At 30.4% G+C, this 144,179-nt stretch overlaps 8 protein-coding genes across 12 annotated transcripts; 3 read left to right on the forward strand and 5 right to left on the reverse strand.

The window, feature by feature from the left end:
• Window positions 1–2,825: 2,825 nt before the first annotated feature.
• Window positions 2,826–3,859, reverse strand: LOC114916669 (uncharacterized). The gene is made up of 2 exons (XM_083064841.1): window positions 3,243–3,859; window positions 2,826–2,997 (listed from the first exon to the last, which is right to left on the reverse strand). The coding sequence occupies exons 1-2, from the start codon at window positions 3,857–3,859 to the stop codon at window positions 2,826–2,828; spliced, it is 789 nt and encodes a 262-aa protein (XP_082920967.1).
• Window positions 3,860–6,523: 2,664 nt separating this feature from the next.
• Window positions 6,524–9,380, forward strand: LOC109815557 (D-amino-acid transaminase, chloroplastic). Of its 2 annotated transcripts, none has more exons than XM_020380310.3 (5): window positions 6,524–6,790; window positions 6,972–7,024; window positions 7,373–7,548; window positions 7,680–8,370; window positions 8,941–9,380. In XM_020380310.3, the coding sequence occupies exons 1-5, from the start codon at window positions 6,763–6,765 to the stop codon at window positions 8,956–8,958; spliced, it is 966 nt and encodes a 321-aa protein (XP_020235899.1). In that variant the 5' UTR covers window positions 6,524–6,762; the 3' UTR covers window positions 8,959–9,380. The 2 variants fall into 2 exon arrangements, with proteins under 2 accessions (XP_020235899.1, XP_020235898.1); XM_020380309.3 differs by having other exon boundaries at window positions 6,529–6,790; window positions 7,680–8,353.
• Window positions 9,381–18,829: 9,449 nt separating this feature from the next.
• LOC109815580 (uncharacterized) lies at window positions 18,830–31,747 on the reverse strand. 2 transcript variants are annotated; one of them, XM_083065878.1, is made up of 21 exons: window positions 31,232–31,747; window positions 30,601–30,731; window positions 28,181–28,237; window positions 25,497–25,524; window positions 25,296–25,418; window positions 24,422–24,533; window positions 24,231–24,268; window positions 24,063–24,116; window positions 23,465–23,533; window positions 23,241–23,357; window positions 23,043–23,111; window positions 22,482–22,561; window positions 22,094–22,225; window positions 21,744–22,020; window positions 21,223–21,312; window positions 20,961–21,128; window positions 20,491–20,609; window positions 20,263–20,392; window positions 19,433–19,557; window positions 19,196–19,360; window positions 18,830–19,070 (listed from the first exon to the last, which is right to left on the reverse strand). In XM_083065878.1, exons 2-21 carry the CDS (start codon window positions 30,693–30,695, stop codon window positions 19,043–19,045), a joined length of 2,076 nt encoding a protein of 691 aa, XP_082922004.1. In that variant the 5' UTR covers window positions 30,696–30,731; window positions 31,232–31,747; the 3' UTR covers window positions 18,830–19,042. The 2 variants fall into 2 exon arrangements, with proteins under 2 accessions (XP_082922004.1, XP_082922005.1); XM_083065879.1 differs by lacking the exon at window positions 31,232–31,747 and having other exon boundaries at window positions 30,601–31,183.
• A 38,452-nt stretch (window positions 31,748–70,199) lies between these two features.
• Window positions 70,200–72,794, forward strand: LOC109815577 (Serine/threonine-protein kinase WNK (With No Lysine)-like protein). 2 transcript variants are annotated; one of them, XM_020380328.3, is made up of 7 exons: window positions 70,200–70,692; window positions 70,768–70,818; window positions 70,907–71,026; window positions 71,211–71,316; window positions 71,501–71,542; window positions 71,649–71,705; window positions 71,879–72,794. In XM_020380328.3, exons 1-7 carry the CDS (start codon window positions 70,559–70,561, stop codon window positions 72,599–72,601), a joined length of 1,233 nt encoding a protein of 410 aa, XP_020235917.1. In that variant the 5' UTR covers window positions 70,200–70,558; the 3' UTR covers window positions 72,602–72,794. The 2 variants fall into 2 exon arrangements, with proteins under 2 accessions (XP_020235917.1, XP_029130644.1); XM_029274811.2 differs by lacking the exons at window positions 70,200–70,692; window positions 70,768–70,818 and having other exon boundaries at window positions 70,907–71,037.
• Window positions 72,795–81,503: 8,709 nt separating this feature from the next.
• On the forward strand, window positions 81,504–85,049 carry LOC109815573 (putative protein phosphatase 2C 39). Of its 2 annotated transcripts, none has more exons than XM_020380324.3 (5): window positions 81,504–81,659; window positions 82,918–83,166; window positions 83,302–83,578; window positions 83,784–83,938; window positions 84,404–85,049. In XM_020380324.3, the coding sequence occupies exons 1-5, from the start codon at window positions 81,627–81,629 to the stop codon at window positions 84,539–84,541; spliced, it is 852 nt and encodes a 283-aa protein (XP_020235913.1). In that variant the 5' UTR covers window positions 81,504–81,626; the 3' UTR covers window positions 84,542–85,049. The 2 variants fall into 2 exon arrangements, with proteins under 2 accessions (XP_020235913.1, XP_020235914.1); XM_020380325.3 differs by having other exon boundaries at window positions 83,784–83,980; window positions 84,404–84,647.
• A 170-nt stretch (window positions 85,050–85,219) lies between these two features.
• LOC109815574 (uncharacterized) lies at window positions 85,220–86,957 on the reverse strand. The gene is made up of 2 exons (XM_020380326.3): window positions 86,143–86,957; window positions 85,220–85,730 (listed from the first exon to the last, which is right to left on the reverse strand). The coding sequence occupies exons 1-2, from the start codon at window positions 86,547–86,549 to the stop codon at window positions 85,502–85,504; spliced, it is 636 nt and encodes a 211-aa protein (XP_020235915.1). The 5' UTR covers window positions 86,550–86,957; the 3' UTR covers window positions 85,220–85,501.
• An 18,468-nt stretch (window positions 86,958–105,425) lies between these two features.
• Window positions 105,426–106,155, reverse strand: LOC109815570 (uncharacterized). Its single transcript, XM_020380321.3, has 2 exons — window positions 105,970–106,155; window positions 105,426–105,868 (listed from the first exon to the last, which is right to left on the reverse strand). Exons 1-2 carry the CDS (start codon window positions 106,114–106,116, stop codon window positions 105,617–105,619), a joined length of 399 nt encoding a protein of 132 aa, XP_020235910.3. The 5' UTR covers window positions 106,117–106,155; the 3' UTR covers window positions 105,426–105,616.
• A 10,153-nt stretch (window positions 106,156–116,308) lies between these two features.
• On the reverse strand, window positions 116,309–120,854 carry PSKR2 (phytosylfokine-alpha receptor 2). Its single transcript, XM_020380311.3, has 2 exons — window positions 120,836–120,854; window positions 116,309–120,646 (listed from the first exon to the last, which is right to left on the reverse strand). The coding sequence occupies exon 2, from the start codon at window positions 119,723–119,725 to the stop codon at window positions 116,555–116,557; it is 3,171 nt and encodes a 1,056-aa protein (XP_020235900.2). The 5' UTR covers window positions 119,726–120,646; window positions 120,836–120,854; the 3' UTR covers window positions 116,309–116,554.
• Between the last annotated feature and the right edge of the window lie 23,325 nt (window positions 120,855–144,179).

Here is a 144,179-nt window from a genome sequence, read left to right on the forward strand (position 1 = left end):
GGTGAGTCAGTAGTGGTTGGTCCAGAGTTAGTTCTTTAGACTACTGAGATGGTAAGATAGATTCAGTAAAGGTTGAGGGCTACCCAGAGTCGACAAAAGTCCTAGCTAGGAGGAAGAGACCTCTAGAGTTTAAAGAGGGAGAACATGTGTTTCACGTTTTACAGTTGAGGAAGTACATTAGAGATTCGAGTCAAGTGGTAGAGATGGATGAGGTGCAAGTTAGAGAGAACTTGACATATGAGAAGAGACTAGTAGCTGTGATTGATCACAAGTTGAAGAAGCTTCGTGGCAAGTCCATCAGCTTGGTGAGAATTGTTTGGGATGTAGTTACTGGTGAGGTTACCTGGGAGGTGGAGAGTCAGTTCAAGGAACAATATCCATTCCTCTTTTCAGGTAAGCCTATTTTCGGGGACGAAAATTCCTATTTGTTGGGAGGTATTGTAACGTAGAAAAAAAATGTGGCTGATTTAGAAGCCCAGAACGGGCCGTTCCCAATCTGGAACGGGCCGTTCCAAGCTATTAAATTGAACTAAAATTTGTAGTGGAGAACGGGCCGTTCTGGTTAGAGAACGAGCCGTTCTGGATGGAGAACGGGCCGTTCTGGAGGGGAGTACGAGTCGTTCTGGATGAGTTCCAGAACGGGCCGTTTTGATTTCAGAACAGGCCGTTCTGCAGGTGATTTTTGTGCGTGTTGAGGGAATTCAGAACGGGCCGTTCCGATATCGGTACAGGCCGTTCTGGCCAATCCAAAAAGTCTATAAATAGGGGTTGGGGGCCTTCAGGAGAATGGAGTTTTTAGAGAGAAGTTTTAGAGAGAAGGTCTCTGGGTCTGTGAGCTCTTTTCTCTCCCGAATTTCTCTGTATGATTCCTTTTCTCCTCTAAATCACTATTGCTTTCTAGCTTTTCTTAAAATTCAGACTAGGAAGCTTGCTTTGGGAGGATTGAAGTTCTGGGTTGAGCTTCGGAAGGGAATTCTATTTCGTCACAGTTGTTGGCTATTCTGAGCCAACCTTCAGGTGAGGGAAGCTAGAATGTTTGTTGTTTAGGTTGCATGTGAGTTTAGAGACTCAATAGGTGCATGAATGTTGAGAATCCATAGATAGATTGAAGAAAATCTTATTTTTGGGGTTTTGAGAAAAAGGAGGATTTTGATGATTTTGATGCATAGGTTGGATGCATGTGAGATTTAAGTTTATTTTAAGTCGTATGGAGCCTATGCATTGTGTTTTGTGTTTGCATGTGGCTGAATTTGTTAGTTTGGATGAGAGTTTTGAACTCTCTAACTGGGATTTAGGCCGGGCGCAGGTTGACTGCGCCAGGCGTGGGAGAGCTTAGGGCTCTCGGATTGGATGTTGGGTCAGACGTGATTTGGTTGCGTCAGACGTGGATACTCTTAGGAGTCTATGTTTCAAGGACACCGAGCGTGAGTTGAACGCGCTGGGCATGGATGAGTCTTAGGACTCTCAGGTTGGGATTAGGCTGGGCGAGCTTAGGTTACGCTGGGCGTGAATATGTTTATGAATGAATTGATGCTTATGCATGTTTAAAGTTGAAGTTTTAGATGATGTATGTATGATATATGATGTATGGTGAGGTGTGATTCATATGTATGTTTATTGATCATAATGGTAGGTAGACCATTTATGATGTATGATGCATTATTGCATGTGATGTCTTATGACATGTGTATGATTGTTGATCATGATGGTAGGCAGACCATTATGATGTATGATGCATGATTGCGTGTGATGCCTTATGGCATGAGTCTAGCCTAGGACTTGAGGAGAGGAAAAATATTTTTGAACTGGAAGAGCTCACATAGAGTCTCTTGAGAGTGGTGCTTGGATAGGCCACTGATATATGAGAGTGGTGCTCTGGGAGGCCACTGGATTTGGGAGAGTGGTGCTCAGATAGGCCACTGGGTTGAGTGAGTCTCTTCTAAGTCCTTAGCTAGTGTTGGAGTGAGGTATGAGGTCGAGGGTTATTCCCTTAACCAAGTACTCGGGAAGGTGCGTGGATCCTTGCGGATAGTCGGTGGGCAAACTCCACAATTGACTTGGTTAATGCATGCCAAGGTCGTGGTAAGCCAGTATCCAGCTATGCTATACCTGACGGTGGATCTGGACTTCCAAGTGTGTAAGTGACATCATCCGAGTAAACCAGAGTGAGGATTATATCATGTTTAGCTGTGATCGAGCGGGCGCATTGGGCGTGAAAACGGTTGGGGTAGTTTCGGTAGGATGGAATGTCACTTATACAGCTCTATTATTATGGAGATCTCCTAGGTGTATGCGTGACGACGCATTAGATGATTGATATGCATGGATATCTGTCATGAGTTGCATGTATTGCATGATTGTCCTGATGATGAAGTGTACGATGTTTGACTTCATGTTTGATGAATGGATGATTGATTGAGATGGAAGGTTCCTTAGGGACTTGATTGGGATGCATGTGTAATATAGATTATATTCTGTACTTGTATGTTTGATTTTTGAACTCTAGCTTATCCTTCTGTTTCAATGTGGTGGAACTGCGATGATCATACTTGGTATGGGAGCAGGTCAGGGATAGCTTGGAGTAGAGGTGGCCGCTGCGAGACGAGTAGTTGAGCCTCGTGTTTTGAGTTACCATTTTGGGTAACAATTTTTGTTTGAGCTTGACCGGCACTAAGGAATATTTTGGGATGACTGTACATATATGGTGCTTTATTTTGTATACAGAAACTTAATTATTTTGATCTTTATATTTATGTCTGTATGTATGTGTTATCCAGTTTAATATTCTCTGCGATTCCACTAAGTGTAGAGACCATGGCGGGTCGTTACACAGGAAGCATAATCTTCCTACTAGCCACTACAGTATCAAGACCAAACAACCCTCTAGCATAATGAAATTCAGCAAGTTGCATACCGATCTTGCTCCTCTCATTCAAGTCACTCACCAACCTTGTCATACAATTGTATAACCCTTGTTTAACCTCAACATCATCATCTCTAAAATTAGGGTCATAATGGAAATGGGGATTGAGGTAATATACAGCTGCATGTAAGGGTCTATGGGGTTGTTTATCTCACGTTTCATCAATAATATTCCATACAGGTTCATAACTATAAATATGAAATAAATACAAGTTAGGAATATTGCCATTATCATATACTAGAAACACGAGTACATAACTATACTAAATAAGATCATTAAATTTCAATAGAGATATAGTTTAGAACTAAGAAAAGTTTACATTTTCTTAACATTGCCGAAGTTGATTTTTATCTTTTCCTTGGCACAATCCATCCCATCATATATAAAACCCATGAAAGGTTTTTCATCAGAATCCACCAAGCGAAGGACAGTCATAAGAGGAACAACGGATTTGAGACGTATGATTATGTTCTTCCATAGACGACTATTTAAAGCCATGCCTTCCACCTTTCTTCCCTCCGATGTAGAGGAAAACTTACTTGATTTCCACTTATTTGAGCTAAACATACACATCAATGATGCTTTATTATCATTGAGACAAGATAGAGTTAAATAAGCAGTAGCAAATCTAGTTATACCGGGCCTAACCAAGTCCCTCCCCTTAGTGAACTTCTTCAACATGCTAATGAGCATTGTTCTAAAGTATATGTAGGTGGTAATCTTTCTTCCTTTCTTGATAGTCACTTCATGAACCTTTAGCTTCTTCTCAAAATCCTCAAAAATCAAATCAATACAATGGGCATCACATGGAGTCCAATACAAATTCTTCCGTGTCTGCATTAACATTTCACCTGCTGCCTTGTAATTTGCAGCATTGTCTGTGACAACTTGGACTACATTCTCTTCTCCTACATAATTGACAACATCATCCAACATTTTAAAAACTTTATCAGCTGTTTTAGAGATGTCAGATGTGTCTAATGAATATAGGAAGACTGTCCCCTTAGGACTATTGATCAAAAAGTTACAAATTGATCACCTCTTCTTATCTGTCCATCCATCAGACATGATTGAACAACTAGTCCTCTTCCATTCCTTCTTAAACTCTTCAAGCATTGAATCAGTTTCAATCACAACTTGTTTCAAAAGCTTCTCCCTCACATCATGATAAGAAGGGGGTTTATAACCAATTCCATGTCTCCTAATCATTTCACACATCTTTATAAACTCTACATTTTTAATGGAATTGAAGGGAATGGCACTTGTGTAAAAATATCTTGCAACTTGTTGATCAACTTGGTCCTTGTAGTCTTTTTTCATCATTTGGTTTAATGTTATTTGAACTCCAGCACTACCAACTCCTTTTCCTTTTGTCAAAGCCCTCATGTCCATCTCTTTCTCTATGTCATCTTCCTCATCAATATCAACCAATCTCTTTTTCCTCATTGATGTCTCTTTAGCCTCCGCAACAATTTTCATCATTAGAATTTTAACTTCTTCCGGTACCATTGCACATGGTTCAGAATCTTCTCTAGTACCAGCAAGGTGACGCTTAAATCTAAAAATCCCCCCACTGACAGTTTTTGTGCAATAGTTGCACTTCACCTTTTTTCCATTGCCTAGAACATCTGTCCCATGCTTCCAACCCATGTCAGTCCTATTTCCAAGGGCATTTTTCCTTGCTCTGGAAGAAGAAACTGCATTGCTCGAAGACTTTGAGCCACCACCGGTTTCAGACATCTTGCTAATTATAGGAGTATGAGACTAAGTATGTGAATTGTGAATAACACTAACAGACCAAAAAATCAAAAAATGCTAGAGTGAGAAGTAACACTCACGAAGACAGACAATGACTGGTGGGTGTTCATCGGAAACTGTAGGGACGACGCCGGAAGCTACAACGACGGTGCTGGAAGCTGCAACGACAGCGCCGGAAGCTGCAATGACGGAAACCGCGTTCGTATGCGGCGGAGGGAGAGAAAACAGACTTCCTTCCCAGCAAGAGGACTTGCGTTCGTATGCAGCGGCGTTTGATTGTGGCGGCGTTCGTAGCGGCGGAGATGCGCGTTCGTAGCGGTGGAGATGCGCGTTCGTAGCAATGGAGATGAGTGTTCAAACGCTGCGGAGGGAGAGAAACCAAGTCAGAAACGTGAGAATGGTGGAGGCATCGTCGCACGAAGGGAAAAATTGCTATTCTCACTTACTAACCCTAGGTAAAACAACGTCGTTTTGGGCCATTTAAGGGTAAAAAAAAAAACCTAACCAGACTCGTGGACTCAGCCTCAGACTCGCGATTCTGACCGAGTCTACCCGAGTCAGCCCGAGTTTACCAAAAAACGAGTCTATGCGCGAGTTAACCCGTTTTGCTACCTTAGACTCGTAGACTCGTACGAGTTTACGAGTTGACTCGCGAGTTTGACAACCATGCGTACCACTATGCCGAGCTCGAGCTCGGCATCACTGTGCGAAGTGACCTCAGACACGCGCGCCTCGACATCGGCCAAGACAAGGCCCATCATCTAAACTGATTATAACCGATCTCAGGCCCAAGGCCCAGAAAAACCCTAATTTACACCAAGGTACGTGCATTACTTATACGAGACCCATACATCCACAAACACTAACTTTAGCATCGAAGTCTCTTTTGCAGGTACCACCCCCACTTGGAACAACAACCGTACCCAGCGAAAGAGATATATATATGTCAAATTTAAATTAGAAAGAAAAAATTATTAATTTATATATGTAGAATTTTAACTGAAATTCATATTATAATACATTAATGTTTTGGTGAAAAAACAATTTATCTTTAAAATTAATAATAATTATCAAAGATTTATTGTTTTATATATACATATTCAATAAAAAGAGACATATTTATAATATTCAAATACATACTTTTTTCAATTTTAAAATTTAAAGCACAGAATTTATACGTTTAAATTATTAAATTTTTTAAATTTAATAAATAAATTATATATATATATATGATTTAGTTATTCAATTTAAAAAATTTAATATTTTAAATGTAAAAACTGTGTGCTTTAAACATTAAAATTGAAAAAAGTATGTATTTAAATGTACCTATTTTTAATGTTTAAAGCACACAATTTTTACATTTAAAATATTAAATTTTTAAATTAAATAACTAAATCATATATATATATATATATATATATATATATATATATATATTAACTAAATCACACACATATATACACACATATTTAACAAAAATAGGCACATTTAATATATTCAACTAATTTTTTTTTCAATTTTCAAAATATAAATTATATAATTATTGTATTTCACATTTTTTATTTTAAAAATTATTTTCAAATTAACAGGTAATTATCTACACATATTTTAAACACATATTAATTTTTTTTCTTAATATTACAATATACACTAAAATTTAAAGAATAAAAATTATAAAAAATGAGAAAGAAACAAAAAGTGAGAACCAAAAAAATTCAATATAGAAGATGGTGAGAACTGAGCAGGAAAAATGAGATAAGTTTCCAATTGGAGAGAGAGACTGTTTCGTGCGAAAGATATATATATTTTTCACCACAAAACATCACCAATGTCCATTATTTGATGTTTTCACAAGCACCGGAACAAGCAATTAGGCCAACACAACAAAATTAGAGTAACAAAAGAACAAGGAAACAAACAAAGTAAGAAACAATAATTCACATTGCTCTCTGATATTCTTGTTGTCTATTAACAATTATTATATATTATCAACTCCACCATTCCTTCCACTGCTCCAATTCCAACTATTTAGTCACTAGTTTCCTTCACGCACCTTACTATATTGACTTGCTCCTTTCACCATGACTGAATCTTCTCACAAGTCTTCAGGTGAGTTTGAGTTCTGGGTTACCTTCAGTTTATTGGGTGCGATTGAAATATCAAAACTTGATTGGTATTTTAGCAGTTTAATTTTCAATCGAATTAACGGGTACGTGTCATATAATGCTGCTGTTTCTTTTTTTGTATCTGATCTTTCACTTGTCTTTTCCTTTTCTTTGGGATGTCCCAGAGGTTGAAAATGATGATGATTTTAGAGTTCACGTGTTCTCTTCATCATCCGAGGTGATATTCTTAACTTCTAAGCCTCTCTTTTTGTACCATCTTAATTTCTTCAAGTAACTCCATTAATCAATACTATTATGGTGTTAAATTGTTTGTAATCTGTGTGTGTCAAAGAAACCAAAACTTAATTGTTTCACAATTGGAGTGGGCAAGCCAGATTAGGGAGAAAGAGTGAAGCAAAGATTTTTCTGCATATGCTTTTCAAATTCGTATAATAATTGAATAACTTATTTGCGGTAGTTTCAATTGGAATGAAATCACTTTTTTGTTTTGTTGCCATCATTAGTTCCATAAAGTTTTGTATTGTCCATTAAGCTTTGCAAATTTCATTGGGGTTGCATTGTTCAGTTGCTTGAAAAGCTTCATGAAAAATGGAGTTCAGTGGAGAAACAACCATACCCAGCTATGTATTCTAGTATTTATGGAGGTATCATACTTGATCCAGCAATGATGGTAATCCCCATTGACGATCACATGGTACACAGAGGGCATGGTGTGTTTGATACAGCTATTGTCTTTGATGGGTAGGTAATGTTAATTTTGGTTTGATATGCATGTAACAAAGCATTGGGGTTTTGCTTTGAATTTTCTGATTCTTGCATTTGAAACACATTCTTTCTCTGATTGTGGTGTTTAAATTGTTTACCCTTTCCAGATATCTCTATGAGTTGGATGTGCACCTTGACAGATTCCTAAGGTCAGCCTCCAAAGCAAAGATATCCTCACCATTTTCTCGGTCAACCCTTCGCAGCATTCTAATTCAACTAACTGCAGTATCAAAATGCAAGAAGGGAACTCTAAGATTCTGGTTGAGTGCAGGTCCTGGGGATTTCTTGCTGTCATCAGCAGGATGTCCAACATCTGCATTCTATGCAGTAGTCATTCACCATGATTTTTCCCAATGCAAAGAGGGAGTTAAAGTGATTACTTCCAAAATACCAATGAAGCCACCTCTATTTGCCACAACAAAAACTGTGAATTATCTTCCAAATGTCCTTTCAATAATGGAAGCTGAAGAGGAAGGAGCATTTTCTTCTGTGTGGATTGATGAGGCAGGTTACATAGCTGAAGGTCCAAATGTGAATGTTGCTTTCATAAATCAGGACAAGGAACTTGTCATGCCTCCTTTTGATAACATCCTATTTGGTTGCACTGCAAAAAGGCTTCTTGAACTTGCACCCAAGTTGGTTGATCAAGGGCTTTTGAAAGGTGTAGCAACTAAAAAACTGACTGTGGAGGAAGGTAAAGCTGCTGCTGAAATGATGTATGTAGGAAGCACCCTTCCTTTGTCGCCTATCATCATGTGGGATGATCAACCCATTGGCAATGGTAACTTAGTAACACAGGTTAACAGTAATTATCTGATTTCAATCTGCTTTTGTATGGTATGAAGGCTGAAGCCTTAACCTTGCTTACTTTCTTCTCAATATTCATGCACGAGCATTTGTATAGGTGGTTTTGAAATAATGCATGTATTATGAGAATGAGTGGAGCAAATTGGTAGATGAATGATCAAATATTAAAGGCTACTTACTTAGAGCCTAAAACTAACAAGATTTTTGTATTTTAATTTTGACTATTCATAGTGATCAAGATTTACTCCTCTTAGTTTCAAACAAATATAACATATTGATCCCTCATCATACATACATACACAAAGAAGTGTATGAAGTGAGAGATGAAAGCATAAGAGAGGTGAATTTTAACCATATAATTAAAATGGTTAAAATTAATTAAAATAATCTTGACTATCTATATACAGTTGTATGGCAGAAATTTACTTTCTTTACTCTAATGTTTTCACCAGATGTGTCCCCTATATATGTTGGCTATATATATACTCACATGCATTCTGGTTGAGTCTCTGTTTCCCACTTTTTTCTCCTTTTATTTATTCAATTATATATGTTTGACAGGGAGAGTTGGAGAATTAACAATGTTACTTTCGGATTTGTTGCTGGATGATATGGTAGCTGGCCCTGGCACACAGAGAATACCTGTTCCTTACGTCTAGTGAACCTACCAAGTCATCAAATTGCAGGCTGGGAACAGCTTTCTTATTTTATGCGTCATGTTCCTAGGAGTTCGGGTTGCAAAAGATTTACTCATGTTTGTCTTTGCATTTGCTTTATGTATTTGAAGTGTGAAAACTGAGCAAGTCCTGAAGTGAAGCAGCAGGTGTTTCCTGCTACACAAAATTTACGTAGCAGATAAATAATCCTTCAACTGTTTCACGTTGTTGTAATGAAATAATAAAGACTCTGCACTGCAGAGTGCCAGAACCATTGGCTTTGATATTCACGCATGTTTCCACGTGCTCCAGTTGTGTGCAATGCATGCATTTATTTTCCATATAGTTATCATATCTCTACAACAGTAATATTGGCCCAATTTTCTATGTAGAGGAGTCCATTGTTTAATCTCATCAACATGGAGAGGAGTTTTTGTTCAAGCCTTGGACATAAGTCCAAGAACCAACAAACCAAAAACGTAGTAGTACACTCTCCAAAACCTACAGCAGTAGCACACAAATTCATTTTAGATGAAAACAGATACACAACATACAAGTGAGGATGTGGGTTTTGGGTTCCTTGCTCTATCTCTTTATCCTTTTGTTCACTTGTCTATTTTTGACATTGGTGGTCGGTAAGATTGTTGCTTTTGGATTTGATTTGGGAAGATCACAATACCAAATTATTGAAATTAAGGTGGTCCTTTACGTCCCATTATTCATCTATCCGTTTCTTCATTGTTCTTCTTGGTGCATCAAGTTGGCTTAGGTTAAGGGCTTGTTTGTGTCAATGTTTACGTATGTTGAATGTCTCGAAGAGATGCAGCATAATGTATCTATTAACTTTATTATAGTCATCGAAAAATTTAAGTGTTTTGTTCAAGTGACTTACTACAGACCTGCCAGAATCACTTGAGCTTCATATATAAAAAAGCTTAATTTGTTTCTTGTGTTGAGTTTTGACAAATTGAGAGTCTTCTCACTTCTTTTAAACTCAGAATCAAGAGTCAGATTTTTCCCTCTCCACATCCGAGACAGGTTACACGCATATCTATTTAATATACATGCAGAATCACACATCAAACTAGTTAAATATATATTTATAATACATGGATAATAGAAGTAAAACCGATCTTTCCTAAAATGAATATTGTTTGGATGGTGAACACGAAGGTGTCTCCAATGTCAACTCTGGCGCGGCAGTGTCCAAGTGATGAGAGGGCAACGGAAGAAACCACTTACAAGCAAGTCACTAAAAATAACGGCAGAGTAACAATGAAAGTATCATAGAAATGTAACCAAACATGTCATATGAGATCCTACTTATGGTAGATATGGTAAGAGGTAAGAGACAAAAAGTAGTTATCTTACATGAATAAGAGTATGGTTGATTTGGTGTTTAAACCGTATAAACGTCCTTTCAATTCAAAGTAACAACTTTGTTGTTTCTCAATTCTTGTATCGGAAAGTGGGAAATTATTGTAACATTTAAAAAAATGCATACTCAAATATGTTGTAAGTTGTTAAGAAGTGTGTTACATAATGCATTGTGTCTCTTGTAGATTGTCAAGTTACTACATGAGGCATTATAAGATTGGATTAACATGATTAGGTCAGTTTAATCATAACTAAGTCGTTCTATGTGTGATTAGGTTAACCTTGGTTTGACTATGTAGGTTTCGCGTGGTTAGATTGGAGTGCTTCACCCGAAAGTCGGTTGGCATGGCGGGTGAGGTTGATCTCAAAGTACTTCTCCAAAATAATAGCCTCCAAGTCAATGTAAAGCTTTAAGCTGATTTTGCCCGAGTTTTGGCTCATAGTAGATTCTCCATAACAAATATATAACATTAAACAAAAAAGTTTGGAATGAATCATGCAAAGTTTTTCTATTATTGTCGAATAACAAATATTCAGGTGGAATACATAAATTAAAATCAAAACTAGCAGAGCAACTCTCATGAATTCTGCTGAAATATTATTTGTAGCTTTGTCATTGTCGTTTGCCTCAAATCAAAAGCTGTCAAAGTTAAGAGGCACATTACAAGAGTAATCCATGCTGAAAACCTTTCTTTGAGTGTAATGAACTCAACGCTAAAGTATCATTATCCAAGTTCTTGTTACTGTCCCAATTAGATTCATATTTAATTAAAGGTTATGAAGTTAAAATACATTACTGTGTAAAGACACATGTGTATGGCTCTAACTGGATAGTTGAGTGAAGCTCTTTTTGTATGCTTGTCCTTTTCTAGATGCTGCAGCTAATAATCACATAAGATTGATCAAACTTTCTGCAAGTTAAATGGCAAATTGCCTTTTTAAGTGGCTCTCTGCCTCTGCTACAAGTCCTCTCTCTACTTGTTTAATAAACGATTTTTACGTAGGAAAGTTTGAAATGTAATAAATAATAATGGGTACAGAAAAACAGACTCAAAAATAATATGGTATAAATTGATCGCTCTTTCACTTATTTGAGAAAAAATAAGTTATCAATGTATTGTACATTGTTAGGCAGCCCAAAAGTACAGTTTTTTTTTTGAAGGGTGTAATGTTCTAGTAATTTATTTGAGAAAAAATAAATCATCAATGTATTGTACATTGTTAGGCAGCCCAAAAGTACAGTTTTTTTTTTCAAGGGTGTGATGTTTTAGTAATTAGAATATTCCTCTTGGAGCCATGTGCCATTGAAAGGCATCTATGGGTTTGTATGTTTGCTGCTATAAATCTTTCAACCTTTAATGAAAAATAAGAAGTGGGGAAGAGTTGAGAACCACAATCAAGGTTGTAGGACCTTCCGATCATAGGTTACGATCATGACAAAACGTTGCATAGGATCCAATAGTTGTCGGTATTTTGTGTGCTGTAGATGCCGTATCAAGCCACTATTTAACCAAACTTTTGCCGGCAGAGGAAGCACTGGATGTCCCATGCATTTAATCTCAAGTCTCAACCTATAAGAAAAGTAACTTGAAGAGTTAGTACAGAGCAACATGGAAACTAGTAGAGTTTGCCTGTTTGGAAATTATTAGAACCAACGACAAGAAGCAATAATTTTCATCAAACAAGAATTTGGATCTTCTCTTGTTCTTAAATGACAAGATATGATTGTTGGAGAAAATAATACTTTTTTGTTATTAGACGAGGATCCCTCGTGTTTAGTTGTAGGAACTAGTAGTTATATTGAAAAATGACAAGCATAAAACTTCAATCAAATTGCAAATGCAAGGGGTTTGGAGTTACTTCCCAATTTTTGATGGTTTGTATATTCTTCTCTCACACCATTTTTAAACCCCTTACTTTTGATTCCTATGGCCAAATATGTGATTGTTTTGTTTTTCTGATATTCAATGCTTGGATGTGTTAGGAATATTTTCTCAATATTTATTTAAGAGAATATTTATATCAGTTATAAATTTGTTGTTATTTGATTTTTTAAACTATTTCACACACATTTCTATAATTATGAGATATTATCAATTTTACGATTAATTTTTTATTTTTATTTTTAATTATTACTTAAAAGACTTCTCAACTTTTAAAATATATGTGTATGTACTTTATAAATTATTATTATTTTTCTCTTATTTTATTAAAGTAGAACTTTATTTGTATGGATAAATATGAAATATAAGCATATTTTAAATTTTGAAATAAGTTAAAATTTAAATACTTATGGAACTTTACTTTTTAAAATTAATCAAAATTTAACCCATTCTAAAATTTAGTTTCTGGAAAGGGCTTTTCTTGTTAAAAAAAGGCTTAAATATGTTTTTAGTCCCTCAAATTTAAGATAAATTTGTTTTTGGTCACTCAAATTTAAAACTGTTGTTTTTAGTCCCTGTAATTCTCAAAAATCTTGTTTTAGTCCCTTAGGTCACCAATAACATATTTGAAAGTGACTAATTAAGACAGTTATGCAATATCAACCGGATTTAATGTGATATTTTCACTAATAGAAACACCAATAGGTAGATTTTATGCAATAATGTTTGATAAATTTCTTAACATAACTTGAATATAAGGACTAAATTAAGATTTTTTAAAATTACAGGGACTAAAAACAACAATTTTAAATTTGAGGGACTAAAAATAGATTTATCCTAAATTTGAGGGACTAAAAACATATTTAAGCCTAAAAAAAATTACTAAAAATGAAAGGGAGGTGGATTTAGCAATTTAGGGGATGTACTTTGCAAATTCCCTTCAAAGCTTGGGCTTGGGATTTTTGGCCCGTGGCAATAGCAGTTGTTGGCTGTAGGCATTGATTAAAGAACAAAATAACAATTTTGTGCTGTTAAAAACGTGTTTCATCATATTTATTAATTTGGAACATAACCTATAGTTAACGAATAAGAAAGAAAGAAAAAACTTTCAATCCTGTCTAATCGTTGAAATGAAGATAGTTTTTATTTATATTTATTATTATTATTATTATTATAATAATAATAAAAGTATATTATTTCCTTTTGACGAAGTTGACCCTACAAAAGTAAAATAATACCTTTAATTATAATTTTGTGTTCAAACTAAAGATCAAGACAGATATACCTTTTAAATAAACTAAAGATTAAAATAATACCTTTTAAATATATGTTCTTTAGTTAAAGAACATATATGTTAAATTATTTGTGTTAATGATTTTTTGATTAAATAAAAATAATTTAAAATTACTTTAATACTACAAGACCTTTGAGATAAGAGAATTCTCATTATCTATCTCCAAATGTTAGAGAGAGTTGTTATCAAGATTTTGCAATCACAAATCACTACTAGAAAAGTGTTATTTTTTTGTAAATTTTCTTGCAAAAAAATATTCGTAGAAAGTTTTTGCAAATTTTCCTGCAAAAAAATATTTGCAGAAATTTTTTGTGAATTTTCCTGCAAAAAAATATTCGCAGAAATTTTTTTGCAAATTTTCCTGCAAAATATAATTTACAGATATTTCTTACAAAATTTGCTACAATTTTAATAATCATGGAAAAAAAAATTTCCATGGTAAAAATTTGCAGAAAATATTGTAAGAATTTTATTTTGTTTCTTGTAGATTTTCTTGCAAAAATAAATTCGTAAGTAATGTTTACTAAATGGTAGAAAAATTTTGCAGGTAACTTTTCCTGCAGAATTTGCAGGAAAAATAAAAAAATATATTTGAATTCATAAGTTTAATATTTTAAAAAATCTTCAAGTCCCACATCGATTGAAAATAACACAATTAAAGAGTATATAAGTTGGAGTAACACTTACCTTCCAAGTTGAATTGTATGGTTAAGTGTGAGGCTTATAATCTACAATCTTAGAATTTAAAAGATTATGTAAGAGGCATGAAAATAAAAGATTATGAATTCTTAAAATATAGAATTTATAGTAATTTTTTAAAAATTTTTCCGTAAAAAATATTCCTGCAGAATTTCTTGCGAAAAAATTCGCATGAAAGTTTCTTGTGAATTTTCCTGCGAATTTTTTTTTGCAGGAAAATTTCCTGCAAATTTTTTTTGCAGGAAACTTTCCTACGAATTTTTTTCGCAAGAAATTTCGCAGGAAAATTTCCTGCAAATTTTAAAATTCGCAAAAATATATTATCCACGAAGGTATTACCTGCAAATAAAATTTTGCAGAAAAATTTGCAGGAACAACATTTCCTGCAAATTTTTATGAAAAATTCGCAGGAAAAGTTGCATGTAATAAGAGAAATTCTAATAGTGAATATCTTAGAAAAACATGTTTAAAACACAAGTTTTTTTTGTTAGTAAAAAAAAATTATATTTACAATAAAGAGTACCAAACGTAAATAAATACTTATGCATCAATCTCAACCTCCACCACTAGATAATTCCAAGTGGTACATAAGCTTTTATATAAAGCCTATAACAAGGCACACATTTAAAAAATTTATCTCAAAATCTTGAAAAAAAAAAATCCTTGCACAAGATGTTTTAAGAGATTTTTAAATGTAAACAATAGCATGTTTAGGTTCATTTTCAAAAGACATTGTATGATAGAGTTGGAAGGCCCAAACGTATAATGCGAAGCCCATTAAAGTTCAAAGACTATATAACTTAAAGATTGGGCTTTTAAAATAGGCTTGGTGTTATTTTGTTAAATAATAGAGGTTTGCTAGAAGAAACGATTCTACACTAGGTTATTGCTAAGAAAGATATTCATTCCATGCTTGAAGAATTTCCATACAGTCACTATAAAAGAAAGACCTAAAGATATTGGGTGCCTACACGTGTAGAGCACAAATTTAGGGAATAACAACAATGCAACAGAATTCAAAATGCAACAAAATAACACCAAGCCTATTTTAAAAGCCCAATCTTTAAGTTATATAGTCTTTGAACTTTAATGGGCTTCGCATTATACGTTTGGGCCTTCGGTGGCCTATTTGGGTCATATTATTTCAGGCCAAGGGGTTCAACCTGACCTAGAGAAGATTCAAGCTATCGTAGCTTGGCCTCCTCAACGTTCACTCACGGCTCTACGCGGGTTCTTAGGCTTAACTGGTTTTTATAGAAAATTTGTCCGCAACTATGCAGCGATTGCCACTCCCCTCACCGATTTGTTGCGTTCACCTATTTTTCAATGGAGTTTACAAGCACAACAAGCTTTCACCGAGCTCAAAAGTAAAATTACATCTGTTCCGGTTCTGGCTCTTCCAGACTTCAGTTCGCCTTTTGTCATCGAGACCGATGCTTCTGGCATTGCAATTGGTGCTGTTTTGTCTCAGCATGGTCATCCTATTGCTTTCTTTAGCAAACGCCTATGTCCTAAGCTCCAAGCTGCCTCTGTCTATGTCCGTGAAATGCTGGCTGTAACAGAAGCCATAAAAAAATGGCGTCAATATTTGATTGGCCACTATTTTCAGATTATTACTGATCAAAAGAGTTTAAAGAGTTTGCTTACCCAAGCAGTCCACACTCCTGAGCAGTAGAAATGGGCCATTAAGTTCTTGGGCTACCACTTTGACATTCTCTACAGGCCTGGCAGTCAGAATCTGGTGGCTGACACTTTATCTCGCCCAGAACCGCAACCTTCGATCTTGTTACATATTTCTTCACCTGTTCCCCTGTTCCTTCAACCTTGGCAGCAATATTTTAAGACAACAGGTCAGGAATTAGTTCATAAATTGCTTCAAAAAGATAATGGGCAGGATTTGTTTACCTTTCGCAATGGGCTATTGTATTTCAAGGAACGACTGTTTGTCCCAGATTTTGCTGATTTTCGCCTTCAATTGCTCAGGGAGTTTCACTGTACCCCCGTTGCTGGTCACTCGGGTTTGAAGCCTACAGTTTGTCGTCTCGCTGCTGTTTTTTATTGGCCAAATCTTTATTCTGATACGCGCAAGTTCATTCGAGAGTGCCCTACATGTCAACATAACAAATATATGCCAACAAAAAAATTTGGGTTATTACAACCCCTCAAAACTGCCAACAGAGTATGGGAAGACATATCCATGGATTTCATTACGCACCTTCCAAAATCGTTGTGTCATTCCACCATATGGGTTGTTTGTGATCGTCTCACAAAGTTTGCCCATTTCATTGCCCTTCCTGCCCACTTCACAGCACCGCAGCTCGCTCGTCGTTTCATGGTTGAAATCTTCAAAATCCATGGCTTTCCGAAATCCATTGTTTCGGACAAGGATCCGTTGTTCGTGAGTTCTTTTTGGCGTGAACTTTTTCGCGCCCAAGGCACCACCTTGGCTTTTAGCTCCGCCTATCACCCTCAGTCGGACGGGCAATCAGAAGTCTTGAACAGATGCTTGGAAGCTTACCTTCGTTGTTTCGTTAGTGATCACCCTCATGCTTGGTACCAATATCTTCACTTGGCGGAATATTGGCATAATACCTCCTTCCACACCAGCATCAGCACATCTCCCTTTCATGCCTTGTATGGACGCGCGCCTCCAAACCCGACGGATGCCTTACGCGATTCGTCTTCCACTTCTGTGCACCTTCTCCTGCAAGAGCATAGAAATATTTTAACAGAAGTCAAAGTGCATCTTTCGAAGGCTCATCAACGTATGAAACATTTTGCTAATCTTCATCGTCGCGAAGTTACCTTTCAACCTAGTGATTGGGTTCTCTTGAAGCTTCAGCCATACCGCCAGACTTCCGTGTTACGATGCTCGTCCCAAAAGCTCGCCAAGAGGTATTACGGACCCTTCCAAATTCGCCTACGCATTGGCTCCGTCGCTTATGAACTTATCTTGCCGGACACCGCCCGTATTCATCCCGTGTTCCATGTCTCGTTGCTGCGTCCTTACAAAGGTGACGACCCTCTCCGCCACTTTCGGGATCTTCCACCGCACAGGACAGACGCCATCGCCACCCTTTCGCCTCTTCCGTCACCACCAACTGAGCCAGCTGAAGAGCTCCCTTCTAATGTCTTCAATCGAGTGCAAACTGGATTTGGAGAAGTAGTTGTCCCCTCGTGTGACCCAACACGTGGTCTTGACATTACTTCCACAGTTAATGCACATGCTCCACTTGTCACCGTTTCATCACCACCGTTCAGCAAAAGCACATTCCCATCTCGTGCGTCCACCTCAGCAGGGATCCGTGGCTGCTCCAGTATGACCAATGACATTGAGGACAATGTCCAATGTGACCAGGCCGGTATTGATAGAGTTGGAAGGCCCAAACGTATAATGCGAAGCCCATTAAAGTTCAAAGACTATATAACTTAAAGATTGGGCTTTTAAAATAGGCTTGGTGTTATTTTGTTGCATTTTGAATTCTGTTGCATTGTTGTTATTCCCTAAATCTGTGCTCTACAGGTGTAGGCACCCAATATCTTTAGGTCTTTCTTTTATAGTGACTGTATGGAAATTCTTCAAGCATGGAATGAATATCTTTCTTAGCAATAACCTAGTGTAGAATCGTTTCTTCTAGCAAACCTCTATTATTGTATGATAGTGTTTCTACATCGAAATCAAATATGCATTAAAACAAAAAACCTCTTTGTTGCGATTAATTATGTTAACTTTAATTACATTATGTTTTAAAAAAATGAAATAGAAACACATAGGTTAACCAAACTTTTCTTCCAATTTACTTAATAATGCGTTTTTTTTCAAAATTATGTTTTTTTTTATGTCATGTGGCTGAGGTGCAAAATAATGGATTAATGGTTAGCATTTGTTTGAAAATTAAAATATGTTTTTAAAATTCAAACAAAATTGTGATAATCTAAATAAGCTTCTATAAGATGAATGAATTGAAAGTTAATAATTACTTAGTATAATGATATTTTCTTCTTAAAAAGATAGTTCTCATTTGCTTGACTATATTAAGATAATTTGTAAGTCTTTTCTATAGGCGAAATTTCTCCGTAATGATGCGATGAAATAAATGCATTTAAAAATAATAATGTCAAAATGTTTACCCCATTTTGGGATGAAGGGAAGAGATAGGTAAAGAGGGGAGTAGAAAATAGTATTTATTATGATGTGATGTAATAAAAAAAAAGTATAGAGATGGGAAGAAAAACGAGATGAAAATAAGTTGCAAGGGAAAAAGGTGCATGTTTATAAATACCCTTTTAAAAAATAACATTCAAAATTCAACTTACACCATAAAGTATTGTTTCCTACTAAGTGTCCAAACTCCAAGAGGAATTAGAATAACCAATGAAATATTTGTTATTGTAAACTCCTTAACATATCATATATATATGGTAGCTTAATTATGTCTAAAACAATCCATATAAAATGATAAATAGTGTTGGAAAAGTGATAATACGTGTATTAACTTGTTGTCCCACTTTGTAAAGGGACTACAATTAGAAAATACAAATCAATGTAATATGTTAAAATTTACATATAACTTATAAAATCCTCTAAATTATACAACACTATTGTCTTCTATCGCTATGAAAAAAAATTAATAATAATAATAGAACATGGAAAAATAATTTCTAATAATAGTATATGTACAATTAATCAAAATATAAATGCATAAATAAAGACAAGACACAAAGTGTAACTTTTATCTCTACTCAAGATGAGTTTATATTTGTGAGGTTTGGCCTTGCCATCTGTAAAACAAAGAACCAAATATCATTCACAAGCATATTCACTGCCAAATAATATATTAAATAAATAACTAGTATTACTTTCTAGAATAAAGTTATGGATTGAGAAAATGATAACTTCCAAAAACCTTGAGAGAAGAAAACTTGCGAGTGGACTCAAATTGCTATTTGCATGATGTTCCTTGTTTTGTTGTTTCTTCCTATTAGCATTTTCGGTTTCTTCAGTTGAATTGGTCTTGCTGAATAGTTGGCTTGCTAGTCCCTGCAGGTCCTTTAATGAATCTTCCTTTGAACTGCACCCACAAGAGAATGAGATACATATATAATTGTTTTAAGTTTGTCTAAAACTTAAGTAGAAAATACACCTGGCCAACCGTTGAAGCAACTTTTTAACAACAACATCACAAGATTTAGGTTTTGTGCCTTCCATGTTTATAAAAGAATTGATAACCGATCGCACAATCGAGCCTTCTGAATCATCAGCAATAGCCTACAAAACAAAAACAAAATATGACCAAAACCATAATAGAAAAAAAAATCTATTCATGTGATAAGTTGTCGAAGCATGCAAAACTTCCATCTTATCATGCACATATTTCTCTAGTGTAATATCATTTCATCATGTTTTTATAATGTAAAAAGTCTTGGTATGAAAAATCATCATGTAGGTGGTTAATAGTAAAAATCAATTATCGATAAATAGTTAGTAAAACTAATGCATCATACTCAACTAAAAATAATAAATATCTTAAACAATTTTAATAATGGAATTTTGAGAAGCAATCAATATAGTCTAGAGAAGCTTTATAGGGAACTACAAACTTACACTACAAAAAATGTTTCATATAGTGACATACAAAAAGTGTCACTATAGGTATAATATATATAAGTATATACTTATTTGACATATAGTTACATATAATTTTAGTGTTGATTTTAAATGAGATTTAACAACATATTTTTGTGTGCCACTATAGTCTATACCTACACTTTTTAACAATATACCAACATATAGTATATTTATTGTGTGAGTAAAAGTAGTTTTTAGTGACACGTATTGTGTCATTATAGAGTGTGTGTCACTATATAATAATTTTCTTGTAGTGTTATTTAGAATAAAAGAAATTCATAATACAATGTTTACTCTAACACATTGCTTAGAAATAGTAAAGATAACATATATGAACAAATTTACCTCTTTTAATGAAGGAATAAGTAAAACAGATAATGGCGCAGATGATGACATTATCTTAGAATTTTCTGCGTCACCAATAGCATGATGTGATCTTAACAAGCCCTTGTTTGCACCATATTCACCATGTGGTCTGGAAAAAAAAAAAAAAAAAAAAAGCCCCCAAGAGTGTATATACACGTCTTTATTTCAGTAACAACAAAAAAATCAATTCAATTGTTATGGACGTACCTTGAAGAATCAGAGCTGCTAGACTTTTGATCTCTTTTGCTCCCATGTCTATCGTTGTTGATTTTTCCTCGTGGAAATTTCTCTTGAGCATTTTTTTTCCTCAAGATAGCAGCCTTTGCCTATGAAAAAGAATAGGTAGGAAAATGATGTATATTAGCAATATCAATTTGAACAAGTAATCACAAGCATATCAAGTCTCATTATAAATTTAAATGAACATAAAAAAAGGGGGAGTTTTTGACACAAATGCTTGGCAAATGGTTTTAGAATTAATATACCCTACATAACAAATCGAGTGGGTAACTCAGGCAAAACTATAGCAAGGGAAAATAATAAAATATTATTCCACAAATAAATCAACAACATCATGGAAGTAAGCATATACACAAGAAATAGAGGAGGCTTATTTTGTGCTAAATTAATCGACACAGCAAGTGAAGTTTACAACTTATATAACAAAGAAATAGAACCTCAGCAAGATTTGCTGCACTATCTTCTGTTAAGGCATTTGATTTTTTGTCATGAATTCCCAATCGAGACCTTGGTGTCTGTGGAGAATCAGAGTCATTCTGCTGGCTACGTAAAACAACAGTTCCACTTGTAGAAGCATCTTCAAAAGAAGCATGGCTGCTGCTAGACTACATTTAATTAAAATCTTGAGTTGATGACTATCCAAAACAACTATAAGAACTCTTGAATTTCTTGTTAAAGTAACACAAGATTGAACAATACCTGAGAGTTCTGGTCACGAAACACAGATGACCTTGATCCTTTTGGAGATCGAACAACAACAGTTCCTATTTCATTCCCAAATAAGTCACCCTACAAAATAAAGATTTTAGAAGGTCAAAGAAGTTTAGGTTGTTCAAAATGAAACTTCAATAAGTTCATAGGAATTCCATCTTTACTTTGTGAATGACACAATTCTTTCAAATAATATTGATATGTTAATTCTATAAAAAAAATGTACCAATACAAAAAATTATTTTTTATTTGTGTTTGCTAATCTGGTAGCTAGCAATATTAGTTGTACAATTTTTTTTATCACTTTAAGCTCAAAGTGTCTAAAAGCTTGGCAGGTAATCATTTAGAGTTAACTAGTTAAGTAGTGATCATATATCCAACGTTTTATAAATACCAAAAACACCCAAAGGTTCCTTCCTCCAAGGAGATGTGGTTACTAAATATATCATTCAATTGATTAAGTTAACTTGCTTTGAAAAAGAGAGGCACGCATAATAAAAATCGATTACATCTTCAAGGTGATTATCCAAATACTCATCATGGTGGGGGGCTTTAAGATCTCCTCTAGAAGAACTTTCAAGTGACTCATTTGATGCAATTCTATTGGTGGATCCCCCTTGATAAACATTTTCTGGAGCTTTTCTTTGGGTAAGCTGGTTATGTGAAACTTCAGTTTTCTTATCTCTAAATTGAGGTGGTCGAGAAACATTACGAGAGGTTCCAGTACCCTGTGATCCACCAATGTTGAAGTCCCATCCAACACTTTTTAGGGTTTGATTCTGATCCCTGCAAATTAGAAACTATTCATAAAACATTCAGTAAGTAAAATAAAAACTAGTATCCAATAGTCATAACCTACCTGGGTCGATTATTTTCTTCACCTCTTAAATCTCTAGCCACCTTTACTGTATCTGTTGCCTCACCCCTCCCTCTTGAGCTATTTCTAGGTGTCTCTTCTTGCTCTTCCTTTATTTGGTACTTTGGACGTTCCCTATAATATGAAACCACAAGTAGGGGAATAATACTTGAAATTTTCAATTTTCTAATGAATAGCATGCTAAAGTTACACAAAAAAAAGGGTTTCATAAGTTAATTAAGCATCTCATCGTTTATTTATTTTTTTCCTAAGGTATATTAACTTCACAAAAGTAAAATGGAAGAATAATAGAAAAAATAATAACGTAAAGCAAAATTGAGGTAGAATTACATGTATAAAACATAGCAAAACTTGTATCAATAATTCACACCTTATTCTTTCTGAAAGCTTTGGATTCTTCTTAGCATTTCGAATAAAACGATCTTTGAGAAGTTCCTTAGCACTTGGCCTCTGGAATTGAATCCATTAAAAGGGGGAATTAAGAGCTTGACAGGCAGAATCAACTTCACCAATTCCACTCCAAACTAGCCTACTACTCAGGGAAAACTAAAAATACATCATATCATGTTGGCATCTACAAATTTCATTAGGAAAAATATATACAAATACTTTTATTATCCTTATTATTACTAAATTACAATGCAAGTTAAGATATCCTACATCAAATATTTTAATTAATATTTCTTATTATTAACCCCCCCCCCCCCCCCAAATGTTCTAAAAAAGCATATTTAGTATTAAAAAAAGGAATATCTTGTGGATGTTCTCGTACAATCCGTAAAATGAACATTTCATTTGATTTGAACCATAAAGCATAATCTTTTCATTTGTATAAAAAAACTATAAACATGCCCAAGAGAATTGACGAATATGAAATAACAATAATAATAATAATAATAATAATAAGTGTATGAAAAGCATAGGCACTTGCCTCAGCAGGAACCTTCTTTAAGCATAGTGAAACAAAGTCTTTCAATGAACGAGAAAAATGATCATCAAGCTGAATACAATGAGATTAAATGTCAAATGTGTTATAATGGAAAAATAACATCCTTATTTGAAAAACTTAATTTGCTTCTAATTGTTCAAAACTTTAAAGATTAAATTGTTTGACATTAAAGAGCATAACCTGTGGAGGATTCTCACGAGGTATGATGAAAAGCACTCTCATCGGGTGAAGATCAGCAAGTGGAGGCTCCCCTTTTGCCATCTCAATTGCAGTGATCCCTAGAGACCAAATATCTGCCTAAATAAGCAGAATAATCCAAAAAAAATTAACACAATTTGAATAAAAATAAGAAAAAACATAACAAAAGAGAAACATAACAAAAGACATGTAAAATATATTACAACCTTTTCATTATATCCATCTGTATTTTGAATAACTTCAGGTGCCATCCAGAATGGTGTTCCTACAAATGTCTGTTATGATGATGATAAAAATAAATGTTAGCATATTTAGTCAAAAATGAAGAATACTAATTTAGATTACCATGTGACTTTTCAATTGTACTAAGAATTATATGTAATAAGGGTTCTGATAGAAAAATACAACCTATATAAGGAAAACAACAACTTAAAAATTAGTTTGCTTGACTCAAATTACATCAAGAAACATGATATTCTGCACTTTACACGCCTTTTTTTAATCACTTTGGGAGATTATAAATTCAATTTGATTATGTAATTGAAAAAAAAAAAAAGAGAGAGAACAATTTTATACTCTTCAAAGAATGTTATTTTTACTCACTTTGGGAGATTATAAATTCAATTTGATTATCTAATTGGAAAAAAAGAGAGAACAATTTTATACTCTTGAAAGAATGTTAAAAAGTTAAGACTGAGATGATAAATCATAAAATAATAGATGAGTTTTAATCTAAATATAATGAAAACATATATTATATCAATAACCATCCATGTGTAATTAATTTTAATGATATATGCTTACCTTTCTCCTTGATATAGTCCTCGTTAATTGAGCAGAAACACCAAAATCTGCAACCTAGTAACATTTCATGTATATGTAAATTTACATCTTAAATTATCATGTGTATCATCTTTCAATGATGTCATATAAAATAAACAAAGATATAACATTTTTCATAATATAACGTACCTTTACATCACCGATCTCAGTTAATAAAATGTTTGCAGCTGTATAATTAAAATGCAAATATTGTCAATTATAAAGCTAATGTAAATTAATGCAAAAAAGAAAAATCTCATAACTATAAAAATATAGATGGACAAGGGAAAATAAGTTTTGAAGTACAACAAATTTAATGGCTATAGATTTGTAGCTAATACCTTTAAGGTCTCTATGAATTTTTCCTTCACTATGCAGATAATCAATAGCATGCAACAAGTCACGTAGAATGCAGGCAATTGACATTTCATCAAGGGGAGGACCTGATTGAAGCTATAACAGCAAAACTAAAATTAACTCCATAAATGAGTTTTTTTTTAATGATAGAAAATTTAATAACAGGGTAAGTACAAAGAAAGATAAGAAATCTTCCTAGAGCAACCAATGAAAATAAATAACAAAAGAGATCGAAGGTTAAAAACCAAAAAAAAAAAAAAAAGTTATAAGCATCCAAAGTCATACAAACTAAATCAACCAACATCAATCTACAAATTATGTTGTCATAGATGATAACAAAATTATATTACAAACATACAAGAATTATAACTACAACGTCAAGCTTCACTAACATATGTAATATATAATTCAATTTTATATCATTTCTTTGGTTCATTGGAATTTAAATAGCCAATCCCCTATTGTAAACTCCTAAGAGATCAATATGAACCTTGGACGAAAGATGGATACTAAGTAGTGAGTGCTAAACCATTAGCATTTCCCCCTAGGATACTTTTTTATATGTTGAATATTTATGCATGCTTGTAACTGTTTTCCCATGTTAGTCAGAAATTACACACAAAGAATTCAAGTAACCATATTTTCTTTTGATTGTTCTCTAGAAATCATTTTTTCTCTTAAAAGAATGATCTCTTTGTAACCTTTTTTGTCTTAGTGATTTTTTTATTTTATAAAAAATAAGTAAAAAATTGTTCAAGAATAAGCATGGTAATTTACTAAAGGATAATTTTTAACAAAACGTGAATTTTAATCTTCATGCACTAAACATAGAAGTGCAAGTAAACAAAAGTAACCTACTAGATCAGCAACTGAGCCACCAGCCATGTATTCCATGATTATCCAAAGTTTAGTTTGATTGATATAAGAACCATAATACTCAGTAATGTATGGACATCGACATTGGGATAGAACAGAAATTTCCTGAAAACATTAAACAAATCAAAAGTTAAACATTTGGGTATATTAAATGTCAAGTACAAGTAATCCACAACATTATACCTTCTGGATATCATCAATTTCATCCTCTCTGTGAAGTAACAAAAAGAAATGAAAGAGAAATTAGGAAGCAGCTAGGTAGAAATGCATATAGATTCAAAGTGAAATATAACAAAAGTACAATGTTAATAAGAATTGTGACTTTTTTTGTGGTGAAAATCTTTATCTAAAATAATCAACATAAATGAGGCCCATTTAAAAATATTTTCCCTTTTTTATCGTTGAGTTAATGCTCAACTCTCTAATAATAATTCATAATGAAATTGTCTTGTACTCCATCCTACTATTTAAGCAAACCACTTATTTATTCTCCAACAACTTTAAACCCTCAAAGTAATTTTGTAACTCTAACCAACTACTTTGCCCCACATCTTTCATTCTTATGTCCTAAGCATTACCTATCAATGCCAACCTTTTGAAGTTTCACCTTACCCTCTTAAAGAAAAAATTGTGGATTCCCCCAACATGAGGACTCTTGTGGAAGATCATAATTTTTTTTTTCATTCGAGCACATGTGCATGGTACCAAATGGTTGGCCACGATGAAACATGTTATTGTTAAGAAAATTATCTACAAACTAGTATGGTTCCCATAGAACCCAATTGAGTCATAATTCCTCCCAGGTTTTGTCCATAGCTTTTCACTAGCAATCAAAATTGGAATTCGCTAATTTGGCAAGGAAACCTATGGCATTTAACCTCTTCCATATCTCTGGCCAAATTTATAGCCTTTGTAACAACCTTGGGTCATGCATTCATATACCACTCTTCACTTAGGTCCTCAATCCTCCCAAGATATACACCAACAATTACCCTTAAGAATTTTTATTCTTGGCAACCAAGATTTAATCTTAGTGATACTCCTTAACTGAGCTCATTTTCCTTTGGGTAGTATTCCTTTCATGCATATTGCCCATGTTTCTATTTGCGAATCTTTGCATTAATGTTGTTGTCAACCCTTCCCAAGTTTAGTATGATGTTTTCTTCCTCAATAAATTGAACCAATGAACTATCAAGCCTTCCATGCATGCAATTGCAAGTATGGGTGGGTATATAAATCGGTCAGACCATTTAAAATTTGACTTGTGAAGATCACATTTAAATAGGTTGGATAAGTCCATATGTGAAAAAAATAAACAATTAAAAATTTTAGACCCGTATCTAACCCTCTAAGCCTGTAGATAAATGGATTAGTCCACCAATCTAATGAAAATATGAAAATTTAAAAAGTATTTTTTTTCAAATTGAAGGAGTTATTTTCCTTTCCTTTCTTAAACTATGGAAACATAAAAAGAAAAGAAATATATATATACACACACATTTGTGATAAAATCAAACATTTTAAGTAAATGATCATAGTCTTATCATATCAATGTTTACACATTCTAAAAAAAATCAAAGTTTTAATGTCTTGAAAATTTAAAAGTCTAAATATACAAATTAAATATCAAAGCCTATGTGTCTTAAAAAAAAATAATGGTGTCAATAAATAAATAAAACATATTATTGTTAAATAGGCTAACCAGGCTTCACGAATTAAACTTGCAAAGTCTGTAGACTTCTCAAGTCAAGCCTAAAATTTGATATAGTTGGACAAATTCTAAAAATAATGGGCATGTATCCATGCGAGCTGTCAGATTAATGAGCTAGTCTGCGAATCTTGACCCATATATGCATCCTTAACTGTAAGTCTGTTGCACCTCAAAAACCTTCTTCATCCAAACAATCCATTCATAAAGTCATATAATTATTGACCAAGATCTATATTCTTCTAGAAAACACTTAGAATCATTTTCAGATTTTGCCTTCTCATTCTATAACTTCAACTTTTACAAAATGTGTTATTCATTGTCATCTTCCACCTCAAGGCCAAAGCCCTTTCTCTATTCATATAATTACCAAGTAATAGCTTAATTCCATCAAACCATCCAAGTTCTTCAAAAATACCACATAATGTTCCAAAGCCTCCAACGCTTCTATCATCACATTCACTACATCCCTATTAGCAAATATGGGGTTGGAGCAAATTGTTGTATAACAAAAAAATAATTTTAAATTTTTACTTTAGAGATAAACAACTGAGAAAACTTAAAAAAAATACAATCGAATGAATTATCTGCATCACTATCAAAACTACAAAGGACTTAAAGGAAATGATAGTCCATCTAGGGGCTTTTCTATCTCCAGTTGAGCTAATGCTTAATTTTCTGAATGCTTACTATTCAGAATGAAATCTCATACCAATTGTCTCGTATGATTTATGCAAATTGCTTGAACAATTATGTAAGTAATTACTCCTAACCACTTGCTTATCTCCACACCTTTCATTTTTGTCCTTGGTCTTTCATGTTCAATTAGTAATATCAAAGTATGACGGGAGAGAAAACTCATCAACCAAATACTCATATTAGTACTATTTCTACCTCAATCTTCAATGAAGTTAAGTGAACTAAGATGATCAATCAGTTTGCAAAATCCATCTTCCTCTATGACAAAAAGACTATCAAGGATTGAAATAAGGAGAAACTAATATTTTTTCAGTTTTAAAAGTCCCAAAATTATAATATATCGACATATTTTAAGGTTATCATTACTATACAATTTGTTAGCACCCTTAATATGGCCAATATTGTAGTTTCAAGAATTATAGTATTGTCGAAAATAATAGACAAGGGATAATAGACTTACGATTCTTCCAAATCAATTACTTTGATGGCGACTAATTTGTTGAGCTCTCTATCAAACCTGGAAATAAAATAGTAAAACAAAGAGACAAACAACTCATTTTCTGCGTTTAACTTGTGGCCTATAAATAAAAAGGAACAATAACTAGTTCTTTAGCCATATTATTTTTATTTTATGCTACAATGAAGATTGACTACAAAACATAAATAATCTTGTTGAAGTTTCTCATATGTATTTCTTACTATTTATCTTCTTGACTGTATAAACAATATCTATAAACTTGCTAAAGTAGACATTTTCTTGAATCCTTACCAGTAAAATTTTTTTCCCAAGTATTATACAAAATAGAGCTCAAATAAGTAATATGCTTGGTTTTATTTTGCAAAGCATAAAAATTCCAATGATCGTGACTTATGCGTCTTAGTTTCAATAACTTTGTAATGTCCATACAAAATGAGTTAGATAAACACAACTATTAACTATCACCCATAAAAAGAATAAAAACACTCAACACATTTATGCTTGGCTACCAATATTTGCCAACTAGGTAGTTCTCTAGAAACTAGACATGTCATGTTTGGAATCCAACATGAATTTTCTAATTGTATATTTCATACAATATGCCATGATCTAGATTGTACATATCACTTTAAGTGTAAAACAAATGCAAAAAGAAAATAAAAGGCCAACATAAGAATTGTTATTGTAATGGAAAATTTAAGTAGTGAAAATGATCTAAAAAGGACATATATCCTTCTCTTTATAGTAAAAGTCTATGATGTACTTTGTTGCAAATTTTTACATAGAAATTTACAAGCGTAGATAAAAGAAGAGGATATATTGGGTAATAGATAACAAACATTAAATATTTGTAGCATACATGGATAGATCACGTGTTTATGTTCTATGGGTTTACGCCACATGTCAACTTTAAACCTTGTATTTTTACCTTGATTTTAGACATTCATACTCAACATATCCGGGATCCAATGCCTTAATAAATTTTTTTTGCACATGTTATATTTATAGCAAAAGATCCAAGAAAGGAAATAAATATTAAACTAGAGTTATGGAGAAAAGCTTAGAAATAACATAAATGCTCATTTAAGTAGAAATAATAACAAAGTATATAAAATGAAAATTTGACAAGATGTGCTTTAGCATCAACTTGAAGGTAAAAATTAGGAATCATATCATGCTACAAGTAATATTGTTTAGGTGTCCTACATGTATCATAAAAGACAATAGAGAGGTTGAAACACATTAAAGCTGGTTTCATGTTTTACCCATGATAGACAAGTGTCATTTAAACTAAAGGAAATTTTTTACTAAATAATCATAAGACAAGTAACATTTTATGATATTGTATGTTCAATGATAAAAAGGCCAGCAAGAGCACAAGAGATAGCAGATGAAAATGTTGTGTTGAATGAGAAATCATATAAACAGAAAAAAGTAAAATAAAAATCAAGAATTCATGTATTAGGAAGAAATTTGAAATGACATCTATTGAGGAAAAGTTGGTAAAAATTCCTATAACATAGTTTGGACCTATTACCAGAAGATTAATACAAGTTTCAATTAGAAGAGTTAATCATATGGAGGATAGCCTAATTATTAAGGTAGAGATAGAACTAGAAAAGCTCTAAGTAAATCCGTTAAAAAGTATCTAGAACTAATTTGGATGAGTTAACAATTGGTTTGAGACAAAACACAATGGCATAGTTTGATTCATGTAGCCAACCTCAATAAAATAAATAAATAAATTGTCATTGAGGTTGTTGTTATTATTGTGTTTATAGTAATATTTAAAATCACTCATTAGTTATAAAAATAAAATGCACATGACCTATTTCTTTTAATAAATAAATGCAATTAAACTCTTGCTCCTAAAAGTGTGGCTTAATTTTACTTTCACTTTGTCTACTATAGCTAATCTTCATGCTTATTTTCCAAATTTTGGAGAAAGGTACCATTATACACATTTTCTTTTACAATATTAACTATTATCCAAAAATTTCATTCGGTCCATTTTATAATGATGTTTATCTAATGTTTGCATCCATTAATGCTCTTTATTCATACTAGCATCAAATCGCATATATATATATATATATATATATATATATATATATATATATATATATATATATATATATATATATATATATATATTCCATACATTTTAGTATTGAATGAGCATATAAAGAACAATTTTACAAATTTTGTTAATAAGAGAAATTTCAATATTATTTCACCTATATAGAAACAAGAAGAAAGAAATTCCTACATTAGAACTATTGATTAACCCAATTAACAAGAAATTTGCATATACAATACAAGTACTCATACAATTAAAAATGAATATGAGATAACTTTGACTTTGTAGAACCCAACAAACCAATCCTAAAATTAACACCTACGCTTTATAGACGTCTCCAAATGATCCTTGCCCAATAAGCTCCAACGAACTAAATCTTGTTCCTGATGCCTCAACAAGATTTGCCACATCAGTCATTCTCAAGAACAATTCCTCAAAGCCTCACACATTCACCTGAAACACCAAAGTACACAACTCAGAGACACACATGCTGAAAATCACACATCTTCAATCCCTCCACATTCTCCAAATTCCACCAATTAAAATGAAATCAAAAACCAAACATACACATTATTAGAAAATAACATATTAGAAAATAACATCATTGAGCACCAAATCAAATTAATCAAATAAAAATCCAAACTTGTAGATAATTACACAACCCCCAATTCAACCGTGACTCAATTTTTGGGGAGAAATTAATGAAAGAATCAAAACAATTAAGAATAAAGGCACAATATAGTGGAAACTGATGGAATGAAATCAAAACATGTGAGCCTGGTGAAGTAGTGCAATAATTATTAGGTGGAATTTAGGATGCAAGTTTTTCTTAATTTAAAACAAAAATGGCATTGGAATTTGGTTCACGGTGAAGAAAAAGAAAGGAAAGAGAAAAAGAAACACCCAAATCAACATTTGACGGAATGTGACATTATAATAAGATGGAAACTCACTTGTGAATACGATTTGGGTTAGTGGCAGTTTAAGGGACAGATCTGTGTTGCTTAATGTCATTATCTCTCTTCTTATGTTTTGGATTTGGCGTGATTTGTGTATAAATGCCGATGATTAGGAAGAAGGGAGGGCTATACAAGTTTCACACCTTTTTTGTTTATATAAAAAAAAATTAGTACTTTTTGTATGAAATTATACAAAAAAGATGACATTGTAAGATTAGTTTTTGAGATTAATTTAGTCACCAACATTTTGTATGAGAAAATTTAGATATTTATTTAGTAATTATATTCTTTATTTTCAATTTTTTAAAGATTTATTAGGAGACGTCAAGTTTGTAGTAATAAAATATAAATTTGTTGTATTTAAATTGATTTTGTATCTTAAGTCACAAATTTAGAATACTAGGTCATTGTATTAAAAAAAAAATATACTAAATCATTGGCTCTACAAGTGCATAGTAAATTTTGTAGAACATTTTTATTATTATTTAAAATTCATTAGAAACTACAAATTTATATGAAATATTCATTAATTATAAAATGACACTTGTGAAAATTTGTAATTTAAAAAAAAAATTGTATTAAAAAGTAAATTATAAAATGTATTGATACAATTTCTTGCTTAGAGATTGTTTTAGAAATTACAAATTTTAGAAAATTCATGTAGTCAAATTTGAAGTAAGGAATATAAAGTTGCTTTAATTAGATTTAGGGTTTGTTTGGATAAATTTTTCTATAAACACTTTTAAGAAGTAAAAATAAAAAAGAAAAATTAAATAAGTTTCTCTATAAGTTAAAATTAATTTATATATAAATTAAAAAAATAAGATTTTAGAGAATCTAATAAGAGAGAGTTTCTATACATTAACTTAGGCATAAAACTAATTCTATAAGCTAATTTTAATTTATAGAGAAATTTATTTCATTTTTTCCTTCATATTTTTCTCTTCAAAAGGTGTTTCAGCAAAAGTTTATCTAAACAAATCCTTAACCTTGTATAAAGATGTATATACACATAATTCATAACATACACAATTTTATATATGGCAGCATGTTTTTTCTCTTATAAAATATAATTTATAATTTTAGAGAGACAAATTTCAAGTTTTAACATTTAGGTGGCAACAAATAATTCTATAGATGTCATTTTTGAAAATCATTTGGACATTGTTAACACATGAAACAATTTATTGTTTTCTTATGTTTTTAGTCTCTCAGATTTAGGATAAATTTATTTTTGGTCCCTCAAATTTAAAATTATTATTTTTAATCCCTATAATTTCAAAAAATCTTATTTTAGTCCTTATATTCAAATTTTATTTAGAAATTTATCAAATATTATTACATAAAATCTACCTATTAGTGTTCTTATTAGTAAAAACATCACATTAAATCCAATTGATATTATTTAACCATCTTAATTTATCATTTTCAAATATGTTATTGGTAACCTAAGGGACTAAAACAATATTTTCAAAAATTTCAGGGACCAAAAACAATAGTTTTAAATTTGAAAGACCAAAAATAAATTTGTCTTAAATTTGAGGGACTAAAAACATATTTAAACTTAAAAAAATATTTAGATTCCTAAAAATTATAAAGATTTTCATATTATTTAATTTGAGAAAAATGGAATAAAATTAAAAAGAGAGATAGAATAAAAAATAAAGACATCCTCCATCCTCAACTTTAATCCCTTCAATTTAATTATTCAAGAAAATTTAAAGAGAAAAGAATTCAAGCTTAAAAAATATAAAGTATATTTACAGAATTCAAGCTCTTGGTAATTCACCCTTTTTCATAACAAATCACCTTTTTTTCAAATCAAGTGTATTGACAATTTAAATTTTTTTACAAAATGAATAAACAACCTTAGTATATATTCAAAGACCACAAGAAAAATTTCTTTTAGAGACTGAAAATTTGGTCTCTAAATTAAGATATTCAGTCTCTAAATGATTAGAGACTATATTAGAAATTGAATGCTAGCTAAACTGTTAGTCGCTAATTTTGGAGACCAATTTTACACACTAAGAAACCAATTTAATTAGTGACTCATATTATAGTAGTTGATTTAGTGACTGGTATTTTAGCTACCAAATAAGTGACGGATATTATAACAACCAATTAAGAGACCAATTTTATAGCATTTAATTAAGAGATTGATTTTATAGTGACCAATATGTTAACATATTATATAGCAACCGATTCAGCAACATATTTATAATGACTAATGTAGAAACTGATTTTGTGACGAAAACATCAGTCTGCAAATTGATCTCTAAATTATAAATTTCTAGTACCAAACAACTTGTGATTTCTTTTGTATCCACCTAATTTTTTTAAAACCAATTTATCCATTTCTGCAATTTTTTCTATTTTTTTATAGATAATATTCATCGAAAGTTCACTTCTTGATTATATATATAAAATTATCCAAGAATATTCATCTCATTTCACTATACAATTGATAAAGATTAAAAATTCCCACTAACATCAAAGTCAAAATTGACATGTCAAGAGATAATTAAAATCATAATTCATCTCAATAGAATACAATCGTGTAATTAAATTTGAAAGGAGGTAAAGTGAAATGAAAAAAATCACTAAATACATACTATGTATAAGTTCAGAGGACTTAAATACAACTAGAAAATCTTTGTTTCCTTTACCTTCTATATATACTTCTTAAGGTTCACAAATGAATGAGACTACGAGAGTTCCTTGAATATTGTAATGCCTTGTAATTGCCTCTTTTAGTTTATCAATAGATTAAGAGTGAGATAGGAAAACATTGTAATTCAACAAAAATACTACTAAGCAAGGATTATATCATGACAACTATGAGCCAAAATATCAAATTATATAAAGATAGTTGCAATTCAAGATGTTAAGCATACAAATATTCGTCAATATTGAGCAAAACCTAACAAAATAAGACTAGGTGATTACAAAAATTAAAGAAATGATAGTTCTAAATTTTCTCATCCAATTTATTTTAATTTTACATTTTTTAGTGTTAGATTTTCCTAGTAAAAATTAAGACATTTCATATGAGAACTCAAGTTTTCATGAGTTGCTTACTTTAACTATCATAATATGATTCATCTCATCCTGACATGATCAACTTTTAAAGGTCCCTACTGGTGGGTATCAATGTAGCTAAAGAACACTATGTAACAAGGCAGAACATGATAAAAGAGTCATTAGCAGAGAAAGAGAGTGAGGAGCACGTGGAGGAAGGGAAATTGAGGGCCAGGAAGGGCTCTCGGCCCAAAATAACTAACACCAAATTGAAGGATTATCATTGGCTGAAGGAATAATATAAAAGGGGCCGTTAGAAGAGAGAGAGTGTGTGGAAGGAAATTGTGGATGATCCGTTCTCTCTTGGGATCTTTCTTGTTTTCATCATTATATTTGCTATAATTTCTTATTTTCTGCATATTCCACTGACGTTGTTTTGCAACATTGATAATTTCGTAATGAGGATGAAATTCAGTACCATTTGATTTCTCTTACTGTTATATTCCAATTTTTCTTGATTGTTACCTCATTACATTGGTGCTTTCATCTCGTCATGGCGGAAAATACACGCATGAAGGAACTCACAGCGGACGTCAAGCGGATTCTAGAAATAATGGAATCACGTGAGAAGGAGCATGCTGCTCGTTTTGAAACGTTAGAGACGACGATGGAGATGGTACTCAAACAACATTCGAGTACGGAATCTGCTTCGTCAAACAATGGGCATAATCAACCATTTCAGGTTAGGAGCGTTAAGCTTGATTTTCCCCGATTTGATGGATCTGAGGTTCTGCAATGGATATTCAAGGCCGAACAGTTTTTCAGCTATTATCGAACCCCTGATGACCAACGTTTACTTATTGCATCGATTCATTTGGATAAAGATGTTGTTCCCTGGTATCAAATGATGATTCGTGAACATCCCTTTCATTCTTGGATTGCTTTTACCAGAGCTTTGGAAATGGAATTTGGTCCTTCTCCGTATGAGGGCCCGAGATCACAGTTGTTTAAACTCACGCAAACTAACTCAGTTCAAGCTTATTACGTGCAATTTACAGCACTTGCCAATCGGGTGCAGGGAGTTACTCAGGAGGCGCTCTTGGATTGCTTTGTTGGAGGTTTGAAGCCTGACATTCGAAGGGATGTTATTGCCCAATCACCACCTTCTCTCCTCAGAACTGTTTCATTGGCCAAACTATACGAAGAAAAATATACCATTAAACCTAAACCATTCTCTTCCAGTTTTTTTCAAAAAAATCAAACCACAAACACAAACCAAACCACCCCTCAATCCCTAAAATCCACCAGCTTACCCCCACTTTTACCTTCCCCAGATTCTAAGCCAACCTATGTCAAAAAGTTGACCTCTGCTGAAATGCAATTAAGAAGGGATAAGGGCATTTGTTTCACTTGTGATGACAAATTTTCTCCTAACCACAGATGTCCTAACAAACAGTATTTTGTTCTACAATGGGAAGAAGATGACGAACCTGAATTGCAACCTGAGCCACCTGATGTAATAGAAGCAGTCATGGGTACAGGTTCTCAAGACCATCATTTGTCCTATAATGCATTAAATGGCTCTTCAGGCCTAGGGACAATGAAATTCCAGGGGTCAATTAATGGGGTCAGAGTCCAAATATTATTAGACAGTGGAAGTTCAGATAACTTTCTACAGCCGAGAATAGCCCAATGTCTAAAAATACCAGTGGAACCAATTCCCAACTTACAGGTTTTGGTTGGTAATGGAAATTCACTAGTTGCTGAAGGACTGATTCGGGACCTGGGGGTGCGAATCCAGGGTCATACATTGAAGCTACCAGTGTATTTGTTACCAGTTTCGGGTGCTGATTTGGTGTTAGGTGCCGCATGGTTAGCAACAATTGGACCACATATCTCTAATTACAGTACACTGACATTGAAATTTTACTTGGGCAACCAATTTATTACTTTATATGGGCAAAAACCATCCTTGCCACAACCAGCCCAGTTTAACCATATGAGGAGAATGCAGCATACACATGCAATTGCTGAACTATTCACCTTACAATTTTCCCATATTGATGCTCCAAATGATCAATTATTATATTTTCCAGCTGACATGGAACCAGAACTTGCTATGCTTCTATATACTTATAGAACAGTTTTTGATGTTCCATCTGGATTACCTCCAAGTAGATCTCAAAATCACTCCATTCCCTTAGTCGAAGGAGCTGGTCCAATAAAGGTGCGTCCTTATCGATACCCACATAGCAGAAAGGATCAAATAGAAGTTATGATAACTGATATGCTCAAGGAAGGGATCATTGTCCCAAGCACGAGTCCTTTTTCCTCTCCAATCATTCTGGTCAAAAAGAAAGATGGTACTTGGAGGTTTTGCACAGATTATAGAGCATTAAATGCCATCACAGTCAAGGATAGTTTTCCTATTCCAACTGTTGATGAGTTAATTGATGAGTTATATGGAGCTACCTACTTTTCTAAGTTGGATTTAAGATCTGGATATCACCAGATTCTTGTAAATGAGGAGGATAGGCATAAAACAGCCTTCAGGACACACCAAGGTCACTACGAATGGCTTGTCATGCCATTTGGGCTCACAAATGCTCTGGCTACGTTTCAGTGTTTGATGAATGAGTTATTTCAATGTTACTTAAGGAAGTTTGTCCTTGTATTCTTTGATGATATACTCATCTATAGTCCCACATGGTCAGCCCATTTGCAGCAGTTGGAGGTGGTTCTTAAAGTTTTGCATCAACACAAATTATATGCCAAACTCTCCAAATGTTCATTTGGATTGCAGCAGGTGGATTACTTAGGCCATACTGTGTCAGGAAGTGGAGTAGCAATGAATCAAGAGAAAGTCCAAGCTGTCTTAAATTGGCCTTGTCCTACTAATTTGAAGCAGTTAAGAGGATTCTTGGGACTCACGGGGTATTATAGAAAATTTATCAAAGGTTATGCTTCCATTGCAGCCCCTTTATCTAATCTGTTGAAGAAAGAAAGCTTCCATTGGACTGAACAAACTACTGCTGCTTTTGAAAATCTAAAAGCTGCAGTTACCAAAGCACCTGTGCTAGCACTACCTGATTTCTCTAAATTGTTTACCCTAGAGACTGATGCCTCTGGTATAGGAATTGGTGCTGTATTGAGTCAAGAAAAACATCCAATAGCCTTCTTCTCTAAGAAACTTACCCTCAAATGCAAAGACAACCAGCTTATACAAGGGAATTTTATGCGATTACCGAGGCAGTTGCTAAGTTCAGACATTACTTATTGGGACATCGATTTGTGATTAAAACTGACCAACGTAGCCTAAAGTCACTTACTGATCAGGCTATTCAAACTCCGGAACAACAGAAATGGTTACACAAATTGTTGGGATACGATTTTTCTATTGAATACAAACCTGGCAAGGAAAATTTGGCTGCAGATTGTCTTTCAAGATCATTCTTCATGGCTTGGTCCGAACCAAAATTGCAAATTGTTCATGTATTGAAGGAGGCACTACAAGCAGACCTTCAGTTACAGTCTATCAAGGAATTGTGTTTGCAGAATAAGGCACCAGACCCTCATTACTCAGTCCATGATCAATTGTTGTATTGGAAGGGCAGGTTAGTGATTCCTAATAGTCATAACTTGGTGAAACAAATTTTATATGAGTTTCATACGTCCTTGTTGGGTGGCCATGCTGGTATGGCCAGAACCTTGGCTAGAATTTCGGCTCAATTCTATTGGTCAGGTATGCAGAAAGATGTCAAGGAATTTGTACAGCAATGCCTAGTTTGTCAGCAAGCTAAAAGTGCCACTACATTACCAGCAGGCCTATTACAGCCTCTCCCTATTCCTATGCAAATTTGGGAAGATTTAGCAATGGATTTTATCACGGGACTTCCACTCTCTCATGGTTTCACAGTGATATTGGTGGTGATTGATAGACTATCAAAGTATGCTCATTTCTTCACTATGAAAACTGATTATACTAGCAAACAAGTGGCCGAGATATTTGTTAAGAATGTAGTTAAGTTGCACGGGTTTCCAAAGACTATTGTGTCTGATAGAGATAAAGTTTTCACCAGTCAATTTTGGCAGCATTTGTTTAAGCTCAGTGGAACTACAATTAACCTTACTACTGCATACCACCCTCAATCAGATGGTCAATCAGAGGCTCTTAACAAATGCCTTGAAATGTACCTTAGATGCTTCACTCATGATTCCCCTAAGGATTGGGCTCAATTATTACCTTGGGCTGAATTTTGGTACAACACTGCCTGTCACAACAGCAGTGGTATGACACCTTTCAAGGTAGTATATGGGAGAGACCCGCCAAAGTTGATTAAGTATACAGTTGACCAAGCTGATCCTGTGTCACTCCAAGAACAGCTTTTGACCAGAGACCTTACAATTAATAAACTGAAACAGAATCTCCACAAAGCTCAAGGCCACATGAAGAAATATGCAGACCAGAAAAGGAGACAGCTAGAATTTCAGATTGGTGATTTGGTTCTAGTAAAGTTACAACCTTATAGACAACACTCAGTTGCTTTGAGAAAGAATCAGAAACTCAGCTTAAGGTACTTCGGACCATTTCCAGTCATTGAAAGGATTGGTTTGGTTGCGTATAAACTCTTACTACCATCTACAACCAAAATCCATCCGGTGTTTCATGTTTCTCAACTCAAGCCATGCAAAGGAGAACATACTACACCTTATATTCCATTTCCCTTTACCAATGTTAAAGTGCAGCCAATAATTCAACCAGCTAAGATCTTAAAGGAGAGGGTTATTGTTCAAGGCCAACAGCAAGTTCCACAGAAACTGGTCCAGTGGCAAGGATTTGAGAATGAGCAAGCTACATGGGAAGACACTACAGCATTACAGCAAGCTTTTCCTGACTTTAACCTTGAGGACAAGGTTAATCTTAAAGGGGGAGGCATTGTAACAAGGCAGAACATGATAAAAGAGTCATTAGCAGAGAAAGAGAGTGAGGAGCACGTGGAGGAATGGAAATTGAGGGCCAGGAAGGGCTCTCGGCCCAAAATAACTAACACCAAATTGAAGGATTATCATTGGCTGAAGGAATAATATAAAAGGGGCCGTTAGAAGAGAGAGAGTGTGTGGAAGGAAATTGTGGATGATCCGTTCTCTCTTGGGATCTTTCTTGTTTTCATCATTATATCTGCTATAATTTCTTGTTTTCTGCATATTCCACTGACGTTGTTTTGCAACATTGATAATTTCGTAATGAGGATGAAATTCAGTACCATTTGATTTCTCTTACTGTTATATTCCAATTTTTCTTGATTGTTACCTCATTACACACTACCAACCTCTCTCTCTTTCATCTATATTTGTTAGTTCAAACCATGCAAATATTAAAAATGCACCCTTTGAAGTTCTTAGGTCTATTTAGTTAAATGTCTTAATATTGCTTGTCATGGAAAAGTACAAAAAGGTATGTATAATAGAACTTATATTTCCAAAAGTCCAGATTATTGAACTTACAAATTAACTTACCCCTTGATTTCTATTTCTTCACCATTAAAAACAAAAATAGATATATGAATCAATCTTGCATTCAATAATGAATTGAGATAGCAAACAAGTAAAAAAAATCTTTCTCTAAGAAAATTTATAAAAGTAAAGAAGTTGCAAGAAACTTACCCGATAAGTTTCTCTTTTTCTTTGAATTTGACATGGAGCTAGTTTTGATCTACAAATAAATATGAGAATTGGAAGCTAGAATAAAGACAATAATTGGGACTTAAAGAGCAACAAGTGTAAACACAGAAAAAGTAATGAACTCAGATGAAAATAACATACTTGAAATTAACATTTAATCAAACAATTTAAGAGCAATCTAAACTTGAAGAAAACTAATTAGGGATATGAAACTAAATTACCATTAAATAGAGAAAATCAAACATGAAATGAATAGAAACAAAAGTTTAGATCCATTCTAAAAAGAAAAGTTGCGCATAAATCAACCAAGTAGATAAACCCCCAAGCCTATAGATACCAACAGCCATATTGGGGGAGCACCACCAGGAGCTTTCTTGAAAGCAGGTACTTTAGATAATGCCACTTTACCCACTGTTGGCATGGAATTTAGTAACAATTCACCAGCAAATAACCAATGCACGTTTTTCCTTGCAATTTCCTTTTGTGAGATCATATGACTTACCTGCACCATAGAATTTTTAGCACTCATTTTATTAATTAAAAATCTACAAAAAAATGTATATTCATAAGTATATTGATTAAAAATCTGATACTACATATAAAAATAAGTATATAAAATTTATTTTCTAAAACTCTAAAGTGCTAAAAATAAAGACATAATTAATTACCTTACATAAAATATAGGTCCAACTTTATGGAAAGGCAATGCATTAATTAGTTCACAAAAATTGGTGATAGTGACCAAAATGGAGGCAGGAAGGCACCACCTGTGGTCATTAACACTTCTGATCTCATAGCATGAGCTTGAACAAAGTAGTGCTCAGAGCAACAATATGTTGCTTATAGAGGTTTCCATATCCATAAGCCCCACCTTCACAAATTTCATTAACATACAAATTAGTCAAAAAGGTTAAGCCTTAATCTTTTAAAATGATCCAATGAACCTCCACATTTTACTTAAAGAAAAGTGAGAAATTTTTATAGTACTTTATTTTCTTGCATACCCGTTGTCCTTGATGCATGACTTCCTCTATAGAAGGTAAAGTATGCATTAATACAACCACCACCATACCCATAGCAACAGGCAGAGTAGAGCATTGCGAGAAAACCCACTAAGAGCTATTATAACATAAGTAATTACATGAAAGTGTAAAAGTAAATGAGGAACTATTTCTAAACTACCTCTATGTTTGACATATAAAGGAGAAGATGTGGCATGAAACATTCTAATTCCAGCTCTTTCAAAAGAGTTTTACACTCCCACCTATCATGACTCTATGAAATAGCCTAGTAGTGTCTCCATCCTTAAATTATATGATACTAGGATAATTGTCTTCAACTAAATACTATTCCTTCAAAATGGCCTTCCTATATCAAAAATGAGTATCAAAGGCATGGGAAAACTAATAATAACCAAAACTAAAAATGTACAAGTTGCAATCACGGGATAACAATCAAGGAATAACATATAGACACGTGATAATTGTAATAATGCACAATTAGAAGTAGATTTCTTTTTTTTTTTTTTTTTTGCATAAAAACTGCAAAAATAATTGCATAGATGAAAAACCATAGAAGGGTTGGAGTTATGTAAAAATATTTTTAATAATCTTATATTATTAAAATATACAAGAATATTTTTAAAATTATTATTTATGTTATACTTATTATATTTTAAATATGAATATTTAAATTGTTATTATATTAGGTGATATTAATATTATTCAATATATGTAAAAATTAAAATATTAAAAACAATGATAACATGATATAGTAAAAATAATGATAATCATTATTTACAAATTAGAACCGTCAATCGTAATAAAACTTTTAAAAAGCATTGTCTATAGTTTGTGTACATTTAAAGGCCGAAAAATCAATCTCCAAGATCAAATAGAAATTGAACTTGAAACTACACTCTAATCGTTTTCCTTTTTTAAGCCGAAAATTCAACATCTAAAGTGAGTTCATAGCTAAAAAAAAATAGTCTCTAGTTAATTTCAATTAGAAGCTAAAAAAAAAAAAATCGTCTCTAATTCTATTTCCATTTTGAGACCAAAATGAGTCCATAGCGACCAAAAATCAGTCTCTAGTCATATTTTTATTAGAGACTAAAAGTTAGTCTTTATTAAATGATTTTTTAATATCATTGTTAGCAACTGAAAAAATCGGTACGTAATTACATTTAAAAAATTATAATCATAAAGATCAATTTGAGGATGAATTATTTTTAGTCTCATTAAAAGTCTCTAAATCAGTCTCTATATTAACTGAGTATTTTCATATTCTAAATGAATTTGTATTTAATGATTTTCTTGTATTGAAATGCTTGATAAAATTAGATGTGTGTCTTTATATTTAAGAAAGTTTTATCAATTGTAGATTTTTATAGCACAAATTTATCTTGGTTCACCCTAAAGAATCAAAAGTTACATCTAAATTTTGACCACCATCAAAAAAATTTACTATAAACTAGCGTTATTTATAATCACGCGTAACCAAAATTATAAATATTCTTTCACAATTTTTTCATACTTAAATTCAAGTATTTTTTTTATTAAACATTTTTAATAGTGTGTTTGGATGAGGAATTTATATGGGGTAATTCATTTATTTGAAGAATTTTAAATTCTTTGAGGTGAAATGCTTTGTTTGGATGAGGAATTTACAAAGAATTTGAAATTCAATCATTTGTAAAATTCTTTAAAATAGTAGAATTTCAAATTCTCCCAAAAATGGGAGAATTTGAAATTCCTCATATTTGTTTTTCTTATTTCACCTATATATTTTATCTTATCTCTTCATTTTTTTAATTATTAGATATTCAAAAATATTTTTAAAATTGTTAAACATTATCTAATATTAATTTTTTAAATTATTAAATATTATCTAATATTAATTTTTAAAATTAATAAATATTTAAAAATGGATTAATATTTATTTTTATAAAATTTAATTTAAAAATCTCAACATATAAATATATTTTTAAAATCAATTTTACTATGATGGAATAAAATTATCATACTCAACCTAACAATTTAAAATTTAAGAAATTTGAATTGACTCATTCAAACAAAATATTTTAAGAATGATAGAAATTGAAATCAAAATAATTCAAATACCAAGAATTTAAAATTCCTTGAATTTGTAAAATTTCTCATCCAAACACACTATTAAGGTATTTGAGAGAAGAATTGAAAATTTAGAAAACATAAATAATCTTATTAGTCACTCATAACAAAGTATAACAAGGTACAAGATAAAAACACACTTAAAAACTTTACAAATTCTACAAAATAATAGCAGATGAAAGAATTGCCTTAAAAAAAGAAAACAAAGACATTAGATACTAAAGTTTTTGAATGTGCTTTTTTATGTTATCAACATTTAATTAAGTATTTAATAACCTTATTAAGGGGTACTTCAAGTTGAGCAGAATTTTTATTGAACCCATTACCACCCACCTTTATCTATACCACAAGCCAACCTCCAAGATCACACAAAAAATACCTAACCTTTAATTGTCACTAATAAGTGACCCCTTATCAATAATTATTAGGATGGTAAAATAGGTTATTACCCGCAGGCCAGCCCGTTAGTCGCCAAAAATTAATGAGCTGAGCCCATCATTTTAGCCTACCGACCCATTAAGCCCATCCCAGCAAACTCGCCAACCTGTTAGGCTAAATAGCGGGATAACCCATCACAACCCGCCAGCCCGTATAGGTAATTGGGCTTCAATTGTGCATAAGTAATGGACTTTGTAAAATTAAAAAAAATTAGGGCCAACATCCAACAGAGGTAAGGTTTCTTCTCTATAGTTAAAAAAAATCAATTGCAGTCGTCCTTAACTTTTCTTTCTCCGCAGCTTAGAAGATTAGGATTTAGGAGGGAAACAAAATTTGTTTATCCTTACCTTTATGAAAATCTCGTCTTTGATTGAGCGATATCCTTAATAATATATATATATATATATATATATATATATATATATATATATATATATATATGTATTTGAAAATTATTTCAGTTAATAATTTATTTGATTAATTTAAAAATTTGTAATTTCATTAAATTAGCGTTTATTCATCTTTACCTTCAGTACTTCAATATTTTTTATTGCCTTATTTAATATTTTCACTATTTATTTAATATATTACGTACGTTATTTATTTTAAATGTTATAATGAAATATGCGACAGTTAAACAAAAATTATAAAAGAGTTGCATAAAATAAAAAGATAAAAGTTCAAAATCAACTTGAAATAGAAAGTCAAAGTTAATTAATTATGTTTGGACTTGTTTTGTAGACTATAAAAAAATTTAGATTATTAGTAATTTGTAAGTTTGTAATTTACTTTTGTTGAACATATATTATGTACAATATGTATGTATTTTTAATTTCATATGGTTATATTTATTTATTTGTAGCAATTTTTTTTATTTGAATATAAAATATTTTTTTTCCATTTTTTTACAAATTTTTTTTTTGAGTATGCAGGCTAGCCCGCCAACCCGTCGGCCCACCCTTAAGCAGGACGGACCAGCGTTTCCAACTCATTTTGGTTCATGATATATACACCTCCTTTTTTTTTATAAGTATACCTCCTTTTAAAAAAATAATTAAAATTTTAAAATATTCTTAATTTTTTGTTTAAATTTTTTAATTTTACATCCACAATATTTAATTTAGTACTTTTTTTTCACACATCTTTTCTCCTTTTTTCAATTTTTACATGCACCCCCTTATTTTTCCTTCACCCCACCTATTTTGATAACATGTGAAAATTAAAAGAGAAAAAAAAGTGTGTGAATAAAAAGAATAAAGTAGCGAATTAAAAGTTGAAAGTGTAAAATTAAATTCTTTTTAAAAAATTATAATATTTATAATTTTTTTTAAAAAGGAGGTGTATTTATAAAAAAAAGGAGGTGTATAAATCATGAGCCACTCATTTTTCATCGGCGGGCCGGCCTAGCACGGCTTATTTTTAACGGGCCATTGGCGGGCCGGGCTAAAACGGGACAGGCTGGCCCGTTTTGCCATCCCTAATAATTATTATTTCACCTTGTAACAATGATCACCTAATAAACTATTACATCCATATATACCTTTGCTTCTTGATTATTTTGATTAATTCTATTAATTTATTATTAGGAACTCTTTTTTTTTTTTATTTAATTTTATCCACTATTTTTTTTTCTTTTATTACGATTTTCATTTGTTTGCTCTTATCTTATTGAAGTGAAGTAAATTGAAGATGAATTTTGAGGATAAAGGAACTTGTGCAAATTTACAATGAAAAAAATATTTTAGAGTAAAAAGGTTGACGTTGAAGTTTTCATTGACACATTTGAGATAAAATTTGGAATTTTCATATATGCATGCATGTACTGTCTTCACCACACTTCTTAGCATGTTCATGCAACCATTTGCAAACTTATAATTGTCTTCTCATTTTCAACATGGTCATACAACCATAATGTATAATCGTGCAAAGTGAGCATGACTTGAAACTTAATTAGTATGGTTGTGCATGTTATTTTATGAAGTTTTAGGTTTATCTTTTGTCTCAACATATTTTTAATACTCTTGGGAATGATAAAGCATAAGTTTTTGAGAAAAGGAAAATAGAAAACGAAAAGCAGGAACAACAAAAATGAAAAAAAAAATGAATTTGAAGCAGAATCAGGAAATAATTTGACTAATGTTTTACATAAAAAAAAAAGTTAATAAAAAAGGGCTTGGTAGATATTTTTTGGAAAATAAAAAAAACATGAAAAAGAGAATGATGAAGGAAGTACTGGAAACAATGTCGACATAGTAGATTTTCTCAAAATATAAAATAGAATATATATATATATATATATATATATATATATATACACATTATTATTTGCCAAGTATAAAACTGTTTTTTTTATTGCTTTTTTTTCTTGGGCCGCCACAGGGCATTGCTTAGTTGTATTCAGTAATCATAGGCCTGGTTTCAAGGTCCATTAAATGGACAAGAAGAATAAAGATCAGTGGCCCCTAAAGAATAATTATAAGTTCATGATATATATACCTCCTTTTTTCTATAAGTACACCTCCTTTTAAAAAATAATTAAAATTTTAAATTTTTTTTAATTTTTTTATAAAATTTTTAATTTTACATCTACAACATTTAATTTAGTATTTTTTTTTTCACACATCTTTCCTCCTTTTTCAATTTTTACATGTACCCCCTTATTTTTCCTTCATCCATCTATTTTGGTAATATGTGAAAATTGAAAGAAAAAAAAAAGTGTGTGAATAAAAAGAAAAAAATAACAAATTGAAAGTGTAAAATTAATTTTTTTTTTTAAATTATAATATTTTATAATATTTTTTTAAAAAAAGAGGTGTGCTTATAAAAAAAAGGAGGTGTATATATCATGAGCCATAATTATAAGATGTCTTCAATTTAGAACCAAAAACCTGAAGGAAAAAAAAAAAAAAAAAAAGCCTCAATATCTTCAATGACCAAAAAATACAAAAGTTCAATAAATGTTTGTATTTGTTGAATGGTGAAACTTGCACCAACATCATGGCTGCAGTTTCTTTCTGTTTAAAGACGCATAGGATGCCTTTCAAGTATGGTCCACAATTTGTAATTATCAACAAGCTAGATAATATAGTATCTACAACAATTTTGATAGGTTCATAGATTAATTAACATGTTTTTGAAAGAAAAAAATGCTTTACATACTGAATAGAAATTCAAGGACAAATCTTAAGTGGAAGCCACCGATGTGTATAATGGTAGAGTTATAGGTTTGGATTTTTGTTTTTGTAATTTTGTATAAGAAGAAAATAAGAAAGTAAAATGAAATGATTTTTTTTACCGGTTAAAATTAACTTTAACATGACGAAATAAATATATGAAAACTTGAATTTAATTTTTATTATTGTTGTTGAAATATTTTTTTATTATTTATAAAAAATAAGTACATAAGTTGATTATAATTTGCATATCGAAGAAATTCAATACATTTTATCACCTTATTTTTAATAAACAAGTATTTACAGGATATTTTATCCAAATACCAAATTAAATTATTTTAATTACGTAACTAAACGGATAAATATTACCAATGATGTATTTAGGAGGTGCCCTTGAAAAAACAGTTTAATAAACTCATATAACATGAGAAATAATATTATGAATTTAACTATTTCTTTAAATGAGTTAATTAATTAAAAATAACTTATTTTAATGCTTTTCCAAAAACATTAAAATAATTTTTAAAGAGTTTATATGAATCATAATTTACTTTTATAAGTTCAAGTAAATTTTTATAATTATTTAAAATACTTTCTAAAATATTATATATATATATATATATATATATATATATATATATATATTGTGTGTGAGAGAGAGAGAGAACTTTGAAAAATTATAAAAAAATAATATCCACAAATTATTTGATTGTTAAATAACACTTATTATATTGTGACAATTTATTTGATTTGATAAATAACACGTGTTGTGACAAATTCGATATACTACTTTAGTTTTATGTGTACACATATTCTCATGGTGGAGAATGAAAACCATTAATTCTAAACTCTACAGTATGGCTCGCGTAAGCATGCAATCATGCAACTTTGCCACGAAAATAAGTGCCATATACATACTTCTTCTGTTTATTTGTCGATTTTCTTTGAGGAAAATACTGTTTCTATTTACTTGTTACTTTTAAATTTTTAGATAATATTAATAACTGTATATATTATCAATTATAATCTTGTATCTCATTTATTTTTTAAACATTACAACTCATATACATTTATTAAGAAAGAAGATATAATAATAAACATTAAAATTATTATATGAAAAGTAAAAAAAATATATTACATTTTTATTTTGTGTAAAATAATATTAAATGACTATTATAAATGAACATAAATAATACATAGAGTGTATAGGGTTTGAAATTTTATCTGAATAAATCATCAATCCGTTCTCACGTTTTACTTTTTCCCCCTAGAATAAAGTCTTAACTTATTTCAGATTCAAATGATCATGAAATTAAACAGTGTTTGTTGGTCAATATAAGGTCATGAACCTGGTCACACCTTCACAACCAACCATGCATATATACAGCACAAGCTCTGGCTAGCTAGCATGCATGCATGGAAACAAATTTCAGATCTTTATTCGGTGTTGAATGTGGAAAGTAGGGTATATGTTGATTAATGAACAGCTCTAATTTGGTTGAATGAACTTTGAATTGCTTTCCTGTTTTGACTTTCTTTTGGCTAACAACATTTGAAATTTGGTTAAACATTCCATACCCATCTGTTCGTCATTCTAAATATCCAAACGAATTCGAAAATTAGTTTGAACTTTGAATAGCTTATGTTCTCGAGTTTTTATTGAATATTAGTATTTGTTACGTATATCGCATTTTATTATAAGTTTTTCTATGATATAATTATAGTTCGTAATAAATAAATATTTTAAATATATTAATTATAGTATAAAAAAAATAGCTTAAACAAAGTCGATCCATTTATCTACATGGCACAAAGACATAAATTGAGGAATGAGTCCATTTGGTAAAGCCCACTTACCAGAAATTCCATATTCCATCTGCTTGATGGGTAAAAAGAAGGGTCAAATAAAAAAACTGCACTATAACAAAAGCATGAAGAACGTTTTAATTTTTGGTCAAAAAATATGAAAGTTATCACATCCATGCCAAATTGTGTAAGAAATCATCAGTTAGGAGAATGGTTTGTGCTATAGAGAAAAAGAACGTGTTTGGTTTCACATGAATTTTCATGTTTACCAGAAGCTATCAAATAATATATATTTCTATCTTGGGCATTATTTTTTCATTTTTCAGGAAAGCTTCCATATCTTATAAATCAACTGTATATGTTTGCATTGGTTTCTTATTCAACACTTGACGTGTTTCTCTTGAAGCAATACATAGTAATCTTTTAGGTTTTTTATGTAAAAATTGGCATGAACGTGCTTAATTATTAACACGGAACCAAACACGTACACAGTACTAAGTGTACAACGTATTTACAGACAGTGGCTTCATTGATCTCTCTATGTTTCACGAGGTAGCTGAGAATTTTACGATCCACACTGGACCTTCACCACAGTGTTGACTGTTGACCTACAGAATAGTTTAACATGGTTTTAGTTATATGTTTCACCAATTACTCATTAGCTAGCTCTTTGGGTTGTCGACAACCATATATTCTTGTAATAACAAGGGTAACTATGTTAAACGTGGCAAAGTTATATAGTGATGTTATTAAAATAATGTATATATATATATATATATAAATATAAATTCACTTTACAAATTAATTTGGTAGAATTAAGTTAATTAAGTTTAAATCTAAGTTTATAAAAATGTACACATAAAATATTTTTTTGTTTAAAATAAATAAACAAAGAAAGAAAAAACAAATATTTCATTCAATGTTCTCTTTTCATTAAAAGAATAAAATACATTATAAAAAATATATAACAATATTATTGCACAAATATATATACAGAAAAGTTGTTAGCACAAATAATAAGTGTGTAAACGTTTAACTCAACGTGAATAGACATTTACTCAATCACATGCTAGCATTGCGTTGCTTCTACGTCTTCAACATGGAAAAGTGGAAAGTAGAAATGTCTCTAAGAAACATCTCAAACAACATTTCAAATTAATACACCTCATGAAGTTGAATCAATATTATGTTCTTTAATTAAAAAATAAAGGTTTAATTTTCATTTTATACCGTATGGTGGTTGACTAGGCCGAATACCCGAGTTCGTGACCGACTAGGCTGAATACCCGAGTTCATGGCCGACTAGGCCGAATACCTGAGTTCGTGGCTGACTAGGCCGAATACCCGAGTTCATGGACGACCAGGTCAAATACCCGAGCCCACCGACCACTCACAATCTGAACGGAACGTGTCGGTGTGCTCGGCCAAGTCACGGATTTACGCCAGGATAATTATGGAGAGGTTAATTTATGTAATGCACCGGATTAGCCCCCTAATTTCCCGGGGCCCAGTCCTTAATCACGGCCCAATAAGAATCACTATAAATAGGACCCAGCGAGGTACGTAACTAACTTTCAACTACATTTATTACGCCGAACACTTACTTGAGCGTTGGAGTGTCTTTGCAGGCACACCCCCCCTCACATCGGACTACCTGGATAGGAACGAGAAGACCGAGACCTAGGATCAAACCCGCTACAACAAGGATAAGTGAAATGTGTATCCTAACACAGGAACACATTTAAATATAAAGTTGTGATTAAAAATATATTCTACTTTTACATAGACAACTCATAAGAAGAGTTATTCATAGTGATTATATATATATATATATATATATATATATATATAGTTATATATTATGTAAACCGTTAAATAAAACGAGATTTTTTTTTTCTATTTTACCATTAATCTTTTTACTCATTTTTTTTTTCTTTTTTCGTTTTATTCTAGAATTGCTTATAAAAATAATACTGAAGTAATTATTTTTTAGTGTATTTTTTCCGCCGGTTTACGTGATGTTAAAACAATTAAACATTACATTAACATACTACGCGTGCTTTGTACTTGGGCAACAAAGTGACATTGTTTCACTTATTAAAAAAATAAATAAGAAAAATGGCATTGTTTTTTGGGCATGGGGTGAGCCAATTTTTATTCCTTCCTTTTGCTTCAACACAAAAACGAAGTACGTTGAAAACCAAAACTAATCGACTAAGCAAGTCAAGGAGTCAAATCCCACTCGACACTTTAGCAAATACATTCAATTTTGGATTAGAACTAACTTTAATTTGAGTTAAATTTTTACAATCTTTTTCTTTATTAAGAAACTATTATTTTCCAATTAAAATGTATTCATTTTTTAAGTTTTCTGAAGTTATTTTTTTTTTATCTCTTCTTTAATTTAATTCTAATAAACCAATTTCAATCCTTTCCTTCTAAGAATTGCCTTTTCAAAGCAACAAATTGCACTTAGCATTGAAAAAGCTTTGAAGCTAGGTACCGACTTATCTATCATCAATTTCCTTTTAAGTCATGCATACTCACATCTTCTCGTTAATTTATGAGATTAGTTATGTTATACATCTAATTAAATATAATTTTTAAATGATTATCATGAAAATAATATTTTTGTTAATCTGATATTCTTACCATAGATTTTTACAATATTAAAATAATATTTATCAATAAAAGTTATATTTTGAAGTACAAATTAATTCTAAATTATTATTTTTTTAATATTACGTGAACTATATTTTTGAAGAAAAATAATAATAATTTATAATTAATCGGACTATAACGTACGGAAAGCCACTTATTCTAAATCCCATTTAGAGGCGTACTTAAGTTAAGTTCTTATTTATGAAATAAAAGATCAATATATTGGCCTAGCTAATATCATTGGACCCAACCATATGAGGTAAGACTCAACACAATATAAGAATCAGTAATCACATCGATTCCTATTCAGTCGTGAAGCATGAAATATGATATGTAGTCTAATTACAACGTCCAATGCAAATCACGGGAATTACTCCAAACACACCTTTCACATTATCATGTAAAAATTACAATCCTAGTCTAGGATGATCATGGAACAACATATATAGATTACAGACCATAGAGAAATTATGTACACTCTAACTCTATACGTCAAGATCTACTTTGATCATGAGCATAATGTTTTAATTTGCAAGAATAATACCAAAATTTGACTCGCGTATGTGGACATGTGGAGACTCATTCAAATATTCCACACCACTTGGACAAGTGATCAAGTAATGAACAACATCAATGTATTTTAGTTAAATTTTTTAATTCATATATAATCTATTTAAATCATAAATTAAAAATAAAACGTGTTTAAGACTAGAAAAGAAAGATATGGGTCTTTTTTAAAAAAATATACTAAAAAAAACCTTACGAATGAAAACAAGAAAAATAACTCTTAAGCAGGACATGGGTATTTTTATGGAATATAATAAAATTAAGAAAATATTAACTAAAAGGATTAAGACTATTTAGGAGTAGTTTAAAATTTAAAAGCCAAAAGCTATCTGTTTCAAGGTCAATGTTTACAATAATTAAGCCTCAGTAGTAAGCTCTTCTGTCTTCTCTCTCTCTTTTTTTTTTTTTTTTTTTTTTTGTGAATGCCTCAATATATAAGGTAACACGAATATTTATATAACATTGATAAAATTTCAAAATCAATCTTCAACTTAATTAATAATTTCTTATTAACTTTCTTTTCTATGACTAACTTAATTTGTTTCATGTAATTATTATCATTATTTATATGTTATAAATATGAAATATCTATCAATTTTGTTAATAATTAATTTTTGGCAAAAACAAATCTAGTTTAATTATATTTAATGAATTTTTTCTTCAAACCATTCTCTTTATCTATAATAATCAAACTCAAAACGTTGTTTAGAGTATATTTACCTGACTAATGTAATGTGGGTTGTTTGATGGAATGTAATTATTTAAGTCTTGCATCTTTTTAAGACAATTAATCAATACGTTTCTGCAGGATTTTTATTTGTTAACATCTTTATTAGTTTCTGATATAAATTTTTAAAATTATAATTTTAACAAACAGACTGTATGACTATATATATATATAGTTGAAACTTTGCAAAAGACAAACCGAACATACAATTCACTATTTGCGCTTATTATTGTGAATTCAACAATTGTGACTAGACTTGGAACACACAAAACAAAAAGGTTTAGTGAAATTCATGTTGTGAGATAATGCTTAGTTAATGCATATGCATATGAGTTGCTGATTTTTGTCCCATATACAAGCTAACTTAAAGACAAGATATAAGTGAAAATCCCAGAAGATTTAGTTCACAAATATTATATACAATTAAACTTTGGCACCTACTCAGTTTGCTCACATCACAATCTCGAAACTAAGACTGGACATTTATTGTATAAACTATACTGTCAAAAAATAACTATTTATTTTGTTTTTAAATGTTAATATCTTAACCAACACTATTAAATAAAGAAAAGAGTGATCATTTATTCAACAGAGGCTGATCGATTGAAGCAAACTATAATATAAATTATGACACTCTCAACTCTCAAATAAATAATAACGCAGTTTTCATATTGTATTAGTACATCATATACAAGTGATGTAATTAAAATTTAAGCGTATTAACATAACATAAAATCAATTTTAATTTAATAATCAAATTATATAAAAATTGTGAATTAACATCTGTATCGATATATATAAATAAATACGTTTTTGTCATGATTTATCTCTTTTAAATAAAGATATTTAATTAGTGATAATGATCATAATCATATGTAAGTATGAATTATTATTTTCAATTAAAATTTAAATTTATTTATTTATAGTATAAAATTACATGTATCTTTTACAATAAATAATTCTACTGTAGCCAAATAATTAAAATTTATATATAATCAACAAATTTTTTTCTCTCAAGATACTTGACACAACTATATACCTAACTGTGATAGTCATGATTAAGCACAAATTGATGCACACCTTGGTTGATAATAATTGCTTTTCTTTGCTTAAGAGGCGTTAAATCCTTATTAGTTATTACAACTGTCAAATCAAATTTCCTTGAAAACGTTGATGCAGAGAATTGGTTCTCTTTGGGTCATTAAGGATTAGGGTTAGGGTTTATAAAAAGGGGTTTAAGCAATTCGAAGTGGGTCCCACCAAAAATACTGTCGTGGGGACCAGACCGTGGCCTGGGCCGTCCAAAACGGAGGAGAGAGACACCCAGGATTTAGACTGATGCATCCAACATTCACACTCACGCGCGGATTCATGATCGTGTAACACACGCTCCGTTTGAACGAGTTCGGGTTTCAGAAAACCCTGCAGGAATCTCCGCGCGTGAAGCTGGAGCGCGTGGTGGGAGTGGGCGCAGCAACCCCGCAATTCGTGCGCTACGTTGTTGTTTATGAGAAACGATGCACCGACTCACTGGCACGGCACGTGCGCACGTGACACCTTAATCTCGCACGCACTCACACTGTTCCTTCTTTTTAGTACTATTTCACTTCCTCTGCCTTCTTGATTACTTGCACCACATAAATAAATAAATAAATAAATAAAATAATGCCTGCTTTGCTTGCTGCCTCGTGTTGCATCTCAATGACTTTTTGGGGCACCCCTTTCTCTCTCGTTTTGGGTTTTGAGTTTTGACTATGAGAATCAACCACCTATATCAAATTACTATATTGTGATGTTCAAGTTATCACAATTCAACAACACCACTTATTTTCTAAAATAATGGTATAAATTTAGATATTTTTATTTTTTTAAGTATGTTGTTAAGAATTTCATTCTCCATTAATTATAAATAATAATAAGTCCAGTAAATTGGTATATAGTCTGGTTTCTTAATTATGTTGTTGGAGATTTTATTTTTGTAATTATGCAAATGAAGAAAACTTGTGGAGAGAAACAAAACATACATGGGTGAGGTGATATTTACATTTGAAAGGATCTGGTATGTAATAACTCTCCGTTAAAAAATATTTTTAGTATAAGAGAATAACAATTAATCCTTACATCTGTGTGAAAAGTATCTGTAAGAGAAGTCAATAATTTAAAAAGGAGGAGTAAAAATTAGTCTCAAAATTTCAATTATAAGATAAGATAAAAAATAAATAAAAATAAAAAAGGAAAACATTAACTAATTACTGACCAATGATCGATGTTAATAAGTGTCTTGAAGTTGAAGATACTAATTAAAGCATAATATTTTTAATAAATATATTACTTCGTAGAATTTTATTAATATATCCTTATCGTGATTGTTAACGTGATTAAACTTTTAATAATTTTAATCAATATTTTAAAAATACTGGTTAGAACTTAGTACATCTAATCTTTTTTATTGATATGATGCCGACATGGTGGGCAGAAATATAGCACGCTAAATTTAGATTATGAAGGTTAGGTAGGTTGTATTTGGAGCATGTTTGAAAAGATTAATTATGAGAAAATATTATTTTCAGAAAAAAAAAAAATCTGACGATACTGTAAAACAATAAAATTTTAAAATAAATCGATTAAAATACACACTAGTATCAAAATCAATTAGGTATGCAAGTAGATTAAGTCTAAGGTGTGCTCTAGTTAAACTAGTAGTGATGTGTATACCGTTAAATATTTGAAAATAAATTTTTTATGACTTAAAAAATCAATTATTACGTAATTTTTAAATTGATAAATAATAAATTATGTAAGATTCCTATTAGTCACTGCAATTTAATGGGTTTCTTTTTACATAATTTAGTGGGCTATTAAGGAACAATATGCGCATGCATGTTTAATTTGATGTTAATAGTATAATTATTTTCTTTGGATGAAGATAGACTCAGGTGGTAATTGATCATAAAAAATGAAATAACAAGATACTAATAGTGAGGTAATTAAGTTATAAGCATTGGTAGGTGAGGAATTTTTTTGTTGGTATTTAGTGAGGATTAATTTAATCCATAAAATCAAACGTGTTAAAAAAAAATCTGAAATTTAATTTCTACGAATAAATATTTATACTTGACAATAGCTAGCTAGTTATAAATCATTTTTAAAATATGGTATATGTGGTGATCTTGAAACTGAACGATGATCATATGATTTCCTTCATCCACAAAGAAAGGTTATAAGCATTCATAAGTTGAAAAGTAGAACCTTTCCTTTTACAGATGTAAGAGAATAAAAGATTCCAACCTTTATCTATTATAGTGTGCATGATGACATCAAATGATTCCTTGACAATATTGATGGCAAAAGATTTCTCCAGACATAGCTTTGATAGACATTGATGCTAAGATATATATTTCATATTATTTTTAGCTAATAATTCTTTTTGATTACCCAAGTGCTGCCAAATATCAACACGCAATATTTCAAATATAACAAGTTGGGAAAGAGTAGTAAAGTAATGTAATGTAAGCCATGACTAAGATCTTAGGGTTTTCATTTTCCTTAGCAGGGAATGTGAAAGATGGAAGAAGCAGCCACTAGGGTGACATGCACACTCCTTTTGAGTTTTAGCCGTACAACAACAAAACTATAATAATAATGACTTAAATACCTGACATATCGACATTATCATATGCTCATAAAATATTAATCCAAACTCAAGTATGAGAGTCTAACCTTCACTTTTGACCAGTAAAGATTCTCTGGCGTTGCCAAAATTTGTCGTAGTTATCCTTTGCATTGGGTATTAGAATAATGGTTAAGATGTGTTTGGAAACTTGCAATAATGAACGCATACAAATCAGGAGAAAGTGTAGCCATTCCCGTTGGGAAGACAATTAACAAACCCATAGTGGGGCTATCCCTGGACATAGTCCTGCAGCTCCTCACCTTTCTCACTTGCTGTTTACATAAAATAAACAAAAATTGTTAATTTGGTCCTGAATTTGAAAGGAGATGTGAATTCTCATATTATTTTTTTAAATTAAGAAAATATTAAACAAGTTTTTAAGTGTAAATGGATAATTATATTAGTTTGAAATTTTAAAATAAATATATGACTAAAGTCGTAATCTCAATATATATTTTGAGATAATAGTAATTAAATTTATCAATTCTTATTTTCTTTTAATTTCAAGTACTAATTTGATAATATTCACAACTTCTATAGGATTAGAATTGTTGGAATTCAAGTGTAAAATGAGCCTCATATTGTTAGAATTAGATATGTTGAGTAATATATAAGTGAGAATGACTCATTTATTTAATATCTTAAGATTTTGAATTATGTTGTGATGTTAATCTTATTTATAATAATTTACTCATTATTTGTAGATAGAGTGTTCTCTAAGTAAATTTTATAGTTAAAACTTTCCTGTCTAACAAAAGTAACCATTTAATTAATCACTTAAGAATTTTATAGTTAATCATTTAAGATTGTGTGGATTATTATGGAGTGAAAAATTGTGTTTATTGTATAATTTAATTTAGATATAAATATCTATTAATTTAAATATAAAATGCTCATTTAATTTTATCCATATGTTATCATTATTATTTTAATATGTTAAAAATTAATAGTGTGTTTGGATGAAAATTTTTACAAATTCAAGGAATTTTAAATTTTTGGCATTCAAATTACTTTGATTTCAATTTCTATCATTCTTAAATGTTTTGTTTGGAAAAGTCAATTTAAATTTCTTAAATTTTAAATTGTTAGGTTGGATATGATAATTTGATTCCACCGTGATAAAATTGATTTTAAAAATATATTTATATGTTGAGATTTTTAAATTAAATTTTATAAAAATAAATATTAGCTAATTTTTAAATATTTAATAATTATAAAAATTAATATTATATAATATTTAATAATTTTAAAAATATTTTTGAATATTCAATAATTAAAAACAAGAAGAGATAAGAGATAAGATAAAAATATATAAGTGAAATAAGAAAAAAAAATATGAAAAATTTCAAATTCTTACTTTTTTAGGAGAATTTAAAATTCTACAATTTTAAGAAATTTCACAAAATGCTTGGATTTCAAATTTTTTATGAATTATTCATCCAAACAAAATATTTTATCTCAAAAAATTTGAAATTCTTCAAACAAATAAATTATTTCGTTTAAATTTCCTATCCAAACACATTATTGAGTTGAGCACGATGCAAAACTATCTTGGTTTGGGTCTCAATTACTTTGCCTTTCAAACTCATACCAACCGACAAGTACATTTTAAAGTTTACTATAACTTTTTTTTTTCCACCTTAAGGATGCATATATACATTTGATATTCTTAAGACAAAATGTTTTTACCTACACTACAATAAAATTTGTTAATTTGTTATTAACGACAATTATTTAATAGTAATAATTTAATTGCTGCTATATATAAAAATATTAATGACTAATATATAATAGTCACTAAAAATATATTTTTATTACACTAAATTTTATTATTAGCGACAATTATTTATTAGAAAAAATTTAAGTTCTACATCGATTAGAGATAAGATAATTAAATAGTATATAAGTGAGTAATAATTATCATCTTACAAGTTCATTTTACAGGGTTGACTCCTAATTCACTATTCTAAATTGGTATCAAATCACCCATTATTACCAAATTTAATAGTGTTATAAAATAATTAGATAGCAACTTTCACCTTATAAATCTCACATTTCTTAAGAGACAAGACAATTAAAAAAAATAAATTAAAAAATATATAAATAAAAGACAACTCTCATCTTACAAATTCCACATCGAGTAGAGATAAAAAAAAGTATATAAGTTATGAATTTAAAAAAGAAAATTATATGAATAAATTATTTAAAGTAAAGGAGACAATTGAAAAAAAATATCTTTTAATAGCCTTTAAAATGGCTACTAGAATTGCCACTAAAAATATAAGTTTTTTCGACAATTTAGTAGATATTTACTAGCATTTTATATAAATGTCGGTAATAATATTAGCGACACTGGATACACCAGCCTTTATTTAAATGCTGGTAAAAAAAATAATGATCATTTATATAGCTGCTAAATAATAAATTAATTATTACAAAAAATTAATTTTGGTATAGAACTAGTAACATAAATAAAGATCATTAGTGAAAGTGTAAGATACTAGCAAAGACACTTTATGTTCAAGTCGATATAAATTTAAGGAGAATAACAATAATAACATAAATATGTTCTTGATACTATTTGGACGAACCTATTTATTAGGAAACTGTAGGGTGAACACTGGCGTGGATTATGTAGGCCCAAATTTTTCTTGTAGTTAGACAAAATTTTATCTATTTGAGAGAAATTAATTTGTAGTTAGATATAAAAACAAATTAGGACGATGAGTTAATTCATTTGTCTGTTAAGTCAATTTAAGTTGGATTCTTTCTTTTTAAGTAAAAAAATATTGAGTCAATTTGTTCTAATTTAATTGTTCAATCAAGTTATTTACACTCTGTAAAAATTATGTTGAAATGGTATTAAGTATTTTAGTGTGATATTTTTTTTTAAATTACCTGTAAAATTCATAAAAATAAATATAATTATTTTCAAGTTATGTATATATTCACTCATAATTACACATATTAATTTTATTATATTCAAGTTGATATTGTATATAACTTCAACAATGAAAATTTCACTCATAATTATGCATACTCAAGGTATTGTTTTTATCTTTATCGAATGTATATTTTTTATACTAATTGTATAAGTTGCATAAAAATTTCTCTTAAATTGTGTTTGGATGAGGAAATTTAAAAGTTGAAATACTTGAAATTTTAATTTTTTTGATTGGATAATTTAATTAAATTTCTTAAATTTCAAAAACTTAATATATAAAATTATTTTTAATATATGTTTAAAATTTTGATATTTCAATATTAAATTTTATTAAAAATAAACTTTTAAATTTTAATAATTTAAAATTTAACAATAGATAATATTTAATAATTCTAATATTATTTTAAATGCCTAATAATTAAAAAATAAATATTTATAAATTATACATCAATTTTGATAGATAAAGAAAGGATAGGAGAAAATGTAACATTGTGTGATTTTAGCTTTATTAATTAATTATTCAATATATATTGATTAATATGAATTGTTGTAATTGTTGTTGTTTTAGAGTTTTAGGGGTCAAGAGATCATTGAGAGTTAAGTTTTTGTTGAGGTAATTTTAGTTAGGGTCAAGTTGACCAAACTTAAGAAATGGTGTATAATTTTTTTCTTAAGATGTGAACTTCATAAGTTCATATTTTAAGAAAGTTTAGAGAGAGGTTAGAAAAAAAGGACTTAAGAGCCAGAGAGTAACTTCTTATTCTGATTTTGTAGGACATCATACCCTTCCTTATAGTTGAGTAGAGCGTTGAACATTCAAGACTTGGAGGTTGAGAATCTGAAGCTAAGAGATCCGAACAACAATCCTGGGAACTCTTAGTTTTCTTCCCTTCTCTTGATTTTTGAACGATTCGAGTTAAGGAAAGTTTGTGATTAATTATTGTTGAATTATAATGCTTAATGATTAATGTTTGAATTCATCAAATGTTGGCTGTTTTGATTGAATTAAGAATAGATTTTCAGTTGCTTTGAGTTTTGGTTTCTTTGAAGTAAAATTGATGATTATTGAAGTGTGATGGTTATATGTTGTGTTTTATGTCAGATTTAAGTCATATAGGTTGTATTTGTGTTGAAAATATGATTGCATGTTGGTTTGGCTAAGTGAATTACATGTTTGAGCCAGTTTGAGGATTTTGTTAAGTGCGAAAATCTTCATCACACCAGACATGCCTTTATGGCATCAGGCGTGGCTCAAGTTAAGGCTTTTTTGCCCTAATGACATCGGGCGTGAGTCAGTGAAGAACTCTCTAACTTGGTCACACCAGAAGTGGAAACGAGAGGCGTCAAGCATGATTGCTCGAGGATCTTTCTAACTTGATGGCTCCGGGCTTAAGCTAAAAAGCACTAGGTGTGATCAAGTCAATGACTCTTTGCTTGGACGACACCAAATGCAACTTTTATGACATTGGACATGAGTTAAGTAGAGGCTCTTTGCCTGGATGAGGTTGGACATATATTTGTCTATGACAGACATGGTTGTCATAAAGGCTTTCTACTTTATCCATGTCAAGTGCATGTGTATTGGCATAGGGTGTAGGCGAGCTAGAGGCTCTTTGCTTCAATGACATTGGAAGCAGAGAGAATGGCATCAGACATGGTTTGTTGAAAGAAAAACTTGTTGATATTTTACTAAGTATTGAGAATAAGTGTAGTATATTGATTACTCACATGATTTATGTCGCTATATGATTATGGTTCATTATGCATTGATCTATAATGATGTTTACAGTTACTTTAGTTGTAAGTTGCTTATGAATGAGAGTTGACTAAGTTGTGATTTGTTAGTTGATTTGAAGTTGTTAAGTTGTATAGACATGTGGTGATGATATATATGTTTAAGCTAGGACACTAGTACAAAAAAGGTGTACTACATCGGGTATTTTAAGCTTTTTACGTCAGAAAACATACCGACGCAAAAGCGGGAGACGTAAATTTTACGTCGGACCTGCAAAATCGACATAAATTTACGTCGGACATTACGAAATCCGACGTAAAAATAGTAAAAAAAAACAAAAAAAAAACATAAGAATGCAAGCAGAACGGCCCGTTCTCCAAGCAGAACAGGTCGTTCTGCTTTCAGAACGGGTCGTTTTGCTTGGAGAACAGGCCGTTTTGCTTGCAGAACGGGCCGTTCTGCTTCGTAGAACTACCCAAAAGAAAATGCCCACTACCTATACAAATAAAACAACCAAAAAATCGAATAAAACAGATAGCCAGAGTAGAAATGCGAAATAGAAAAGTGCTAACGAAACTTTGATTCATACCTGAGGAGCAGCAACAATGTGCAAATGAGTAACAAAGAATTCATCCCTCTGCAAAAGACAAAAAAACAATTCAGTAACAAAGGAGAGGGAGAGGGTTTACAGAGAAAAAAATGAAAAGTGATGAAGAGTGAATGCGCGCGGTGTGCCTCGCGCTCTCTTATTCAAATTTGCGTCCTTTTTTACGTCAGACCCTACCAAGTCCGACGTAAAAAAGTTCGCAAAAATTACAAAAATGCCACCGCATTTTTTTTACGTCAGATTTTCGTATTTCCGACGTACAAGGGGTGACGTAATATGCTGATTTTCCACTAGTGGGATACATGAAAGATAAATGAGATTAAAGTTATTTTTAAAAAATTAAGATATTCCATTTTGTGAATATAGGTTGTGGTGTTGTATGAGCTTAGAGTTGAAAACCCTTCAGTTAGTAAGTTGGATTCTAATTGAGAATTTGTTTTTAAGTTATCTCCTATAGTTTTTATGTGCAAATAGTATGAGGGTCAGGTCAAGTAATATAAATTATAAAGTGGCTAAATGTAGATCTATATGAGGGTCAAGTCAAGCCATATGTGTATCAAGTGATCAAAATTAGTAAGGTATGAAGTTTAGGGATAAAATTCTGAACTAATTACTAGAAAGGTGCGTAATATTTGGAGGTTAGTCGATGAACTAATTCTATATGAAACTTAGATATGCATGCTAAAATCATGGTAAGCTCACACTCAAGTTGTTCTACCCTGATAGTAGTACTAGACTTTCATAGTTTAAGTTGTTTACCAAATGCTCAGGGAGGCCTAAAGTTGTCTCTACTTGACCTGTGATAGGTCAGATATAGTGTTTTGGAAGGGTCAAGTCATTTAGATTGTTCACTTTTATTGTAGGAGATCTCTATAAGTTGATATACGTGATGACACATTAGTTGTTTGAGTTTATTATGTTGTGATTAAAGTTATTTATATTGAGAATGTTGTTCATGTTGTAAGTTGTATTTGATGATTGAAAGTTGTAAATGATGAAAATCAGTTATGTTGCGCTATGAACTAGCTTGATGTTTTTTAAGTTGTTTGTGTTGCATAAATTGTAACTTTGTTAGAGGTTTGACAAACATACAAAATTGCACGTAGTATTTTCTTAATAAGATCGTCTCCCAAAAGAACTTGTGCAATATATGACAATTATAACTCAACACACTATATATTATAATTCAAAAGAATGAAATTATAGTTTATTTGAAGTTGGTTTTGCATAAATAAACTTAAATGCAATAAAAAGATGCAATTAAATATAAGGTTTTTTTATATAGAAATTTTGTCAAATACTTGGCAACAAGATATTAAGAGAATCAAATAGAGAGGACCATTGAGATTGGATTTCACTAGATCATCATCATTTATTAGTTCATAAAAGGTTTTTCTTGATGTTTCATCTCAACATTAGCATTGCCACAGAAAATCTCTGAGCCCTAATCCCTTAAGAACTTGAAACCATGTATTTTACTCAAATCTTCAATTCCTTGGTTGATTTAATTGAACTACAAGCTTTAAACAATGATGGTTCACAAATGCACATTGAAACTTATATTCATTCCTAAACATGACTCTTAGTGTTTGTTTTAACTCATACATAGCTAAATAAACATTTTCCAACAACAACCAAAGCAATAAATCAACTCAAGATATAACACATCAAGAGAGCATTAAGGAAAGAGTGAAAATACTGATGAATGAAATGAAACAAAGTTAATACATGAGGTTTAACTAGTTACATCCAATCCCAATGAGTGGGAGTTTAGCACCAAGTAGCCATTGGAACCACACAAAATGGTGAAGAAATGATGGAAGTGGTGAAATGGAGCTCTCCTAGAGTGTTCTCAATCACTAGGGGTCTTATCAACCGTGTATTCAATGATCTCCCTTAAATTCTTAAGTCCGCCATAATAGAGAACATTCTCTTTGCCTCAAATGTCCATATGTTCATTAATTTTTGCACTCAGGGACCACAATATCTCGTTGAGTGTAACACTTTGTTTTTCATAAAATATAATATAAGTATTTTATTAATAATTTTGATATTTTTATTTTATTAATAGAGACTGTTGGATAATTATTTAATTATTTAATATATTTTAGAATATAATATGTATTAGTTTTATTAAAGGTTATTATAATATTTATTAAAAGGGAAGTGAATTTGTAATTGTGGCTAAGTGTTTTAACTGAAGGAGGGTTAAAGGAAGGTTAAGATTTTTAAAAGAATAGTTTTATGATTAAACCTTCTTATGTCTCTATTTTTTATGTATGCGTTTCAAAGCTCAAAGAATAGGAGCAAGAAGGAAATCACCCTGGAGTTGTGCACTTGTCGTCTATAGCTTATCCAAGTAAAGGGGAGTGAGAAATCTCACTCTAGATGTGGGTTTGTATGTCGAGTAGTGAAATTGATCCCCAATCTTGTGTTTTTTGTATGTTCGTGTATGAGGGGTTTCCTCATTGTGTATGTTTCACATTTTGTTCTTCTTATCTGTAATTAATGGTATAAATTGCTTGAGTGGATGATTGATTTCATGTTTTGATATTGTAATTGTATGAAAACATTGATTGGGTATGTAGTTGTATGTGTAAATTATGTCTTTTAGAAATGTAATATAAGTTATGGAGAGTTCTTAACAATTGGATTGAGAGAAAAGAGTTTGGATGTAAGTTGTGTCAGATTGTGAAAATTATGGTATAAAAATACCTTGGTATTTATTTAATTTATCTGTTTGTGATAAATGAAATTGAGTTATGATTGTTGAGTTAGAAAGTAGATATTTAGAGGTACAACTTAGACTCAAGAATTACATAAAAATGTTAAGAAATGACTGAGCTATGTGAGTTAAAAGACGAATTTCATATTTTGTGTGTGAAATGTAACATGCGTATGTTGTAAGCTTTTCAAGTAGACTTAAATGGCAGAATTAGATTTTATGATCTTCATGAAAGTTATAGCCTTGGATGTTAACTTTCAAATTTTGTTGGAATTATCTAAAAGGAGGTCTGTAACTCAAGTTATGATCAAATTAGTAACCAAAGGTCAGACGATCAAATTTAGACTGAATTATTGTGGTTTGTATTTATTTAAAATAGTAGATGACATATTTAGCTCTTGAGGTCAATATAGAAGTTGGTGATGATTGTCTTAAGTTTCTAATAAAATTAAGATAAACTTAATAGCATATGTATGACTTTCGCTAAGGTGTTTGGACCACGTGATATCTTAGAATATTAAGTTATGAAAATTTAGTATGTGAGTGTGCTATTGATATGCATGTGAGCACAATGATCATACCTGGTAAAGGAGTAGGGAAAGATTAGCTTGGATGGTTGACTTGTGGGTGGATGGTCATACTAGAGATGACCAATTTTGTTTATACTGTTTTGATGTAGTATTTGTTGTATAGGGACGCTAACCAACAATAGAATTATTTTGTTTATAATTTTGTATATTTATTGTATATTGTATATATGTATAAGGAACTTTGTGTTTTTAATCATATTGGCAAAAACTCTTTTAAGTTTTCTGCATCATATACATATATTTGTTGTATAAGAATCCTAGTATTGTTGATTAGTTTGTTTTTTGCTAAGTAGAAATTGTGTTATATTAAGTGTAGCGACTTGTCAGGTCATTACAGGAAAAATAAAGAGAATAATAAAATAGATAAATAAGAGAGATGAATAGAAAGGGAAAAATAAATGAAATGGAGAAGAAAAGAAGAAAAAGAGAGGATATAGGAAAAAGAAAAAAGAGAGACAAGAAATAAAAGAGAAAAAAAATCATAAAAAAATCTCAAAAATTTTAATAAGATTGTTAGATAAGTGCATTACATATAAATTATACTAAAATATCTTACAAAATCTATTATTTAAAATAATGTATTGAAATTTCTATGTTATTAAATACCAACAAATTTGACATATTCCTAAAAAATTGTGATTATTTTAATAAAATATTATAAATTTTGATGTGCTCTTAAAAAATTTCTAATTAATTTAACTGAATAATACATAACTATTTTATATTAAAAAAACTCTTACTTAAATATCATAAAAAAAATTTATAATAATTTTTTTTAAAAATCTATTGCAATCTTAACCCAACACACCTAAGACTCGCTATATACTTTAACCCATTTGTTAAGCTAATAGTATATATATATATATATATATATATATATATATATATATATATATATATATATATATATATATATATATATATATATATAGATATATAATACTAGTTTGTGTACGTCTCACATAAATTATGTGTAGAGAAATAATATTTATAATTATTTTAAAAATTAAAGTTAAAAATAAAAAACAATAAAAAATAATTATTTATAAATTTAATCAACCATTATTTGTAATTAATTTTATTAATAAAAAATTGAGTCAACGAAAATTTTCATAATTATTTTTAATTTAGACGAAAATTTTAGAAAAAAAAACTACTCTAAATATTTATAATATGATTTAAAAATTTGACACTCATAAAGACATAATTAAAAATATGATATATAATATTAGTAGAAATCCTAAATAGAAAAATAAATAAAATAAAACTTTATTTTAGAAATGAACAGTTTTTTTTTTAGCATAAAAAAAATTATAAATATTATTTTTTAATAAATTTAATTAACATGGGAAATTTTGAATATATATTTTTTATTTATATATTTATTTGTTATATAAGAAAAATGACTACGTGAAAAAAAAAAAAAAAACTCGGCCCCTAGATAGGTGCACGCTAAGGTGGGATTATTAATGAATTGAAAATTAATTTATGAAGGGTCGAAGTTATAAAAGTAAAATAAATTGAGATGTGCAAATGAATTTTTTAACTTCCATTGTCTTTTTCGATTTTGAAATCTTCTTGTTCTAATTAAATTATTTAACTTCCACAACCAAGCTATCAGATATTCAAAGTTAGGTTTCATTTCCAAAATGGAAAAGACAACTAAAACTCTATTTACTGGGTATAGTCTATAGATGTATAATCATTTTAGTATTGTCACTTTAAATTTAGTAAAATATTTTTTTAATCATAGGACATTTCAAACGTAGTCTTACTACCCATTTACATTGTGTTACTATATTTGGATAAATATTTGTAAAATTGATTTTAAATGAATTTATTTTTATAAAATTATTTGATTTTGAAATCATATGATGTATATTTGAATGTTTTTATTCTACAAGTAAAATAGTAGTTAGACTTTTATTTAATGCAAAATCTACTTAAAATTATTTGAAAATCAGTTAAAATCACAAAATCAATTTCTTAACATCCAACAAAGCATATAAATATTTCCTAAAAAATCACATACTGTTATTTCATTGTAATTTTAAAACATTTTATTGTAAATTCAAACACCCGATTAGTCACAAGTGCATATGATCAGGCATAATTTAATAACAATAACGGCTTTTTTTTAACATATTTTTTATTAGTAAGAATTACATGATGACGAGAGCAAGATTTAATCTTAAGATTTGATGTATGTTATTTTAATTTTTACCACTAGGTCTATCCCAACATATAATAATATAACAAGTAATATTAACAATTAAAAAAAAGTAAATATTAATAATACACTTTTTAATTCAAATATTACTAAATATTAAAGTGCGTTGTTACAACATCTAACATATAAACAATATTCCAAGTATTCTTTACACAGGCTTCAAAGGTATTAAACTTTCAAACAATAGATGAGTTTCTTTATTAATGTTTTGTTCAGAATTTGGATGCAGAGAAAAAAAGTCGAAATTAATTTTGTTTAATTATTTAAATAAAGAAAATATTTTTATTTTTATTTTTAATTGAGAAAATACGAAATTTATAATTATGTTAAAGAAATTTATATTATTTAAATATCATAATAAATATTATTTAATAAATAAATGTATACTTTTAGTATTTTATTACTTTCCTTCTCACTCGAGCACGTGCACATCCACTTATATATCAAATTATTAATTACTCTCTAGTATCTAAAATATTTCTCAATTCACCAAAAAAAAAAAAATCTAAAATATTGTCACTTTAAGAAATAAAAAAATTATTTTTAGCAATAATTTTGTTAAAATAAAGAACGAATTGTCACCCTTCAAATGACAGTTTTAATTATCACAAATAAGTGTTTTTTTTTTTTATGTTTATGAAGTATACTTTCGATCATAATTATAAATAAAGGATAAAAAAGTAATTAAGTTGGTTTATTTTAATTAACCATATCAATATTTAGATTTTATTTTAAATATATCTTTTATTTTAAGCAGTTATTATATTTAATGTTAATTATGAATGCATGTATAGGAAATAAAATTAAAAATAAATTAAAGATATAAAAGAAATTTATCCATAAATAAATTTAAAAATTAATAATTTTTGTTTATAATTAAAACTAAATAAAAAATTACTTTACTACTTATAATTAGGATTAGAAGTAATATAAAAGGACAATGTTTTACTATCTTCATTCCTTTATAATAACTGTTCAGTTTCTCGTACATAAACTAAAAAACATAATAAAGTCTCCTATTTTTCATAGGATGATTATAATGTTTCCTATTACACCATCTTTCATTTTTGTTTCATAATAAATATTAGTTGTCATGTACTCCTTCTATTTTCTATTATAAGTAAAACAATAAATAATTTTATATATATTAAAAAATTAATTATTTTCATTAAATTTTACAAATCTTATAATTTTTTTTTGAAATTTTCGTCATTATAAATACTAAAAAAACATAGTGTAACTATAATGTCATACATTAAAGAAAAATATTTTAGAAAAAGTATCATTAAATGAGATAAAAGTAGTAAAAATTTACTTATATTTAAGAAAAATATGTTTTTTTTCTTTAATATAGAGAAATGAAGGAGTATAAATTAATTAAAAATTAGATCAAATGTAAAGATATAATTAACAAAAAATAATTAATATTATTTTAAAATTTGAAAATGACAAGTAAATAAAAATATTTTTTTACAAAAATAATTGACAAGTAAAAGAAATGAGGGAGTACAAAAGAAAGGAACAAAAGATACACATCAACTCACACTGTGATGATAGTTTTAAATGTTTTATTTGATGTTCTTAAATATTTTATCATGTCTTTATTGTCTTTTTTGACAAAATAAATAGACTCGACCTTCTTATGAATTTGTGACACATCAGGATGTATACCACTTTTCAAAAAAAATAATATTTTGTTCATTTGAAAAAGTGTTGTAACCAAAAAAGTTGTTTTTAGATTGATACACAAATGTTCCATTTCCTTTAACACAAAAGTTAATTAACAATCTTTTAAATCAGATAAGAAGTTAAAATTTAATAAACATATTCAATGCAAGCATATATGACACTGACAAACACTTTTCATACAAAAAAAAAGAAGATAAAACAAGTCTTCAAGTGTACCTTGAATGATTTGTAATAGTCATTTTCAATTGCTACCTATGAATATGAAGCTTGATTAATAAAGAAGAAAGTTACTCGTTTTGAAATCTTAGCAAACATTTATTTTATAACTATTTTTATATAAAGAGTTTTCTAAAATTAAACAATTTTATCACTTCTCAAGAAAGACAATACTTATTAGTTTTATCATTTAAGTTTTAACTAGATGTTTTAACTAAAAGTCTGAAGAGACTTTGTTTGTAAAAACTAATTGGAGTGTTTTGGTGGATATGAATTCCATGAAATTACTTTTTTGATTGAAATATTAACCACTAAAAAAAAGCATAGTATATATTAAGTAAATAAAAGATATAACTTCAAAATTTTGAGCATTAAATATTAATTATAAAACTTATAGTTACTTTTAAATTGTCTCAAGCTAAGTATCATTTCCTCTTTTTTTTGTTAATCAAATAAAATTTTTATTTTTTTTCAATTTCCTCTCTTACTTTGTACCACACATGCCCTTACACCTTATTTGATGTAAGTGAATTGCATGAAAGGAGAAAGGATGGAGAAAGACCAAGGGAAAAGCATAGGGAATAAAGAAGAGGTATTACATTTGGTATAAGAGAAAAAAGAAGAATAGGGGAGATTAAATGGACAAGTCTTATTCTTTCTTTCTCTTTTTTACCATCCTCTAAGGGAGTGAATTTGAAGAGAAAAAAATATGTAAATACTATCGTGTCTGTGTGGTGTTGCTAACATGTAATTGTAAATATGGATATTTGTAAATTAATTTATAATATCATTTTATTTTATTTTTATTTAATTTAATATAAATTAATAATTTTTTTCCTTCAATATTCTTAAACTTTTTTTTGTTAGACAATGTTGACACAATTGATTAAGTCTCTTTATACAAGATTCAAAATCGATTTCTTTCATATTTTGTATTCTTTGATATGGACTTACATTAAAGAAAAAATAAACAATACATAATTTTATTGAAAATTCTTAAAGATCATGATGATTATTTCTAACCTTATATTTGTATCTTATCCTAATATAAATTTTTGATAAAAAAATAACACTACTCTTATACTTTCCTTCGATCAAAGAACTTCAATTTTCACTTTTATTTCTCACCTACTCTCTTCTTTTCTTTTCTCACCTATTGTCTTGTCTTCACTTTTACCTCCGCTGTTAAACATGGTGGTAGTAAAAATATGAAATAGCCCACGTTATTCTTGATTTTTTGTTTTTGTGTTTTTTTTTTCCCTTTGAAGAGTTTGTTGTTGCAAAAAAGACAGAGAAAGAGACAGAGAAGGAAGATAAAAGGTGTCCCCACAGTGTTTGATGGTTAAAAAAACGCAGCATTCCATTCCCCCGAAGCAACACAGTCACTCACTCCACAAAGCACCTCTCCTTCACCCCTCTTTTACCTCTTCCTCTTCTGTCAAACTAAAACTAACCATTAACCAACCTCCTCACTCAGCTTCAAACAAAAACCCCAGTAAGTAAGATAAAAACCCCTTACCCAAATAAACAAACAAACATCATCGCACTCCACAGAGATGAACAATCCCTCCTCTCTCCTCTCGTTAACCATTATAGATTAGCCAGGAAGCAACGTGCTGCTTCAAAGCTCAAACACTATACAAGAAGAGAAAAAAAAAGTTTTTTTTTTTTTTGGGTTGTGTTTGTATAGTGAGAGAGAGAGAGAGATGGTGGGCTCAGGAGCAGGAACAGATAGAAGCAAAGAAGCTGTTGGGATGATGGCCCTTCATGAGGCCCTCAGAAGAGTCTGTCTCAACTCAGACTGGACTTACTCTGTCTTCTGGACCATTCGTCCTCGCCCGTATTTCTCTCTCTCTCTCTCTCTCTCTCTCTTATTTTCTTTCTCTCTTTCTCTCTCTAACCCCTCTTCTCGCAGGAGACTCCGAGGTGGTAATGGCTGCAAGGTCGGGGACGACAACGGCACCTTGTAAGTCAAAATCCACTTTTGTGTTGCATGTTCTTTAAAAGTCGCAATTTTTAAGGTTTTTTGTTTTTTGGTTACTTTACACGTGAAGGATGTTGATGTGGGAAGATGGGTTTTGCCGAGGAGGTTGTCTGGAAGATGTTGATGGAGAGGATCCTGTCAGGAAGGCCTTCAGCAAGATGTCCATTCAGTTGTATAATTATGGAGAAGGGTGGGTACTGGGTAGGTCTTTTTATGTTATGTTATGTTATGTTGTGCTTTTAATCTTTTATTCTCTCTCTTAATCTTGTTCAATGTTCGATACTGCCATGTTGTGGAGGGTAGGAAGTTAGTTACTTATGCACAAGCACTGTTTGTTTATCCTCTGATTGGGTGGAATTGGATTTTGGACACAGGTTGATGGGGAAAGTTGCATCTGATAAGTGCCACAAGTGGGTCTTTAAAGAGCCCACAGAATGTGAGCCCAATATCTCCAACTACTGGCAGAGCTCCTTTGATGCTGTATGTCCAATCAACTTGTCTTTCTTTTTCTTTATTTTTAATATAAAGATTATCATTTGGACTATATGTTGCATTTCAAGTTTTCAACCAGTGCTGTTTTGTATTTTCTGGCTGTTATGTGTCGATTTTTGTTTCATGATTCATTGACTCAACCTCCTTTTGTGATGCCTGCCATTCATTGCAGCTTCCACCTGAATGGACAGACCAGTTTGAGTCAGGCATTCAGGTCTGAACTGAATCATTGTTGGTTTGCCTTTTGCTATTATTGCTCTTCGGAAGATTTCATTTTTGGATTTTTCAACCATTTTGTTTTGCTTTTGTTCTATGACCAGACCATAGCTGTAATTCAAGCTGGCCATGGCCTTCTCCAACTTGGTTCTTGCAAGATTGTGAGTAATTTTAATAATTATTTTTACTAGTTTTAAGATTGCTTATTTAATGTGGTAATTTTAATATTTGCCTTCACTAGTTTCATACCATTTATATTTGCGTGGCTCTAGCTATTCATGTGTCACAGAAAAAATATCAAATGTTTCATATTTTTGGTTCTATTAATTCTCAGATTCCTGAAGACCTCCATTTTGTGCTAAGAATGAGACACACTTTTGAATCCCTTGGCTACCAATCTGGCTTCTACCTCTCCCAACTCTTCTCTTCAACGAGGAACACTTCCTCCTCCACTTCTCTTCCTTCAAAACCATCCACCATTCCAATTAGGCCACCTCCTCCACTCTTCAACTGGGGTCACCAGAGGCCACTCACTTCTGCCACCTCCATGCTATCCTCTCCAAATTTCCAACAACATGCAGCTAGGCTTGGTTTCCCAAAAGATGAGGCACACATGTTTCTCATGCCACATGTATCATGCGAAGGTGCAAGAATTGAGGATGTGATGGGGGAGCATGAAAACGACATCAAATGGCCCAATGGCTTGTCTTTCTTCAATGCCCTCACTGGAAGATCAGATGATGCTAAACTTTTGTTCAATCCTGAGAGCTTAGGTAACAAACCATGTGATCAGAGTCAACATCAACATCACCACCCTCTTGGTCAAAATCCCAGTTCTGATGTGCAAAATGCCAACACAAATGAGTTCTTGAGCTTGGAAAGCCACCAAGATGATGCAAGGAAAATGGACAAGTTCAAGAGGAGCTTCACTCTACCTGCAAGAGTGGCTTCATCATCTTCTTCCACTTCAATGGATCACCATCAACAAGGTGTGGAGTATAGGAATAATTCAGAAGGAGGTATGTACCCGGATGTCATGGAGACCTTTTTGGAGTGAATTATGGGAAGGGAAAAAAAAAACCAAAGATGAGAATTTGTAACTAGGAAAAGTTGCTATTTTGTGTTGTTCCTTTTTCATGTGTTGGCTTTTCACTTTGTATCTTGTGTTTCTTCTGTCTTCCACTTAATGAGACTTGATTAATGATCATTTGTTTGTTTCTTCTAGTTCAATTAGACATAAAGTTCCCTTACGATCGGTGTTTTAAATTTTAGATACTAGGTCATCATTGTACGATTGAATAAAAATTATGAAAAGTCACACTAATCATTTCAGGCATTTAATTTGCTTTAGTAATTTGTATAGAGCCGTGCTCATTAATATTAAGAGTTTCAATTTTTTATTCAACAATATTACAAGATGATCCAGCTAAGCTAATATGACTTTAGATAGTGTTATGTAAGAATGATTGTTTGTGTGTTTGCATTATAGTTTGCAAATCATAGTTAGGCCCAAAAGGTAAAGTATCTAATATTTTTCTTGTTTTACTTTTATTTAATCATGATCTGGGAGCCAAAAGTGTGTTCAAACATAACTATAGTTGTTAAGGAATTTTTTTTATTGTGTCCATGAACATTTGGTATGAAAGTATTACACATCCTTAATTAAATATTTTAAATTACTTAAAAAAACATTGGCTGGAATTTGTGTTTTCTTTAGGGTATTGGTTGTGAAATAAAAAAGTTTTTTTTAAAATTAAAAATCATGATAGGAATGTATCGGAAAATGAGTATATAATAGTATATATTTATTTTTTATAAAAAAATCACTTTTAATTCCTTATTCATTGTCTTAATGCATTGATTAGCATTTGCCTTAATATAACAAAACACATGGTTCCCTACTTAAATCATAACAAGAATCTAAAATTATGTTGTAGCATAACTATGATTGTCAAGGATTTTGTTTCTTTTTTTTTTGGTGTTCCTATGAGCATTTGGTATGTAAGTCTTAAACACTTTATTTAAACTCTTTAAAATTATTTAAAAAAAATAAAACATTGAATAAGTTTTTATGTTTAATATAATAAATACTTGCATTTACTTTACATTAAAAATATTCTATATTTAACCTTTTAATTCTTTTATCATGTGTCTATTAGTCTATACATAAGTAAAAGACAACTCTTTGCCAAATATATTTTTTATAGATGAAATCCCGTATACACTCTCCAAACCATGGTTGGAAGTGTGTATAAACTACTCTCTAAGCATGCATATTTATGTCATGTATATCTAAGAATATTTTTGCAGATACATGCTGGGTGCGGCCAACATAGGGTTCCAAATTATTGAAAGAGTAACATGTAATTAATCAGATTTTAATAAATTAATAACTAAACAAACAGCTAGATCACTCCATTAATTGGGTGACATTTACTGCTTAATCCGTTGCTTTAAACTAAATGATAAGTGATAACTCTTGTTTTGTTTTTAGTCAATTATGTAATTGATTACTTGTGTCGTCATCGTTCTAATAAGATCTCTTGGGCTATATGTTGATTGTAACCTAAGAAGGGCTACACATCAAAATTTAAAGTGTCTAATTATAGCTTTTATAAACCTTAATTTGTATACAGCATTACACGGGCTGAGCCTGCTGGCATTTAGAAAACACATACGTATTAGAATGAGACATCACCATACATCCATAAATCACGTATATATATACTACTGAATACTTTGCATGTTATTTATAAGCTACTACTTTTTTTTAGTAGTATATATGATTTGATTAGTTAGTAAATCTTAGTGAATGCATATATGTTGGAAAGGTATATCATATGAAGAACGTAGGCATTTTGGTTTCAAATTTCTTAAGAAACAAGCAAAGGTAGAAAGTGGATTCGAGACTCCGAATGCATTCTGAAATTTTCCAAATTAATCCATAACTTCAGGCACTGTGATGTTTTAGGAACAAGTTTTGATGCTTTCCACATGTAAGTGTAGGTTAGGATGTAGCACCTGATATTTTTGGTTCTTTGTCTTAAAATCAAAAATAGCTTCGGCTAAAAGCACAGTCTGCCTCTATTTCCACTCACTATGTTTGGTTCAATTTGTACTCATTCAGAGAGCCTCATCATGATCAGTAGCTACTAGCTAGCAGGGGTTTGTGGACATATACATATACCACTGTAGCTTCTGCTCTTATTTGTTTATTCATTTTTTTTTTTAAATTTCAACATCAATTCTCCTAAATCCATTTTTCATATTTTTTTTTTATCAAAAATTGTTATTACAGGTAATTCCATACTAATGTTATTTAATTAAAGACTGTGGTTCGATTTCTAACTTAAACACAAAATCACAATTGGAATATCACCTTAACCCTTAAGAGGAGTTATACTTTTTAATTTTGTAAAAGAAACCCTTGTTTTTTTTCTTCAAAAGCTAGAGTCCTATATTCTGCGGAGCTTATACAATTTTAACAGTTATTAAGGTAATGAAGATCCTTCTAGAGTCGTAGAGTTTGAGGTATACATAGCCATGCTTATATTAAGAGGAGCTTGTGATAGTGATCATTGATCAAAGTGAACAGATAGGCATCAGTGTGCAGTGTGCACCCATAACTCCAGGTATCTTCTAGTGCATCATATATCTATAAAAATAATAAAACGACACGTGATCAAAGAAAAAGACATACTGGCGAGATGAAGTAGTTTCCTAACTTAATACGGAATATTAATTTATTGTCATCGCTCACTCCGTCTTTCATATTTTTCTCCAATCTTTAGATTCTTCAAAATGTTCATTTACAGGTGGAAAGATATCGAACGTAAGTTAAGAATGCAAAATACTCATATAAGATTTAAACAATTATTCTCTTGAGTTAGTTTTTAAAATGAGTTAGGCCAAATTCATTTCTTATGTGATATAAGATCTATAATATATTTCACATTAATTAAAAATATGATATATAGAGAAATAGTTGTTCTTTTTCACTGCTTTTAAATACTCATATAAGATCTAAACAATTATTCTCTCGAGTTAGTTTCTAAAATGAGTCAGCTGAAATTCATTTCTTATGTGATATAAGATCTATAACATATTTCACATTAATTAAGAATATGATATATACAAAAATAGTTGTCCTTTTTCATTGCTTTTTGACTTCTTTGTATTTAGTTGGATGTACCGAGGGATATTCTACACACATATTTACATTATTAACATATTCAAAATTATCCTAAACAAACAATGAGTTTAAGTTAAAGTAATTGATATATATATGAAGTGTTCTAACAATTTTGTTAACTATCTAATTGACATTGTAATTATACCTTAATGTCATGTGTTTAAAATACAAGATTCATTTAAGAAGTTAATTTCTCTTAATAAATATTTTTTTATGTATAGGTCAAAAGATCAAACGCTTAATCAAATACTTAAAAAATAAAGTAATTAATATGTCATCATATTATACTTTGTTGGTATTATTTATTTAATTGGTGCTTATTTTAAATTTAAAATTAGCACCCTAAATGATATTGGATGTTAATTAATTTTGGAATTGTTCACAAATCTATTTTATTGGGAGGGGGTTGGTAAGAGAAAGAATGTTAAGAAGTTTGGTAAACACAAATTTGTGCCACTGATGTGATTTCCTGCATAAATTATTGTCCTGCGCCGTATATACACATTTATGAAAACTTGACCAATTTGTCTTGTTTTGGAGGCAGATGTATAATTTTGATCACCAAGTAGTGAGCTTAGAAAGTAAAAGCTATTAAATAATCATGCCTTGGCTGCAAAACATGTTTTATTAGAAGAATAATCTTAGTCTTTTTGCAACACCTAATAATTCCATGATTTATGTGTTCTTAACAAATTAAATATATTTCCTTATTCAATCAATACTCTAATAAAAACACATGCATGTAAGCATTTGTCTTAGTTTTTTCTTAAAGCTTTTAGTTAATGATTGTTGGTTCAATTAATATTTGTTTATACCAAGTACAATGAATCACACACTAATCTTTTGTCAACTAGCACATCTTGTAATTATTGTAAAGGACAAATTAAAGTCCCAAATATATCAACCACAATTTAGACAAAGCAAAAAACAAAAGTAAAAGTAAGAAGAGATAGGAGCAATATGCAATGCAGTACCAGTACTACAGTCTTCTCTCAGAAGACCAAAGGAATGGTAAGAGAGTAGTGTAACTTTCTTTATATAAGTAAACAATGCCAAAGGGACAAATAGCAGTTTGGAACATCCTTAGTCTCTATTTTGGGTTGTTTTGGCAGAACCCATGGGCCCAACTCAGATAATTGTGTTTTTAGGACCACTCATACGCCACATTGATACTTCTGATTTTATTATCCAAACCAAGCAAATTAATCGTCCTTAGAAAGTAAGTAGAATGTGAGGAATTATTACATGGTTTATGATCATCTTCATTAATTTCTATATAACATATAGAAGAATATTATTATTTTTAATAAATTAAATATGTAACTATTATTATATGGAAATTGATCGGATCATATGAACATATGATAGTTAAAAACTACATAATAACTTTTTATAATACTTGTGGCATAAAAATATTTTGTACATTGATTTAAATTAATATAATAAAATATTATATGATTTTTAATTTTTTAAAAATTGGTAGACATGATCAAAGCATTAAGTTTTTTTTTTTTTGTAATATTTACTTGTTAACAATAAATTACTATTTTACTAAAATTTATTTATTATTATAGGAAACATATGAAAATGCTACAATGGAAAAATATGGAGTAGATGTATCAAGCATCCTATAGTTGACTCTAACATCTGGCTAAAGTTAGCTGGTGATAATAACAAGGGTAGAATTCATGGAATTAGTCACAATTTAGATCTTTGCATCAGTACCACATTATCTCCATATGTAATGGGTCAACTTGTGATAGAAGACCTTACAGTAATAGCTACACAAATGAAGTAGTTATAGACACAATTGCAAGAATAAAAGGAGGCATGAGCATAAATGTATGCATAGATGTAGCAAGCACAAGTAAAGATGTAGGCATAAATGCAAGCTCAAATAGAGATGCAGATGAAGACACATGTAGGCACAACTATAGGCACAAATGCAGGCTCAAATGCAAGCATAGATACAGTTCTTTCATAAAGATATTGCCTACATTACAAACCAAAAAGAAATGAGATATGTTGTTATTACACTTTAATTTGATTAAATTATGATAACAAACTATGTTTCTTATTTTGTTTTTGAATTAATACTTAACATATAATATGCATTTTATGCAATTTATATTTGGAGATTAGTACTTTAATATATGTTGGCCTTTCTTAATTAATTGTAAGTATATATATATATATGTCTGTGTGTGTGTGTATATATATCTGTGTGTGTGTGTAAATTCAAATATGTACAATTATTTCATATTAATAAAAAATTAAATATATCAACAATGAAAAATTAAATATGTTGGCCTTTCTTAATTAATTGTAAGTATATATATATATATGTCTGTGTCTGTGTCTATGTGTATATATATCTGTGTGTGTATATATATATATATATCTGTGTGTGTGTATATATTGTGTGTGTGTGTGTAAATTTAAACATGTACAATTATTTCATATTAATAAAAAATTAAATATACAAAAATAATTTATATAATTAGAGATGGATCAACAATGAAAAATTAAATATACTAGTAAGGGAGTAGCTACGAATTTGCTATGACAAATATTGTAGCAAATTAACTATAATTTTAGTGAATGAATTTTTAAAATACGGGAGGAATTAGTGATAGTAAAATTTTGACATAATATTTGCGACACATTAGCGACAAAAACATTGCGACAAATTAACTACAACTTTAGTGAAGGCATTTTTACAATACGTAGCAAGGAATTGACAATGAATTTGAGATAATAACATTGAGACGAATTAGCGACTATTTGGTGATAGGGTATTTGTAACTCATTAGTGACAAATTCACGATAGAAACCTTGCGGCAAATTAGCTACAACTTAGCAAAAGCATATTTACGATGAATTTTGCAACCAAAAAGTTGTCAGGAATTGACAAGAAAATGTATGAATTCATAAACATTTAGAAAATCAATTTTGCGAGGGAAAGTGACAACATTTGCGAAGGAGTATCAAAGGAAATATTTTCGTCGCTAATTAGCTATATATATGATATTAGTGATAGAACTTTCTATCACAAATTTGTTGCCAAACAACTTAGCAAGAGATTCACACGGGATCATTTCCTCACTAATACACGAATTTCTTATAGTGTAATCGTTAATAAGACCTTATAATAAGTAATTAAATGATGACTTGATATTTGCTTATAGCTGATAAGTCTAAGCCAATGACTTAACTAGTTGAAAAATCTAGGCATGAGAGTTTAGTCGATTGATAAAGTTGATTACAATTGATAGAATACTAGTTGAATGAATTCGAGATGAGATGTATGTATATATATATGATGCATTGAGTCTTAGATTGTATGACATGCATCATGTAAGTGTGGTATGAAATACATTGTCAGAGAAATCCCTTAGTGGTCTTATATATGACCCAAACCATAGGGAAGATACATCAGAGTGTGTTAGGATAGCGATGTTGCAACAAGTTACATCCCATGCACCTCAAGTTGAGATCCCCAATTTTGTCTGTAAGGTGCATGAGGTGTAAATTGTTGTAGTTTCGCTATCTTAATACACTTTGGTGTATTTTCCTCTCTAGTGAGAGTGTTGGGTGTTAGACCTTTTTGGATGAGTGCCTATTCATCAACATATACTCCTATTCTATGATCATTTGGGAGACAATTATGTTCTTGAATGGCATCATGTGCATGTAAAACTAGATTAAGTCATTGCATATTACATTTGATAATTACCTAGTGAATAACTTATATTCTACATCAAATTTTAACGATTCAATTGTTAAATTAAAAGTTTTTAATGCATAAATCAAATCTACAAAATTTTAAAAATTTGAAGATCATAGGATACTTCATTATATAGATTCAAATCAACACATAAAATGTTTTTATGATTATTCATCAATTTGAATAAATGAAACGAAGTATCAAATAGTTTTCAAATTTTTAAAAAAATTATAAATTTTATCTATACATTAAGAATTTTTAATATAACGATTGAATGGTTGAATCGTTAAAATTTAATATAAAACTTAAATTATTGAGTAAAATAAATTTGACAAAACTTACTCTTAGAGTAAATAAATTTCTCTTCATATGTATTGTAACCCCAACTTTATCTCACACTAAAAACAAATAAAATGTATTTCATTCATTTTTCTTGTTTCTCTTAGTTAAAATTTAAAATATATTCATCACACCTTCAAATAAAATATATAAAAATTTAATATTATCAATAATTAACAATATATATTCAAAATATAAATATAGCTTACTCGTACATTGAAAACCATATTTTTTCTTCATATTTTAAAACTTCTAATAATGAAAACATGTTTAATAAGACTTTGCCAAAAGATATAAAATATCTACAAAAGAAATATAGTGTTGAATATTATGTCAAAGTGATTAAATATTAGATTATTATCGTAAATATTGTTTCAATGTGAAGACAGAAAAATAATTTGTAATAATAAACTTGATTATAGATAAAAATAAATTACATATTTAAAATTAACAAATTAAATATAAAAAAAATTTACATTCAACATATATTTTAATTATATAAAATTTAAATAATTTATTTATTTACCTGCGGATTGCAGGTATCCATATCTAGTTCTTTGAATTTATGGAAAAAATGTAAGTAGGTATGAATTTTTTTGAGAGAAAAAAAAATGTGATTTAAGCTTTAAAATTATTTAAATTTAGGGTAAATTTGTATTTGTTTCTTCAACTTTGAAATTCATCTTTTTAATATTTGTAATTTGTAAAACTCTTGTTTTGGTTCTCATGTTCAAAATTAGTTAATAAATTTATCAAATATTGTCATACTAAATTTACCTACTAATTTCATTGAAAATAAAAATATTATATTAAATTTAATTGATGTTACATAATTCCATTAAACTATCACTGTTAAATATATTATTGATAATCTGAGAAATTAAAACAAAATTTTTGAATTTACAAAAATTAAAAGATCAATTTAAAATTTAAAGAATTAAATTTATTCTAAACTTAGCTACCGAAAGGATGTTTAATTGTGATTTGTTAAACATATATCACATATAAGTTCCTTACCTTTAAATAAGTACTGCCTTTGATTTTAAAGAATTAATATGTAAACATGTGTAAATTTATGGACTAAATTAGAAGTGAAATCTTTTCATTACGTCACATTATTATGGTCAGATTCAAGTGGCCTAGCACCCAAAACAATCTAAAAGACAGCTTAACAATTCTCAAATAAAAAGTATTTAAGACACACTGAGGTTATTTGCATCTAGTTTTAACTTAGAGTCAAAATTGACTATAAACAAGTTTTGATTTAATTTATGTTCAACTTGATCTATATTCTAAAAACCTAGCACACTAAGTACATATAATTATATATTACCAAATGAATATTCACGTACCTAGTTAGAGGGAAAAAGAGAATTAAAAAAAGTCATAGATGATGTTATAATAGTCTCTAGATATTAAAAAAAACTTTTTGAAATCACAAATTTTTTAAAAAAATATTTTTTAATTTAAAGTACCACCATCAAATTTATCCCCAAATTTAAGTGCCTAAAAATATAGCCAACCATAAAATTTTACTCTATTGCACGTGGAGACTCAAAAGTCAAAGCACTTGCTATAAAAGTAAGAGAGAAGAAACCAAATGATGGGGGAAGGTTAAATAGAGATAGAAAATGGAAAATTTTTGTGAAGAGTAAAGTTAAATAACAGTTTTAGTAGTTATCAAACAAATTAAACAAGGTGGACTTGTCCTTTTCAGACCTGTCTGTCAACGCCACTATTTTCCATCCTCATCATCACCACACTCACTTCATCATCTTTCTCTTCTTTCCTTCCTCTCTTTTCTTCAACTCAAGGAATTCAGCTATGGCCACTAGAGAAATCCTTCAAAAGATGAAGGTATGCTTCACTCCCTTTTCTTATTTTGTAGAAAATGATTCATGGTTGGACTTGGATCACATTTTTCTTGCTTTCTATTCATTAATAGATAAATGCTGTAGATCTTCATTTCATGGCACCAACTTTCATCAATCCATGCAGTGGATTGCTTGTATTGCTGAATTTAATATGCTCCACTCGTTTTCTTGTATGTCTTTTGTGTTGTCATTGTGCCTATTTTTGTACTGTGCCTGCTTGCTCTTCTTCCATCATTGACTTTGACTAGTAAGAGAGTGTATCCATTTGCTTTTCTGCATTCTAAAGCTTGAATCCTTCAACTAGCTCCGATCTGTAGGGAAACCATATCACTAAAACTCATGTATCTTTGTCAAATATATGCTTCAATTGGTTTCATCATCTATCTGTGTAAATTGTGATTAGTGAATGAGGGTTTATTCCTTGTCATTAATTTGGCGGGTTTTCCTCAATGAATTTTGCAAAACCTGTTCTAGAAAAAAAAATTGAGGGCTTTCTAAGTTTCTTCTGCCAGGGAAGTTGTAAAAACTATTGCTATGTCATTGAAAACAGATCATATTGAATGAGGTAGGTCAACTTTTGAACAATAAACAAATTTCTTAAATATTTAAGGCCCATGGACTTTTTGGCCCTGACCCACGTAGGTCAGGCTAACTGGAGGAGCCGGGCCATTTTGATAGCTCTAACAGTCTAACCTAAAGTATAACGAACAATCATGTTATAAATAATAAATTGGTTATATAATGGAGAGGATGGGAATGTGGTTGTGTGATCCGTGTAGTAGACCTTATCTTGTAGGATAAAGCTTTGTTTTTGTTTTAATGGAGAGTGTGGGAGGGCTATACTGGTCTCACTGGTTGGATCATATTACTTTACATGTGGCTTACAGCCTTCACAATTGAATGCACCTTATTCTTAATGACCATGATATTATATATGGCAAGGTCAATCACCAACTATGTGTGACTTGGTGTGTGTTTGGAAAAACGTTGGGTTCAATGTAATCCACATTTTTCCCAATCCATGGGTGTAGTTGCTTTGTTATTTGGAATATTGGAACACGTGAATGTCTGTTTTGTAACTTTTCAATTTGAATCCAAACATGCCCTATTAGTTATGTACACCAATTACATTTATTAATGATAGATTAGAGATAGACACAAAAAATGATGTTATATAAATTATTGCATATCTATCATTTCTCAGCATTAGTCGTTTGACATGAGTCTGTTGTTGCTTGCAGGTAAAAGTTGGTTTGGGTTCATCAGACCCTGGTTCAGGGAAAGGAAAGAGCAAGATGTCAAAGAACATAACTCATGGCTTTCATTTGGTAAAAGGAAAATCATATCATGACATGGAGGATTATGTTGTTGCTGAATTTAAGCAAGTAGATAACAATGAATTGGGTTTGTTTGCAATATTTGACGGCCACGCGGGTCACAATGTACCTAATTACTTGCGGTCTCATTTGTTTGAAAATATCTTAAAAGAGGTAATGCATGATCTTCAGCTTTTGCTGATCGTAGAGGAGATTAATTTCAGGCATATCCTCAGAAGCACAAATTGAAAATTTCGTAGAAAATGATTATGTGTTATAGAAGTTCAATCATATTTTTGTCTAATGTAGCCTGACTTCTGGAAAGAACCTGCAAATGCTGTGAAGAGAGCATACAGTGTAACTGATTCTAATATTTTAGAGATGTCTGGTGAATTGGGTAGAGGGGGTTCAACTGCAGTTACAGCAATACTAATCAATTGTCAGAAGTTAGTAGTAGCCAACATTGGGGACTCTAGGGCTGTCTTATGCAAGAAAGGTGTGGCCAAACAACTATCAGTGGATCATGAGCCAATCACAGAACACGAGGACATAAAAAATAGAGGTGGTTTTGTATCAAACTTTCCAGGTATGATAATTTAAAATGCATATAATTTTTCATTGAACTTGTTAAAATGTTCCACTAGGTTAGCCTTTGTAGGACTTGTAGCTCAGAGAGCTAATATTCTCAATGCTTTTCTGATCTAGTTGAATTGCTTGCTCTAAAAAGTTCACTTAGAGCAGGATAGACTTTGTTCCAGTGCTAAAGGATACAACTTTTGTCATCACTTCAGGGGATGTTCCACGGGTTGATGGACGGCTGGCAGTGTCAAGGGCATTTGGTGACAAAAGCTTGAAGAAACACTTGAGTTCAGAGCCGTATGTGACACTGGAGGGGATAGATGATGATGCAGAATTAGTTATATTAGCCAGTGATGGATTATGGAAGGTCAAATTTTCATAAATGAAGCATGATGCAAGCACCTTACTGGTTGAAATTTCTTTGAAAATCATAAAATTAGATATATTTCACATCCTGTTTAATGGATCTCTATAATTATTTCGTAATTCTTAATGATTTTTAACCAATAAAAGAAATTGCAAAGCGTGTTAAAGAGAGTGTTTGTATGAAAGAATTAGAGAAGTAAATCTGAACTATATAACTACGCATGAATTGTTAAGATTTGAAGTTATTTGTGATCACATGACTATTTAAAAAAGTCAAATGACTTTGTGATTTAATCATATGATGCTTTATGATTTTATCCTATGGTTAAGATTCCCTCCTATTACTCTCTCGTACTAAAAGTCCTTATATATATATATATATATATATATATGAAACCCACGAGTCATGTTTGGTACACATGGTTATTTATCTAATGTTCGAATCTGTTTATTCAAATTATTCCAGGTAATGTCAAATCAAGAAGCAGTTAATTGTATCAGAAATATAAAGGATGCTCGGTCTTCAGCAAAACGCCTTACTGAAGAAGCAGTTAACAGGAAAAGCAAGGATGATATCTCGTGCATTGTTGTGAAATTTCAGTGATCACAAGACTCACTTGGTAGACTTTGTTCCACAAATTTGCAAGTGTAACATATAATTTGGTGTAATGTTAATGCTAGATAGACATCAGGTGGTGTTATTATGTTGAGTCTTTCATGCAAACTAACTGGGACAACGTGTTATTTGAAGTAACAACGTGGGAAAGATGTGCATTCTGATTATGCAGACCAAACTACAGTTTATTCTGTGAGTTTGCAAGGAAGTTATGCCAATGTCAATGATCCTGAAAGATGACTTCAGATCACTGCCTAGGCCTTTAATAATGTTTTAGATTGAGTCATTGGCTTGTATTGCTCCCACACTCCTATATCTTTGGTGGATGACTGGAATCTAGAGAGTTTGGGGACCTCACAGTTTCTTGTTATTTTTCAGAACGAAACTGGGTGTGATCTTAACGATATATCTTCATAAATAGGAAGGAGGGTGATGGATTTGCTGTAACATAAGCATATAAATCATTGACACGAGCAGAGAAGGAACATGTTTGTCACCCTTTTGAGCTACTATACCATTTTATTTACTGGTGATGCAAATAAAGGTTACAACTATAGAGTGGAGATAATCAAGGTAAAGTGAAACGAATGCATCCTAAGAAACGGATATTGAGTTTGTTAACATAGCATAAACGAGGTATAGAAATAATTGAAAGAGATACGTGAATTTTACGCAAAGAAGCAATAAATTTTATTCTAATGAAGGGGAAATTGGGGTAATCCATTCTAAGGGTGGTACAATAGGATACTTATATTGTAAGCAACGCACACAGAAGCATACAGGGAAATGAACTAATTTACATAACACACCACCTTTTCATGTAGGGAGTTTTTCATTCTGGTTTAGATGCTTATTCTGGTAACAACAAAAAAAGGGGCCTTTTTTTATTATATGCCTTGGCATGCAAAGAACCTTTGACAGAAGAGAGGGAGCCTGCTGATGAACACATTATATTATATGAAAGGAATTGTAACCAGAATTCCTAGTTATATTCATTTGTATTCTTCCCCAGTCATCAGCATTTCTGCAGTGGCTTTCTGTAGGTTGCTGTCCTTTGTTGCCACTGCACCCTTCATTGCAATTTTCAGCATTGCTTTTCCGGCGCCGCTCGTTGTGCCTGGCTAAGCGTCTCCGGCAGCTTCTTTTAGCTTCATCAAATTCTGCTAGCTCATGGAACCTACACAGCTACACAGACTCATCACAGGTTTCTAATAAGGCAAATGCATGGAAGCAGTCCTTTGAAATAGTTGACACTTCAGCTCCTTTGTTTTATAAGTGAGAAGGTCTAAGCAGTAAGCACTGAAGTTCAATTTCTTAATATGTATCTGATGTATGCATGAAACATTGTTTCTTAAGTGACACAACACCACCGGGTCCAAATTCTTTAGGCAGCCAATTGATCAAGGCATGCTTTTATTTATAAGAAGTCTGTTCTAAGTTTGAATTGTGAAGGAATACTTCAAAAGTAGTACTATGCTTAGTTTCAAAACTATAAACACATGATGGAAAAGCATGATCAATTCTGCCATATGTGGTGAAAATGCTAAAGGCAACACAAATGCTTTAGTTTAGATGAGGGATTAAAACACCTGCTACATTGCTGGCAAAACCTCTGCCTCAGTCCTGCAACCATCACAAAAGGAGCCTTGGAATGAGGCTCACACACCTTATGGCGGCGATGGTACCTCTTTGCAAAAGTCAAATCAGCACCACACATCTCTGCCTGACAAGAAGGTGGAGAAACTCCTCCACCCCCACTTGACCCTCTTCTCCCACACCCTCCACCACCTTTCTTCTTCTCATCTTCTCCAAGACCACCCTCACCACAAGCTACACTCTCATCCTCCTCTTCTTCATCTTCCACTTCAACTGTGCTGTCTCTCCTCACCTTCTCAATTGACACTTGCCTCCTCTCTCCACTCTTGATCTCCATTCTGAGTGCTGACAATGATGATGAAGAAGAAGAAAACGGGGAGTGCCTTGTCTTTGGGAGCATTGTGAGTGGAAGAGGGAGTTTATAGGGAGCCAAAAAGGTAGAAAAAGAAGGGGGAAGGGGTATGGACCACAGGCTTCATTTTGTTAGTTGTGTGCTTTAGTTAGCATAGGGTGGGGGAGTAATGCATGGAGAAGTATTTTGTCTGTAATGATAAACAAATAAAGCAAAGTTTAAATCTCAATTCTTGTAGTAAGTGGGAAGGTGGGGATTGATTTTGCATGATGGTGTGTTGAAAGTGACATTGTTGTCAAATAACTCCAGGTTCCTTTGTGGTAAATGCTTTTATCTAATGGTGCTCAAGGAATTACAATTTGGAAGAGAAAGATTTTTCACTTTTGATTGTTCTTGTTATTGATGTGATTTCTGATACGCAGGTGAAGGACCCATATCACATGCACAGCCATCCCACGCCTTCAATCAACCACTGTTAACAGAAAAATAAATATGATATGACAAATGACTTCATGCAAAGTGTGCATGATTAAAAACGGAATCCGAAAGGTAGTAGCAGCAGGGCTAGTTTGGACTTTGACACTAGGCTTGACATGAAGAGAATTTTTCCAACTGGATCATTGGAATCAGAAATCTTGTTAAATCCATTTTTAACTGCATCACACTTCACAACTAATCTAATCTAACATGGGAAATTAACAAGTTCTCATATTGTTCACTCCCAATATAGTAGTTACTAGGAGTAACAAACAAACATACTTAAACATAGAGCTTAGGTTGGTCTGCGCTCAATGTTAGTTTATCACTAAAATATTTGATTGAAATGCACAGGACCAGAGGTACTTGTGCACTAGATTTTAAATCAAAAGCCTGAAAAGTACTCATAGCAGTGGGAGAGGGTAGGGAATTGAGTGAGACATATCATATTTTTCATGGAAGCCAAAGGACTAGGGAACAGCAACATGAAAATCCACCTCTTTAACTTGAATTCCAAACAAGAAAATAAATGTACCTATCTATCTGTGATCTTTTTCCTTGTATTTTATTTCCTCCTTGGTGTGAACCTTGCTTTGTCTTCCACTTTGTTTCGAGAAAGAGTAAAAAGATTAAAAAAAAAATGATGGGAAGAAAAAGATGATTGAGTGGAGAGAAAGTGATGATAAAAAAGTGGATTTAATGATGTATATGTGATTAAACGGTTAAAATATTCAGTGGTTTGGAAGCATGAAATTATGAAAATTGTACTCACACAACTTTGGCATAAAATGATGTCATAACATAGCTGGTAATCTTGACACATGCATGTTGCAATAGTACTACTGTGGCCACAACAATCATGTGGTACTGACATGACCTCGCACGCTAGCACCATGGTTTCACAAAACGGCAAGATGCCATCGTACTTGGTACTTGATGTGAGTTTTCACCATGGATGGCATCTTAGTTATAATGGACAAAAGCAAATGGCTTCAACTCTTATCAATGTTAATTGTTAATTATAAAGGATTAATTATTTGTTAGATTAATGCTCCATTTGGGAGTGAGAAAAATGAATAAGTTGGGTTTGCAAGATCATTTTAATCGATTATGAGTTGTGTATAATCTATTAAAATGGTACTTGGAGGCTGGGTCTGACGATCTGTGTATGCTTTACCTTTCATTTCATACTAATTTGGGAGGAAGTGTTTTTTGATAGGCATCATAATATAAAATTAACTTCTCTCATTTATATTTCTTCTCTCATATAAATAGCTAAAATTGGATAGGGCTGTGTTAGGATGAATGTTTGTAAAAATGTCAAATAAAGGGTAAATTAATGTCAATTTGTTTAGACATTTGTACAACATTAGATATATTCACATTGAATGGATTTTTAACGTGTTTTACACACTATAGGGCTATGTTTGAGTGAGTGTTTGTAAAATTGATTTTAGTTAAGATTAATTTGTATTTTGGTTAAGATTAAAGTGAAGTAATTTGTATTTGAGTGTTTTAATTCTAAATTCAAGTAAGTAGTAAAAATTTATAATTTTTGTAATACAACCAAAATACTACTCAAAATCAATGTTAGCTTTTAACGTGATTTATAATGATCTAATATGAATTAGATAATTAACCTCAAAATCAATTTGTGTTCATTTCACCCGATGATTAGTGGGAATAGCTAGGTGTAGGCCTTGAACTCTCCCTCTTGACAAACTTTAATAAATATTTTTGTATTTATTAAATAATATTTTGTCATAAATTAAATAGTTAAATAATTATAATGTGGAAAAAAATTCGGTCTCCCTTTAATAAGTAATATGAGACTTTTTTTTAATATATTAAAATGAGTTTTTTAATTAAGACTAAAGTTTATAAGTATTTGATCTTTTTTCTTTAACTATTAAGACACTTTTTTTAAAGATTATTGTGACAGTTCAACAAATACCAAAACTAACTATATTTCAGATGTAGTTATCCTAGTAATTTAAATACTATAAAAGAAATTGTCATATAGCAACACATACTCTGTAATAACATAATATGTGTCACTAAAAAATTATTTTTATCTATACTAAATGTAACGACCCGTCATAGCCGTCACAACACAACTAATTATGCATATACATATACTGAAACAGTAATATAAAATATACACATCTACATCTGAAGAATATGTACAACTACGTTGCTTGCCCAGCAACCATATACAAGTATATATATATATATATATATATATATATATATATATATATATATATAAGTATCTGGCAACAACCAGTAGTCTACAAAAATAACAAAATCTAACTCCAAGCACCACCTATGGCTCCATTGCTATTCTCCAACCTATCCTTGCCCTGCTCCCATACCATGTATGATCATCGCAATCCAAATCATATGGAAATATGCAAGGGTAAGCTAGGTAAAATAAACAACTCATAATTAATTATGCAACACATCAACACATAAAATCATTTTCTCATTCAACACCAGCAACAAACAACACATATACTACACATCTTAACATCACTTCAACAACACATGAATCAACATTGTATCAACACATCAACACATATGTGTCGTCACGCATTTCAACTCGGAGATCTCCTACAACATAGGGTGAGTAGTCTAAGTGGCTAGGTCCTACCGAATCGACAACACAGAACCTTTTTGGGCTTGCTAGGTAAACAACAAATTTGGATAATAATCCACAACACGATAACGGTTTCTCAAACTTTGCTACTTAAACAAGGAAGTATAGTACTTTGTCAGGATAGGACAGCTGGGTTTAGGCCTACCATGACATTAGCTAGCTTAACTAAGCTACCTATGGGATTAGCCTACTGACTATCCTCCAAATACTACAACCCTCTGATACTCAGTTAGGAATTAAGTTCCCAACTTCGTACTTTACTCGAATTTGGTCGCTTGTAATCGGTATAGCTCGACTTGACCCTTATACCGTGGTCGCTTCATACACGTGTGTCTCGACCTTGCTCACACACGGGATCAACTAATTCCTAGAGGAGAACAACACAAAATCCGCTCCAAGGGACAACTTCCCAAGGACAGTTTTTCAACAAATTTGGGCTCTCAAACTACCACAACTATCTCAATCCACACAATGAGATGAGCAACTTCAAAAAATTCTCCTCTAGTCCTAGTGATCAACAACTCATCATCACAGCACAATCAACACAGGTTTCAACTCATCATCTAAATCAACTTTCAACTTGAATAATGCAGGTAACTCACAACTTTAACAACACAATTTAACAACACAAACACTCATTCAATTCATACATATAACATCTCTACACAAATACACAACTAAGGTTCAACATACAACTCTCAACTTGCAACTATGTCTTCTCAACATACTACAATATTCATCATTTTTCAATCATAATACCGAACATACTCACGCCCGACGCAAGTCAGTTTGTGCCTGGCCTGAACCCAATCCGAGAGTTCTAAGGCTCTTTCATGCCCGGTGTAGCATTATTACGCCCGACATCCTTGTAGGTAGAGACTCCTAAGAGTCTCCACGCCTGACGCACACATCCTGCGCCCAGCGCCAAATTAGACAGAGACCTATAAGGGTCTCCACGCCCAACGCACCCACCCTGTACCTGGTGCCACATCAGTAACACGAGCATACAAGGCCACTATCTTAATCACACCCGACGTGGCTCTCCCCACGTCCTGCGTGACTCATCTAGAGACTCCTATTTCAATTCGTGTTTGGCGCGACTAACCTTGCGCCTGGCGTGATTTGGCAATGGTAGTCCCTGATGAATGCACGCCTAGCGCCAAAAACATGCGTTCGGTGCAAATTCAAACAACAACCTCCAAAACTCCAAAAAAATTGCATCAAAACCTGAAAATCAGCAAATCCAGCCACATGCAATCCATGAAATGAAATACATAGGCTCCATACAACTCAAAAACAAACTCAAATTCAACATGCAACCACTTAATGCATCAAAGTCACAAAAAAAAAACCCATTTTTTCCTAAAACCCCTAAAATGAGGAATCATCCAATTCAACTATTTCTTCTCAAAATTCATGCACTAATTGAGTTCCTAAACTAACATGCAATCAAACAACCTACATCCTAGCTTCCCTCACTTGAAGATTGGCTCATAATAGCCAAGAAGAGGAAGAAGAATAAGATTTTCCCCTAAAACTCAACCCGCGGACTTCAATCCTCCAAAACAAGCTTCCTCGCCTGAATTTCAAGAAAAGACAGAAGGAATTAGTGATCTAGAGAAGAAGAAGAATCAAACAGAGAAATTTGGGAGAGAAAGGAGCTCACGGACTCAGAGTCCTTCTCTCTAAAACTTCTCTCTAGGTTTTTTTAAGAATGATCTTATGAGGATCTATTCTCAAAGAAAACCTTATATACTTTTCTCTCTAGCATTCACTAAAATTCTGAATCAACTTACTACGTTACACTAAATATACGATATATGTTGATATATTATTAAAAATGTATGTATAGGCAGGCTATAATAACACATAACATATGTTAAATCTTATTCAAAATCAACACTAAAATTATATGTATATATATGTCAAATAGATTTATACCTATATATTTTGTACCTATAATGACTCTTCCTTGATTTAATATCTTTATCACCCAATTTGGATTTTAATTTCAAAATTTGTTTTTTCTCTTTTTAACTACTTTCTTCTTTTTATTTTGTTTTGTGATTTTTGTTACAATCTTTTGAGTAAGACCATTTTGGCATTTGACTCGAACTTCTCTTTTGAAGATAGTTTTTCATCACCTTCATTCTTCCCTTGATCATTGTTGAGATTTCCATTGACATTAGTTTCTGTCTTTGTTATAAATCATTTTTATTTTATCAACGGACTCAAACACGACAAGTATACCGGCCGTTCAAGTAGTAAATTTAAATCGTATCCACAAGGACTAGTAGGTAAAATAAGCATTTAATGACTATTTGTGACTAAAAAATAATTCTAATTTTTCATAGGTTGTCATGCAATTCAAATAAAGGTTATGACTATTGGAATGTTAAAACCTATAAAACTATTGTTGTTTGTGTGTGGAAGGGATAGAAATGGTATTGTGATTTTGTATGATTGTGGGGTCAGATATCACCAAACTTCACACTGATGAATCTTTGTTCTCCTGATTGCCTAGTCAACCCATATGTTTACTCAAACTTAATCCCTTAGAGCAAGAGCCTAGGAGCAGATAGTGAATATCAATTCCTTGAGTATCCAATACTTACACCCGCATTACAGGTTAGGGTTTAAGACTACTAATGGGCGAAGCTCCATTCCTAGATACATTTTCCACTAGATATTTGTTTCAGAGCTAGTTCAAAAGGCTATTTTCCAATACCAATGGACTCTATATCAAGCAAAGGAGGATCAATCCAAAGCAAGCATTAAGAATAGAAACATAACACAACAAGGAATGAAACAACATATATATCATTAATAAAGTGAAGATTACAAGAAAGTTTCGTTAGTTATATCTAACTCCACAAAATAATGGGTAGAACCGCTCAAAACAATGAGGGTAAAACAAAAATAGAGATGGAAGAGAGATGGAAGAACCGATGGAAAGACTCACACACAAACGGTCTCAAGCACCGGGAATCCCTTCCTTAGCTCCTAGAAGTCGCCCAATGTGTGAATGAGGGAATGAGCCTCGAAACTTTGCTCAAATACGAGCTGGGTGAGACAGGATAGGGTTTACACGTTCGGCGCGTTATGTTTTGCGCTCGACGCATGGTCTTTCAGAGAGTTTAGATGCTCTCTGTCTCAAGATACGCCCGACGCATATACTCTTGCGCCCGGCGCGATATCTTCAAGAGAGTTTAATTGCTCTCTGTCTCGAGGCACGCCCGGCGCGAATACTCTTGCGCCCGGCACAATGCTGAGTTACAGAGTGGTGCTCTCTGTCTTGACCAAGCCCGGCATGGGTAGTCTTGCGCCCGGCATAGGTACTCTTCTCCTGCTCCTTAGCTCCTTAAATTTCCAATCCCATGGGTCTTCAACCTCAACTCTTTAACTCAATACACTACTAGAAAAACACTATTTAACATCGCTACATCTACATCGGTTTTAACAGAACCGATGTAAATAAGAAATGCGGTGGCAGTTTTGTAAATAAATAAAAGATGTAAACATATTTACATCGGTTTTGTAAAAAAATGATGTAGATGTAAACAATTTTACATCGGTTTTACCCTTAACCGATGTAAAAATGAAATTACAAAATTATTCTACGTCGGGTTTACATGTAACCGATGTAGAAGTGATGACAAAACACGCAACTCGCAACTGAACCCTCTCTCGACACAATACCCTCACGAGGTCTTTTGGTGCTGGCCCTCAAACTCACGAAAACCCTAGTTGTTAGTGTTCCAAATCCACGAACGGCCGGAGCTCTCCCAAAATGTGGTGGTGCTCCAAATCCACAAATACTCTTGGAGGAGCTGTCCGAAAATGTGAGCTCAAAGTCGTAGGTTTTGCTATGGGAGAGAATGGTGGAGGCCCTATCTCTGCCATCGGTCTCCACCCTCATGGTGCAGACCTTTGTCTTTGGTTGGGAGGTTTTGCAAGCGTGCTTCATCTCTTCCATAAAATCGACGCCATCCCCTTTGGCGGCAGGGGCCTCCGAGGTCGAAGGAGGCAGTGGCGGAGGTGCCCAAGGAAGGCGTCTTGAGGAAGGTGGAAATGGTGATGTGCCAAGAGGTAGGGTTCTCAATGTGCAAGAGGATAAGCTTGTCCTGCTTGACCACTACATGGGAGAGGGCGTATTGCAGGCGCCAGCGGACTCGCAGGTGGGAGGAAAAAGAAAAATGAAAACTTGCTTTTGTCTATCTCAGAATCTGTGTTCTCTCAATTTCAGTATGTATGAAGGTGAAAGTGAAGGTCTGTTGGAGTACGTGGATGTGGATAGAAAACTCGTTGACAGCATCGCTAACAACTCTCTCGTTTGGAGCTCTTTCCATGGCCTCATTGTTGCCGACAAAACCTATCAGGTCACTCTCACTCTTGTTCTTCTTTCTAAATTCAATTGGCCACTGTAATGTAATTTCGATTCATTGTTGCAGGCTTCGGGATTCTATCCCTTTGAGAAATTCTTTGAGAAGATTGGTTTAACAATGCTCAACAAGTATGTGTTATATAAATCACTTTGTGAATGTACTTGGCTATTTTCAATTCTAAATTTATTTTTGATGTTGCAGGCTTCTTCGACTGGTTCTAGACCATAATATTGCTGATTATGTCACTGCAAAGAACAATGTTGTGTTGTCATACAAGGATATGAGCCACACCAATTCATATGGTCTTATACGTGGCATACAATTTGCTTCCTTTGTTGTTCAATATTATGGGCTGGTATTAGATCTTTTGCTTCTTGGACTGACTCGAGCCAATCATTTTTTTCACTTTGCATTGGTGTCTTTCAGAATTTTAAAACTGGCATTGGATGTGTAACCTAACATGTTAGAGATTGAAACTAGTGTTAAAAAGTCTGGTTGTCAGTTGATTTCAAAATATATCCACATCTTCCCCTGATAAAAAAACGTTGCATTTTCTAATTGTTAATTTCCTTTTCTTTTATGTTTTTGCAGTTTTGAATTTTTCTTTTAAAACCTATGTTTTGAATTTTTTGCAGTTTTGTTAATTTCCCCTGGGAGTTGTTCTCTTGTTTCTGTTTCTTTGATTTATTCTTTTCTCTATTTTTTTGAGGGCAGGGGTGGGTGGGGACTGATGATAATAACCTGCAACTCGAGGCCACCACTCAGTTTTGGAAGCTGCTTTCGATTGGTTCGGATTGGCTTCTGTGTTTAATATGTTGTTTGATGAATTTTAATAGACATTTGGTGAATTACTTAATTTAGTTTTTATGTATCAGAACGTAGTCCTCCAATTGAGGAGGTTATACAAACCGGTGTAGTTTCTCGCTTTGTTGAGTTCCTGATGAGGGAAGACTTTCCACAGCTTCAGGTTTCTACTTGTCTGCTTTATTTTATTTAATCTAATAATTTCTTTTTTATTTAATTTATTTATATATTATTTTCCCCGTTCCAAATAATAAGTCTATCATTCGAGTATATTTTTTTACAAAAAAAAATGGTTTCTTTAATTAAAGATTTGATTTTTTAAACAAGTTCTTAATAACGAATTTTATAAATGAAAAAATATGATTAAATACTAAAATGGTTAGCCAAATTTCTAATAGAGTGGGTGATATTTTGTATTGATAACTTATTTATAAAAGAATATACAATTTTAAGAAAATATGTAGACCTTTATCTTAATTCTATTATTTTGTTTTCATTGTTTTTATTATTTCACAATTATCACCTTTTGATTGCAGCTAAATCTGTTAGTCAATTATGTTGTGACAATCATGCTCAAATGTTTGTAGTGGTTGATTGATCATCCAAATTTTTTGTCAAATCAAGTTTACATTGGTGGCGATTCATACTCTGGTATTCCTATTCCAGTGATTGTTCAAGAAATTTCACAAGGTAAAAAAACCCGTATATGATTCAACCATGGATAAATATCCGGGTTAGAATCTTTATCTCTTATGAGTATATTTATTTTAACTTTTTTTCTTATAAATATTAGGAGTTCTGAATATGTTTATGTTAGAGATTGAAACTAGTGTTCTATGTGTAAATTTATCTTTAACATTAATTTTAAATTACCATTATTTATCCTATTTTGCTGATCCATTACCGTTTTTCAATAATTATATATTTGCTTCCATTTAGGCATTGATCTCATCATCATTATTATTATATAGTAATAAGATTGACAACAAATAGTGCGTCTTAAAGCATTTGATTTTTCGTTAACTGTTTGTACTGATGTTTGAGAGTAAAGTTTCAGGAGCTGTTTGCCCTACAAATAAGCATGATTTTTTTTTAAAAAAAAAATCAATCTACATCGGTTCTCAAGAGAACCGATGTAGATTTAAGCATAAATCTACATCGGTTTTTCAGAACCGATGTAAAAAACTATACATTTTCTACATCGGTCTATTCTACATCGGTTCTAAAACCGATGTAGATGGCTTTAGAGAACCGATGTAGAATGTGCATATTGTAGTAGTGATACCTGCACAAAAAATGAGGTGTATCAAGATATTGTTAGATGAATTTTGGGTTAGTTATATCTGCACAAAAATTGAATAAAAAAGAGAACAATTATATTGCAAGAGTGCATGGGATGAGTGGAATTGTTTAATAATTCCTATCTAAACATATGTATAAATGAGACTTAACAATCATCAAACTTCTTTTGAAGACATACATCTTTGTGCTCTTCATTTGTATCTTCATTTATAATTAAATTCTCTTTCACCAAATCTAAAGCACAACTCTTGTCTTTCATATGAACATTGAGCACTTATTTGTTATTTATATGTTTAATCATACAATTTTTATCTTCAAATAACACTTTGTAGTCTTTTTTTCCAACAATTGAGCAACTCTCAACAAATTTTAATTAATATTAGGAAGGCACAAGACATAAAATATTAATTTCAAACTTGAATGACTTTTAATAGCAATTGTTCCTTTGCCTTTTACCACAAGGTGTGCTCCATTTCCCATTTGAACTTTGGAAATATCATCTTCTTTGAGTTCTTTGAAGAGTTTTCGGTCATAAGTCATATGATTTGTACAACCACTTAATAAATCAAGCCTTTGAGGGTTTTTTGATTGTAAAGTGTGACATTGGGAGTAATTATTCTTTTTCTTCTTGTTGATTTTCAGCAATGTTGCCTTCTTCTAATGCTTGCGAGATGTGCATAATTTTTCCTCGTGTCTTAGTTACCCACACTTATAACATTTTACGTTAGGCCTCCCCAACATTTTTGTTGTGGATGATTTAGTCTTTTTGCAATAAAGACATGGTGGAAAATTTTAAATGTTATTATTTTGGTCGTCCTCTTAAAACGATTCCTTCTATTTTTCGTTACCATTGTTGTTCTTCCATTTGGCTAAATATATAGCCTCCATAATTCCTTCTTATCTCATAAGTCTTCTTTGTTCTAATGCATCCAATGCATGTAACACCTTTGCCAAAATGATCAATACAAAAATCCTTTGTGTTCTCCAAGATCGTTATTGAAGCTTCATATCTTTTATGTACAATTACTAGAAATTTTTTTTAACAATTCTATAATCAATAAATTGTGTTCCTAATAATCATACCTTATTAGTGATGCTAAGGAATTTGTCTGAGTATTGTTTGATTGTCTCAGATTCTTTTATTTTTGGTAATTCAAAATCGCTCATTAAATTTAGCACTTGCATGCTTTGAATCCTTTAATCTCCTACATATTCTTCCTTAAGGTAAAACAACCGCTTTTGGTGATTTGAGAGTCATGATTCCAATGAAAACATTTTGTGAGACTCAGGTAAACAAACAACTCTTTGCTTTGCCTTCTTGATTTTCCTTTCTTTGTGAATTTTCATTTGGGCTATGTGAGATTGTTTAATAGCATTGAAGCATTATAATCTTCTTCCTTGACTTCCAAGAAATCTAAAGCCTTTAGGTATATGTCTTCATTCTCACAACCTAAAGGTCATAGCTTTCTCCATCAAAGAAAGGTGGAAAAAATTTGTGAAAAATTTGTTTTGACTTCCATCTCCATAGGTTGTAAGAACCTTGATTCTAGATAATGATGAATTATTTTATATTTAATTTTGTAAGGATATATTTTTATTGAAAGAACATGATCTAATTTTATTCTCAAGTTCTATATATAAAGAAAAATTGTAGAAAAATCAAATATTAACCTATTCTAAATATAAGAAAATAAATTCTAAAATAATCAAAATAAATTAAATCTAAATATTTGCAACATAAATAAAGATAAGTTCCAATGAATGAAAGGTTAGGTTCTTTAATTGAGGAGATGATTGTTAGAATACAAATAAAGTTACACATTGTTAAAACAAAAGAAGAAATAAAAGTTTATAAAACATATATACTTTATTGATTAGATTTTTTTTGGGTAGTGACTAAAAATAAAACTATAAAAGTGTAAATTTAAAATAAATAATATCTTAATAATATGAAGATGTGTATATAAATTCCCTAAATAATTCAATAAATTATAAAGATATAACTCTCCGATTGATTAAAATATTTCTCCATCCAACAAATAACATAACCCTAAGATTTGTAACCGTGAAAATTGATATAGCTCTCTGAGTAATTAATATTTATAATTTAGATACTTAGACATTGAAAATGAGACTTAAAAAGAATGGAAAATGAGGGAAATTATCTTTTATTAAGTATTGGAAAAATCAAGGTTTATGAAAATTTAATGCATTTAAAATAAATGTATAATATTTAAATAGTTAACTTATAATCATTTTCATTTTGTCTACTTTAAATAATAAAACGATCGCGATACTTTTACACTACTTTATTTTCTTTCTTTCTTTTTGTATTCTATTCTATTTCGCTGAGATTTTAGTTATAAAAATAAATAAATAAATAAATAAATAAATAAATAAATAAAAACTTCATAAAAACTTTTAGAAAAGCTTTTGTAAAGGAGAGTGAAAAATGAAGCCTTTACCTTGACTTTTACCCCAGTGCTTTTTAACTTGACATTTTAAAGGAAAAGCAAGTTAGATTTGCACTGTCGCCCATATGTTCTATTTTATGTTTCAGTAGGCACCTATGATAAGGATTTTAGATACCCTTGTTATATTATGTTATGTCATTGAGTTCAAATTCGTCTGTGATATATATATATATATATATATATATATATATATATATATATATATATATATATATATATATTATAAAAAAAATTTATTTCATGGAATAAGAGAATAAAGGGTATAAAGAGCATTCAATACATGTGTCACATTTAATAAAAATATACATTTTCCTTCTAAGCAACACATTTATATTACAAACAAAAATCATCCCAAAATACTTACAACTAAAATGGATAACTTATGACCAAAATTGATTTTACACAAAAAAAAAAAAAAAAAAAATTATTAAACCTATTATCTACACTTATACACTGTTCATAACGATAAATGTCCTTTCTTAATTGATGACATAAAATATGTAAACTTTAAAATTTACTATTCATTGATCAAAGCTAAAATCAAAATATTTTTTTTATTGAATCTCAAATTAATAGGCCCAAGATGTCAACATCTATCAAAATTCATTCCTTTAAATACACTGTTGTTTTTATGTTCTCGTAAGTTCCTAATAATTATGCACCACACAACCTTCTATCTATCCCTTATGTTAAAAGGAGAAAAGTATGACAAATAGTTAAAATGTTGAGCAACAGTTGCAGGTAAGACAGTTGAAATGTCATCCCATTTGTAGCATTCCTTCCAAACTCTATCAAATTCCTGATGGGAGAAGAAAACATGTGAAACTATTTTTTTCAATATACAACAAAAATGACAAATAAATCCACCTTCTCCCAATATAATATTTCTTTTCATAAGATTCTTAGTTATTAGTAATCTTCAATTAAAATAAATCTTCCAAAATAGAATTATTACCTTTGATAATATCTCCAATTTTTAAAGTGTTTTTATCAACTTGGTTCCAACATCAAGGAATGCAATTAGAATTACTACCTTTCGTGCTACATATGCAAGTCATAAAGCTTCTTAAACCAGATCTTTCTAATTCATTGCATTACATATTTATAGGTATACGCTCATTGGTATTTAAAGCATATCCCTTCAATCACAATGCAATTAGTCATGTTGTTCGGTATGTGGTATCTTTGTATTATATATATATATATATAATTAGGTGAAAAACTGACTTCATCATAACTAATTAATAACATGTGAAAGCAGAAAACTAAATCGATACAAATCAAATTTCATTGGCATAAATGATGTTTGGCCACAATTGTATTACCATTCGTATTATATACATCAGCCTGATTTTGCTTTGTTTTGCTTTCTCTTCTTATATTTTCCCTTCTGGCCATGAGAATCAAAATGCCACACTGTATAGATTTCACCCAAAAAAATCATGGCCATCACTCTCATGTTGAGTTGGTTTTGGTCCCCTTGCTCTTCCTTTTATTATTTCTCTCAACATTAATTATATTTGTGTTTTGCAGCTCATGCACCAAGTCAATATTAAAGCTTAATAGCCCATATTTCATAGTTTTTCTTTTGGTACCCAGATACTTTCATTAGAGTCAAAGTGTTTGATAAAAATTACGAATCCACATTCAATGGAAAAATAAAACTTACTTCTCAGTTTGGTATATTGAAAAGTGTAAAAAATTTTGTTTGAAGAATACAATTGAATTGCCAAATCCAACCATAATCCATCTCATGTTTGGAAATACTAGCTATATTATGGACAATAAAGTTCAGTTAGACTAATTTTATAAACTCGATATTATTAATAAAGCTGAAACAATTTTTACGTTAGATGATTATGCATGTAGTTATTTGATTATCTCATAGTTATGTGTAGGTGGGGAGAGAAGTGTGCATTTGTGATAGCATGACAAATGGTCCTTCTTTTCTGGTGTCTTTAGCAATGTGTAGGACAGTTGTGAAGAATTGTATACGAAAGGACAAAAGTAAGAACTAAGAATTAGAAACACTTGTGGTGACATCCTTGCTTGTCTTTGTAAAGAAGGGATATAGTGGGGAGACAGCTTGCATAGGCATTGCAAGAAGCTTAGAATTTATTGTTGGTCCCAAGATTTTGGTAACCTATGAATAAAGGCATAAAATCAAAATCTTGTTTTCACGGAACGCGTTTTGTAGCATAGATATGATGAAGTATTGAAGTTACCTTTGTGTCTTGTTCACAGATACAGGAAAACTGGTCATTGGCTCTTTTTCTCTGATCAATGCTTTGTCGCTTTTGCCTTTATTTTATACATAGTTTTTGGCAAAGAAACCGACAACAGTATCTGATTCTCTTGTATTTTCATGACAAGATCGATCCAGTACGTCTATAATATGTTCATAATTGACTTGTTTTCTCTTACTGTCATACATGCTAAGTTCAGTTTCACCATCTGTTGACCTTCTTTTTCGATTTCATTGGTTACGTTCAAAGAGATTGAGCTTGTAATTGTTAAATTCATAAATTGTTAATTGATTTGTAAAAATGATAACTCAGATTGATACATGTAGCACGGTCAATTTGTTAATTACTCCCTTATCTCATAAGCTTTGAGTTTTTTTTCTTTTAAATATTTATTATGTAAGAGCAAAGTGATTAGGAATATTATGAAAATATATTAGCCGTTCATATAATAATCAACCCTTTATATGTTAAATATAAAGTTCTATCTTGTATTAGAATATTTTTAAAAATTTTCTTTTATGAAAAGATATGTATGAATTTTTTAATTTCTTATCTACTTCAATTTTTATTTATCATAATTATTTTATAAATTAAATATTAATAATTTTAAAAAAATAATAAATAAATTAAATATACATGTATATTAATTTTAAATATAATTTATATATTCAAACATAATATATCTATATATTAAATAAGAATTTCTATTTTATATGAGAGTATTTTTAGGGACGTTTTTTTAATAAGAGATTTTGTATAAAAAAAAATTATTTAATTTAATTTTTCTTTATTATAATTATTTATAAATTAAATATTAATAATTTATTATAAATTTTAATCAATTTTTATATATTAAACAAGAATCTCTAGATTATTTTTAAGACTTTTATTGATTAGAAGACTTAAAAAAAATAGCTTTTTTATCTGATTTTATTTATTAATTAAATTCTAATATTTTAAATAAATTATCAATAAATAAAAATAATATTGTACCATAAAATAAATTATTTATTATAAATCTTAAATATAATTTATATATTTAAAATTATCTATTTATATAAATTTTACATATAATATATTTAAACATAATATTTATTAACATATTTATTTATTATAAAATTTAATACATATATATTGCATAGGCTAAAATACTGATACATAAGTAATTACTATAACTTGTTTGTTAATGTTTTTTAATTGTTTTCTTATAAACATTTTCATCCTTTACACTTTTACAGTTAATAATATTATTATTTACTTCTAACAAAGAACAAAAACCAACACCACAATAATATATTACTAATTTTATATACACTACAATAAAATAAATATTTAATAATATTTAATATAGTTTTTAGTAGAAATAAAAATTGCTATAAAATTTTTTATCACCATTTTAACATTAGTTATTGTATGAAACGTCGTTAAAATATTTAACGACGTCTGCATATTGGTGAAGACTCTTATAATGGTTCGAAAAAATGTAAAAAAAATTTGTGGCATTTGTCATTGTCATTAAAAATTTAAGAAATGATTCATAATACTATTTAATTATTTTATCTCTAATCGATGTGAAACTTGTAAGATAAGAATTGTCATCTATTATCTTATTTTTTAATTAATTATTTTATCTATAGTTGAAGTCTCAAGTTTTTTTTCTTATTTTTTTAATTGTCTTATCTTATCTCCTAAGAGATGTGAGAGTGAGACTTGTAAATAAGAATTGCTCTCTACTTATGTATTCTTTAATTATTTTATCTATAGTCCATGTGAGACTTGAATTTTTTTTTATTTTTTTAATTATCTTATCTCCTAAAAGATGTGAGACTTATAAAAGTGATAGTTGTTTTATACTTACATACTCTTTAATTATTTTATCTATAGTCTATATGGGACTTAATTTTTTTTCAATAAATAATTATCGTTAATAATAAATTTAGGTGTGATGTAAATACATTTTTAATGACTATTATATATTAATCATTAATATTTTTATTAGATAATAAAATATAAATAATTAATTTATCACAGTTAAATAATTATCGATAATAATAAATTTTGTTATATTGATATTAACTAATATTTATTTTCCTTTTTTGTTTGAACTATAAAGATATCCCTCAACCAATAATTAGTATTCAAAAATTAATCTTTTTTTTTATTAAAAAAACCTACATATTTACTAAATGTATTATATTTTTATGACACTTAAAATTCTATCTTTTTATTTTTTTTTATAATACATTAAAATTCGAAGCTAAAATTTTATCTTTATCCTATTTTTCATAATAGTAACAAAAGTTTAACTTAAGATTCAAATTTAAAACTATATTTATTATATTTTTTATAATAATAAAAGTTAAACCTATTACACTATGCATGTCAACTTTAGTGATTAACATATATATATATGAGGAGGGTTCAAACGACACCGGTGTAAACCGCTTAATAACTTTATATTAATTGTGAATTTTAAAAATCCAACCGTCAGATTAAAAATTATATATATATATATATATATATTCTTTTTTTTATGATAATATTGAGTTTCAAATACAAGCCTCTAGTGCCAGCTCAATATATAGTTCAATTTTAATATATTTAACTATGATTGGTATAGAGGATATAAATTATTTTTTTTAGTTTGATATTTTTATTAGAATTTATATCTGTTTATGAGTATATTATATATAATTTTTAAGGTTGAAATTTTTTTTCGTTCACATTTTCTTAAAATTGTTTCATATTATTACTTTATTAATTTAATTTTCTCTAATTAACTTTCATTTATTTATCATGTGTGTATATTTATTCCTTTGGCATTTTTATCCTTTCAATTTTAATTTTTTTATTAGTTAGAAATTTTTTATGACATCAAAATTGAGAGAGAGAAATTTAAATATTACATGTGAGAGAAACGCATGCAATGAAATTTACAATTCATGTAAAAAAAAAACGTCTTTGACTAATTAATATGACAACTGGAAAAACCCTATTACAAAAAATGTAACATATGAAAAATCTTTAATATTATATATAAATAAATATATAATATTAATAATTAGACTAAAACTTTAATTTAGTCTCTTATAATATTAAAAAAATTTAATTTAATTTCTCTTTAATTTTTTGTTTTAATTTAGTCCCAATTTATTTAAAATATTTTAATATAAGATTTCTGTCCAAATTTCACAAACGGTGTTAAAGGCCCGTGAAAATTTAGTCTCAATTTATTGAAATAATATTCTGTCCAAATTTCACGAACAGTGTTAAAGGTCCGTGAGTGATTCCAAGGGTTCTTATCCATTTCGTTCTGGAAGCTCCAATCAGCATCGATGCATATGAGAATCTCAACAGAAAACCGTAAATCCTGAGACGCATCGCGAGGTGGAGAGGCGTTTCCCTTCCAACAGTCGATAAGCGTGGATACTTGATCGGACTTGAGCTCCACTGCGAGCAATTCAGCCTCGGTGTCGACCTCGCTAAGCCTGGCGAGGCTGGAAACGAGGTGGCGCAGTGCGGCGTGATCGTGCCTAGCGTGATTTAACAGCAGGTATGAATCACGGCCGTAACCGTGATTTGAAATTACGTAACGTGTTTGTAAAATTTAGACAAAAATCCTACATTAAAATATTTTAAATAAATTAAGATTAAATTAAAAAAAAATTAAAATGAGATCAAATTAAATTTTTTTAATATTATACGGAACTAAATTAAAATTTTAGCCTAATAATTAGGCTTCAAAATATTTTAACTAATGTGCAAATAGATCATTAATCAGGCTAAATTTGAGTTTGATATACAAGTTGAGTTAGAGATCTCATGTTGGCAAGCACATCAATTATTTGTCATTAATTTGTGAAAATTGAAAAATAAAAGTCAAACAGATTTGGATAAACGTATTTATACAATATTTATTAAGAACGGTGAATGCAGAGATTTTTGAATTAATAATTTTGTCCATATATACTCACTCATGCCATGTTGCTAGTTCTACACTGTTGTAGATAAATATCTCCCCCAGAATTTAAGAGACATGATATATATTTTTTAATTCAAGTTTTATTAGAAAATGAGATGGTAAAGCATTGCTTTATTTATTTCCACCTATATATGCTGGTCTAAAGAAAAGCCCAGGTAACTGATAGTAAAATACCTGCTGTTTTTATAAAAATATGTTTTTATTGGTGTCAAAAAAAATGTTTTATTTTATAAATAATTATAATGATACTATATTTTTATTTTGTAAATAATTATAATGATACTATACTTTTATTTTGTAAAATTAATATTAAAAAAAATACAATTTTTATTTATATATTTTTGATACATGGAACTATTTCTAAAACAATATAAAAATTATATTTTCACCGTTTCTATAAAATAAAACTAACTATTATTATTATTCCTTAAAATAATTTTGTTATAAATTCCTTAAAAAGCACTTTGATTTTCATGAATAAAAAAAATATGAGAACAAAATATATAACAAATGAATGTGCTTCTAGGGTGTGTTTGCTTTAAATCTCACAAGAGATGATTCAAATGACATTATATAATATGGATTCCTATGTATCTCCAAACAAAGTGAACAATGTTTATAGATTATTTATACAACAACATAATGAAGCATATATAACATTAGCTAACTTAACTTCGTTCAATCTTCTATGACCCATAACAGATTAAAGTGACAAAAAGAGGAAAAACCATAGGATATATAGATAATTCCCATGCATGCATGCATGGAAATAAAATTAAAACTATATTATATATCATGGCCATCTCCAAGCTGCCCCCCCAAACCCTCAGTACATCTGTACTCAACTGTGTCGACAACATTGGTATCAGCCTCAGCCATTATGGTTGTTGAAGAATCTCTCACCAATTCTCCACTCTTCTTTGCTGCATCCAAAGCTGTCTCCACTGTTTCCTTAGCCTTCTCTCCCACATTCTCCACCACCTCTCTTGCTTTCACTGCCCCTTCTTTTGCTGCTCCTACAATATTTGAATCACCACCCTGCATGCACATATATACTAGTTAGGAAATTAGCCAAAAATGATCATGTGCTAGCTTATGTGCAATTAATTATATAACCATAAGGGAAGGTTAATTTGTACTTGAGTATGCACATGAGCATGAGCATTAGCATTTGTGATGCACAACATGTTGCTATTGCTACTAACAATAGCAGCTTTAGAAGTGGTTGATTGGAGGTGTTTGACAAAACTTTTGCAGGAAACAACAAAGGGAAATCTCTGTGCCATTTTTTTTGTGTATATGTGGTATGCATAGGGAATAAGGTTTTATAAGAAAGAGTACTATGGAGAGAAGTGTGACACGTGGTGCATGTGGTTAGCATGAGTCATGAGAAATGGAGAATTAGCAACTCAACACGTTTAGTGTGATTATTGCATGACACTTGTCAAGGGATTGATCGGTGAAAAGGGAAGAGACAAGAACAATGTATATAGGATATGACACTCTCTTTCACCGACACATATTCCCAAAATAAGGGATTTATGCTATGAATCTTCTGCTTACTACTACCAGAACCAGAGCTTTCTTCTTCTTCTTTTTTTTTCTTTTGCATGGCATAGGAAACAAACACTGTGCTGTGGTGGAATTATTGTACCGTGATTTTATGTGATCAGCACATGATGATGATGCTATTGACTTGTGAGTTACACGTTATGTATGGTCGGACAAAGAGTTTTTCCTCCACACAGTCATTCTAGATGAATTTTATTTTATTTTTTTATTGTCATGGCAGTGCAGATATATATAAAACCCAAGCTATTAATTAGTTTACTGGATTTGGTCCCACAAGTAAAGTCTCAAAATTTTATAAATAGAAAAATATAATTAAAAAAAAAAAAAAGAATTCGACTGAAAGTGATTTCAGCTAAATTTATATCTTGGTATATATAAATTTTAATATCCTTCTATTTTATTCATTTTTAAAAATACTTCTTTTTTCATTCAACCCTCTTGTTTCCAGAAACGTCGATTCCTACCCCTACACCTTTTTTTTCTTTCTTTTTTCTGAAAAGGTTGCGTTCTTGAATGTATCGTTTCCTTTTTTTTTTCTTCAAATAATATTTTGTTTCGTTGAGGCCCTTTGTTCTTCTTCTTTCTGGAAAACTTGATTTCACTCTATTCTAGCTAGAAACATTATTCCTTTGTGTTTCCCAATTTTCTCTTATTGGAGTTTTTTCATATCTTCTAAAAAAGATATTTCTTTGCCCTCCTAGTGTCCACATACAATAAAAAAAATTAAAAAATAGTTTTAATGACATAAAAAAGAATTAAAAATATATTATAATAAAATGGACTTTTAGTGACATTAATATGATTTTTAATGATAATAAAAATTGTTACAAAATCTTTTACCAGTATTTTTATATTAATTATTGTATGTAATGCTGTTAAAACATTTAATAATCTGCATGCTGGTAAAAACTTTTCTAATAGTCAAGAAAAGTGTATAAATTGTGGCATTTTTTTATTAATATTTAATATATTTTTTTTATTATTACTAAAAGTTTAAGAAATAATTCATAATATTTTTTAATTATTTTATTTATAGTTGACGCGAGATTTAATTTTTTTATTAAATAATTATTATTAATAGTAAATTTTAGTATGATGTAAATACTTTTCAATAATTATTATATATTAATTATTAATATTTTTATTAAATTATAAAATAAAAATAATTAATTTATTATTACTAAATAATTGTTGATAATAACAAAATAAATTTTGTTGTAATGATATCAAGAATTATTTTTTAGAACAAATATAAACCAATTTCAAAACAAAAAATTGTAACTGTTTATACAAATAATGTTCTGAAATATATATATATATATATATATATATATATATATATATATATATTATGAGTCATTTATTTTTTATTTCTTGCATGATATATATATATATATATATATATATATATATATATTTTAATAAGTACATCTTTTTTATTATTTAAAAAATAAATTTTTAAAATATTTTTAATTTTTTTATTCTCTAATTTTTTAATTTTATACTTTAAAATTTTAATTTAACATTTTCTCTTTTTTTTCACATATATCTTTTGCTCCTTCTTTTAATTTTCACATGCGTCCCCTTATTTTTTTTCTACTCCTCACCTATTTTAGTAGATAGTTATAGACTTTTTTCCAACTTTCATATTATTCTCTTCTCTCTTTGATCTCTTTCAATTTTTATATTATTACCTTCTTCATCTTCTCTTTCAATTTTTACATACACCTAAAACATAAAATTGGTGCGGGACAATGTTATCAGGATTGGTCCAAGAGTAAGACCAATAATGCCCTCATTTAGGCTACCTTCACAAGAAATATTTTATATTAATATTTATATAATTATTTTAAAATTTCATAATTTAAAAGTCACTTTTTTGCATTCTTAAAAATTCACTTTAAAAGATCTATCTCTAAAAGATATATAAATATAAATATTTTTTTTAAATTTATCTCTAAAATATTTTTATTTTCTATCAAAGTATGTTATTATTAATTTTGAAAAATATCAATTTAAGATTATTTAGGCCTAATAATATGTAAGCTGATCTTGAGTAATATTGTAGACACGTATAACTTTCTAAATAATGTCGAAGGTTGCGAGTCAATTTCTTCAATCACTCCCTCTCCTTTTACACTTCTAAAAATCACAACATTAAATTTTGTGTTATAGAAAATAATTGCATGAAACATTAATTTTAGTGTTCCAAAATTTTGTTTTTACATACTTCTAGAAAATACTTTTTAGAACACTAAATTTACTGTTATAAAAAGAACTTTCTAGAATTACATAAAAAAACACACTTCTGAAAATTACTTTCGAACACTAAAATTAGTGTTTTGACAAGTACTTTCCAAAAGTGTGTTATTTTACACAATTCAAAAAATAACTTCACTATTTAAAAAATACTCTTAAAAATATTAAAAATAATTCTTTGAACGATATTTTTTGAAACACTAACTTAAATGTTAAGGTTTCTAAAAGTGTAGAAGGAGAGAAAGTGTTTGAAGAAAAATTGTGTCTGACTAGACACCTTTGATGCTATCGAGGAAACTGCATATGCCTACAATATCGTCATGCACTAGTTATGTTGTTTGGGTGCATGTAAAAATTGAAAAAGAGGAGAATAAAAAAGAGTAATGTAAAAGTTAAAGGAATTAAAACTATCTACTAAAAGGTGGGAAGTAGGAGAAAAATAGTAGAGTATATGTGAAAATTGAAAGAGAGGAAAAGAGGTGTGAAAAAGAAGAGAAAGCTAAATTGAAAGTTGGAAGTGTAAAATTAAAAAATTAAAAATATTTTCAAGTTTTTTTTAGAAAAAAGGAAATGTACTTATATGAAAATTATATATATATCATGAGCCAATAAAAATTTGGGTGTAGAAAGCAATCCAATAGCAAGTTGAAACTGCGAGCTGAGTCCGTGCTTAATGTGTGGACTAAAGCTGGCCCAATGATGTTGTTACACTGGCCCAAAATCCATTGAAGACTCTCGCCCCATTTTGAACACACAATTTCAATATTCACCCAAAAAAAGATAGACAGACTTTCACAAAAAAAATGTGATTAATTATTAAGATACTAATGATTTATCGTGATTGTATGTTATTAAGAAAAAAAATACAAAAAAAGAATTGTCATGAGATGAGTGAGTAACTAACCTGCTGCTAATACATTTGATCAAGTTTAGAATTTACATATCATTTTGAAAATAATGATTTTTTAATTACGGTATCGATATAAATATTTAGGTTTAATTATATTTTTATCCCTCGTGTATTATAATTGTGTAATTTTGATCCTAAAGTTTTAATTGAGTAATTTTAGTCTCTAAAGGATTGCAATTGTATGATTTTAGTACTTTAATTTTTAATTAAACAATTTTAGCCCTTCAAATATTATAATTGTGCGATTTTAGTATCTCTCATTAAGAATTTAATAATTTTAATATATATATATATACACAATATTTAAAATTATACAATTATTTATCTATTCAAGTTAACGTATATTATGATTTTCATTAGTCAAATGATATATATTTATTATTACTAAATAAATAAATTTATATATTTCATAATATTATTAATATATTTATAGATAAACTAATAATTTGATAAATATAACTTATTATATATTAATATACTTTTACAAAAATATAATTATATTAATTAAAAATATACATATCTTATCTAATATATTTATATTTTTGTAAAAGTATATTCATATATATTAAGTTATATTTATCAAATTATTAATTTATCTATAAATATATTAATAATATTATTGATATTAATTTATTAACAATATCAAAATATTAATAATATATAAATTTTATTTATTTGGTAATAATAAATATATATCATTTGCTACATTAACGAAAAATTATAATATACGTTAACTTAAATAAGCAATATAATTTTAAAATATTTTATATATATATATATTAAAATTTTAAAATTATTAAATTTTTAATGAAAACGATTAAAATCGCACAATTATGATATTTAAGAGACTAAAATTGTTCAATTAAAAATTGAGGAACTAAAATTGCACAATTGTAATCTTTTCAAGATTAAAATTACTCAATTAAAACCCTGAGGATCAAAATTGCACAATTACAATACTTGAACGATCAAAAATACAATTAAACCAAGTAATTATCGTAAAAAATTATGACTAATCTTTGTTAAAGGTCATGAGTATATATAAGATATATTTTTTTAACATAATATATTATATACCATAGATCAATATTCAAACTCTAAACAACTTAATTAAGAGATATAAATCGCAACGATTTTTTAAAATACTAGAAAAAAATTAAAATATCTTTCAAAATTCTCATTATCAAAATGCACAATTTATTAATACAAATTCACAAATATCATAAATTTTCTAATATATCCAAAAGAATTTATATCCTTTCTAGTATAAAACATATTGAACAATGGAATTTATGGTTGTACAATTTTTTTATAAACAAATGAATAGTTATTAAAGAATTTGTAATCTTTTTATTTAAAAAATTTCCTTACTTGAAGGAAAATTGCGATTGCAAGTACTTAAAAATTATGGTTAAAGTATTATTGTTTAAATAATTATAGATGAATTTGTCGCCTTATCTTCTCTTCACACTTAAAGAGTCATATTTTTTTATTTTGCTAGACTGAGAGTAAATGAACTTAGAGTTACTTCGCTTAATATCTCATTTTCTATATCAAATTTTAATGATACAATTGTTAAATTAAAAAATTTTAATACATAAATTAATTTTATAATTTTTTTTAAAATTTATAATTTATTTGACACTATATTTCATTAATTCAAGTTGACAAATAATTATAAAAATATTTTATACATTAATTTTAAATTAATGAAATAAATAATCAAATAATTTTTAATTTTTTTATTAACTTTCCAAGATCTATACATTAAAAAAATTTAATTCAAAATTAAATTGTTATAATTTGATATAAAATGAGTTATGATTGAAATAAATATAAGTAAATTTACTCTTAAAATAAATGAATTTCATATATATATATATATATATATATATATATATATATTAATTCTCATTCCTAAAATAATTAAAACCTCACGTAGATTATCAAAGCTTCTTAATATTTCACATTTATGATTATATTTTATTCATAAAGAATCTCAAATAAAATTTTCTCATCATCGTTATATTACTTCCCTACAAACATCCTCCTTCCAAAGGAATCCTATTTATATGAATAGACTTGTATGATTGTATCGAACTCATCTCTTACAAAAGTTTCGATCTTTCGGCCGAAAAGAAAGACACAAAAAAATATTAACAATTACTCGTACTTTTATTAAAAAGAATGTTAAATATCTCTTTTGGTCCCTTACAATATTTTTTTTGTTTTAATTTAGTCTCATTTTAATTTTTGGTCTCAATTTGGTCCCCAATAACTTAAATTAGTGCAATTTGGGACTTTCGTCCAAATGATTTAGACGGAGTTAACTGTTGGCCACGTGACATCTATGTGGATGCCACGTGGATGCAACGTGGACGCCAAAATTTCCGAAAAAACACCCGTTCTGCAACCAGAACGACCCGTTCTGATTTTAGAACGGGTCATTCTGAATTCAGAACGGCCCGTTCCAGAACGGCCCGTTCCAGAACGCCATGCTTTTTATTATATTTTTTTTATTATATCTATATTAATAAATATATAATAAATATAAAATACAATAAATTAATATTCATTTATGAATAAAACTAAAAAAAATCAAATAAGATAAGACCTTTCAAAATATTTCTTTGATTTGAATTTATCCAGTTCAAAATCTTGACTAAAATGCCGCAATGTATTTCAAAAATTGAAAATAAAATTCAGGGTTTAAGGGTACCTCCTTAAGAACAGGTTGTTATTGTTGGGGTACATCGTCAATGACTTTAAGGAAAAACACTGTTTCGTTTTATCCTTGACTGTATAGTGTCAATTTGGTAGTAAGTGGTTCACTCCAGTTTGACTAACAATGAAATAAAACTTGTTACCATTGTCCTTAGTGATACACTGCATCATCCTTAATGATATACTGTATAGCCCAAATGTTTAGCGATTGAAGTTATTAATCCTCATTAACAATATTACTAAATCTAGTGTTTGAAATGCTTTGTATTTTTCTTATAAAAAAAATGCTTTGTATTTTGGTTGTTTGTGCACGAAATTCTGGACCAGAACGGCCCGTTCTGAAACCAGAACGACCCGTTCTGAAACCAGAACGGTCCGTTCTGGTTATACTGTTGATATGTTAATTTTGGACCTGGAACGGGCCGTTCCAGGTGCAAAGTTTACACACCAATAATGTAACTAGAACGGGCCGTTCTGGTTTCAGAATGGACCGTTCTGGTTCCAGGTGTATTCAAGTATTTTTGGATCCACCTACGTGGCATCCACTTAGCATCCACGTGGCCACCAGTTAACTCCGTTTAAATTATTTAGACGGAAGTCCCAAATTGGAACGATTTAAATTATTGGGACCAAATTGAGACCAAAAATTAAAGTGGGACTAAATTGAAACAAAAAAATATTGTAAGAAACCAAAAGAGATATTTAACCTAAAAAGAAAGACCAGAATTAACAACTGAACTTGTACATCAACTCCTATAATACTGTTTTAATTTAATTAGTTTATTTTAACTTAATTAGTGATATATATCAAATTCATTTTCAACCACTTTAAATATCCCGAAAAAAAAACTTTTATAATAATCTTTTATCATTCGATAGATGTATATAACTAGTATTTGAATACGTATAATTCAAATATTAAATATTTACTATATAATTAAAATTTATAATAAATCATATATATATATATATATATATTATTTAAATATATAAATTATATTTATAATTAGTACATGTAAATATTTTTAAACATGTAGTTTTTTTTAATTTAATTTAAAAATATTAATATTTAATTAATAAATAAATTATGATAAATAAAAATTGAATTAAACTCCCCTAAAAAAATTGAAATAAATAAAAAATTTTAAAAATTCCATCCAAGAACAGTCCCTAAAAACAGGACAACATTAAAATTTAAGATTTAAATTTAAATTTTTATTTAAATTTGTGTTTAATATATAAAGATTCATCTTTTAAAAAATTAATTGTTGATTTTTTCATTATTTTTGGACTACAATTAAACTTCAATTATCTTGAGAACGGCTAATGCTATTTTTAATTGAAATAAAAAGTTTTTCTCGATAAATCTTATAAAATTCACCCCTAGAAGTTGATTAAACGAAAGTTGAAGACGAAAAACATTTAAAACATTGCACACATGATAGTATCATTTTGAAAAGAAAAAGAAAAAGCTAAAGAACAAAATATAAATTAAGAGGATTGTTTTCTTCTTTAACAACATTGTAAGTTTGCTATGTCTTCTTCTTAGTATTGGCCTTGAAATATATGTTAGGACTAAGCGGTGAAGGCAACATTGCATTGGGCCCGAAAATAGAAATAGGTAAGTTTTGGTCATGATTTTGGGAGGCCCAGAAAATGTTAGGAGTCTCCATTACTGTTTGAGGTGATTTCATTTTTTTTTACCTCTCTTAGTACTCTTATAGTCTTATCTTATGTTTTTATCTTTTTGAAAATTAGTTTTTGGAATGTTATAAATAATTTCTAAAAAATCTAATTTTGGAAATAAGGGGGAAAAAAAGTGGCAAGAAAATTACTCAAATGCAACTATGTTCTTTTCGGCTGGTCAAAAGAAAAAGCCACAAGTACAAAAGTCCAAACGCCAAAACAGCCTTGTCTGTCTATATATGCCATTTGTTGGGTACTAGGATTATTTCTCCACTTTTGGAAAGTATTTTCAGAGTTTTAGGATTGCATACTTCTCTTTAAATCGTAACATTTAACATATATAATTTTTTTTCTTATTGTAAATATTTTTATATAAAATATTAAATCAATAAATTAACTCTCAAAATAAATAGTACTACAAGATTGTCAACAATTCACTCCCAGTTTTGATATAATTTTTAATCATGAAAAAGGGTATGGAAAACCCATACTAATTGTTGTAGGGTCCGAGGTATTTTTGTCCATAACTTGCACCCTTGTGATCTTTATCCACTATTTTCTCCTATGCCTCTATTTTCAACTAGACATCAAATCAGAGAACAATTCCAAATTGCTTAGCCTCATTTTGTAGTTGAAAATTTTTAATTTAAAATGTGAACGTATCAATTCTACTTTCATAGATGATGACTTGACCAACATCATTTCTACTTTTTGATGTCTAAAGTACTGCATCTTAAAATATAAGGCATTATTGGTCACCATACGCGGAAGAGAAATTGCTTGGATATGTTTATAACCACCCAATTTGTGCATTAGGTGAGTTCACACCAAGTTGCTATGGAAAGAGATAGAGGCCTCACCTCTGCTGCCAAAAAAGCTTAGGCATATATTTAAATGTGTTATTGCAACTTTGTGGTTGGTTTCATGGGATTTTAGGTTAATCAAAACTTTTGAGACAATATACAATTTCAAGCAACCATATAAATTTCTTCCATTCTCTACAAAAAGCCACTTTTTAAGTGTTGGTGTTCCTCAGCCAGCTCCTGCTGATTAAAGTAATGGCATTGGAGGGTTTCAATTAACATGGAAAAGACAGTCTCGTGTATAATAGATGGCAGTGGAATTTCACATCAATGTTATGATGGGATTTATTTCTTCAGCCAATTGATGAATTCCTTAGTGCATATTCCACTCATCTTGTTATGCCCATGATGCCCCCACTTTTCAAGAAGTGTTTTGTCCATTCCCCCTTAAACCACTAGGAAATGTTATTCCTTTTGTGAGTGAAGGGATCATCCCATGAATGACCAATTTAGTTTTAGTCAACGTTTTTCCCTCAAAAACTCTTTGACTGGAAGATTGAAGCCCAGCAAATTCTTATTCCACAAGAAAAAAAAAAAGAAAAAAGGTTGGAAAACGACTATCAAACAAATATTATCAGGCATTTCACTATTGGATAGTCTTTGATTGCAATGAAATAGACAAGGAAGTATCACTTGCTTTAAGTAGAAACATTTTTATATCTGCATTATCCTACTGTGAATTTTGGGGAAAATAAAAGCCTTTCACATAGAAGAAAGAATGATGACATGAATACTAGACAAAACCTTGAGTTGAAGAGGCATAAACACCAAAATGAGATAATGAAATGAGCTTCTGCAATGATTATTTATTTATTTATTTTTAATTTTGGCATTAGAAGATAGGACCCGGGAGGCTCAACAAGAACCAAAAAAAATTGCTATTCTGGGAGCTATTAGTGTGGCTGGTAGTAAAATGGTTACCAAAAAAAACAAACATTAGTGATTTATACAGGCTTGCTAATGCCACAAATGTGCGCATGCAAGGGTGGCCTGCTGAGACAAATTGCTAGGACTTTATAGTTATTTTTCCCTGTTGAAATAAGGTTTAAGGAAATACCTAAATGAAGTGTGAGAACTAATTTTGCTAATCATTTATAAATGCAGAAACTACATATACTACTTTTGCGTTATCACTTATAAATGTAGAAACTATATATATATATACTGAATCAACTCTTGTTAAGAAAAAGAAATGGTGCATGCATGCTGTTTAGGTACAAAGACTACAAATTGGAGCCACACAAAGTGAATCTTACCAACAATCAGGAATAGACAAAAAATCCAAGACTGAGTGATTTAGACCAGGTAAAGAAGTCAATCTGAGAAAAAAGACACCTATATTTGGAAGTATTAGAAATCAGTTTGTCAAAAATCGCCATGCATCACATGCACATGCACACGCATGGAACAGCGAACGAGTCCGACTAAGACATAACATTAAAATCACTAACAATTGGACACAGATTATCAACGAAAAAGAAAAGCTAAAAATATTCATACTGCTTATTGAAAGACGATCTCATAGCCAAAATTATCATTTATACATATTACACCTATCGGTATTAATGAACTAAAGGACTAAAACGAAATAAGGAAGTTGCCATATCAATTACATTCCACCTTCATACAACAAACTTGCTTTACAACTGTGTAATCAATGATACAATACAATACACTAACCAAAACCAAAATATGAGGGCACCAATGCAACTAAGAACATTGTTGAGGTCCATCAAATCTTACACTATCAAGCCATGAAACAACTGCTTCGATAGAGGGTCTCTGCCTAGGATCTTGGTCTAGGCATTTACAAGCAATGGCAAGCACCTCCAATAGCTGTTTCTCATGATCCTTCAGCCAAATTGCTGGATCAAAAATTTCCTGCTCCTTATTCTCAGATTTCATCTGAAACACCCAAGAAACCAGATTTCTGCAATTCTTCCCCTTGATCACTTCCACAGGCCTTCTACCAGTAAGAAGCTCGAGAAGAACAACACCAAAACTATAAACATCACCCCTGAAGGTTGCTGTCAGTGTCTGACTATATTCAGGAGGAATATATCCTAAAGTTCCTACCAAGTCAGTTGTGACATGAGTGTCATATGGTTGAAGTAGCCTTGAGAGACCAAAGTCAGCCAAATGAGCTTCAAACTTATCATCCAAAAGTATGTTGCTAGATTTAACATCTCGATGCACAATGTATGGTTCACAACCCTTGTGCAAGTAAGCTAATCCACGAGCAGCACCTTGTGCAATCTTGAGTCTTGCATCCCATTTTAGAGCTGAATTTTCATCCACACACTCATGTAGCCAATAATCCAAGCTTCCATTCTCCAAGTATGAGTATATTAGTAATCTGTCATTGCCATGCCGACAATATCCTTTAAGAGAAACAAGGTTCTTGTGTTGAGCTCTTGAGAGGGCCTCTACTTCAGCTTGAAATTCACGTTCCATCTGACCACAATCCCCTGAAAGTCTCTTGATAGCTGCTTTTGTTCCATTTGGAAGACATGCCTTGTAGACAAGACCAAACCCGCCACAACCAATAATATTTGCCTGGTTGAAATTGTTTGTGGATTTTAACAAATCTGCAACTGTAAGATCCTTGCAATCTGAATTCTGAAAAAGCACCAACTTTGAGGAAACAAGTGCTTCGGATAACCTGTGTGGTCTGCTACCCAGTTCCTCATCAAAGTTATCGATAGGCTTATCTCCATCCCTCCTTGACATTCTTAGCAAAATAATTGCAAGAAGCAGTGCAAGCCCTATGCCTATACTGATTGTTATGCCAAGGACATTGCCTCTACCATGTTTTCTGGAAGAACCAGAAGTGGTGATAGGCTTTGTATTGTTGACAGTTTTGCAAGGAGAATCAATTTCCCTACAAAGCCCCAGGTTGCCTTCAAAGCTAGAACTAGGGAAGCTTAAAAACTGCCCCCCGGTTGGAATTGGTCCTTCTAGGCGATTATATGCCACACTGAACTTTGACAAGAATGTGAGATTGTTAAATGATGAAGGAATTTCTCCAGACAGATCATTATAAGATAAATCTAAAGATTCCAAGTTCTCCATCTCTGAAATAGTGCTAGGAATGGTACCGGTGACGTTGTTCCTGCTGAAATCTAAGACATGCAGTGCTTTCAATCGACCAATTTCAGGCCATATATTTCCACTTAATATGTTGTTGCTCAAGTAAATTGAAGGAGGGAAACTTGAGGCCTGGTTATATTGCAGCCCATTCACACTAGTGTTTCTCTTGACAAAGAGAGGAATGAATGCAAATGCAGCAAGATTTTCTCTACTACAGTTTGGGCACATGAGGCCCTTCAACTCTGTCAAACTTTTTGGTATTTCTCCTGTGAGAGAATTATTTGAGAAATCCAAGTAGAACAAATTGTCCATCTGACCAATCCAAGAAGGAATACTACCATTCAAATGGTTCCAAGACAAGTCAAGCACAGCCAACTTCCTGCAATTGGATAGCCAAGAAGGAATATGGCCTTTAAGACCACAATTTCCAAGTGCTAAAATCATAAGGCTCTCAAATCCAACTTTTACACTTTCTGAAATTTCCTCACCATGGAAATTCTTGGTGAGGATAAGGGTGGTGAGATTTTTGCACTGCTGCAGAACAGAGACCGCCCCAGATAAGTTCTCAATGCTGTTGTTTGACAAGGATACAAACAAGAGTGAAGTGAGGTTGGCATAGTTTTCAGGGACAAAACCAGTTAAACCATTCCTAGCAAGGTTTAAAACTTTCAATTCACGGCAATAGGACAGGGAAGTTGGAAGGTGTCCAATGAAATGATTAGTAGCAAGGTCAAGTGTTTGGAGACTAGACAAGCCAGTGAAATTAAGATCTATAGGCCCTGACAAGGAATTATTCCTAAGATTAAGCACCCTAAGCTTAGAGCATAAAGCCAAGGAGGAAGGTAAGGGCCCAGAAAATGAATTGGCACGTGCTTCTAATTCTTGTAGCTGCAAAAGGTTCCCAAACACATTCGGAATTTCCCCAGAAAACCGGTTTCCAGAAACCACCAGCTTTTTCAAGTTAGAGAGCTTACTTAGTTGCTTGCTTAACTGGCCAGATAAATTGTTGGCAGAGAATGAGAGTTCCTCCAAGGCTGACATTGAATACAAGGAATCTGGAAGAGGGCCAGAAAATGAATTTCTATCCAAATGCAACTGTTGGAGAGATGTGGTGCAGTTGTCCAAGCCTTCAAGACCACCAGCAAAATGATTTGTAGATAAATCAAGGGTGTGAAGACCCTTGGAAGAACTGCAAACTTGTGAATTGAAACTTCCTGTGAATGAATTGTTACTAACGTTGAGAGCAAGGAGATGTGGGAATTCCCCAAAAGGGAAGAGAACTCCAGAGAGTGAATTGCTAGAAATATTCAATACTTCAATGGATTGCAAACCAGAAAGAGCCTCAGCAACAGGTCCAGACAGCATATTATGGCTCACATCAAGGAACTTCAACTGCTTCAACTTGGAGAACTCTACAGGAAAACCACCCTTGAGGTGATTAAATGAAAGATTCAGCACATTGAGCTGATCTAGCTGTCCCAAAGAGGGTGAAATTTTCCCATTGAGACCCATTTGAGGCAGGATCAACTTGGTCACTCTACTAGCAACTGTTCCACCCCCACCAGTCACATTATCACAAACAACTCCAAGCCAGTTGCAGCAGACAGTGTCATTGGACCATGCTGTGGTGATAGAGCCACTTGTAAGATTGCCTGCAAACTCCTTCAGGGCAGATAAATCATGAGGGTCACAAGATGGGGCTTGATTGCCAAGACCCAGAGACAAGCAAAGTAAGCAAGCCAAGAAACACCACTGCAAAAGTGTCACTGAGAAACATCTGAGCAGCACCATTGCTGAAACCAAACTGATATACTCAGCTCAGAATCAAGGCTAAGCTCCCATGAACACAACAGAAGCTAGCACCACTGAAAAGTACTGTGCTTGAGAAGAAGAACTCCACTTGAATTTTAATCACAGCTCCAAGACTTTCAAACTTCAAACTGCAACAAATAAGTTGCTCCTTGCAAGGGATTGCAAAGGAAATCCCGAATTTCAAGGAAAAGATTTGGATCACCAATCCCCACCAAAACCAAATCCCAAGAACAAGAGATCTAGACAGTGGAAGAACCCCTACTCAATCTGAAACCAGATTCAGAAACACCACCCTTGAAGAAAGAGATATAGGATGCCCAAATGAAGATACTTATATCCCATATCCCCAAACACCAAAGAAAGTAGAACATGGACCATATGGCAACAGCTTGCGGACGAAGCAATCAACAGTGGCCATTAAAAAATAAAAGTGAGACAACAATCAATAACACAAGTAGAGAGCGTGAGATCCCTCAGTCCCCACCTCAAATGTAAGATCTTTGACCCAAAAAACAAAACCCCAAAACCTCAGAACTGAACTCTACTCAACAACCACCATTTAACTAGAAAAAATCCCACGGGATCTCTCAGGACTCACAACACACCCTTTTGCACAAAAATGAAACCTGTGTTTACTTGGTGCAGCAGAAACCGGAAATGTTTGAAATTTAAGCTCAAGGAGGAGAACAAAGAAAAGGGCAGCCAACAACAGTGCCCTGAGAACCTAATCTCAACAAACTTTCATCAAACGGGTCCCCTTCAGCTTCCGAACCAAACCCTTTTTTTATTATTTTTTTTGTATCATTCCTCTTCTAAGATTTTGATATCTCCTTTTTGTGTCAAAGGGTAATAGCTGTCAGATCTCTCTGATTTTCAAACCCAAACAGTGATAGATAGAATCTAGAGGAAGACAAGGATAGCAGAAATCTCAAATCAAGGAACTATGATGTAGGAGAGATGTAGAATGGTAAAAGACAGAAAAGGAAAGTTCTCTCTCTTTACTCAGTATCTTAATATTAGAAGAAATAAACATTTTTATTATCAAAACTTTTATAACTACGTATTAAACAATGCTATTTAAAACCATACCTTCGTAATAAGCTTCGTGTTTTTCTGTTTTGCTTTGCCTCGCTTTTTTCTTCGGTTTTAGCTTTCCATATATAACCAAAAATAAAAGTCCATCTTCTATATAATAAATTTCGTATAAAATGTATTTAATAATAAAATATATTTAAAAATATCTATCGTAATGTATTCTAAACATTAGTAAATAATACATGCATGGAAAGACTAATATTTTTTTACAGTATCATCAAATCACAAATTTATAATTTTATAATAATTATTTTAAACTTTATATCAAAAATAATTTTAATTAATTGACAATAATTTTATCTAATCGTCATCAACTCTTCACTATTTGTTAGCATAATTTGATTTACTTATAACACTCTCAAATTTAATATTTCGCATAAAAGATTTAAATTCAGTGTGGTGGAACCAACAATAATACATTGATAATTTATTATAATGAATGTTGTTGATGGAACACTAATATAGTTATTTATTGAACAAAAATTGAATTCTTTACCTAATATACAAAGACATTTGTTGAGAAGGGAAGAAGCTTGTTATTATAGTATTTATTATATTAGTAGATTTGAAAAGAAGATGCAGGAGCTGACTTGATGAGAGAAGAGAGAAGAGAGGCAAAGGCAGAGGCAGGAACAGCAAAAGTCTGAGTTGCTGACTTAGGAACACATGTCCCATTTTTCTCTCTCATTGTCAATGCCTTGCACCTAATTTTGTCTCTTACTTTGGAATGGATTATTGGACAACTTGGGTGGGTGTGTGGGTAAAACGAGGAAGAGGAGAAGAACAACAACAAGAAGAATTAGGTTTTCTTTTCTTTGCCTCGTCGTTCAAAGTTCCAACCCCATGTTTCCATCATGCGCGTGGACGCACTCATACTTCAACATGCTTCGCTCATCCTTCAAACTATAAAATTATTCGGCACAAAATTATTCTATCATGTAATAATTAATAAAAATATATTATTGATATTATTTATATTAAATATAGATATTTTAAATTTTATCATTAAATTAAAAATATTTTTATTCTTAAATTATATATATAATTTTATATTTATTCAAGATAATTTAATATCTTATTTTTATAAAATAAAATTAACATAATATATACATTTCAAGTTATACTAAGATATGAATATTTTGATAATTTTTAAATTGTTATTCAATTTTAATAAAATTTGATATACATATAAGATGATATGAAGTTATAATTTAGAAGTTAAATTAATAAAATTTATATTTAATATAAGATTATTGAACAATGTAATAATTGATAAAAGTTTTACCCATATCATCCAAACATTTTTTTTTAATCATCATGTTTAATATATAAAGTATCTAGATTAACTAATTTTTACATATTATGGTTTTTAGAAAGATTTGTTCTCCAAACCACTTTTCTTCCACAAAATTAAAATTCAAAATATTTATTTAAAGACTCAAATTCAGTTTTACTCATATTAATATATGTGCATTTATAGTTTATATTTAACAAAATAGAATTAATAAGTGAAACTATAATATATATATATATATATATATATATATATATATATATATACTTTAAAAAAATGTGTAAGGCTATGAAAAAATATTCAATGGTTAGTTCACAACAGTTGACAATGTAACCAGCTACTGACTTTGACCTTTCCTTGTAGTCTGTCTATATTCTTCTATACACAATTTCTTTGCTTTCGGTGGAACGAAAATCCGAGACATATTATTTGGGAATGTTCAATAATGTATTGTGTATTTTTATATTTTTTATTGTTTTCAAAATTGGTGTTGATACTCGGTTTGGATAAGAGTTAACAACTAAAAATACAGTTATATTTTCGTAGAAATGGTAGAAATTGATTTAATGGTAGAGTTATATATTTTTATTAAACTAAGGTCGGTTCAATTGTTTTAGTGGTCCACAATTTATTATCTTAAAAAAATTAGAACATTTCAAAACCGATGTAAATAGTGTTAGAGCAAAGCCACACCCACACGTGAAAGAGAGAGTATCAGAGGAAAACGTAAAGTGGGAGAAAAATGAATTCTTATTCTGTATATTATATTTCAGTACAAGGGGTGGTATTTATAATGTTTTAATCACTTCTAACACCTCCCCTTGATTCAAACCAATTACAAACTAACAACATTCAAAAACTCTCTCAACTCTTTAAATCTTTCACTCTTCATGGATTTAGTCATAATGTCTGCTAGCTGTTTCTCAGATCTGCAATGCTGAAGTCTGATCCTCCCCTTGCTTACTTGATCTCTGAGGAAATGGAATTTCGTGTCTATATGCTTGCTTCTACCGTGTGACGCAGGATTCTTAGCCAAATCAATTGCTGATTTGCTATCCACCAGCAAATCCACTGCTTCACCAGTAAACATCTTTAATTCTTTAAGTAGAGAGGATATCCACAAGGCTTGACATGCAGCTGCACAGGCTGCAATGTATTCGGCTTCACAGGTAGAGAGTGCTACTACTGTCTGCTTCTTAGAATTCCAAGATATGGGTGATCCTGACAGCAAGAAAACTTGTCCCATGGTGCTCCTTCTGTCAACCAGATCACCACACCAATCAGAATCAGAATAGGCTACAAGGTGTAAGCTATCATCTCCTTTAGTGTGATGAGGAAACAAAATGCCATAACTGAGCGTTCCTCTTAGATACCTCATGATTCTTTTAGCTGCAACCAAATGTGATTGTCTAGGATCACTCATAAATCTGCTGACCAAACCAACACTAAAAGCTATTTCTGGTCTGCTGTGACAAATAAATCTCAAGCTACCAACAATTTGCCTGAACATAGTTCCATCAACAGAGCCTTCATCTTCGCTCTTATCAAGCTTCACATTCAATTCAGCTGGAGTTTCTGCTGATTTGCACCCCAGCATCTTAAACCTCTTCAGAACTTCGGACATATACTTCCTTTGATGCATAAAGATGCCTTTCTCGGTGTAGGCAAATTCAATTCCCAGAAAATAGGACAGGATGCCTAGATCAGTCATCTCAAATTCACTCTTCAAACCTTGCTTGAGTGACTCAATAGCGGTCAAACTGCTACCAGTGATGAGTAAATCATCAACATACAAACACAATACCAATATCTCAGTTTCACTTACTGTTTTGATATACACACCATGCTCAACTGAGCATTTCTGAAAGCCAAAACCAGTGAGAAAAGAGTCAATCCTTTTGTTCCACGCCCTTGGTGCTTGCTTTAAGCCATACAAGGCCTTCTTCAATCTCAAGACTTTCAGTTCTTTACCTTTACATATAAAACCAGGAGGTTGTGTCACAAAAACTTCTTCATCAAGTGGCCCATTTAAAAATGCTGACTTAACATCTAGCTGCCACAGCTTCCAGTTCCTCCAACTAGCCAAAGCAACAATCAGCCTCACAGTCTCCAATCTAGCTACAGGAGCAAACACCTCTGAGTAATCTATCCCTTCCTTCTGCATGAAGCCTTTTGCCACCAGCCTAGCCTTGTGTTTGGCAATTGACCCATCAGATTTGAATTTAGTTTTGAAAACCCATTTAACAGCAATAGCCTTTTTATTCTGAGGTAAATTCACCATTTCCCAGGTATCATTTTTCTCAATGCTCTTCAATTCTTCCTCCATTGCTGATCTCCACACTTCCTTAGAGATAGCTTCCTCAAACGTAATGGGTTCCATGTCTGTCAAAAGTGCCATATGCTGAACCAAATCACCTTCCTCAGTAATTGCACTATCATGATAAATCTGATAATCACTGAGTCTTAATGGAAAACTCCTGACTCTTGTAGGTCTGTCAGCCACCATTTGAAGTTCACTGTTGACCACTTCTTGATGTGTCTCTCCAACTAGATCCTCATCTTTCCATTCAAACTGAAACTTTGGTATTATATCAGAAGTAGACTGAAACTCTGCCCATGAACTTGATTCATCAAAGTAGACATCTCTACTAAATAGGACTTGCTGATTCTTGGGATTGAATAGCTTGTATGAACCAGTAGAGTTGTATCCAACAAAAATCATTGCCTCACTCTTGTCATCCAACTTCTTTCTCCTTTGATCAGGAACATGTCTGTAGCATAGAGATCCAAAAATTCTGAGATGCTTAACTGAAGGTTTGCTTCCCGACCAGGCTTCTTCTGGAACCATGGAGCCAAGCCTTTTGGTTGGACACCTATTCAGAACATACACAGCTGTCATGGCTGCTTCACCCCAAAAACTATGAGGAAGATTCTTCTCTTTAAGCATACTTCTGACCATGTTCAAGATTGTTCTGTTCCTTCTTTTTGCAATGCCATTATGCTGGGGAGTGTAAGGAGCAGTTACTTCATGAACTATACCATGCTCCTTGCAGAAACCTTCAAATTCTCCAGATGTGAATTCTCCTCCACCATCTGTCCTCAGAATTTTAATGCATTTTCCAGATTGCTTCTCCACCAAAGCCTTGAAATCTTTAAAGATGCTGAACACATCACTCTTGGCTTTGATTAGGTAGAGCCATGCCTTCCTGCTCAGGTCATCAACAAAAGAAACAAAATATCTATTTCCACCTAATGATGGAGTGTCAATCGGTCCACAAACATCTGAGTAAACAACATGCAGTACTTCATTAGCCTTAGAAGCTGTAAAATTGCTGAAAGAGTTCCTGGGTTGTTTGCTGATCAAACAGTTATCACATATTTTCTTGGGAATTTTAATTGAAGGAAGACCAGTTAACATTTCCTTGGATTTCAAGAGACTCAAATCTCTAAAATTTAAGTGGCCTAGTCTACGGTGCCATAACCATGAATCATCTGACAACATAGCAGCGGAAAGACATTGTGATTCAATGGTGTTTAGGCTTACCTTGAAGGTTCTGTTCTTGGCCAATGGAGCTTTCATCACCAATCTCTTTGTTTTGTCATAGATTTCTAGAAAGCCTTTAACTGAGTTTACTGAGCATCCTTTCTCCAGAAGTTGACCCAGACTGATCAGATTCGTGGTCATTCCAGGAACATACAGTACTTCTGTAATCACTGTTTGTCTTCCATCTTCTCTTTTGACTAATACATTTCCAGAACCTTCAACCTGAGTGGCTCTATTGTCTGCAAATTTTACAGTACTCTTTTTCTTTGGATCGAAATTGACAAACCAATCTCGATGCCCGGTCATATGATTGGAACATCCAGAATCTATGTACCATTCTTCATTGTTATAAGATTCTGGATTGGTGATCATCATCAACATCAACGGTTGTTCTTCAAGATTCGCTTCATTATCTTCTTTGGCCATGTGTGCTTGATAATCACCATGTGATTGACTCCCCCGTTGATCTGTGCGACCTGGTGCAGCTTCACATTCTGCCGAAAAATGTCCAATTCGATTACAATTAAAGCATTTAATTCTTTTCCTATCGATTACCTTTTTCTTTCCTCCTCGCCAATTACTGAAACTCCCTCTTCTATTTGAGTTTTCTGGTTGATCTTGTTCAATCTTTCCTTGGTCTTGACTTTGATTATTTTTTTCAAAGCCACCTCTGAATCCTCTCCCACGGCCTCGTCCTCTGAAGTTTCCTTTGGAGTTGTAACGTCCTTTCTTTGAGGTTTGAGCTTGCAGTGCTTGATGATCATCAGACTTCACTGAACCTCTTTCAATGAGTCTCTGCTCATGTGCCTCAAGAGAACCTTGAAGTTCCTCTACCTTCAATTCCTCGAGCTTCTTTGATTCTTCAATGGCCACAACAATGTGGTCAAATTTGGGATCGAGTGTTCTCAGAATCTTTTCTACGATTGTTTGATCTGTGATTTTCTCTCCACAGTTCTTCATAGCATTCGTGTGGGTGATGATTCTGTTGAAGAACTCAGCTATCTTTTCATTATTCTCCATTTGCATCAATTCGTATTGACGCCTCATCGTCTGCAATCTCACCTTCTTCAATTGCTCTGCTCCTTCACTGCATTTCTCCAGAATCTTCCACGCTTCTTGCGAAGTTGCAGCACCTGCAATCTTCTCAAAGTGTGCCTCATCAACACATTGATGAATCAAGAAGGTTGCTTTACAATCTTTCTTTTTATTTTCTCTGTAAAGCGCCTTCTGTGCATCTGTCGAGTCTTTGGTGAGCGTTGGATAGCCTTCTTCGACGATTTCTGCAACCTCTTGATAACCCAGAATCGCCTTCATCTGCACACGCCACCGATCCCAGTTCTTTCCATTGAGAACGGGAAGGTTTGCCGGAAAATTCGTACCAGTTGAACCCATCGTGTCTCAAAAAATCCCTTAATCGGAACCTATGCTCTGGATACCAGTTTGTTAGAGCAAAGCCACACCCACACGTGAAAGAGAGAGTATCAGAGGAAAACGTAAAGTGGGAGAAAAAGGAATTCTTATTCTGTATATTATATTTCAGTACAAGGGGTGGTATTTATAATGTTTTAATCACTTCTAACAAATAGGTCGAGAGTTAGTCAATCCAATCTAAAATAAATTGGTATAGAAAATTAATTTGAATTGATCTTGTTGAAAAATATTATTTTAAATTTAGTATGAAATATTTAAAAATAAAAAAAATGGAATTATAAATTAGAATAAATTATTTTAACAATTATTATAATAATTATTTATATTAATTTATATTTTAACAATCATTTATATTAAACATATTATTGTCAATGAATATGGTTATATTTTATTAAAGTTTACATTTAAATATTTATGTTACGATTAATTTAGATTTTGCATGCATTTTTAATGTAAATAACTTATAAATGATGTTTTATTTTATTTTTAATGTTATAAATTATGATATAATATTTATTTAATATAATTTTATGTATTGTTTAATTATGTGTGTGTGATCGATTTTAAATGAATCATTATATCTCTTTGACTTTCTTCCAAAGGTATTGTGAATTAAAAGAAAATCTTATTTGTTGTGGATTTGCAATATAATCCTTATACATATTAACTTATTAGATTGGTCTCTATATGTGTAAATATTACCAATTTGATCTTTGTTCATTCGTTGATTATTACAACTCATTGATACATTATTGATTTTAATTTCTATATATAGCACATTCTTAATTTTATATATATGTATGTAACTCATTCTTAATTTAGTTTTTGTATATAAAGACCAAATTAAAATTGTGTTAAGCATATAATGACTAAATTAAAAATACACCATATGTAAAGAAACCAAATAGATAACGTGTAAGAGGGTTAATGGTAACAAAAGATGAAACCTACAATATTTACATGTATAAGAATTTATTTAATTAATTTTTATGTACAATAATCAAATTGAAAATTTATGACATACAAAAATTAAAATATATTTTTATTTTGAGAATTATATTATTAGTGCTAAATATTTATTGACTTTGAGGATGATTAGACTTTATTTAAAATTTTAATTAGTTAATTTTCAGTAGAATTTAAAAAATAAAATTTTGAATTAAAGGCATAAATCGTGAGATTGTTAAGTTGAAATTTATTGATAAAAGAAGGAGTTAATCACCTATATATTATAAATATAAAGTTTTTTTATACTAATAACTAATTATATCTTTTAATTGTGTCATGTTATTATAAATATATTATACTGATATTATATTATACTGTTAAGTTTTTTATTTTAATTATGACATGACACAATTAAAATATTACACTGAGAGTATATAAATGATTAACAAAAAAAAAAAAAAAGTTGTAAGCGGTGGAACGCAGGCGAGGGAGAGCGCGTGGGGTAAGGGAACGGCGGTGAGGTGGGCGAGCGTCACGGGGAATGGAGCAGTGGGTAATGGGTATTCAATATTCATCATTAATTAATTAATTAATTAATATAAATAATAAAAATGAATGGTTTGAGTTTGATTAATTAATGAAAAATATAATGTGTGATTTGATTTGGTCAACCACTCAACCTATAGTATTGCAGTGTTGCCTATTGCCTGCACTTCATATACATACTCACGTGATTCCAATCAATTAACTTAACCACTCCCTTTTACTTTCTTTACCTATCCCTATCAACAACCCCCATTGCCAACAAATCTTAACCTAAAATCATTCTTACCTTCAATTGCCTTACCAATATATTTTCCAATATACACAATTTTTTTAGTTTAATTTTTATTAAAATACTTTAAAATTATTAAAAAAAAAATAGTCATTAAATAAAGTGTGAGTTTCACCAAATTTTGCATTCTTTTAATAAATTTTAATCGATTAAAAATAATGTGTTTATAAGAGATTATGTTACTCGTATTTTTTTTTACTACTGTTTATATACAGAAACAATACCATTATTGTATCTAGTTTTCTTAAATCTCAATCACTTCATTTATTATAAAAAAAAAATATGATGATAGATAAATAGATAAACACAAAATAATATTTTTTATATATGTAATATTATTCATTATATATCAATCATACATTTTATTAATGTAGGATTTAAGTTTCTTTTTTAATAGTCATCACATCATATTTTGTCTTAAAAAATGGTAGCATTTTTTTTTATACTTTTATTATAATTTAAATTTTTAAAAGAATGTAAATGCACGTCTTGTTTAACAAGTTTTTCTCTTAATTTAATAGTAAAATTGCCAAATTTTGTGATTTTTAACAAATTTAAAAATTAATGATAAAAAGTTCAAAGAAAATGTTTTTAACATTATATTTTTATCATTAAAATAGTAGAAGAATGAAAAAATATTTCACCATGACACTGATAACATGGTGAGATTGTCGATAAATACGCATCAAAATATTATTGTATATAAACTTTAATCATAAACTAATTTATTTAATCGTAATTATTCGACTAATCTCATGGCGTCAAAGGTTTGCCCTGAAAGGCTAAAAGAGATTGTTCATCGATAAGAATTTTAATTAGTATAGTGGAGGAATCAAACTTGAGTTCATAAAGAGATTGATAATTTACTATAAATCTTTAATTATTTGTGTTAATTTGCATTGACATATTTTATTTACACTTGTATAAAAATGAATAATAAAATTCACATAAAATTAAAATTATCAACTAATTTGATCTTTAATGTTACGTTTTAATTAATTATTAGTTAATTTAATCATGTTTAGTACAAAAAAAATGAATTTTGGTATGCATTAATCAATTTAATTTCTAAAATGAAAGGTTAAATGAGTGTTTGCTTTCTCATCTATGATACGGACAAAATCAAGCTATTAAGTCAAAAACAACACAAAAGCAACTATTAATTGCTTATTTAATTCGTTTAACACATTATCAAACGTATTGTAAAATGGCTTTTGAATAAGGAATAGTTTGATTAAAAAAAGAGAAATAAATTAAATAGATGGATTAAATAAATAATTCATTATATTAATTTCATTGATCAAATTGATTGAGGTTATTAAATGTAGAGATAAAATTTATTTTCTTTAATAATATTAAGAACTAAATTAACTATTAGAAGAACAATTTTAAGAATTAAATTTATATCGAATATATTTTTTATCTATAAAAATTATAATGATAATAATATAATTTGAATTTAACATCATATATATTATTTTAATTTTAATCACTAAGGTAATATTTGTCATTGTTTTTGATGAAAACATTTATGATGAAAGAATGGAAGTTTTTTTTTGTATTTTATTATTTTTACATAGAAAATTTTGACAATTCATGTTAAAAATATAAAAGTTTTCTTTTAGAAAATATTATTGGCAAATTTCACTATAATTTCTAATATACATGGCATAGTTTATATTATTTTTTAATCAGAATGTTCATAAGATATTGGTTTTCCTTTTTTTTTTAAGGACAATATATTGGTCACGGATGGAGAGAGGTGATAATCTGAAAAAATCTTGTAATTAATTATTTATTGTTGTTATTACGTAAGAAAACATTGGAAAGATGAAAAGTGATTAAAAACATTGACATTAATGGTTTCATCATGATCGGTGCATACAGTGATAGTACAGACGAGAGTAGGTTAGACTTAGACCATCCATCTCCACTTTATTGTTGACTTACATTACCTTTAATGAAATGTGTACATGCTAATGCTATGATCTTTTAATTTTAAAATAAATGGTGTTTTAAATACGGCAAATCCATATTAAACCACATCTTAAGTTTTCAATGAAATAATTGTCAATTTTTTTAATGGAATATTACGTTTTATTTTAATTTTATCCTAAAGGCTTAATTATAATTTTGATCCTTCAAGTATTGTAATTGTGTAATTTTGATCCTTAAGATTTTAATTAGGTAATTTTAGTCTATAAAGGATTGAAATTGTAAAATTTTAGTCTTTCAATTTTTAATTGAACAATTTTAGTCCCTCAAAGATCATAATTGTGTGATTTTAATCTCTCTTATTAAAAATTTAATAATTTTAAAATTTTAATGTATATATATAATATTTTAAAATTATACAATTATTTATTTATTTAAGTTAACGTATATTATAATTTTTGTTAATGTAACAAATAATATATATTTATTATACTAAATAACTAAAATTTATATATTATTAATATTTTAATATTGCTAATAAATTAATATCAATAATATTTTTAGTATATTTATAGATAAACTAATAATTTGATAAATATAACTTAGTATATATTAATATACTTTTACAAAAATATAAATATATTAGATAAGATATGTATATTTTTAATTAATATACTTATATTTTTGTAAAAGTATAGTAATATATAATAAGTTATATTTATCAAGTTATTAGTTTATCTATAAATATATTAATAATATTATTGATATTAATTTATTAGTAATATTATAAAAATAATAATATATAAATTTTATTTATTTAGTAATAATAAATATATATCATTTGATACATTAATGAAAATTATAATATATGTTAACTTGAATAGACAAATAATTGTATAATTTTAAAATATTGTGTATTTATATGTATATATATATATATATATTAAAATTATTAAATTTTTAATGAGAGAGACTAAAATCGTACAATTATGATATTTAAGGGACTAAAATTGTTCAATTAAAAATTGAAGGACTAGAATTGCACAATTGCAATTCTTTAGGGATTAAAATTACCCAATTAAAATCTTAGGGATCAAAATTGCACAATTACAATACTTGAGGGATCAAAACTGCAATTAAGTCTATCCTAAATAACATGCTTTTTGAGTAGGGTGTATCAATTTTAGTGTTTAATTTTTATGGCAAAAATGCATTTTTCGTCCCTTATATTATTTATTAGTATCAATTTAGTCCCACTTTAATTAATTGAATCAATTTAGTTCTACATCTTTAAAATGTATCTCAATGTTTGACCTTCCGTTTCCTCCGTTTAAATACTTAACAGATCTGACACGTGTCATGACACATGACATAATGACATGACACGTGTCATGCTACCATGTCACGTGTCATGTCATCATGTCACGTGTCATGCCATGTGTCATGATGTCATGTCACGTGGCATGATAACATGACACGTGGCATGACACGTGTCACATCCGTTAAACATTTAAACACAGATAATGGAAGGTCAAACATTGAGATACATTTTAAAGATGTGAGACTAAATTGATTCAATTAATTAAAGTTTGACTAAGTTGACACTAATAAATAATATAAGAGACGAAAAATATATTTTTACCAATTTTTATTTATACCAAAAAAATTATTTTCTTGTGTAAAAAAAAGTGTAATGACTTATCATAATTTTATACTTAACAAAAATACCTACTAACAATAGAACAATTAAAATAATTAGGACCAATATATTCACAATCTAAGGATATATGTATCAATATAAATATATATTGTATAGTTACTATATTGTATAATTGCTTTATTTTCTAATTGTTGCATGCCTATATATTATTTCACTATATGTAGGCGTCCAACAACTAAAAAAATTCTAATAGTAATCCATAATAGTGAAATAAAAATCTTAGATATCGGTTAAACAACTATAACAAAATATATAAAAGTAGTTAAGGATTATATTGCCAACAACATGACTCACCAAAACTTCAACCTTCCTCTAACTAATCTTGTTTTACTCTCATGTAAACATGATTATCATAGTCCACCCACTAAAAAACATGCAAGGGTAAATTAGATTTATAAAAGAACAAACATAAAATAAGTATAGATTAAATACAAATATACTATCAACCACAACATGTAAGCCACCCAACATGCACCTCATGACTTACATCATACAACATTCAATATGGCATTAACAAGTTTGAAAAGTAACAACTCAAGCAAATCGATCTCTCACCATAGTCATGTCATACAACCATGTAATCACCAAAACATATGAACATCAAAATCACATTACATCATATACATACATCCCAATTAATGCATTGACACACATTCACATATAAAAATCTCCTATAATAAGGTGAACAATTTAAGTGGCTTAATCTTACCAAATCAACATGACCTTTTTACACCTGATAGGTCAATAGCCAAATTGAGATATCAATCCCTAACAACATGGTTTCTCGGATGTCGTCACATAAACTAGGAAGTCTAGTATTCCTGTTAGGGTAGAACAGTTTGAGTATGAGTCTACCACAACATTATCTTGCAATACTAAGCTCCCTATGGATTTAGTTCACTAACTACCCTCCAAATACTATGTCCCTCGAGTACTCAGTTAGGGACCAAGTCCCTCACATTATACTTTACTCAGTTTATCACTTTATACACGTATGCATCGACCTTACTCACATACAAATTAACATTGGTCACTTATAATTAATATAGCTCGACTTGACCTATATATTGCAGTTACTTATAGTTGGTATGCCTCAACCTTATTCACATATCGCACCAGCTAAGGTCATATAGGAGACTTAACAATCCATCTAAGAGATAACACCAACTCAATGAGGATTTTTCAACAATTTGGCTCACAGAATACCACACTAATAGTCACACAATGGGATATCCACTTTTCAAAAAAATCTTTACTCTAATCTTTAGTCAATCAACATACCTAATTGCCTATAACACTCTTAATACCAACACCTCAACAATGTACATCTATATGCATTACCCTAGGTCAATGGATATAGATCTAACAACATAATCAACTTATAACATACCAATGCATCTCAATAAACTTAACCATACAACCATTTATATATATTATTCCATATCAATATTCATAAAACAATTATAACCAATCAACATTACAACAGGCAATTGATTTGTCTAACCTATTCATGTTCATCATTCAAACATACAAATAATAAAAATTTTCAAAACAACCCATACTCAACATCACACACCTTGTGTTTGATATCATTGAGGTAAAGAACTCTTTGTCTAGCCCATGCCTAATGCCATACAACCCACACTCAACATGGATTAGGTAGAGACCCCAACCCTAGGCCCTCACGCTTAGCGTGACAAAGTTCCAAGTCCAACCCCAAACTAGACAAAGATGATTCTCTCTCCTTACGTCCAATATTATTCATTTGATGTTAATCCAGATAAAGTCAATTCTCTCACCTCATGCTTGACACCATTCAAATCACGTTCAATGCCATTTCAACTCAAGACAATTATCTCTCCTTATGTATGACATCACGCACTAATCTTGAGACTGACATGAGCAAGATAAAGACAAGACCCTCTAGTTGAAACCATGCTTGGTGCCATAAAGACACACCCGATGCGACCATGAATTCTTGACTTGGAAGATCACGAATTTAACTCAAGCTACCTGAAAATCAGAAAATCTCAAACATGTAAGATACCAAACAATATATACACACCAGCAACAACTCATTCAACAAAGAACTTAAAATGCAACCAAAAAATCATCCAATTTTTCTCTTTGACCATGAGCATACTAAGTTCAACAACTCAACTTCAAAATCTTGCATTTCAGCAACAAAATTACACTCATTAAATAATCAAGTCATGCATAACAACCCAACACTCATAAAAAAATGAGATTCTAGTTTCCTTTACCTCAACTCCAAACAAAAAAGAATGAAGAAGAGGAAGAAAGCATTCTTTAAGTTTCGAGCTTCAAGAAGCTCCACATAATACCACAGTCTTGATTCTCAGCTCAACCAGGAGCTATGAATATACACCCACCAACACTCTTCATGTATTTAGGGAGCCTAGAAAGGAAGAAAAGAGACTTTAGGATTCCAGAACATGTCTCACTACTTTCTGTCTAAAATTTTATGAGAAATGAGTTTATAAAGCTCAAATTTCAAAAGAAACCTTATATACTTCTATCCTTAATGTCAAATTGGTTTTCTGTTTAAAGCAGTCCTCCAAAATATCTAAAGACTCATTAGAAGTTCCTTAACTCTCAGAATCTCCCAATATCTCATTTTTGAACATCACAACATACAATTATTGATAATAAAAAAAACATAATAATTAACCAAAAGGTGCATTGATGCAAAAAAAATGTTTAATTTTAATAGAATTTTCATTAAATACTTATAAAAATAAAATCAGAAGTTAAAAATTTGAATTTAACAATTTTTAAATTAGAAACGTCCTTCAAAAATAATAATACATCAAAAAAATTTACCCTAATAAGAAATGATTAATTTAAATGATTATTATTATGTGATTATTGGTAGCGTCATCTAAACAAAATTATAATATATTTTTAAAATTACATTTTTATTCACGCAAAATAATCTTGTTTAAATTAAACAGAATTATTATGGATGACAAAAATTTTACTTTGAATAGTTAATGTAATTTATATTTAAGATTTAAATTAAAAATCATTAATTATGATATAACAATCATGTATCAATCGGTTTTTAATTAATTTTTTATTATATATTTATATACATGCAATTAGCTTTTTCACCATAATAACAACAAAATTAATACTCTCTCAGACCAATGTCTTTTCGGGCTACAGGTGAATTAAGCAGATGTATTTTAATGAATTTTGGGCCATAATGTATAATTAGATAATGATGTAAAAAGAATTACATTATATTCTAATTATTTTTTCTTTGAAACCTCTAACTCAATTGGCATCGTCTTTTTTACACTTGCTTTCCATATTTTTTACGTCAAACAATTATTTTTGTCAATGTAAATTTGAATTTCAACGAACATACATCTGTTTAAGAAGAAATTGAGTGATGCTTCTATGACTATGTGCGTGATATATGATATGTACAACAAGTACAACGTAGCTCCAACGGCATCATCTTTGACAAATAACATAATATGATGTTGGGTTTGTCTTGCATGAAAAAACAGCCTCTTTGTTACATATTTTGCGTGTAAAACAACCTAACTAACAAAGAAGCCAGACAATAGGAATTAATACGAGTAGGAAGACCCTAAAAAGAGTGTGAAAAGACTTTAATTTGGGAGTAATGTTTGTAATTGGTAATTGGGCTCATCATCACGGGGCATGGTCAAATATGGAGTTATTATAACTAGGTAAAATAAATACAAAGAAACAAGGTTTTAATATGGAGTTGGTCAATTAAAGCCCCCCCAATTTAAGCAAATCCAATTAACTTCCACTTTTAATAAAACAAGGTTGATTTTCAAAAGTAGCATCATATACTTGGGAGCATACATTAATGAGACTTATGCATAAAGTTTGTTAGGAGATATTTTAGGTGTTTCCCAAACAGATATGACTAAATTATTCATTTTTTTTTACTGATTACCGTACTTAAACATTTTTTTCTTTTGGTAATTAAGAGTACTTAAAAGTAACTTGTTAATTACTACTAGTAGTACTTTATTGGTGGTTGATTATATTTAATAATTTTTAATATTAAATATAAAATAAATATGTTGCACATATATGATATTTCAAAAGAAAATAATCCTACATTACTTGAATCATTTCAGTATAGAGCTTTTATATATCAAAGTGTTCCTTACACTCCCAAAAGAGCAAACAATGAGTGGTGGACTTTTACTATTTTCTCAAATATATTTTAAATAAATGTACTTTAATTAATATAATGGTTAAAATATTTGAATATTTTTGTTTTGTGAACTTTAAATTATTTAAAAATGAAAAATCAATAAAATACTTTTTAGTGATGTTATTTTGTAAAAAAAAAAAAAATTCAACAAATATCCAAAACTATTTATAAATATCAAAAAGTTTTGTAGATATTTATTTAATGAGTATCCATTCAAGTATGAAGACACTGCAAAGTGAATATTTATTAACCAATTTGTTATCTATATCTACTTTGTCCCATCAATATTCCTAGTTATCATAGTTGATAAAACTTTTGGTTCAAATATTTATCACAACTTCATATTCAATATTCAAATTTAATAGTTACTGTGGATTGCATGCATGGTAGAGGATTTTGTTTAAGATTTTTTTTTTTTTTACTCTCTACAATCATAAAATCATACTTTGGTGGACATACCTATTTAATAAGATTTTTTGATTGAGTATTATTGAGTTTTGATTAATTATTAAGTAAATAATGATACTTGATTTAAGGATTTTAACATGTTATTGACTTCATGCTTTGTATTCTTGAAAATGTCATTTCTTATTTACTATTTTTACTCATAAAAAATATCTAAATTTAATATTAATTCTACATTATTTTTTTTAGTAAAGTAATGAAAATAAAACAAGAAGAAAAGTCTACTTTAGAATACAAGAAAGTTGATTCGATACTCTTATTAGATTTCATCACTGTTAAATAATATTTGATGAGTATATAGAAGTTAGGCCTTAGAAATACACATTAATATTTTAATTATTAATTTTAAGATTCTGCATGACTACTTAAAAAAAAAAAAAAAACCTTGCACACCCCCACCGTCAGTCTACACACTAGGTGGTCCGCTAAAATTATCTTATTGTAACAAAATTTCAGGACATGAAATAATTGTGACCTAGATAGGATACAATTTATATAGGAGTATTTATGGATCGGTATTTTTAAAAAATCGATCCAAACTGAACTAAACCGTTTTATAAAAGTGGATCAGTCTAGTTTTTTTAAAATATGAATCGATTTTTTTGAAATTGGATCGGTTCAGTACGGTGCAGTTATTTACTTTTTTATTCATATATAGATCAATTTTTTTAGAAAACCAAACTGAACCGAACCAGTTCATTTTATAAAAATGAATCAAATAACTGAACCAATTTTATAAAGTAGTTTGATTCGAATTTTTTTCAAAATAAATTAAATTTTTCAATATGGATCAGATCGATTTATAATCGATTCAGATTAATTTAGATTTTTTCACACCCCAAACTTATATATATACATGCAAAGCAGAGTTTATCCTTTCTTCCTAAATGTGATAAAGTGAAAACGAGTTAACTATCCAAGGTGATAAACTCAGGTCAAATATTGTGACGCCAAAAAGCTTATTAAAGATATAGTAATTAAATAAAGATTAATGCTCATTATGCTATTTTGGCTTGAACCTCGTTAACTTTTTTCTTCTTTTCTATTTTACAACCTTTTTTGGGACAAAGTATAGTTATGATAAATCTTGAGAAGCAAGCTTATAAAAGACGAGGATTTCTTACTCGAGTATGATGGCACTGCCACCGTCCACAATAGACACATCCATCATAGCCCTTTTTCACATGCTCTTCTCTTTTTAGATCGTTGACATTTCTAAAGTAATTAATACACCCCATTTTTTCATGGAACAAATAAATATTTTTAGTCTTCAATTACTTTATATTAATATTAAATGTATATATAAATGTATCATATTCTGCATCGATCCATCCTTGAAATCTGCCTGCTGAATTTGCGATGGTATGACACACTGGCAGGATATATGATAAGTGCTGTTTGGTTGTACTCAAACAAAACAAAGTAATTATGCAGCCAAGTTAGGGCTTTTGATCATATCTATAGTATGCTTTCAAATACCATAGATTGACATAATAATCACACATTATACGCCTATATGTTATGTGAATAATATATTTAATAAAAAATTTCGTATTCAATTTATACTATGTATAAAATTTCTTCGGGTGAACAAAAGTCATCGTGAATAGAATTAGTCTATGATTTATAATCAAGTTTCAAATTCAACCCTTCTCTAATTTCAACTCCGAGAGATATGATTCACAAACTCTTACTTATGAACAAAATTTGGTCCAATATGAAAACATTTTAACTCAAATTTTGACCCTGTTTGAGATTATGATCTCACAGAATAAATAAAAATTGATCTGCTCAATTGATCTTATATGAATCCGGTTCTTGAAAGTTGTCTCTTTATTTTCCATTTGTTTAATTAATGAAGAATCTAGTTAGCATTTAAGAAAACATTATGAACTGTTATTACGCAATCTCAAATCTCAATTGTCTCGCACTTAAATGTAGACAACTTCACTTTATAGTTTATAGTAGTGTATCACTTAACTCTAGGCACTTTGTCAAACCAAGATGTTTAACAATATCTAACTTGGTTTATAAGTAATCACTTCCAACTTTAGTTAATATATGAAATGAATGAAAGCAACAACTTCACCTAGATTGGAATTAGGCCCAAAATACGAGTGCCCATTGACTTAATTTGTTGCTTGTGGCACCAATCCCACCTTCTTTGTTTTCATATTTCAAAAGCCTCAACCACTTTTATAATTTTTTAAGAACTTGATTTCAAATAAAAAAAATGTTTTACATGGATGAAAATTCATGACAATTATTTTACATGATTTTATTCTTGATTGGGATTATTTTTCTTTTTCTGGTATCAAGGTTAGTTTCTCTAGTCTGCTAATCCATAAGTGGAAGTTTAGTTAGACACTAAAGCATTTTTTTTTTGACTTTTCACATTAGGTTTCATTTGGCTCTTTGCTTTATACATGATATATGTACGTAAAATATAGATTAAATGCAAATTACATACTTATATAAGGAGATGTATAGATTAAGTGGATCGTATTTCAAACTCTCTCCATTTCATCTACCTTTCAAGACAAGGGAAAGAAAAGAAAAGAAAAGAGAGAAAAAGAAGAAGAAGAAGAAGCTAAGATGGCATATATTCTTTTCCTTTTCACTTTTTCTTTTGGTCCAAACAAAATTGAATATTGAAATGTAGGGGAGGGTAGAGAACCTTATGGGGTAAGACAGGTAGCCCAATCCACAACCTTTTTCGTGTTAGCATTTTGTTGTCATTATCCAATTGTTTTTGCTTTTGTCTTGTTGTAAAGGAAGGATAAGGGTGCCAGTAATTAAGCTAGTAACAAACAGATGAAGAAAGACCAGAGCCCAAACATTAGTAACTTTGGCCCACAAATATGAGAAATCAGCATAATTTTGGCAGGTAGCCCAGTTCACAACCTTTTAGACACACTAATTGATTTCACATGCAAAATTTTGTGGCACTAAGCACATGAATTATGTGCAACAACAAAAACATTTTCTCATGGTATATAAGGCTTGTTATGAAGATCAGACAATAGCATAATGTTGATGTTACATTAATTAAGAATAACACCAAATTACTTCTCATAAAATTAAGTCCTTTCTTCTTAAATTGTTTTTATGGAGTTGAGGTGTGTTAATTAGATATACCGTGGTGTGATTCCAAATTTACTTGTAAGGTGATGTGATGTAACTATAAGGAATGTTTTAACATTCTTTAGAAACTAATTTGAGAATAATTTTTTTTTTATGCTTGGTAGAAGAGAATAAAAATATCTTTTGTGTATGAAATATTCTCGGAAATGCTAACTTGTTAATAGGTGGGATAATTTTTTCCTCATCGTGATATGTAAGCATAAAACTTTTCCATATAATTGACTATAATCTATGATGGACGTTTGATATGTACTTTTTTTTGGGAATTATATTTCTCAACAAATACATTTTCTTTGAATCATAATTACTGAAAATGTTATAAATGTGTTTCATGTGTCAAAAGATTGTTTAGAATTTATCATATATATGACTATAACTTATCATAATTAAAAATAAATTATTGAGATTTTTTTTTGAATAATGTCAACTATAATTTTGTATTTATAAAAATGACTTGATATTAAATATGAAATCTTTAAACTGAAATGATAAACTATAAATATTTATTTAAATATAATGTTGGAAAAGTTGAAATAGTTATAATTTCATCAAGCCATTAACGTGTTTAAATTCGAATTGGGACCAATTTGTCTAGTTTCTAAGGCTGTTAGTATTAGTACAATGGGGTGTGGTTTATCTCTTGATAATACTTCTTGGGAAAACTTAGGGCAAGGCCCAAATAATAACAGGTTGCCATGTTGAGAATCAGGGCCCAAGCCCATAAACTTTAGTTAAGAATATTCAATAGGTCATTTAAATTAAAAAAATTATAATTAAGTTTTTCCCCTTTTATATTTTTTTTTAATTTAGTCACAGTTTATAACGTGTAAAATTTTATAAAATATTCTTTTATATTCTCATATCTGAATAATAATATTAAATTTCTACATGTTAAAATTTTCTCAAAATCTTTCGGATCAACTGTCTACGTATTACAACTTAGTAATAATTAGATTAGAGCCTAAAGTGAGTTATCCATGTTAAGAGTAGTTAGTTTTATTAGAACTAATAAACTTTCTAAATAGAACATTCAGATATTTGCATTGTATCTTTTATCATTTAATCAATTACACCATTTGTTGCAGTAATAAACTTCCATCTTCCCTCAAAATTCTGATAACCGACATGAAGATTGTCCTGATGTAGCATTAATTTGGGCCTAAGGAGGGACAAAATATACAAACTATACAATAGTTGGACGTGGGTTGTTATTGACTTTGAGTTGATACTATATATTATTTGGAAGCATATCCTATACATAATAATGTCATAAATTTCAATGGACGCATACACGTGCAACCTGAAACTGTGCGTTGCAATTGCAAGGCTGAGATAAATTGCATAGCAAAACAGAGCATGAATAGCTGTATACCTAAAAGCATGAACAGTTAGGCACACATGGGCTGTTATAAGAATATTATTGTTGTGTATATAATATACTTATATTAATCTCATCAAATTCAGCAAACAACCATACATATTTGAGATGGAAGGTGATTTTATCCACTTTGGCTCTTTATGATAGTCATTAGTCGCATACTCACATGCACCAATGTATGATACATTTTCTTGTGAGTCTCTTAACAATATGAAATGCACGTTTCTAAGAGAGTAAAAATAATTTGAAAATCAATTTTTTTAATGGAAATCCCACAAATCAAATTAGGGATTTTTGTTGAAGTTCAAAATGTGAATCACAAATTCATATCGGATAGAGTTTGATATGTTGAGTAGTATATAAATGAGAAAAATTCATCAACTGAATATCTTAAAATTTTGGGTTAAAATATAATGTCAAGTTCACTAATGTGGTCTGTTCATTACCTATTAATTGAGTTCTAATCTAGTATTTAATATTTTATTCTATAGAATAAGAATATAGTTTTTTAAAAAAATTTGAATCTACCATCATTTAAATCAATCATTTGTCTATTGACTTAATTGTATATTTTATCACTCCAATTTATGATTCTATCACTAATTTTTAAATTTACAAATTTTGTTATATAACTTTCAAAACTTCACACATTTTATCATCATATTATTTGACCATTTAATGTCATTAACCACTTATATAATAACATTAACAATTGATGTGAAATATTATGTCATATCACCAATCTACGTTAGCAATTTATTTATTGCATTAATATAATCAATGTAGAAATAAATTTTTAAAAGGGAAAGATTATTTCCTATTGATATATTTTGATTTAGTTATATCTATGATTCACGTGAGATATTCATGAATATGCAGTGATGAAATAATAATTAGTTTAACATTATTGTGGTAGCAATGATGAATGAAGTTAGAAAATGTGTTGTGCATAATGACAATAGGCGCCTAATGTTTCAAACTAAACCCTTCCCTTTGAGATAGAATTATTATTATATATAGATGCTTGCCAGCTTAGGAGAAGCCTGATTTAGTGGACCAAAAAACAAGATATGGCTGCACTCTCCTTCCATTAGTGAGCATGGCCAAGTTGACCCACATAGAACCAACATTTTCAACATGGCTAGCCTAGCCCAATTACTCCAAAGCATTGAAAGTGACATAAGTGGAATCCAATGGGCACTGCTGGATAAATCAAAAACAGTGCAGAGGAAATTAAGGGAATTAAATGGCACAAACAAATAAGGTAGATAGAGAGAAAGAGGTCCCAAAAGTTGAACATTTTGAGATCTAAGCACACTAGCTAGCTAGGCAATGAAGTTCTTGTTCCAGTGCCCCTGCTGCTCTTGCTTTTGCTTCATGAAGCCAAAGAAGGGGAAGGCCAAGGTCAAGGAAGTCAAAGAAACCAAAATTGAAGAAAAGGTTGAAGAAAAGATTGAAGAGAAGAAAGATTGACACATCATGTAACTCCATTCATTTTCATGGTTCTTTCTTTGCTTATTATTAGCAACTTTTTTTTTTCTTTTTAGCTTCTGCTTCTCATCAATATTATAAGCATGCACAACAACAAATTGCCTCTACTCTTTGCTTCTGGAAATGCACAATGCCTTTGCAAGTAATTAACTTCTTAAAGTGGAGAATAAATTGCCATTTCAGCACTTGCTCATCATTTCCTTGTGGTCTGTGTAGTCTATATTTCTGAACTCTCTTGAAGAACTTCCACTCTCTTGTAAACGTATGTTATCTGAAGAAATAAGTTTATTTCAATATCTGTGAATTATTTTTTGCTTCGGTGAAGAAAATATTAAGTTAACATTTTCGTGGTGGCTTGTAAATAATTCTCTATATTTTCCACTGTTTTGTATTCGGTACAAGGAATCACTGGTATTCCGAAATAGCTGATTACAATTGTGAGCATTTGATACAGGTAAGTTTTTTCGTGTACAAAATCATAAATTTCAAGGAATTATAATTCTTAAAGAATAACTAAAATATGTTTTAGTTATAAATATTTTTTAAATTATTTATGGATTTTATTAGGGAATTAATTTTCTTTTTCACTGTGTTAAGCTAGCAAATAAAGATGTATAATATATCACAATAATATAACTTTTCTTTTAACTTAGGAAAATTAAATTTTCAATATTCTTGTAAGAAGTAAAACTTATTAACATTTATAATTTTTAATAAATTTTAATTAATAATAAAAAGTGTGTTTAAAACAATATGTTAGAAAAGTATATGTTTTATATGGTATTTGATACATGTATCATTTTTTTAAAAATATTTTTGAACACTATCACTAGTTTAGGTTAACTCTATAGAATTGACTTAATGGCAGAGGATTGAGTAGCTTGTATGAGATTAGGTTTTAACTTTAGTGTTGTCTTTGTATACA

Source organism: Cajanus cajan, chromosome 10 (genome assembly GCF_000230855.2).
Source record: "Cajanus cajan strain Asha chromosome 10, NIPB_CcT2T_4, whole genome shotgun sequence".
Lineage (NCBI taxonomy): Eukaryota > Viridiplantae > Streptophyta > Magnoliopsida > Fabales > Fabaceae > Cajanus > Cajanus cajan.

Bases quoted from the DNA above. Each gene is read 5' to 3' on its own strand.
- LOC109815557 (XM_020380309.3), top strand. From the start codon at position 6,763: ATGACTGAATCTTCTCACAAGTCTTCAG. The intron at 6,791-6,971 runs GTGAGTTTGAGT...GGGATGTCCCAG, and splicing joins ATCTTCTCACAAGTCTTCAG to AGGTTGAAAATGATGATGAT. The intron at 8,354-8,940 runs GTAACTTAGTAA...TATGTTTGACAG, and splicing joins TGATCAACCCATTGGCAATG to GGAGAGTTGGAGAATTAACA.
- LOC109815580 (XM_083065878.1), bottom strand. From the start codon at position 30,695: ATGACTGATGTGGCAAATCTTGTTGAGGCATCAGGAACAAGATTTAGT. The intron at 25,525-28,180 runs GTAAGTCTATTA...GTTACTTCACAG, and splicing joins GTAATTGATTTGGAAGAATC to AGAGGATGAAATTGATGATA. The intron at 24,534-25,295 runs GTAGGTTACTTT...TTGCTGTTATAG, and splicing joins GTGGCTCAGTTGCTGATCTA to CTTCAATCAGGTCCTCCCCT.
- LOC109815573 (XM_020380324.3), top strand. From the start codon at position 81,627: ATGGCCACTAGAGAAATCCTTCAAAAGATGAAG. The intron at 81,660-82,917 runs GTATGCTTCACT...TGTTGCTTGCAG, and splicing joins AAATCCTTCAAAAGATGAAG to GTAAAAGTTGGTTTGGGTTC. The intron at 83,579-83,783 runs GTATGATAATTT...TCATCACTTCAG, and splicing joins TTTTGTATCAAACTTTCCAG to GGGATGTTCCACGGGTTGAT.
- LOC109815577 (XM_020380328.3), top strand. From the start codon at position 70,559: ATGGTGGGCTCAGGAGCAGGAACAGATAGAAGCAAAGAAGCTGTTGGG. The intron at 70,819-70,906 runs GTAAGTCAAAAT...TTACACGTGAAG, and splicing joins GGGGACGACAACGGCACCTT to GATGTTGATGTGGGAAGATG. The intron at 71,027-71,210 runs GTGGGTACTGGG...TTTTGGACACAG, and splicing joins TTGTATAATTATGGAGAAGG to GTTGATGGGGAAAGTTGCAT.
- LOC109815570 (XM_020380321.3), bottom strand. From the start codon at position 106,116: ATGGCACAGAGATTTCCCTTTGTTGTTTCCTGCAAAAGTTTTGTCAAA. The intron at 105,869-105,969 runs GTACAAATTAAC...ATGTGCATGCAG, and splicing joins ATGCTCATGTGCATACTCAA to GGTGGTGATTCAAATATTGT.
- LOC109815574 (XM_020380326.3), bottom strand. From the start codon at position 86,549: ATGCTCCCAAAGACAAGGCACTCCCCGTTTTCTTCTTCTTCATCATCA. The intron at 85,731-86,142 runs GTGTTTTAATCC...GTAGCTGTGTAG, and splicing joins TTTTGCCAGCAATGTAGCAG to GTTCCATGAGCTAGCAGAAT.
- PSKR2 (XM_020380311.3), bottom strand. From the start codon at position 119,725: ATGGTGCTGCTCAGATGTTTCTCAGTGACACTTTTGCAGTGGTGTTTC.
- LOC114916669 (XM_083064841.1), bottom strand. From the start codon at position 3,859: ATGTTGGATGATGTTGTCAATTATGTAGGAGAAGAGAATGTAGTCCAA. The intron at 2,998-3,242 runs GTAAACTTTTCT...CCCTAATTTTAG, and splicing joins TTCGGCAATGTTAAGAAAAT to AGATGATGATGTTGAGGTTA.